The following is a 144,179-nucleotide window of genomic DNA, read 5'->3' as shown; positions in this document are numbered from 1 at the left end:
CCATTTAGCATCACCTGCAATGCTAGTTTAGTGGAGATATTTTCTTTTAGCCTTCTTTTGTCTGGGAAACTCCTTATTTCACCTTCCATTTTCAATAAGAGCCTTCCTGGGTAGAGCAGTCTTGGTTGTAGGCCTTTGTTTTTCATTGCTTGGAATATTTTTTGCCATTCCTTTCTGGTTTGTAGTGTTTCTTCTGAGAAATATGATGATAGCCTTATTGGAGCTCCTTTGTATATTGTTAGTTGTTTTTCTTTTGCTGCTTTTAGGATTCTCTCTTTGTCTTTCAATATTGTCATTTTAATTATGATGCGTCTTGAAGTGGGCCTGTTGGGGTTCATCTTCATTGGGACCCTCTGTGTTTTCTGGACCTGCGTGACTCTTTCTCCCCTCATGTTAGGGAAGTTTTCTGTCATTAGTTTTTCAAAGAGGTTTTCTATTCCTTGCTCTTCTTCTTCCCATTTTGGAATTCCTATGATATGGATATTATTACACTTCATGTTGTCCTGCAGCTGTCTTAGAACCTCTTCATTCTTGTTCAATCTTTTTTCACTTTGTTGCACTGTCTGGGAGTTTTTGTCTACATTGTCCTCCAGCTCGCTGATCCGATCTTCTGTTTCATCTAGCCAGCTTTAAATTTCTTCTACTGTGTTCTTCAATTTAGAGATTGTATTCTTTATGTCCTCCTGGCTCTTATTTGTAGCGTCTATGTTCTTTTCCATGCTGGTATAATTCTCAGTAAGTTCCTTGTAGTTTTTCTGGAGTTCCTTGTAGTTTCCGTGGAGTTCTTTGTAGTTTCTGCTGAGCTCATTCAGCTTCTCCATAATCCATGTTTTGAATTCCATATCTGAAGTTTTCTCCCCTCTATTTCATTTAGCACTCTTTCTGGGGATTCTACCTTTCCTTTTGATGGGAGATTGTTTCTCTATTTCCCCATTTTTGTGACTCTTATTGTTTGTTGTTGTTTCTTAGAATGATCCTCACTTCCTGGATTTGCCTCTGGTGGTGTCAGGTCATATACCAGTCTGGCTCTAGGCAGCCTGTTGGAGACTTTCAGGGATCTACTGCCTTTGTCTGTCTCCTTTAGTTGTCAATCTATTCAATCTGTGATTAGTTATCAGGCTTAAGGACTGAGGGTTTGGCAGCTTTTTTCCTGTAGGCAGGGCTTTTGCTTCCCCTCAAGTTGACACCACACTCGGATGTAAATGGTCTGCCTGCAGTACTGAGGATAAGTCAGCACTGGGACTCGGTCGGCTGCTCCTCCAGTTCTCCCCTTCCTCCTTACTCTTTAAAATTTTTGAGTGTGCTTTCCGCCAGCCTGCTGGTGCCCCCACTGCTGCCACCACCACACTGCATCCTCTCCACCCCAGCTCCACCTTTCCTACCTGTCTGGATGAGTGTTTCTTCTTTATACCTTTGTTTGCTAGACTTCCATGAAGTTTAATTTTCTGTAACTTCTGGTTGTTTCTAGTTTTCAGGTAGTTGTATTCCTTCTTAGTTGTGGAGGCGTGTCTGTCTACGCCTCCGTCTTGGCCGTAACTCATCTATCTTCACTCTTTATATGGCCTTCTGTCTGGTAAGAAAAATTTACTCACATACATTACTTAGGTGTTCCTTTCTCACCTGAGTCTTCTCTATCTCCAGGCTTTAACTTTTCCATGTTCATTTCATCTATTTATTCATTTCTAGCTTTGGGAGGAGTGCATGTGCATTGAGGAGTGTTTTTGAGACAGTGCTGTTGTAGATGACAGTGACAGAGAAAGGATATGATAACCTTGTGACCCATGTATTTATACCCATGTATATGTTAATCTTGTGAGTCATCTTTGTTTAAAATTTTATGTTGCATGGGATCAAGTAATTCATGCCTAAGGGTCCTGACATTGAGCATAGTTATGCACTGGAATTATATGCTATGTACTAATATCTGATATCAGGAATCCCTAATGACACAACCTTTGCACATTTTAATGTGTCTGTTTGCTTGAAGATTTAAACTGAGTGCTTGAGGACAACTGAAAAGTGACTCAGAACTGAAGCCTTTAGGAAAAGTCATCAGGAATATCTCAGCCGTCTCTTCATTCTCTCCTTCCTTCATTCTTTCCGCCCTTGACTATTGACCTCATTCACAGAAATTGGTTGCTCAGATGGGATTTGGATCATTGTGGACTTTGAGATATGTTCCACCCTGTGTATCTATTATGGCACTCCTTAAAAGGGATTGAAATCCAGGTCTGTGTGTTGGAAAAGATGAACCTGGTAATGGGCCTTTTTGTTTTCTATAACCCACTGTTTGAAATGCCTTTTTGCCCCTTTGATTCTGTTTTGTTTTTAATTGCTGATATTACCTTTATTTTATTTACTAATGTAGGAATTGGATTAGGAGAGTTAAAAATGGCTGATGCCTAGATTAAGGATTTATCTCTGAGGGTCAATTTGTATTTTTCAGTCTCCATAGAAACCTAACAACAGACAGAAGCTTACAATGATATTCTGCTTTCTATGACACCCGGGTTATGTCTGGAAGCAGAAATATTTAGCAGTGGATTTACTGGCAGGAAAGGAGGGATACCTCCATCAACACCAGACCTATTGATTGTCCACCATTATTATGAACTTTTGTATTTTTGAGGTGGAGAATGTAACTTGAGACCAGGGCCATCTGATTCCTCTGGTTGCTCCTGCTGAGGGGAGACTGTTGTTCCACTCATGCCCATTATATACTACTTACTCTGTGGTTTAAGATGACACCTGGGATGGGAGGGTCTGATGATTTCTGAGTTATAGAAAGAGAGATTCCCAAACATCTTTGAATAACCTCAATCTCTCCCCCTCCTTTTCACTCTAGCCCCCTTTGTTACCCTAGTGGTGGGTAGCTGCTTCCTACTGTTACTTCCTCCGTGCAATTTCAATGTTTCCTTTCCTTTTTATCCCCTTTCATATTTCCAACTTAACACGTACCAGGGAATTTAAATGCCTTTTAGAAATGATGAGGATTCTCACCACTCATATGCAATGTGTTAAATTATTGGAGCTTTATTAGTATAGTTTAGTGGTGTTATTTTTATCCGATTCTTCATGATTCTTGTATCCTTGCATTAGTATGTGCACATTTAAATAAGCATGCTACTCTTACAGGCTTCACAGGTTTAATTTGTCAGGAAAAGACAGCTCTGCCTGCAGTACTGTACAAGTCAACTGGAAGCATTCAAGGGCAAGCAGGACTTGTTATCAGGGTCTCTAGTTGGGTGAGGCCACTGCTCAAGACCTGGGGGTGGGGGACGCTGCATGAGCTCAATGGTTGGGTGTGCCTATTGGTAGGCTCCTTCTGCAAGTAGGTCTACAGGGTGAGCTCCCTGGTTTGACAGGCCTGTTGGTTGTCTTCTGCATCAAAGTGTGGCCACTAGTTAATTTGTGTAATCACCTCCAGTTAAGTGGGGCCTACGGCTGCACTCCCTAACCAACCAGGTGGTGCCTCTAGCTAAACTCCACACTCAAGCAGGGATGTAGGCAGGGCTTCAGAGTTGGATGGGGCCTCATACTGTGCTCTGAAATCAAGAAGGGTACCACAGGCTGTCCCCCAAAATTGGATGGGTCCACAGACTGGGTTTTGCAATAGTTGGGTAATCTGTTGGCTGTGTCTTGCTGTTGTTCAAGGTTATTAGCCAGTCTCTTTGGTTCAGTGGGTCTGCCAGCTATATCCTGGAGCTGAGTGGGGCTGGAAACTGTTCTTAACTGATTCTGGGTTTCTGTCCTGGCTCTCTGCTAGGGTGGGATTGCAGGCTGTGTTTCTCTGTTGGGCAGATGAGTTCCCTGCCTGAGTGAGGCCATAGGCTATGTTCAGTAATCAGGCAGGACTGATATGCTTCTGGGTGAGATTGTAGGCTGGGCTCCATGGCTTGGTGGGACATAGGTTGGATTCTAAGGCTACTCCAGGTCACTTTTCAGGCTCCCTGGTTATGCAAGGCCAAAAGCTATGCTCCACAGTTGATCAAGCTTGTTGGCTTGACTCCCTGCCCAAGTGGGTCACTGAATGTGCTCTGAACTTTTCATGTGTCTGTGGACACACTGCCCATAAGGGTAGGGCTAGGAGGCTGGGCTCAGCAACTGAGTAAGACTAAACATGTTCTCTGCTTCTAGGCAGGCCACAGGATGTGTTCCATAGCTGCTGGACATCTGTGACCATGCTTCCCAGAGAGGCAGGATTGGAAGTTGTGCTTTGAATTTGGGCAGGACTAAAAATGTGCTCCTCTGTCCAGATGACAAAGGACAGATCAGTGAATTTGAAGACAGTGCGATAGAATTGACGCGATCTGAACAAAAGAGAGAAAATAGACCGAAAAAAATGAACAGTCTTAGTGACCTGTGGGGCAATAACAAATGCTCCAACATTCATATCATTGGAGTTCCAGCAGGGAAACTGTCCAGTGATATCCGGGAGGGACTCAATGAAAAGGTGTTCTGGCCTCATCCCAGGTCTGGATCTTTGGCTTAATTGTTGAGAAATCATATGTATGACCACTGAACCTTGGCTAGAGTTGGGCCTTGTGGCTTTGGGTAGATGCAGGAGGCTGCTTCATAATGATATGTCAGGTGTAGATTGTGGAAGAGACACCAGTGGGAATCCAGCAGATGTCAGCTTGGTGCCAATGGGCAGTGGCTTAGTGTGTGGAGAGATTTCACAGTACTGGGAAGATCTTCCTGGAGAGGTTTGGGAGTTGAAATGAAAGGCTGGGCTGGCTGGCAGAGCTGAGCTAAGCCAGGAGAGGTCTGACTCTAAGAGGCATAAAGCAATGTTTCTTTTTTTTTGTTCATTTGTTTTCACTGACCCGGAAGGAATGGCTGGAGGCATGGAGATTCTTAAGGGGAGTGTGTGCTCACTTGCCTCAGGCTCTGGCTGGGGTGGGGGTGGGGGGAGTGCGGGGGTGGGGGATGCTGAGGTGGACTGGAGACACTTGAGTGCTGTGGGAGAAATCCTTTGGGAAGATCGCTCCCCACCCAGTAGCAACAGGCAGAGGGAAAGCAGCAGCCCCATCTGAAGAAAGTTCTTGGCCCCATTCCATTATTCATAAGCCTGATTGCGGATTTCAGAGTGAGAAGAGTAAGAAGCAAAAGAGAGAGACACAGGCAGGAGAACACCGATAGCTACGATTAGGCTGCCTATATCCAGACTTGGACACAAGCTGAAGTCAGTAGGGGCAGATACAGAAAGAGAAGAAAGTGGAAAAATACAGATACTATGGAGACAAATTCCACTGTGACCTTCTATAGGGATTGTCTCCTACATATCCTTTCAATAGTCATTGTTTGTCCTTCCAGTCTATGGATTATAAGTAAATAGTCTTTATATTATAGTTTATTTTAAATCTCATATTTTGCTCCTCCCTTTTCTCAATCAATTTTACCACTTGATTTCTTCCTCTTATTTTTGTTTAAATTCTATCTTTTAATACCATGCACTTCCAAACTGCACTCATTTTTCTCACCTCTCCAGCCACTCAATACCATTTTTCTTGTCATTAGACACCTCATATTTTCTCATCATAAAATATATTATCTCTCCACCTTGATCAATCTGTGACTTTCCTGCAACTTTATCCACAGATCATCACTATTCTGGTATTTCAAGTCTCACATCTTATCATTCTCCTCTCCTAATCCCTTTGTATCATCCTCCAGCTCTTTCCTTCTTTTACTTTAAATTTAATTTTCCCCTGTCTTAGCCTGGTTTTTATTCTTCACTCTAAGTATTCCTTCTCCCTCTATTATCTCAAAATCACTTCCCTTTCCTCCAGGCATCTCTTAAGCTTCTTCTCCTTTTTTTACTTCTTACTTCCATCCTATCTATATTAATCTTAGCTCACAGTTATTGTTAGTACTGTGGTGAAATGTTTCCTCTAATTTGATGCCTATTTTTCTTATTATTCATCTTCTTTATTTGTAAGTGTGCGTGTGTTTGTTCTCTCACACACACTGTGTGTGTGTGTGCATATATATATATATGTAATATATATGTAATATATATATGTAATATATATATAATATATATATTACAACTTCTGTTTAAACCTAAAACTACACATTTCTCCTCTCTTAATTCACTCCACCTTCTTCCCTTCCTTTTTAATATATTATATAAATTTTACTTTCTCTCATTGCCTTGTCCTTACTCACTACTATTATTGCTCCTCCCCCGCCCCTCTCAGAAATAATTTTTCTTTCAGTTATTCAACACTTATTTGTTTTTCATTTCTTATAACAGTCTCAATCTCATTACATCCTTATTAATACTGGCTCATTAGCAATTGATACAGTGATTGAGAATCGGAGATATTTTTGTGGGTGTGGGATTCTTGCCTGGGGAGGTGGATTTATTTTAGCAGCAACTCAACAACTGTTTACAAAATGAAGAGCAGCACAACAACAAACAAAATCAAAATACTACCAGACAGACAAAATAAGAGGCATAAAGGGCATCCCAAGAGCATCAAGTTCAGGAGATCAAGTAGTCTGCACCACTGAATCCCAGTGAACTCTTACCACAGAAAGTCACAACATGAAAGCAGGAAGTCAAAACTATCAATCTAAGAAGCAGAAGCAAACAAGAAGAGCCACCTAAAATGGGGAGACAAAGAACAACACCCCATTGAAAGGAAGGAGGAATTTCCAAAAAGAGGTATAGATGAAATAAAGCAAGCAAACTATCAGACATCGAATTCAAAACAATAATAATGAGAAAGCTCATGAGCTCAACAAATGCAGAGAAAACTTCAACAAACTCCAAGGGAACTACAAAGAACTCAAGGGAAACTACAAGGAACTTACTGAGAACTACACCAGCATTAAAAAGGACATACAAACTCTCAATAAGAGACAGGAATAAGTTAAGAATACAACTTCTGAACTTAAGAACATAGTAGAAAGAATCAAGAGCAGGCTAAATGAAGCAGAGGATCACATCAGTGAGTTAGAGGACAACAAAGAAAAAAATTCCCAGATATTGCAACAAAATGAAAAAACATGAAAAATCTATAAGAGAGCTGCAGGGTGTTAGAAATAGTAAAAACTGAAATGAAGGACTCTGAGATTCAAGGTTTATTAAGAGGAACCTGCCGGTCTGTCTCAAAAGAGAGAACAGCAGCTGGCGTACAGGCTGACAAGGTTTTAAAGGGAGAGATAGGGAATGACTGGAACAGGGTATCAGGGCACCTAGTGATTGGTTGGGCTTGAGGGTAATGGCGGGAACAATGGGTTGGGTTTAGGGGTAACGGTGGGCACAATGGTGGGAACAACGAGGCACTTGGTGATTTGTTGGGTATGTTGCTGGGGAGAAGGCACTTGGTGATTTATTGGGCATGTTGCTGGGGAGAAGAATAGAATAAGGAAGTAAAAAATTTTCTACTCCCTACTGGTGTTTTGCAAGATTTGAGGAACTTTTCACTGGACTCCACAATAGTTATTATTTGTGGTTTTTACTTCCTGCTAATCAACTTATTGGGTGGGGGTTTTTGAGGCTCTTACTGAACCTAAGATTCCTGCTTTTTGGTTGTTTTTAAGAGCTGGGTGATAAGGAGGGCAGGGACCGGAAAGGGGTCGTCGGTTTTTCTCTGTAGCTGCTTCCTGCTGAGTGGGGGCATTGTTATTGAGAGGGGGTCCCTGCAGGTTTTAAGGGTGGCCATATTCCCCTTTGGCTATTGTGGAGTTGGTTTGTAGGGCTAGATCAATTTTATTGACTTTCTGGTTGGTGAGGGCTTGGATGCGGTTTTGTAGGAAAGTAGAAAAAAAGGCGGAGGATACAGGACCCAAAGGCTAGGACAGCAAGCAGGAGGGTTAGAGGGCCTAAAAAGGGTAAGAGCCAGAAGATCCAGTTGGTTCATAGCCAATGGTCCCAGGATTCCGTCTGCTGTTCCCGGATTTTCTGGGCCCGTTCTCTTAGCTTCGCTGCCGCGTTGCGGACCAGTCCAGACTGGTTGAGATAGAAGCAACATTCCTCACCTAGAAAGACACAAACTCCCCCTTTTTTCACGACTAGGAGGTCTAAGCCCCTGCGATTCTGGACGGTAACTGCCACTAGTGAGTCGATTTGGTCATGTATGTGTACTAATGAGGCGGCATTGTCGTCTAGGGACTTTAGTAAATCTTCTGAGAGGGCGTGAAAATAGGTGAGGGCAGTTGCTAAGCCTCCTACTCCCATGCCTATTCCTGTTGATACACCTAAAGCTACAAGAAGGGGAATAAGTTGAATTGTTCTTTTGACCTTGAGGGGCAGTGGTAGAGTGCTGGGAATAGGTAGCGGGGTGTCCAGGGGAATGATGTCTAAATTTGGGGTGAGTAGACCAGGGTGCAGGACAGGGTCCCTGTCTAATTGATAAGAAGGCACATATAAGTGTTGCTCCCACATAAGTAAAATACCCCTGCCTGAGTAATACAGGAGGATATATGAATGGAGAAGAGATGTATAAGGGGATAGGGAGGGCACGTTTTGCCCTGTTCTGGCTCGGCGTTCCAGACACTAAGCATTGAGGATAGGGCTTCACCTATTAGGGGTGAAATGTGGGTAGTGCTTATGCGGGAACATTGGTATTTGGATATAAAGGAAGTAGATAACCAGGGGTAGATTTTGGAGGTAGGGAAGGAGCAGCTTATTCCGACGGCTGAAGGAAGAGTCCATTGGCGGTAGGTGAAACTTCATAATTAATGAGCTGGGAAAAATGGTTGTTGGGTAATTGAATGGGAATAGTTGTATTGCATTGGTTAGTAGCTAAGTGGCCTACTAGTACAGAGCCAGTTGCCGAGAAGCAGATGGGGGCTTGAGAGAGAAGAGGGGTTTTGAGAGTAATTGGACCTCGTGCTGGAGGGGTGGATGGTTTAAAAGTCTGTAATTGGGCGAAATAAGTTTGGTATAATAGGTCGGCTTGGTTGGAGGCTGCAGTGGAATCATTATTTATTAGGTAATCAGCTTTTTAGAAGAAGATTGCCTCTTTTTGAACATTAAACAGGAGCTGTACTTTGGGAGAATGAGACATGCGAGTGGGAACTGGTAACGAGCAATATGCCGATGAGGACATAGATATGCACATCCAGCAATTATTGGCATAAGAGGAGTTAGCTCAGTGTAAGAATTCCTGCGTGAGATTGAGGGATTGAGGTATGTAGGGAAGACAAGGGAGCAGTGTAAGATGGAGGTAAGGATATGCCGAGTAAAGAGAAGAGTGTGGTAGATCATGGTTGAGTGGTATAGAGGAGGGAGAGAAGGAAGAATTGGAATATTTCTGCCTCGTATGGAGTGAAATCAGAGAGAGAGCCTTGCCAGGCTAAGTCCTGTATCCACTGGAGAGTGTCGGAGACTTCCAGGGTATATGGGCGAAACCAGGATAGGTCCTTGGATATCTGGAGGAGGAATTGGAGAAATCTAACACGGTGGTAATGGAAGTAAGCTAACTGAGCATATCTGTTGTTCAGTGATGTGGTAATGGAAGTAAGCTAACTGAGCATATCTGTTGTTCAGTAGGGTGTGATGTTGGATGGCTTTGTGAAGAAGAGTGAGTAAGAGGTTTAGTCCAGTTCCTCCTGGATTGGAGGACATTTGGAGATTTTGAGAGACAATGGACCTGTGGGGATAGAGATAAACAAGTTAGGAGGCTTGGAAGGGTAAGGTTTGATATGCGAGAGATGGGTCCAGTGGGTGTCACCTTCTAACTTAACAGCGGTGGGCATAGAGAGGATGATAGTGTGAGGACCTGTCCAAATGGCTGGAGTGACGCACTCCCTTTAGTGCGCTTGTAGACTGTGTCCCCAGGTAGTAGATAGTTGTGTGGTAGAGGTAAGGAAAGGTTGTGGGAGTAGTTTGTTAACTTCTGTTTGAAGTTGCGCCCTCATGTGAGCTAAAGCGGGGAAGTATGAACCAAAAGCGAGGTTGCTGGGAGCTGGGATAGGGGCAAGTACAAAGGGTCGACCATACATAATTTCAAAGGGACTGAGATGTAGGGGTTTGTGGGGCATGGCTCGGGTACGCATGAAGGCAAAAGGAAGGAGTTGGGACCAAGGGAGATGGAGCTCGAGGAGGAGTTTTTTTAGGTGGTGTTTTAGCATTTGGTTGGCTTTTTCTACTTTCCCTGAGGACTGGGGTCAGTAAGGGATATGGAGATGCTGTTTTATTCCTAGATAGTTAACTAGGGCCTGGGTGATATGTGAAATAAAGGCCAGGCCATTGTCTGATTGAAGGGATGAGGGAAGACCAAAGCGTGGAATGATGTGGTCTGTGAGAATTGAGGCAGCTGTAGAGGTGTCCTCTTTTCTTGTGGGAAAGACCTCAATCCATCCTGAGAATGTGTCTATGAGGGTGAGGACAAACCTGTATCCCTTATAGGGAGGCATATGGGTGAAATCGATTTGCCAGTCCTGACCTGGAATACTGCCCCTTGCTTGGTGTGTGGGAAAGGATTTGGGGTGGAGTCCCCCTTGTAGTGAGCAGGGGATACAGATGGAACAGGCTGAGGTGATACACTTTAGGTGTGTTGATAGAGAGGGGCAGGAGAGGAAAGAAGAAAGATATAGGTGGAGGGGGTGATGCCCTACATGAAAGGTATTATGGAAGGCATGTAGAATGTTCTGTGTTTGTGCTTTGGGAAGGATAAGTTTGCCATCCTTGGTGCACCACTGGCTGACCTTAGGTAGGAGAGCATATGCCTCTACCTCTGTAAGGGAGTAATTAGGGTGGAGGGAGGCTAGAAAAAATACGTGTGAAGTCGGTTGGCGGGTAGCCACTTTCCGGGCGACCTGGTCAGCTAGGTTGTTACCAATGCTTATAGGATTATTGTTTTGTTGGTGGCCTTTGCAATGGATTATAGCGGCCTGTTTTGGTAAAAGTGCTGCCTCTAAAAGACATTTTATAAGGGAGTGATTTTGTAGGGGGCTACCCTTAATTGTGAGGAATCTCCTTTCCCTCCATATGGCCACTGCTGAGTGGAGTATGTGATAGCAGTATTTTGAGTCTGTATATATGTTGGCTGTTTTGTTAGAGGTGAGTGTTATTGCCCTTGTCAGGGCAATAAGTTCTGCCTGTTGTGAAGTAGTGGAAGGGGGTAAGGGATGAGCCTCAAGAATGTGATGAGAGTCAGAGATTATAGCATATCCTGCAGCTGACGATCCGTCCCTAGTTTTGGTGGAGTGCCATCGATAAACAGGGTTAAGTCTGTTTCTGTTAGAGAGGCTGAGGTAAGGTGTGGAAAAGGAGAGTGGAAGTACGTTAAGACTTTGGGACAGGAGTGGGTTGGAAGGTCTGAAGAAACTGAGAGTAGGGTGGCTGGGTTAAGGGTAGAGAAGGGTTGAAAGGTAAATTCTGTGTTTTCAAGGAAAATGAGGTGAAAATGTTGGAGGTGAGAAGAGGAGAGGTGGTGTGTGGCCTTGTTAGATACTAAGTCCTGGAGATTATGTGGAGACCTAATAATAACCTTCTGACCTAAGGGCAGCTTTTTGCTTTCCAAGGCTAACACTGCCGCAGCCGCCAGAGCCCGTAGACAGGGGGCGCATCCCTTGCAGGTGGGATCTAATTGTTTGGAAAAGTACGCTACAGGGGCAAAGGAGGTTCCCTTCTGATGTCCTAGAACCCCGAGGGCTAGACCTTTGTTCTGATGGACATATAAGAGGAACTCTAGTCGTAGATCAGGGAGGTGTAGGGCTGGAGCCTGGAGGAGTGCTTGTTTGAGTTGAGTAAATGGGGTTGCTATGGGGAATTTGGAGCTCAGGCGCTCTGAGGGGTCTCCCTTAGCCACCTTGTAGAGAGATTTTGCTAGGAGACTGTAGTTAGGGATCCATGAGGGAAGGAAACCCTCCAGTTCTAGTAAGGAGAGGATTTCCTCCTTGTTGGAAGGGGTAGGAATTGAGGAAATACATTTCTTTCTGTCTGAAGTAATGGCCTTGAGTCCCAGGGATAGGAGTATGCCAAGGTAGGAAACTGTGGGTGAGGAGAGTTGGACCTTAGTGGGGGAGACTCAATAGCCTTTACTTGCGAGACGGTGTCATTTTGGGAGGTTTCTAGAGAAGGGCTACAGAGGAGGAGATCATCTATGTACTGTAAGATGACACTGCCTGATAGGATGAAAGATTGTAAGTCAGAGGCCAGAGTCTGTCCGAAGAAATGGGGACTATCTCTGAATCCTTGGGGAAGGACTGTCCATGTTAGTTTGCAGGAATGTATAGAGTCAGGATCAGTCCAGGTAAAAGCGAACAGGTCTCAGCAGGAAGGATTTAAGGGAATGGTGAAGAAGGCATCCTTGAGGTCGAGGAGAGTAAAGTGAGTGGTAGTGGTCGGAATGTTAGAGAGAATAGAGTAATGTTTTAGGACTGCTGGAGTAATAGGGAAAACTGCTGAATTAATGGCCCTTAGGTCTTGTACTAGATGGTAGGAGCCGTTGGGCTTGACAACAGGGAGGATGGGAGTGTTGTAAGGGGAGTGGGTGGCTACTAGGATGCCTGCTTGGAGGAATTTGTGAATAAGAGGTTTGAGTCCCTGGAGGTGGGAGAGGGAAATGGGATATTGAAGTATGGATGGAAAGAGGGAGGGGTTTCTGAGAGAGATAGTGACTGGGATGTGGTAGGCGGCTATACAGGGATGGTTGATGTCCCAAACTGAGGGGTGTACGATGGCGGGGGAGATGGGGTAAGTGTGGATATGGGGAGTGGAGTCTGGATCGCTGGCCAGCAAAAGGAGAATGTTGGGAGAGCTGGGCGGGGTAAGGGGGAAGAGATGGAGAGTTCTCCCAAACTTGGCTAATATATCTCTTCCTAGTAACAGGGTTGGGCACTGAGGTGTTATGAGAAATTGGTAAATGAATTGTATGTTATGTAATATACAGGCGACCAGAGGGGTGGTGAGGGAGTAGTCCTGATGCCTGAGACTCCTATAATGGTCGTGCTGGATGGGATTAGTGGCCCAGAGAACTCTGGGAGGGTGGAGAAAGTGGTCCCGGTATCTACCAGGAAAGAGATTCGCTTTCCTGCCACTTGGAGATCTACCCTAGGCTCGTCGTTGGAAATGAGTATCCGGGCTAGCAGCCCAGGGCCTCCTCAGTCTTCAGTTGCCAGGCCAAGGAAGTCTGCCACGGGTATAGAGGTTTGGGGATTTCCTGGCCCAGTCCTTCTCTGGAGACTGGGGTAGTCAATTCCCTAGTGTCCCTCTAGGTGGCAGTGCGGGCACAGACCCGGAGGAGGCCGAGGATTGGGACATTGCTTTGCTCAATGGCCTTCCTGCTTACATTTGAAACATGGTCCTGGTGGTTTTGAGGAGGGCCCCTTTGGTCCCTTCATTTTCGAGCCTGGGTGTTGAGCCCCCTGTATGGCTTTAGCTAACATGAGATAATTCTCCTGGTCCCGTTTTTTTCTGGTCGTCCTCCTGTTCCTCCCTATTGTGAAAGACCTTGAAGGCCAGGTTAAGAAGTTCCTTTGGGGGGGTTTCAGGGCCATTTTCAAGTTTTTTAGTTTTTTTCAGGATGTCTGGGGCATATTGGGAAATGAAGTGTGAATGTAAGAGTATAGTTCCTGCCGGGGTAGTGGGGTCTATGTGGGAATATTTTTGTAAGGCCTGGGACAGACATTCTAGGAACTCCCCTGGATTTTCTTGGGGATGTTGAATTACCTCTTTGATTTTATCATAATTGACTGCCTTATTAGCCAATTTATTAAGGGCTTGTTGTAGGTAATCTATCATAAGATCTCAGGCCCCTGATTTTGATGTCCTGTCTGGTAGTTCCAATTGGGATATATGATAGGCACTGTGGTCACCCCTATGGGGTTGGCATTATTGCGGGCATGAGCCTCATTTGTAATTTGTTGGGCAGTGGTACAGACTTTGTCTTTATTGGAAGGTGAGAGGGAGGAGGTGAGAATGATATGAAGATCGTGCCAGGTGAGGTTGTAGGATTGGGTGAGGTAGCAGAATTCCTTTATGAATGTGTCAGGGTCAGAGGAAAAGCAGCCGAGCCAGTGCTCAATTTAGGCTAAATCTGAGAGCAAGAAGGGGATGGCTGCTCGGACCATGCCCTCCGCTCCAGCAATTTCCCGAAGGGGGTAGAGGCCGGGTTGAGTTGAATGGGGGCCATCCCTGTGTCATGGTCTGAGCTGGGGGGGGCGAGAGAGAAGGGTCTTGGGAAGAAGTGGGTGACTCTGATGGGACTTTGGATGAACTTGGATGCAGAAGGAAGGGTGGAGGTAAGGGCTGAGGCTCTGGTTGGGGAGGAGCAGAATGATCCATTGGGTTGAAGAGGTCAGTAGAAAGGGAGACGGGGGTTAGAGGGGCTGAGGGTGTAGGAGCAGAGGATTTCATAGATTTGGCTAAGAGGATTTGGTAGGTTGAACAAGAGGAGCAGAGAGAAGGGCAAAAGCGGAGATAGAAGGAAGCCTGGACATGGGAAATTTCTGAGGCCTTCCCTGTCTGGTGGAAAAAATTATCTAAGTCCCAAAGGATATTAAAGTCAAATGTACCATTCTCTGGCCAATGTGAGTCATTGTCCAGTTTGTATTGTGGCCAGGACACATTAAAGTAGAAAATTAGTTTTTTGGGCTTTAGGTCTGACAATCCTAGCTTATAGAGATTTTTGAAAAGGCACCCTAATGGGGTAGCCTCAGAAGGTTGGGACTGAGAGGAACCCATTGTAGAGAAGTCTCAGTGAGGAGTCAGGTGTCCCCAAGATCCAACACTGAGACTTCGAGTGCATAGGGGAAGGGAGCGATAGGGACGGTCGTCACCAGCCATATTCATCCAGGGATGAGGGACGGACTTGACCAGGCACCTGGACTTTCGTAGAGTAGGCAAATGAAGTCGTCCGGGAATGGTCTCTCATTCTCTAGTCAGTGAGAAGGGAAGGAGGGGTGGAAGAGGAATGTAGGGGCTGAGGGCGAGGGAGTAAACCTACCGGAGGATGGGAAGATGGAGGAGATCCCCTAGTCCAGGTGCGGCAGGGGATAAGTTCGGGACAGGGTTGGGTCGCCAGCCAATCTACTCTTACTCGCACCAAGCAGAATCAGGGAGTAAGCCCAGAACGAGCTGCCGCTGTCCGCTGTTTCCCAGGTCATAAGCTTGGTAAGGGAGAAGGGGATCGTCCAGACAACTGGCACCCCATCCCGGGTTTTGGCACCAAATGTTAGAAATAGTAAAAACTGAAACCAAGGACTCTGAGATGCAAGGTTTATCAAGAGGAACCTGTCAGGCTGTCTCAAAAGAGAGAACAGCAGCTGGCGTACAGGCTGACAAGGTTTTAAAGGGAGAGATAGGGAATTATTGGAACAGGGTATCAGGGCACCTAGTGATTGGTTGGGCCTGGGGGTAACGGCGTGAACAATAGGTTGGGTCTGGGGGTAACGGTGGGCACAATGGTGAGAACAACGAGGCACTTGGTGATTTGTTGGGTATGTTGCTGGGGAGAAGGCACTTAGTGATTTATTGGGCATGTTGCTGGGGAGAATAAGGAAGTAAAAAATTTTCTACCCCCTACTGGTGTTTTGCAAGATTTGAGGAACTTTTCACTGGACTCCACAATAGTTATTATTTGTGGTTTTTACTTCCTGCTAATCAACTTATTGGGTGGGGGTTTTTGAGGCTCTTACTGAACCTAAGACAGGACAACATGAACCACAACAATAGCTGTATCATAAGGATACCAGAAGAAAAAAAAAAAGGAGCAAGGAATAGAAAACCTGATCCAAAAAGTAATGGCAGAAAACTTCCCAAACATGGGGAGAGAAAAAGTCTCACAAGTACAGGAACCACAGAGGTTCTCAATGAAGATGAACCCAGGAGGCCACTCCAAGGCACATCATAATTAAAATGGCAAAATTCAAAGAGAAAGAATAGGTTAACAATGACATCAAAAAGTTTCTGGAAACAAATGATAATGAACACATAACAGTCCAAAACCTATGGGACACAGCGAAAGCAGTCTTGCGAGGGAAGTTCATAGCAATACAAGCCTACTTAAAAGGATAGAAGAATCTCAAATAAAAAAATCTAACCCAATAGCAACAAGAACTAGAAAAATGAAAACAAATAAACTCAAAGTGAGTAGAAGAAAGGAAAGCATCAAGATCAGAGCAGATTTAAATGACATAGAGACTAAAGAAGCAATTCAAAAGATCAATAAAATGAGGAGCTAACCTTTTGAAATGATAAACAAAATCAACAAGCTTTTAACCAGACTCATCAAGAAAAAAAGTGACAAGAAAAGATGGCTGCAGAGGAGGTAGCAGTGTTGTCTGCTTGCTCCCATCTCAGAAGAACTTGGAGTACAAACATGCAGAGGAGTGAGTGCGGATTTCAGATAGCACAAACAGGGAAGGGAGTGTTGGAGCAGCATGAAAGAGGGCAGAAAGCTCAGCCTGAGCTCTCCAAGCAGAGTCGCTGGGCCTCCCACCCCGGCATTTCTCCCACACCAAACCCGAAAGGGATGGCTGCTGACTGGATCATTAGCAGGGATCTGCTTGGAAGCTTCTTCCTGCCATAGGCACACTGACCAGCAGAGTCCCAGAGGGAGTCAGCAAGAACCTTTGGTTGAAACAGCCGAAGGTGTGGGAAGACATTGAACAGCCCAGACTGTGAGAAACTGTATGAACAAAGTCTAGTTGGGGACTCCCTTGGCTGGCAACCCTGAGCTTACAATTCTGCACCTTGAGCGCTTGTACCAAGGCTCCACCAAACAAAAAAGCAGAACCGAGCCTGGGAGAGGGGCCCATATGGGAAAGTTGCGATGGAACTGTAGACTCAGTAGGGACCCCAGGAAGCAAGTAGCACACGCAGGCGTACAGGCAGGGACACAGGCTGGTGCTGCAGTTTGGAGGGGATACAGAGACTTTTTTTAAGAAACAGAAACAGGACTTGAGGCTGGACAGAGACTATTGGCATGTGCACGCTGGCCCAACATCAGAACAGCATTGCTAGACAAGCCTGAGGAGGGCTGAGGGTGCTGTAGGACCAGGGGGGAAGGGACTCAACTAAGTGTGACTCACAGCAGAGTGGCAGCAGACTCATGAGTAAGAGAATAGCAACCCCAAAATCAAGCTAGATCTCACAGCCAGCCAGTCAGAAAATATGAGAAACCCATGGAATTTTGCCCAAGGGCATATCCAGAAAAAGAAGACAGCACTCAAAGGTTGTACTGGGTGAAAACTCTTCCTTTAATATGTTTCTTACCTTCTCTACCTCCTATTCTTCTTCTCTAATGTTTTTGTTTTTTGTTTTTGTCTGTTTTGTTTATCCTCCTTCTCACACTAAACATATGTAATATAACGGCTATATCAACCTAATACTATACACTTCCACTTTTTCACTTCATTCTTCATTCTTTCCTCTCCTTTTCAACATAAAATGTAAATATTACTTACTCTCTCACATAGCCTTGACCCTACCTTCTACTATTATTATTCTATCATCTTCTCTCTCAAAAATCATCTTTCTTTTACTTAAAACAACTCTTATCTGTTTCTCCTATAGTATAATAGTCTTATCCTCTTTATATTAATACTGGCTCATTTGCTGCTGATAGTGGGATTGTGGGTGGGGGATTTTTTGGAAGGTGTGTGTTTCTTGCCTAGATTGTGTGTTTATGTTTTAACAGCATCTCCACAAAAGAACCCAAGACAAGGTGGACAGAGTGACTCTCAATCAACTAGCCAGAGGGAAGGATAGACCAAAGAGTAACTAAAATACAACTGGACAGCTTAAACAAATGGCATAAAGGGCATCCCAAGAGCATAGGCTCAGGAGAAAAAAGATACTGCACCACTGAATCCCCCAGGTCTCCTATACAAAATCTCATATTATGAAGGCAGGAAACCAAAGCAGACAAATCTAAGAAACAAAAACAAACAAGAAGCATCCAACATGGAGAGATACAGAAACAACCTCCCAGTGAAAGAAAAAGAGGAATCCCCAGAAAGAAAGATAGATGGAACAAATATAAGCCAACTATAAGACATGGAATTAAAGGGAATGGTTATAAGGAAGGTCAATGAACTTGACAAACTCAGAGAAAACTACAATGAACTCTAGGGGAATAACAAAGAATTCTAAGGAAACTACAAAGAACTCCAGGGAAGCCACAAGGAACTTTTGGATGACTACACCAGCATATAAAAGGACATAGAAATTATCAATAAGAACCAGGAAAAAATAAAGAATACAATTTGTGAACTGAAGAACACAGTAGAATCAATCAAAAGCAGGCTAAATGGGGCAGAGGATCAGATCAGTTAGTTGTACAAGAACGTAGAAAAAAATTCCGAGACAATACAAAAAAATGAAAAAAGATGTAAAAGAATGAAGAGGGTGTAAGAAAACTGCTGGACAACATGAAATGGAAAAATATTAGAATCATAGAAACACAAGAAGGTGAAGAAGAGGATCACAGGATAGAAAACCTGATTGAAAAGGTAATGACAGAAAATTTTCCTAACTTGATGAGAGAAAAAGTCACGCAAGTCCAGGAAGCACAGATGTTCCCAATGAAGATGAACCCAAAAAGACCCACTCCAAGGCATATCATAATTAAAATGGCAACATTGAAAGACAAAGAGAGAATCCTAAAAGCAGCAACAGAAAAAACAAACAAACATACAAGGGAGCTCCGATAAGTCTATCAACTGATTTCTCAACAAAAACACTACACAAGAAGGGAATAGCAAAAATATTTCAAGCAATGAAAAAAAAGGCCTACAACTGAGACTACTCTACCCTGCAAGATTGCCCTTCAAAATGGAAGGGGAAATAAGGAGCTTCCCAGACAAAAGAAGACTAAAAGAATACATCTCCATCAAACCAACATTGCAAGACATGCTATAGGAAATGCTTTAAGAAAAAGAAGAAAAAGAAAGAGGGAGAGGAACACAGGTACAAAGGGAAATTAATAAATACCTGCCAATAATACCCTTAAATGTAAATGGATTAAATGCTCCAATCAAAAGACATAGGATAGCGGAATGGACACAAAAATGTGACCCACATATATGCTGTCTATAAGAGACACACCTCAAAACAAAAGATTAACACCAACTGAAAGTGAAGGGATGGAAAAAAGTATTCCAAACAAATGGACATGAAAAAAAAGCTAGGGTAGCAATACTTAAATCAGACAGAATGGATTTCACAGAAAAGGCCATAAAAAGAGACAAAGAAGGACATTTCATAATACTTAAGGGAACAATCCATCAGGTAGATATAACCCTGGTAAACATATTCACCCAATATAGGAGCACCCAAATATATAAGTAAAATACTAGAAGAGTAGAAGAAAGATATCAATGGCAATACACTCATACTAGCGGACTTTAACACCTCATTATCAACAATAGACAGATTTTTGAAGCAAAGAAACACCAAGAATATTGAAGCATTGAACAACACACTAGATCAAATAGACTTAACTGATACATATAGAACGTTTCACCCCAAAGAAGCAAAATATACATTCTTTTCAAATGCACATGGGAAATTTTCAAAGATAAACCACATGATAGGACACAAAACAAGCCTCAACAAATTCAAAAAAATTGAAATCATATCAAGCATCTTCTCATATCACAATGCCTTGAAACTAGAAATCAACCTCAAAAAAAAAAATCAGACATTCAAACTCATGGACAATGAATAACAATATTCAACAAGGAATGGGTGGGTTAACAAAGACATCGAAGAAGATATCATGAAGTTTCTGAACACTAATGATAATGAACACACAAGTCAAAACCTGTGGGACACAGCAAAAGCAGTCCTGAGAATAAAGTTCATAGCAATACAGGAATACCTGAAAAGGACAGAAGAATCTCAAGTAAAAAATCTAACCCTACAGCTACAAGAACTACAACAACAACAAAAAAAGCCCAGGGCGAGTAGGAGGAAGGAAATCATCAAGATCAGAGCAGAATTAAATGACATAGAGACTAAAGAAACAATTCAAAAAATTAACAAAAGTAGGAGCTAGTTCTTTGAAAAAATAAACAAAATCAACAAGCCTTTTGCCAGGCTCATCAAGAAAAAAAAAGACCCAGATAAATAAAATCAAAAATGAAGGAGGAGAAATCACGACTGATATCACAGAAATACAAAGGATTGTAAGAAATTACTACGAACAACTGTATGGCAAGAAACTTGACAACCTAGAAGAAATGGACAAATTTCTAGAAACACATTATCTTCCAAAACTGAATCAAGAACAAGTAGAAGTGTTGGGGATGCTCTAGACTGAGTACTACCCCCCCATGTCTTTCTACATCCTTCTCCTGCAGCGGCAGCAGCCAGCATTACTTAGTGGCAACTTGAAACTGCAGCCCGGCAAGGCCACCAGGGTGGTACTTAGCTGAGATGGGGGCTCAGCTCCCTGAAGGGGTGTGTGTAGGGTGGGAGCGGCCAGCTGAGACCAGCTGGTGGCCCTGGAAAACCTCCCACACACCTACATCCACACACCCCTTTTGTGTTGCAGGCTGCCCCTCCAAGAACAGAGGCAGTGAGAGGACGTGTAAGCCTTCAAACGAGTCCACCCAGGGAGAGCACTCTGGACAGAAATCGGCACCACCTTCTGATTTTCCCTGCAGACAAATAATTTAATGGCCTTTGAAACCAGGACAGTGGTATTACACGTTACCGAGGCCTAGCTGAGCTCCTCTAGCAATCACGCTTTGAGTTAGCAAGATTATTAAGAAGAAAAGTTGACACAATTTCTCAGGAAAAAGACAAGGAGAAAAGGATCCAGGATGGCGGAGGAGTAACTGGAAGCTACACTAACCTCCTCCCAGGACCAGTCTGGATTTACAACTTAATTATGCAGAAATCATTTGGAATAACCACCGAACACTAGCTGGAGAGAAGTCTTATAACCATGGAGAGACAGAAAAGGCCGCTACATCACAACTTGACTGGTAGGGAGTGCGGAGACACGGAAGGGCTGGCTGGGCTCCCAAGGGTGGCAGCTGAAGGGACTGAGAAACAGCTCAGCAGCCGGGGGTTCCGCCTGAGAAGGGCAGGGTCTAAATCTCCAGCTGGGCTTCCCAGCCTACAGCAACAGAGTGGAAAGTAAAATAGTATCAGCTGTGAAAAGTGAAAAGCCAAAGGGTTTCTTGCTAGCCGGAGAGAAACAGCTGGAGAAAAAGAGCTCTCAAGTGGATGACATATGAAAATATTTTGGCCCCCACTTACCCTGGGCTCAAGCAGAGGGAAGGCAGAGAGGACTGGAGACACTCGGGGAGAGTTTGGCGAGGTGGCTTTGAGGGAGAACTGAGGGAGCAGCCGACAGGATCCCAGTGCTGACTCATCCCCAGTACTTCAGGCAGACCATTCCCCTCCAAGTGGCATCAGTGTGAGGTGAAGGAAGAGCCCTGCCTACAGGAATTAAGCTGCCACACCCATGGTCCTTAAGTCTGAAGGCTAATCACAGATTGAAAAAAGTAACAATTAAAGAAGACAGACAAAGGCAGTAGATCCCTGGAAGTCTCCATCAGGCTGCCTAGGGCAAGACTGGTACATGGTCTGATGCCACCAGAGGCAGATTCATGAAGTGCAGATCACTATAAGAAGCACCAACAAACAATAGGAGTCACAAAAATGGGGAGACAGAGAAACAACCCCCCATCAAAAGGAAAGGTAGAATACCCAGAAAGAGTGCTAAATGAAATAGAGGGGAGCAAACTGTCAGATATGGAATTCAAAACATGTTTTATGGAGAAGCTGAATGAGCTCAGCGGAAACTACGAAGAACTCCAGGAAAACTACAAGGAATTCCAGAAAAACTACAAGGAACTCATTGAGAATTACACCAGCATGAAAAAGGACATAGAAGCTTTCAATAAGAGCTAGGAGGAAATGAAGAATACGATCTCTGAATTGAAGAACACAGTAGAAGGAATTAAAAGGAGGCTAGAGGAAGCAGAAGATCAGATCAGCGAGCGGAAGGACAATGTAGACAAAAACTCCCAGACGGTGCAACAAAATGAAAAAAGACTGAACAAGACTGAAGAGGTTCTAAGACAGCTGCAGGACAACATAAAACGTAATAATATCTGTATCATAGGAATTCCAGAAGGAGAAGAAGAAGAGCAAGGGTTAGAAAACCTCTTTGAAAAACTAATGACAGAAAACTTCCCTAACATGAGGAGAAAAAGAGTCACACAAGTCCAGGAAGCACAGAGGGTCCCAATGAAGATGAACCCCAACAGGCCCACTTCAAGACACATCATAATTAAAATGACAACATTCAAAGACAAAGAGAGAACCCTAAAAGCAGCAAGAGAGAAACAACTAATAACATACAAGGGAGCTCCAATAAGGTTATAATCAGATTTCTCAGCAGAAACACTACAAGCCAGAAGGGAATGGCAAAAAGTATTCCAAGCAATGAAAAACAAAGGCCTACAACCAAGACTGCTCTACCCAGCAAGGCTCTCATTCAAAATGGAAGGTGAAATAAGGAGTTTGCAAGACAAAGAAAGGCTAATACATATCCACCAAACCAGCATTGCAAGAGATTCTAAAGGGTCTGCTTTAAGAAGATGAAGAAACAGAGAGAGACAAAGAGGAACATGAGAACAAAAGGGGAAAATGACAATGAATAAGTACTTATCAGTAATAACCTAAATGTAAATGGATTAAATGCTCCAATCAAAAGACATAGGGTAGCTCAATGGATTAGAAAGAATGACCCACATATATGCTCTCTACAAGAGATATACCTCAAAACAAAATATCTGCACAGACTGAAAGTGAAGGGATGGAAAAACGTATTTCAAGCAAATAAAGATGAAAAAAAAATGGGGTAGCAATACTTATATCAGACAAACAGATTTTACAGCAAAGGCCATAAAAAGAGACAAAGAAGGACATTTCATAATACTTAAGTGAAAAATCCAACAAGAAGATATAACCCTTATAAATATATATGCACCCAATTTAAGGACACCCAAATATGTAAGGAAAATTTTGAAAAACTCCAACAGAGATAGAGACAGCAACACACTCATAGTAGGGGACTTTAACACTCCATTGTCAACAATGGACAGGTCTTCGAAGCAAAGGAACACCAAAGATATTGAGGCACTGAACAACACTCTAGATCAAATGGAGTTAATTGATATATATAGAAATATTCACCCCAAAGAGGAAAAATATACATTCTTCTCAAGCGAACATGGAACATTTTCAAAGATAGACCACATAGTAGGACACAAAACAAGCCTCAACAAAATCAAGAAAACTGTAATTATATCAAGCATCTTCTCAGATCACAATGGCTTAAAATTGGAAATCAACCTGAAGGAACAAACTCAAAAACATTCAAACTCACAGATAATTAATAACATGGTATTAAATAATGAATGGATTAACAATGACATCAAGGAAGAAATCAAAAAGTTTCTGGAAACTAATGATAATGAACACACAACAATCCAAAAGCTATGGGATACAGCCAAAGCAGTCCTGAGGAAAGTTTATAGCAATACAGGCCTAGCTAAAAAACCTAGAAGTATCTCTAATAAAAAAATCGAACCCTACAGCTACAAGAACTAGAGGAACACCAACAAGCAAAGCCCAGAGCGAGTATAAGGAAGGACATCATCAAGATCAGAGCACAATTGAATAACACAGAGACTAAACTAACAATTCTAAAGACCAACATAAGTAGGAGCTGGTTCTTTGAAAAAATAAACAAAATTGGCAAGCCTTTAACCAGGCTAATCAAGAAAAAAAGAGAGAGGAGCCAAATAAATAAAATCAGAAACAAAAGAACAGAAATCACAACCGATAACACAGAAATACAAAGAATTGTAAGAAATTATTATGAACAGCGGTATGGCAAGAAATTTGACAATCTGGAGGAAACGGGCAAATTCCTGGAAACATACAGTCGTCTAAAACTGAATCAAGAAGAAACAGAAAGCCTGAATAGACCAATAACAACTAGTGAAGTTGAAGGAGTAATAAAAACACTCCTGGCACACAAAAGCCCTGGACCTGATGGCTTCACAGGTGAATTCTACAAAACATTTAGGAAAGACCTAACTTCTACTTTCCTCAGACTATTCCAAAAAATCCAAGAACAGGGAAGACTCCCAAATTCATTCTATGAAGCCAGTATTACCCTAAATCCAAAACCAGGTCAAGACACAACAAAGAAAGAAAACTACAGGCCAATATCGCTGATGAACATAGATGCTAAAATCCTAAATAAAATTTTGGCAAACCGGATCCAGTGACTCATTAGAAAGATCATACACCACGATCAAGTGGGATCCATTTCAGTGATGCAAGGATGGTTTAATATTCACAAATCAATAAATGTAATACACCACATAAAGAAAATGAAAGACAAAAACCACATGATCATATATATCAATAGATGCAGAAAAAGCATTTGATAAAGTCCAACACCCATTTATGATGAAAACTCTCAGCAAAATGGGAATAGAGGGAGCATTCCTCAACATAATAAAGGCCATATACGAGAAACCTGAAGCCAAATCATACTCAATGGACAAAAACTGAGAGCATTTGCCCTGAGGTCAGGAACAACGCAAGGATGTCCACTCTCTCCACTCCTGTTCAACATAGTCTTGGAAGTTCTAGCCACATCAATCAGACAAGAAAGAGAAATAAGAAGCATCCAAATTGGAAAAGAGGAAGTAAAACTGTCATTATTTGCAGATGCCATGATAGTGTACATAGAAAACCCTATAGTCTCCACAAAAAAAACTACTCGAACTAATAAGTGAATTCGGCAAAATAGCAGGGTACAAAGTCAATATTAAGAAATCTAAGGCATTTCTGTACACCAACAATAAAATCTTAAAGAAAGAAACTGAAAGAAAAATCCCATTTACCATAGCAACAAGAAAAATAAAGTACCTAGGAATAAACTTAACCAAGGAGGTAAAAGACCTGTACTCAGAAAACTACATAACACTAAAGAAAGTAATTAAGAAGGATACAAATAAATGGAAGCATATACCATGCTCATGGATGGGGAAAATCAACATCATTAAAATGTCCATATTACCCAAAGAAATTTATAGATTCAAGGCAATCCCAATTAAAATACCAATGACATATTTCATAGACCTAGAAAAAATACTTCAAAAATTTATATGGAATCAAAAAAGTGCCCGAATAGCTACAGCAATTTTGAGGAAGAAGAACACAATAGGAAGAATCAAAATACCTGATATCAAACTATACTACGAAGCCACTATGATCAAAACAGTCTGGTACTGGCATAAGAACAGACATATAGATCAATGGAACAGAACAGAGTGCCCAGAAATAAACCCAGGTCTACATGGTCAAATAATATTTGACAAAGGGGGAAGGAATATCAAATGGAAGGAATAGAGCCTCTTCTACAAATAGTGTTGGGAGAACTGGACAGGGACATGCAAAAAAATGAAACTAGACCACCAACTTACAACATACACCAGAATAAACTCAAATTGGATCAAAGACTTAGATGTATTCAGTGACACCATGGAAGTCCTAGAGGAAAAAATAGGCAGGAATATTTCAGATATCTCATGTAGCAACATTTTCACTGATATATCTCCTAAAGCAAGGGAAATAAAGGAAAGAATAAACAAATGGGACTACATCAAACTGAAAAGTTTCTTCTAAGCTAAAGAAAACATCAGCAAGATGAAAAGGAAACCAACCATATGGGAAAATATATTCTCCAATGACATCTCAGACAAGGAATTGATCTCCAAAATACAGAAAGAACTCATACAACTCAACACCAAGAAGACAGACAACCCAATAAAAAATGGGCAAAGGACCTGAACAAACACTTCTCCAAAGAGGACATACACAGTGTCCATAGACATATGAAAGAATGCTCAACATCACTAGGCATCAGAGAGTTGCCCATAAAAACCACAATGGGATACCACCTCACACCAGTCAGAATAGCCATCATCAACTGGAAAAGTTTGGAATTTCCTCAAAAAACTAAAAATGGAACTACCTTTTGAACCAGCAATTCCATTGCTAGAATTATATCCGAAAAATTCTGAAACACCAATTCAAAAGAACCTATGCACCCCTATGTTCATATCAGCACTATTTACAATAACCAAGTGCTGGAAACAACCTAAGTACCCATCTGCAGATGAGTGGATCAAAAAACTGTGGTACATTTACACAATGGAGTACTATGTAGCAGAAAGAAAGAAGGAATTTCTACCATTTGCAACAACATGGCTGGAACTAGAGAGAATTATGCATAGCTAAATAAGCCAGGCAACAAAAGAAATATAACTTATGCTGTTACCTATTACAGGAAACTAATGAACAACACAAACAAATGAGCAAAATTGAACCAGAGATATGTAAACAAGGAGTAGACTACCAGTAACAAGTGGGGAGACAGGAGGCAGAAAAGGGGTAAGAAGAGAAAGGGTCTAGTCAAAGAACATGTATAAATGACCCACGAACATGGACAACTGAGTGGGGACTAAATGTTGGAGTAGGAGGGGACAGGGTGCAAGGAACCAGAGGGGTAAAAGAAGTGGGACAACTGTAATGGAAAAACAAACAAGAAAATTTTAGTGGGGGAAAAATGAAAATATGAAGAATGGAAATGCCAGTTCAGTGAATATTAGAAGGACAAGGATTTTCCTTCACACTGTATATTTTTCTTCCTATCTGATCCCTCCAGAGTTTGGCATTTTAAAGAAGTAAGTAATGACATAAGTTTCTTTGCATAGAACTAATAAGACCAGTTGTTAATAGAGGTTTTGTTTTTTTTTTTTTTACCAAGACTTTGACTGGAATGTCATGCCTAAAGGAGACATGCTTGGGCTCTGGTTATTACCAAAAATTCCTGAGGAACCGGGAATGACTTTCGGAGGTAATAAAAGCCACGAGATAAAAGGCCTGGCACCGTGGTTGGTTGTGCGGTCCAGAGCAATCTTTCCAGGGAAGGAATAAAGGTTGTTTTCCTGAAAAATGGCCAGAAGGGACCTTAAGGCACAATGGAAAACCAGAAGGATTTGGAAAAGACAGGTTTATACAGGCAAGGCTGAATGCCAGGTATGTGGCTCAGCTTCTGTGCTCTGAAGGGCAGACTGAAGGTCACCATAAGTTTTTCTTGCGTAAGTTCCAGCAAAGCAGAACTAAAGATCATAAGTGATCATTTGCTGCTCTTCTTGTGTTTATGCAAATGAACAAGATACATTAAAAATGGACTTAATGCAGTCCGTTTAATGACAAGGAGGGTAATCTTAGGGAGAAAAATTATTATTCAAGGAAAATCACAATGCTCAGTGGTAGACTATAAAGTAGTGCAGCTAACCATCTTTAAAGTTTCTTTTCATTTAAAATATGTTTTCACTTGAAAGTTAAACTATGTCTGTGGTATCATCAAAGATGTTTAATTTACAGGCAAGAAGAATGTCAAATGCCTTGCAACTGGGTGTCTTTCCAATAAGACAGTCTTACAGATTTAGAGATTTGTTTGTGGGTTATGTTACAGAAATTAACATGTGTTTTCTGTTTTCAAAGGGCATAAGCCTAGGATCTCATTACCTGAGTGGTTATCTGTACCTATAGGCCTCACTTAATCCTGTCTGCAGTGCTGCCTCCTGAGACTCAACGGTTTGACTGAACTAAGTGGCTGGGTTGGTGAAGAATGGGGTGGTCTGTGGGCTTCACTTTAAAACTGGTTCCTCTTTTCTATCCTGATGACTTGGACAGAAAGTGCCCAGAGGTCTGAGAGGGGGGAAACCTAAAATATTTCCCTCAGCCCAAAATAAGTATAATGGGCAAGAGGGTTTTGGACATGTGAGATGTGCCTGGCACACCTTCCTCCAAAGAAGCCCTTGTTTTTTTCCCTAATGTGGGACATTGAAAAATTAATCCCTGCCTTTTCTCATCTAGTAATTATGGATTGAATGCTGTCATTTAACCCTTTTGCCAAATCTGTTGCCCCCAGAATACAACAAGGATGCCAGCCTGTTAAACCAAGCACGTCGTTGTTAGGGGACAGCCAACTGACCTGGAGTCTGCACAATCTTTCCCAATGTGGAAAGGGCACCCTCCCCTCACATCCCCCACCCTTATTAGGGATTTCTGGACCCAAGGGTAGGTAGGATGACGACCATGTCCAGCTTGAAGCAGTTAGAGGAGCTTGAGATCTTCGCTCATTGTTTTTTTTAAGATTATAAAGGGTCTTAATATCTGGGAGGGAAGGATTATTTTTTATTTTTAAAATAATTAATTAATCATTTATTTATTAAAAAAAGAAGAAGAATATGTGAAAGGGTGAAGTGGGAGAGCTTGTATGTACGAACCATGGGCATGGATTTGGTGGGGAATTGCTGGGGAGGTGTTGTGCTGGGTGGAGGGGAGAAATGGGGAAAAATTGAAATTATTGTAACAATATAACCAATAAATTATAATTAAAAAAAGAAAAGAAATAAGTAAATAAATAAATAAATAGTTTTAAAAATTTACTGAGAATAAAATTATATGTAATTTCAAATGCAGTATTTTAAGGTGTTTTCTTAGAGTTCTTAGAATTAGAATCTTATTTAAGAGTAATTACAATAAAAAAGCTTCCATTTATAAAAAAGAAAAAGAAAAAGTAGAAAGCCTCAACAGACCGATAACAAAGAGTGAAACTGAACAGTAATCAAAAAACTCCTGGGACACAAAAGCCCTGTCCAGATGGCTTCAGAGGTGAATTTTATAAAACATTTAGAACAGAAGTAACACCTACCATTATCAAACTATTCCAAAAAATTCAAAAAGAGGTAAACTTCCAAACTCTTTCTGTGAAGCCAGTATTACCCTAATTCCAAAACCTGGTCAAGACACAACAAAGAAAGAAAACTACAGGCCAATATCGCTTATCAACATAGATGCTAAAATCCTCAATAAAATATTGGCAAACAGGATCCAGCAACACATTAAAAAGATCATACACCACCATCAAGTGGAATTCATCCCAGGGATGCAAGGATGGTTTAATATTTGCAAATCAATAAACGTAATACACCACATAAACAAAATGAAAGACAAAAATCACACGATCACATCAATAGATGCAGAAAAGGCATTTAATAAAGTACAACACCCATTTATGATGAAAAAACTCATCAAAATGAGAATAGAGGGAGCACACCTCAACATAATTAAGGCCATAGATGAGAAACGTGAAGCCAACATCATACTCAATGGACAGAAACTGAAAGCATGACCCCTGAGATCAGGAACAAGACAAGGCTGCCCACTCTCTCCACTCCTATTCAACACAGTGTTGTAAGTTCCAACCACAACAATCAGAGAAGAAAAAGAAATAAAAGGCTTGGAAAAGAGGAAGTAAAACTGTCATTATTTACAGATGACATGATAATGTACGTAGAAAACCCTATAGAATTTACTAAAATACTACTTGACATAATCAGAGGATTTGGCAAAATAGCAGGGTACAAAGTCAATATACAGAAATCAAAGGCATTTCTGTACACCAACAATAAAATATCAGAGATAGAACCTAAAAATCCCATTTACCACAGCACAAGGAAAATAAAGGACCTAGGAATTAACTTAACGAAAGAGATTAAGAGCTGTACTGGGAAGACTACAGAACACTGAAAAAAGAAATTAAGGAAGATGCAAATAAATGGAAGCATATAGTATGTTCAAGAATGTTAAGAATTAACATCACTAAAATGTCCATACTAGACTTTCGGCCAAAATGGAAGCCTAGACAGACACACTGCTTCTCCCTTCACAATTAAGAAGGAATACAACTATCTCAAAACTAGAGACAACCAGAAGTTCCAGAAAACAGAGCTGCATTGAAGTCCAACGAACAAAAATATAAAGAAGAAATACTCATCCAGACAGGTAGGAAGAGTGGAGAGGACGTGGTGTAATGGCGGCAGCAGCAGCAACAGCAGTGACAGGCCAGTGGAAAGCTCAGTCACACATTTCAGAAATTCGGGAGGGACACCTGGGGAGCATTCCCAGTACCAGCACCAGCACCAGACTAGACTGCACAGCTCATGGTCCCAACATCACAGAACATAAAGCCTCATCACTTTTGACTGTGCAAACCAGTGGGGGTTGGGGCAGAGGAAGAAACTGCCAGTATCTCAGCAGAGTCTGCTTGTTTAAAGGGCTGCCACAGTCCTGGAATGTCCGAGGATCCACCCACTGTAGGAACAACGGCCAGGGCAATGGCCAGAGAGGTGCCAGGTTCATATGGAAGTGGGATAAGTGCCAGGAAAGGGGGCGAGTGCTTACCAGGTGGCATTGTTCCCTCTCGGACCCCTCCCCCCCACACAATGCCAGGTTCATATGGAAGTGGGATAGGTGCCAGGAAAGGGGGTGAGTGCTTACCGGGTGGCATTGTTCCCTCTCGGACCCCTCCCCCCCACACAGCGCCACAGCTGTGAGGTGGGTTGCGTTGTACCTAAGGCACTTCCTCTTACAACATAACATGAGCGACAGCTCTGCATAAGACACAGAAGGAAACAAACACAGGAACCTGTCATGATGAGCAGACATAGACTTATGGCCCAAAAGGGGGAAAGGATCAAGGTTCCAGTGGGAGAACTAAGCAAAAAGGAGATGGCCAACCTAACAGATACAGAGTTCAAAACACTGGTGATAAAGATGGTCACAGGCTTGACAGACATGCTTAAGTACGGCAGACACATAAGGGAAGAAATGAAAGCTATACTAAATGAAACAAAGAAAAATTCACAAGAAACCAATGGTGAAGGGAAGGAAACCAGGGTTCAAATCAATGATTTGGAACATACGGAAGAAAAAAGCAGTCAACCAGTACAAAATGAGGAAACAAGAATTTAAAAGAAAATAAGGAGAAGCTTAGGAACCTCTGGGGCAATTTTAAACATGCCAACATCCAAACCATAGGGGTGCCAGAAGGAGAAGAAGAAGAGCAAGAATTTGAAAACTTATGTGAGACAATAATGAAGAAAACTCCCCAAATTTAGCGAAGGAAATAGACATACAAGTCCAGGAAGCACAGAGAGTCCCAACTAAGCTAAACCCATAATCATAATTAAAATGCCAATTGGTCAAGATAAAAAGAGGATCCAAAAAGTAGCAGGAGAAAGCAGAGAGTTTCCAACAAAGGGGTGCCTATAAGACTATCAGCTGATTTCTCATAAGAAACTTTGCAGACAAGAAGACACTGGCAAGAATTATTCAAGATGATGAAAAGCAACGATTACAACCAAGATTACTCTATCCAGCAAAGCTATTATTTGGAATGGAAGGGCAGATGAAGTGCTTCCCAGACAAGGTGAAGCTAAAGGAGTTCATCATCACCAAGCCATTATTATATGAAATGTCAAAGGGACTTACTTAAGAAAAAGAAGATCAAAATTATGAACATTAAAATGACAAAAAAGTCGCAACTATCAACAACTGAATCTAAAAAATAGAAACAAAATCCAACTAAGCACACCAGAATAGGAACAGAATCATAGGTATGGGGATCATTTGGAAGGTTATCAGCTGGGAAGGAGAATGAATTGAAGGGGTAAATGGTGCAGGAATTAAGAAGCATAATTTGTTGATACAAAATAGACAGGGGGAAGTTAAGAATAATATAGGAAAGGGTGAAACCAAAGAACTTATATGCACACCCCATAGACATGAACTAAGGGGGGTTGGATTGCTGGAGGGAAAGGGGTTACTGGGCAGAGGGGAGCAAAGGGAAAAATATTGAGACTGCTATAACAACATAATCAATAAAATATACTTTAAAAAAAAGTGTATACTACTCAAAGCGATTTGTAGATTCAATGCAATTTCTATTTAAATACCAGTGGCATATTTCACAGATTTAGAACAAATATTTCAAAAATTTATGTGGAACCAAAAAAGACCCCAAATAGCCACAGAAATCTTGAGAAAGAAGAACAAAGTAGTAAGAATCCCCTAATATAAAACTAGACAACAAGGCCAATGTAATCAAAAAGAGTCTGGTACTGGCATAAGAATAAACATATGAACACCTATATGATCAACGCAACAGAATAGAGAGCCCATAAATAAACCCAGGTCTATATGGACAACTAATATTTGATAAAGGGGGAAGGAGCATAAAATGGAGTTAAAATAGCCTCTTCAACAAATGGTTTTGGGAGAACTGGACAGGGAAATGCAAAAAAAATGAAACTAGACCACCAAATTACATCATACACTAGAATAAACTCAAGATGGATCAAAGACTTAAATGTAAGTTATGACGCCATAAAAACCCTAGAGGAAAACATAGGCAGGAAAATTTCAGATATACCACGCAGCAATATTTTTGCTCATATATCTCCTAGAGTAAGGGAAATAAAAGAAAGAACAAATAGACTACATAGAACTAAAGAACTTTTGCTCAGCGAAGAACACATCAGCAAGATGAAAAGGGAACCAACCATATGGGAAAACACATTTGCCAATGATATCTCGGACACAGGTTTGATCTCCAAAATATATAAAGAACTTATCCAACTCAACACTAAGAAGAGAGACAATCCAATTAAAAAATTAGCAAAAGACCTGAACAAACACTTCTCCAAAGAGGACATACAGAGGGTCCATAGGCATATGAAAGAATTCTCAATATCACTACCCACCAGAGAGATGCAAATTAAAGTCACAATGAGATACCACTTTACACCAGTCAGAATGGCCATCATTAACAAACAAGTGCTGGCGAAGATGTGTAGAAAAGGGTACCTTAGTGCACTATTGGTGGGAATGCAGACTGGTGCAGCCACTATGGAAAGCAGTATGGGCTTTCCTCAAAAAACTAAAAATGGAACTGTCTTCTGATCCAGCAATTCCATTGCTAAGATTATTTCAGAAGAAACCTGAAACATCAGTTCAATAGAACTTATGCACCCCTGTGTTCATAGCATTATTTTTTTACAAGTGCCCATCTGTAGATGAGTAAATTAAAAAAAAACTGTGGTAGAGTAGTCCCTCTCTGTGTCGTGGTTCACTTATTGTGACCTCACTATGTCGTGAGATTTTAAAAAATATGACATTTAATTATTTATCGCAGAATTTTCGCTATATCGCGGGATTTTGTGGTACTTTATATGTATGTTGTTAAAGTTATGTAGATTTAAGAGTGTAGAATATGTTTAAAAACATAATAATGTTTATAAAAGTGTGGAAAAGGTTAATAAGGGATTGGGAAAGGTTAATAGGATACTGGAAATGGTTTATAAGTTTATGGGAAGGGTTTATAAAGCCTTAAAATGTATATAAATACTAAAATAAATGTAAGGTTCCTACTTCTCGGATTTTCACCTATTGCGGGGTGGTCTAGAATGTAATACCTGCGATAAGTGAAGGAATACTATACACTTATACAATGGAATACTATGAGCAGGAAGAAAGAACTCCTACCCTTTACGACATGGATGGAACTTAACTGTATTATGTTTAGTGAAATAAGCCAGGCAGCAGAAGACAGATACCATATGATATCACCTAACACAGGAAAGTAATGGACAACACAAACAAATTAGCAAAATAGAACCAGAGGCATGTAAACCAGGAGCAGATCGACAGTGACTAGGGGGGAGGGGAGAGGAAGGGAAGGTAGATAGATGGGAAAGGGTCTAGTCAAGGAAGTAGTATAAATTACCCATGGACTTGAACAAGGGAGTGAAGATTGACTGTGGGAGAAGGGGTGGGCGGAATGGAGGGGAGCAATGGGGGGAAAAGTGGGACAACTCTAATAGAAAAACAATAAATACCTTTAAGAAAAAAGCTTGTGATCATTTGTCAGTTATTATAGCTGCAGAAACAGCTCTTCCAAAGGTATTTAAGTCCTTTGTATAGTTCTCTTGTTTTCACAGAAAGACCAGTGTCTTATGACTTGCTTTTTTAGGGTTTAATATGTTCATTAAATTATCTGCATATATCATCTTAGAAGCAGTAAAGGGAATGATCTTATACATCTCAGAAATTGGTTTCAAGAATTCCCTGAACAATAGTCTTACTCTCAGATAAAGCTGATAAATGATATCTTAGAAAGGACAAAAAAAGAAAGTGCTGCATCTTCTATCTTATTTAAACTACATTGCACTAGTGTTTCTTACAGGTCTAAAAGTAGACAGACTTCTGGTGTGCTTTCTGTTTTTAATGCAAAAGCAGATTACCTATTTAGTTATTCTTTGAGGAGTGGCACATGTGTCATAAAATAATTGGGGTCAAATAATTTTCAGTCTTATTCATAGGTGACCTTTGCATAAGCTGATGAGTCACCAGTATCTAGAGTTTCTGATACTTAAAGGGTGGGATATCCCAATGAACTGTTTCTTTCACCTCTATGAAACCATTATTTATCAATAGCCTCATTTGAACCGCTTGATTTGAATAAACTGCACCATTAGTTGATTCAATGTTTTCAGTAATGCTCTCATCCATTTTGTTCTGTATCAAGTGGATTTACTGTCTCTTCAGTTTCCACAGTCTTTCCTGGAGAATCTGATCCTAATGTGTCATGTTTATTCAATGGTGGAAAAAAGTTGAAGATGAAAGAAAATATGGTCCCAACAATGTAGTCCTCAGGGGACTTTCAGAGGAAGGTTTATCTTGTAATTTTCCATTTTGTTTTATGTGTTTATATGTCATTTCATAACTATGAGCTTTTGAAATACTTATTTGTTAAGTTTTTTTCCTGATCTTGGTGTTGATGTGATCAAATTATGGTCTATATCACATCCAATTCTACTTTGTTTTGATAATTTTTTTTCTGCCTTGAATGTGCTTCCTTTAATAATTTTATAAATTTAAGCCAATAAACTGGTTTCATTCTTTGGTAGATTTTCTCCTCTAGAAGTCAGGCTGTCACCAAATTGAATATTTCTTCTTTGCTCTGGCAAGACGTTGTGTTTGGATTTTATTTGATTAAGAAGCTTACCTTGTTCTCAGCCTCATTTTTCATGGCTGCTTCATGTAAAAAATGGTTTTGACTCCTCATTGTGTAGGTGCTTTTTCCTGCTTAGGCCACAGCAGCATCAGAACCAGATTTTTCAGTCAGTCACAATTTCTCACCTACTGACCTGTTGTACTGCACAAACAAGGCCCCACATGGAAAGCCAGGTATTTCCTTTTCACCCCCATCCCCAGTGTATGGGCTTGTATTTTAAGGCTTCACATTTCATATTCTATGACATCTTTGAGTCCATTATGCCTTCAAGAAGCATCGCTATGAATTCCACTACTCTTGCTTGATATATCCCCCAGCTAGTGGGAAAGTCTTCCCACTCAGGTACTTTCCTTATGAACCAGACCAGCTGCACTCCAATGCAGTCCTCAGCCTAATGGGGTTCACTTCCTTGCCAGATTGCAAAATTACTCAAAAAAACCAATCAGTTCCTCCCATAGGAACTAAGGGTCACCTCAACCTATTGTTACTACAAAGCTTGCCTCCAAAAGCCTTTGCTTATTTACTCTATTCCCAAGTACAACCTTCATGTGGCCCTTCATGAATTGTCATGCTCTCCTTTAGGGCTCTATGTTTGATTAATAAACTTCTATGTTATTTCATCAGTTTGGTGTCAAGTGCTGTGTTTGGCTACCACAAACTGTTTAGGGTGAAGCATCTCTTCTCACCAATGGGATAAAAAGAAGTAAATCAAAACCAGGATCAGACTTTCTTGTTTTGTTGCATGTCTCATAATTTTTCTGTGGAAAACTGCACATTTCAGATAATGTATTAGAGCAAATGTGGCTACTAGTTCCCATCCTCTCCTGCTTGATATTGTTATTTTATTTTTTATTTGTTTGGTGAGTGGTTAGATTATTTTGATTAAGTCTATTCCCCCTCCCCTAAAGCATTAAATCTCTGATGTTCCTTCTTAGGGAACCAAGCGTAGACTTGGGTATGCCTATAGTTGCTCTGGGATGACAGTGTTTTTGGTAAGGCTACCTTTGACTATCTCTTTCCGTGACCACACCCAGCTGTTAATATTCACTAATTGCTGGATAGAGCATAAATTTCTCGACAGACTGGTCCAATTAAATTTGGACTCCTTTGATGAAATAGTTTTGAGGTCAGTGAGATTTTTTTCCTGACCCTGGGAGGTGTCTTTTAAATGTCCTCTTTCCCTTTCCTATAGTTTAGCTTTTTATTGCTAATGATTCTATCAATTTCTTCTTAATTAGTTTTAACCAGAAACTTCATTATTTTTAAAAGTGATAAGCTTCAACTTCATATTCTGTTGCAGATTGATTCACTTCCTTTAGAAGAGGTGTAGAGTTCTTTGTTTTTGGTATTTATATATTTCTTTCGAGGTACAAAGGGAAAATCACAATAAATAAGTACATATCAATAATAGCATTAAATGTGAATGTATTAAGTGCTCCAATAAAAAGACATAGGGATATGAAAAAATGACCCACATATATGCTGTCTACAAAAGAAACACAACGGAACCAAAGATCTACACAGACAGAAAATGAAGAGATGGAAAAAGTATTTCAAGAAAATGAACATGAAAAAAAAGGAGCTGTGATAGCAATACTTCTATCAGACAGACAGATTTCACAACAAAGGCCATAAAAAGCTACAAAGAAGGACATTTCATAATACTTAAGGGAACAATCTATCAAGAAGGTATAACCATTGTAAATATATATGCACCCAACATAGGAGCACCCACATATATAAAGAAAATCTTGGAAGACTACAAAAAGATAGATCAGTGAATTTGCAGACAGTGCAAATAAAATTTACTCAATCTGAACAAAAGAGAAATAGACGGAAAAAAATGAACAGTCTTAAACCTGTGGAGCAATAACAGATACTCCAACATTCATATCATTGGAGTCTCAGAAGAAGAAGACAGTGGGACTGAAAAGGTATTCAAATAAATAGCTGAAAACTCTCCAAATTTGGTAAACCACCACATACCTAGAGATTAAAAATGCTGAAAGACTCCCAAATATGATAAATTCTAATAACTTCACACCAAGAGACATTATAACGAAACTTCTGAAATCTAAAGAAAGGAAAACACTAAAAAGCCAAAGAGAAAAAATATCGAAAAAGCCAATGACAGTGGACTTTTCATCTGAAACTTTGGAGGCCAGAAAGAAGTGGCACAACATTTTCCAAACACTGGAAGAAAAAAAAAAACTGAAGTCTCCAAATATTATATAGTATCTTTTATAGATAAGGGGAAAATAAAAACATTCTAGAAAAACTGAGACAATGTAGGAAGCCTAACCTTAAAGAATGGCTAAAGAACACTAAGCAGAACTGAAACGATAACAGAATAAGGTTTGAAACTTTAGAAAATAAAGAACAACTTAGTTGGTAAAAATATGTGTTAAGTAAGATGTTTCTTTGATATTTGAGGTAAAAATTATAGTTCCATGTGATGTGGTGCTTAATATAAGGAGAAGAAATATGTAAGGTAATCATATTTTATAAGTATATTTTATTGATTATGTTGTTACAGTAGTCCCAATTTTCCTCCTTTGATACCCTCTGCCCAGTAACTCCCTTCCCTCCAGCAACCCCACCTCCCTTAGTTCATGTCCATGGTTTGTGCATATAAGTTCTTTGGCTTCGCCTTTTCTTATATTATTCTTAACATCCTCCTGTCTATTTCTTACCAACCGATTATGCTTCTTAGTCCCTGAACCATTTCCCCATTTCTCCCCCTCCCACCTCCCAGCCAATAACCCTCAAAATGATCCCATACCTAAGATTCTGTTCCTATTCTGGTTTGTTTAGTTGGATTTTGTTTTTATTTCTTAGATTCAGTTGTTGATAGTTGAGTTTGTTGTCATTTTAGTGTGCATAGTTTTGATCTTCTTTTTCTTAAGAAAGTGCCTCTGACATTTCATATAATAATGGCTTGGAGATGATGAACTTCTTTAGCTTCACCTTGTCTAGGAAGCACTTCATCTGCCCTTCCATTCCAAATGATAGCCTTGCTGGATAGAGTAATCCTGGTTGCAGATCACCTTTCATCACATTGAATACTGCTTGCCAGTCGCTTCCTGCCTGCAAAGTGTCCTCTGAGAAATCAGCTGATAGTCCTATAGGCAACCCCTTGTAGGCAACTCTCCACCTCTCTCTTGCTGCCCCCAGGACTCTGTCTTTATCTTTTACCTTTGGCATCTTAGTCATCGTGCATCCTGGTGTGGCCCCCTCTCAGTCCAGCTTGCCCAGGACACTTTGTGCTTCCCGGACCTGTATGTCCATCTCCTTGGGAAAATTTGGAAAGTTTTACTCATTTTTTTCAATTATTGCTTCCTAATTCTGCACTAGTTGACTGTCCTTTTCTTTCTTATGTTCCAAATCATCGATTTGAACCCCGGTTTCCTTTCCTTCACCATTGGTTTTGTGTGGATTTTCCTTCATTTCACTTAGCAGAGCCTTTACTTCTTCTCTATGTGTTTGCCATACTCAAGTATATCTGTCAAGCCTGTGAGCATCTTTATCACCAGTGTTTTGAATTCTGTATCTGTTAGGTTGTCTATTTCCTCATCTGTTAGGTTGGTTATCTCCTTTTCACTTAGTTCTCCCACTGAAACCTTGATCTATTTCCCCTTTTGGGCCATACTTCTCTCTCTCCTCATTCTGACAGACTCCTGTGTGTTTTTGCTTCTATGTCCCAGGTAAAGTTATCCCTCCTGTTAAGTTGTAAGGGGCATAGCCTTAGGGATTTGTCAGTATAGGGCGACCTGTTTAACCACATTGTGGTGCTGTATGTGAAGGAGGGGTCTGAAAGGGAACAATACTGCCAGCCCAGGACTTCCCCCTTTTCCAGGCACTTCTCCCACTTCTGCACCGTACTGGCGCCCCTATAGCCACTGCCCTGGCCGTCTTTCCCAGAGTGGGTGGGTCTGTGGATGTTCTAGGACTGTGGGGTTCCTTTAAACAAGCGGACTCTGCTCAGACCCCCACTGGTCTGCACAATCAGAAGCAATCAGGCTTTAGTTTTCCAGGTTCTGGAACTGTGAGCTGCTAGGTCTGTTGAGGAGCTGGGAATGCTCCTATTGTGTCCCTCCTGACTTTTTAAAATGTGTGACAGCACTTTTTGCCAGCCCACCATTGCTGCCAACACACCGCGTCCTCTCTGCCCTGGCTCCGCCCCTTCTACCTGTTTGGATGAGTATTTCTTCTTTATATCTCTGTTTGCTGGACTTCCATGTAGTTAGATTTTCTGTAACTTCTGGTTGTTTCTAGTTTCGAGATAGTTGTATTCCTTCTTAATTGTGGAGGGAGACACAGCGCATCTGTCTATGCCTCCATCTTGGCCGGAAGTCAAGGTAATTATATTTTAAAAGTGACTAAGTTAAGGAGACCTAAATGGAAATAAAGTTTTGTCACTTTACTCAAAGTGGTGAATGTTTAAATCAGTAAATCATGGTAAGTACATGTGCATATTGTAATATCTAGAGTAACCATTATGAAAACATAGAAACCATTGTACTTGAAAACCCTATAAATTAATCAAGGTGAAGTCTCTAAAATATTTAAAAAGTCTACAGGAAAGTAAGAAAACAGAAGTAGAGAAGGAAGAAAAGAAGAAAACAAATGACAGCACTGCAGACTTAAGCGAAAAAAAAAATCCCTTCAGTGTAAATGATCTGAATACATCATGAAAAAAGATTAATAAATGGAATTAAAAAACATCATAAAACAAAATCATGTACAGTAAATGATTATCAAATGAAAAGACAACCTATGGAATGGAAAAATATTATAAGACACCATATACAGTATATTATTAAAAATTAGAATCCAAAATGTATTTTAAAACTTATGCAACTGAATAGAGAAAACAAATAATCCAATTAGAAAAAACAAATCTGTAGTGACAGAAAGCAGCTCAGTGGTTGAGTGAGGGTAAGGACTGAGTGAGAAAGGGGTATAACAAAGGGGGTTGGGGAAATTTGGGAGGTTGATAAATATGTTTATTATATTTATCATGGTGATGATTTCACATATATATGCTGTAACTTATTAATTATAAAAATTTAAATATGTGTATTTTATTTTATGTCGTTTACCTCAATAAAGTTGTTTAAAGAAAAGCAGTTTGTGCAACACCAAGTAAGATGGCCTACACATTAAATACTACAAATATGGAATTGCTAAAAAGAATGAATAGTTTATATAGTAATATGTAAACATGCCATATCATGTTTTTTTTTAAATGCAGAATGGCATGCATTCCATTGCCCAGTTTTGAAGCAGAATACATGTGTCTGAACAATATGTAAAAAAATCTGAAAAATATATGCCAATAATTAACAGAGGATATCTGGGTAAGTAGGCAAGAGGTGGGAGTGGTAGTGATTACAAGACCATATCAACTTCTATATTATACAATTCTCTATTGTCCATTTTTTCTTTTAGTTCAAATATATGGTTGAATAAAATAATCCTAATTTCAAATAGCATTCATATAGAAGTGTGTAAAATTTTATGAAGGATAAAACTATGAACATTAACAGTGAATATCTCTGGTGTGTTATACTGTCTTCCTTATATATCCTTTTGTATAATTATTTTCCAGAAAATATTGGCAATAAAGACACTGTAATCTTATTGTATCTGGTGTTCTCAGCTCCATTCATATTATAGGAAATGAGAACCAATAGACTGCTCTTCCCAGATCCCCTTCGCAGGTTGGTATCTATTAGATTATGTCAAAAGGAGATACTGTTAAGACATTAGAAGGTGAGAGAAAGAGGAGAAGATGGTGGAGGAGTAAGGTGAGGCTGTGGTTTCAGGCTCCCGAGACCAGTCTGCAGTTTGGGCTAATTGCAGACAGAACCTCTCAGTGAGCAGCTGGACACTGGCAGGCGTTGAGCCAAGGCACTGCTGGATTAGAGAAAATCCATCTGGGAACAACCTGTTTAGTGAGGATAGTGGAGGAAAAGGGGACGAAACGGGATCCCTGACTGGGGCGGCTGCCCGAGCTGTGGCTGGAAGTACACAAAGGATTTTTGGTGACCACAGGCTACCCCGGAGAGGAGTTGGGAGGAGAGCAGATCTCTGCCCCCTGGCAGAGACGGGACTCCACCAAGTGGCATTGGCGCTGAAGGACAGGAGACAACGTGCTGCCAAGCAAGTGAGAACATAATTCTACTTTATATTTTTCTCTAGTGGACGGTGGAGAGGGGAGGAAAGTTTGGGGGTGGTAGGACATTCTTGAGGAGCGCAGGTGCAGTGGCGCGCTCATCCACTCCCCAACCCTACCCTTGGGTCGCGGGGACGCGCATAGGGAAGTGCTCTCACTCACTGGCCCAGGTGCGCGGGGCCGTGAGTCCAGGCGTCCCTCGGACACTCCCCAACGGACATAAGATCAGTGCCCCAACGGACAAAGGCAGGGCCCAGTGAACATGCAGAGGACCCTGCGCAGATACCCCTAGACAGCTCCCGTGGGCATCGGGCCCCAGGCCTGAAAGCAGACCACTAGCTCAGGCTCTGTTCGTGCCGGCACAGACGGGTGAGGGAAGGCAGTCGGCTGCCGTGCCAGAACAGCGGGTGGCAGCGACTCACAGATGCTCACTTCCACTGAGCACAAGTGTCCGCGGCCCCGCCCTAAGAGGCGAGAGACCAACTCCTGGAGTTCGGCTCAGCAGGACTAAGGGCACTGGCAGGCGAGCGAGAAAACACCTCAGCTCGGGAACAATAGGAGCCAATCCCGGGGCAAGTTCTCCGGCCGCTCGGGCGCGTGCAGTGACGCGTGCAGGGACACCTTGGCACGAATGCGGAACCACTTCTGCCCGGCAGCAATAGGCGTGCAGGGCAAGCTCTGGGCCGCCCCTTCCCTGCAGGGGCTTGCGCGCAAGGACACCTCAACTGGCTCCGGCGGGCAGCAAGGGAGCCTACCTTGCTGACAACTGCGTGCGCGCACCATTGTGGAAACCGCAGGAGCACACCATTGCGGCAACCATGGGCGCACATCAGTGCTCCAAGAAACAAGAACCCCTGAACCGCCACACTAGACCAGATGTGGACGCAGAAAAATAAGGCAACACACCAAGGCTAAAACGGACATCTCCACAAAAGAATTCGAGATAAAGTGGATAGAGTGACTCTCAATCCACAAGCCAGAAGGAAGATCCGAACAAAAAAATTTGAAATATAACCAGACAGCATAAGCAAACGATATAAAAGGTACCCCAAGAACATCAGGCTCAGGAGATCAAAGAGACTGCACCACTGAATCCCCCAGATCTACCATAAAAAAATCTCATACCACAAAGGTGGGAAGGCAAAGCAGACAAATCCAAATAACAAAAACAAACAAGAAGAATCCAACATGGTAAGACGCAGAAACAACATCTCAATGAAAAGAAAAGAGGAATCCCCAGAAAGAGAGGTAGGTGGAAAAGACATAGTCCAAATGTCAGACATGGAATTCAAAACTATGGTGGTGAAGAAGCTCAATATGCTCGAAAAACTCAAAAACAACTATGAGAACCTCCAAGGAAGCTACCAACAGCTCCAAGAAAATTACAGGGAACTTGCAGAGAACTACACCAGCATAAAAAAAGACATAGAAACTATCAACAAGAACCAGGAAGAAATGAAGAATGCAATCTCTGAACTGAAAAGCACAGTAGAATCAGTCAAAAGCAGACTAAATGGAGCAGAGGATCAGATCAGTGAGTTAGAGGATAATGTAGGAAATAATTCTCAAATGATACAGCAAAATGAAAAAAGATTGAAAAAATATGAACAAGATGTAAGGGAATTACAGGATAGCATTAAAAAATAATATCAGGATCATAGGAATAAGAGAGGGAGAAGAAAAGGAGCATGGAATTGAAAAACTGATAGGAGAAATAGTGACAGAAAATTTTCCGAACCTGATGAGAGAAAAAGTTATGCAAGTCCAAGAAGCACTGAGAGTTCCAATAAAGAGGAACCCCCAAAAACCCACTCCAAGGCACATCATAGTTAAAATGGCAACATTCCAAGACAAAGAGAGAATCTTAAAAGCAGCAAGAGAAAAAGAGCAAATAACTTACAAGGGAGCTCCAATAAGGCTATCGACTGATTTCTCAACAGAAACATTACAAGCCAGAAGGGAATGGTCAAAAATATTTCAAGCAATGAAAAACAAAGGCCTACAACCAAGAATACTCTACCCAGCAAAGCTCTCATTCAAAATAGAACGTGAAATAAGGAGTTTCTCAGACCAAGGAAGATTGAAAGAATACATCTCCACCAAACCAGCATTGCAAGAGATGCTAAAGGGAATATTCTAAGAAAACGGAAGAGAAAAAACAAAAAAAGAGTAGAGGAACAGAGATACAAAAGGGAAATGAAGAAATACATGTAAATAATAACGTTAAATGTAAATGGATTAAATGCTCCCATTAAAAGACATAGGGTAACGGAATGGATAAGAAAACAGGACCCACATATTTGCTGTCTACAAGAAACACACCTCAGAACAAAAGAATTACATAGACTGAAAGTAAAGGGATATAAAAAAATATTTCAAGCAAATGGACCTGAAAAAAAAGCTGGGGTAGCAGTCCTCGTATCAGAAAAAACGGATTTCAAAGCAAGGGCAATAAAAAGAGACAAAGAAGGACATTTCATAATACTTAAAGGAACGATTCATCAAGAATCTGATATCCTCAAATACTGCCTATTTAAAAGATGTTTTTAAACCTCCTTGGAGTTTTAGGAAGAAAATACAAAGGCACAAAAAAGTGAGAGCAATTCATAGTTTTTAAGGAAACAAGGTCTGATTTAAAGCACTGCTTTCATAGAGAACTAGGAATTAAACACCGACCAATACCATAAAGATTTCTACAGTACATAGAGAATCCATGCTAGATTTCTCATCTATATTCACATATTTTCTGGAGGTCTTTCCTGAAAGTATCCAGCCATGTACTATAAAAAACTAATTTATTGAAGAAGATACAAAATACAAGAAACATTGCGTATAGAACAATGATGGCTCAGTTCCCTTCAAAATAGGCACCTTGGGACATCACACAATTCTTCCAATTGCCATTAGCTACCTCATAGTATTTTCCTGAATCTCATTGACAGTCTGAAATCTCTTCCCTTTCAAAGGTGATTTTAGTTTTGGGAAAAGCCGGAAGTCAAAGTGCACCAAATCTGGGCTGTAGGGGGTGCTTAGTCACCTGGGTTATTTAATGTTTTGCCAAAAACTTTTGCACAAGATGTCATGCACAAGCGGACATGTTGTTGCTGTAATGAAGCTGCCAGTCACTAGAGTCCCATAGTCGTGGTCTTCTGAATCACCTGAATAGTTTCTGCAAAGGAATGTTCAAGCTTAACATGAAATTTGATGCAGATTCATTGTTCTACTCGTCATTTTTAATGCGATGGCCACATAGTACACATGCTCATTCAATGGCATCTATTGCCCTCACTGACTAGTACAGTGAAGTTGTCATTGTTCACACATGTGCATTCCAGTCCATTCTCCTTGGCTTCCAGGTCACATCGATGTCAAGCAAACCATTCACGTTATATTAACAATGGTTGGACTTTTCCTGGACAGACCTCATATATCAATGGATCATGTGTATCTTCAGATACTCTGTTTTCCCTTTCTCGTATTCTGGCTATGAGTTCATTAGCCTTTCGCTATACACCTAAGCTAGTGCTAAACAGTTTAAATCACTGTAACTTTGTTTATATGGCTTCATATATGATAGTGTTAGTCTTTCTTACTGACACTTCTTTCTCAGAAGATTCCTGGAAATTCACAGATGTTTTCATTTCAAGTGAATTACAGTATTATTTTCATTACTTCTATCAATTCTAGAGGTAGGATGTAAGATAACTCATATCTTATTGTGAACGGGGGGGGGGGGGCGGTCGAGGACTTGGGGCGGGAGCCGTGGGCCAATTTGTCACTCCAACCGTTATTGGCATTCAAAGCGAGGCAGGCGACGAATTTATTTATACGTGGGTTATATAAAACCTGTCCTAACGCTGGGCCGTGGAGTCCCGCCGCTCCCCTCCGCTCCCCTCCGCCGTGAGTGGGTTTCTGCTTCAGAGACAAGTTATGGGGAGAAGGTTGGAAAACCTCAAATCCCGTCTTCCGTGTCGCTCCCTGCTTCAGAAGAAGAGAAAGCCTGAGTTTTTTATTTTTTTTTAGAGGGAGAAATTAATGAAGGGTTTTAAAACACGCAAACCGGGGGGAGAAGAACTTAGACACTGAAACTCCTGCTGGGGGCCGGGAGGGAGTCCGTGGCCCCGGTGGGGTGCGCGGAGCGCGGAAGGGACGGGCTTGTTCCTGTGTCTGGGGAGGGGGGCGAGGGGGAGGGGAGGGTTGGCTTCGGCGGCGTGGTGCCCGGCGGTGGGGTTGCTTAATTGCTTCGTTAGTTAATTGGCGGGGGTGGGACGGACGGTGTCAGTGTGTAAACGTCCATGCGTGCGTGGGGGGCGGCGTCTGATGGCAGTGCCATCGGGCCTGAGGGGACCGGCCGCTGCCCCCCTGCTGTCTCCCTTCCTTGCCGGCCTTCCCCGACGTTGCCTCGGCGGCCGGATCACCCGATCCCCGGGCTTCGCTGCGTTGGGTAGGCCCCTTAGTAGCGTGTGTAGTAACTTTCTAGTCCTTTCCAGTTTCTTGGAGATGGTTCTGGCCTTCCTTTTTTTTTTTTTTTTTTAAGACCTGGAAAGTGGAGGCTCAGAATCTCCTCTCTAAACACACAAAACAAAACAAAAATATATACGGGGTAGAAAGTTGAAAGAGCTATTGAGTGGGGTAAAAACCCGAGGCTCAGAACAAAGGTCCTAGTTGTTAAGAGAAGAAGGCAAGAGGCCTGTATATGAGGCCTGTGTGTCGCATTTCCCCGGGGTGGGGGGCTGGGGAAGGGGCCCTGTTAGGTCTGGGGAGTGGGATTATCCGGGGTTCAGGGACAGTAAAATTGCAGCGGGTGTTCATGAGGCCTCTTCTCATATTTACATCATGCAGAGAACTTAATATTAAGTGAATTGTAAACACAGTTTCTTAAGTCTTTTTGCAAGTCCCTGCCCCGTGTTCAGCCCCAGGAATATTGAATTAATGTGGCTTTTGTATCATCTTTGTGAGGTTGTTTGGAGAGTTTTTATTCCATTTATTTTAGGCTTTAGAGAGCACATTAACATGATTGGGGTTTGTGGCCTTTGTCCACAACTGCCTTTCTTTGAATGTGCCAATATCCGTAAGAATTGAAGAACTGTAATTAAGATGATCATTTTTTCCATTTGCTCCCCAGTTTTTCAGGAGTTTGGGTGGTTTCTCAGTCTGCTCAGCTGACATTCACTATTTAGTTTGTGTTCATGAACAGACTTTTTGTTTTAGTTTTGCATTTTCTAAAAGTTTTAGAACACTTTTGGCAGTTAAAGAGTTCCAGAGGGTGCTAAACTAAAATAATGGTATTTAAAAAATGAAGAGGGTTCTAGGCCAGGGTAAAAAATCAATGATTTGTAGCAAAGTAAATCTGAAGTAATGTTTATTTGTCCTTTCTGACTTTTAAGATTATTGGACTTCTGTTATCTAGATAAGGTTTTATGTTCCCGTTTTAAAGACATCATACTAGCAAAGAAGCACACACTGGCTCGGGAATTCATACCCTGACAGTAAGTGCCTGTTGTTGACCTTGAGCTGTTCACTCTCCTTATCAGGTCCCCAGTTATTTTATCTGTAAAATGGGGGCGGATAATCACTACATTTTACCTCGCTGGGTGGTTGTGAGACCCAGTGACTATAATGGCTCAGAACAACTACAAACTGCTAAGTAAGTGTGAGACACTAAATTCAGAAAATGACAGAGGTTACTTTGAAGTCATTAATAAAAAAGATAATAGTTTCTTATCATTAGTGGTGATGGGGGAGGTTGTTGGTAGTTTGAAGGTAGGAAGTTACAGTGCTTTATAATTTGAAATTGCTGCTAAATTGGTAGGGGAGTTTGGGCCCAATATTTATTTATTAAAATTATTTTTATTTTTTATCACCATGCTAGGTAATTTTTCACCATACAGCCTACTGAATAAATTTTGTTAATCCTTTTTAGAGAAATAGTAAACGAATTTCTTTACATTTTTATTGTTATTTTGTTTATGAGTTTATTTATTTTTTTGCTTAACCCCTTCACGTTTTTACCCAGCCCCCCAAACCCCCTCATGTCTGACAGCTGTCAGCCTGTTCTCTGTATCTTTGAGTCTTTCTATTTTGTTAGTTTATTTTGTTTGTTAGATTCCACATACTTAAGAGGTGAAACCATATTTTACAATACTTGTCTTTCTCTGACTGGCTTATTTCACTTAGCATAACACTCTCCAGGTCAGTTCACGTTGGTGCAGAAGGTAAGGTTTTATTGTTTTTTTTAAGACCAAATACACCACAGCTGTTTTATCCACTCAACTGCTGATGGGCACTTGGGCTGCTTCAACATCTTGGTGATTGTAAATAACGCTGTAATGAACATAGGGGTGCTTATGTGCTTTTGAGTTAGTATTGGGGTTTCTCCGTATATATTCCCGTAAGTGGATTCGCTGGTTCATGGGCAGCCCCACTTTTGATTTTATGAGGAAACTGCACACTGCTTTCCACAGTGGCTGCCCCAGTCTGCATTCCCACCAAGTGCACAGGGGTTCCCTTTTCTCTGCATCCTGGCCAACCCCGGTGTTTTTTTACATTGTTATAATTGACAAAATATGTGCCTGTCCTTGGTATGTGGCTCTTATGAAACTGACTACAATTAATCAACATTTTAATTTTTTAGTAGAATCTAGGGAGGTTTTCTATTTTTGTTTTAAGTGGAGGGGTGGGTATCTTTTTGAGCAAACGGGATAACAATTGCCCTTTTATTTTTCCCTTTTTGCTGAGGTAATTTGATGGACTTAAGTTGGAAGAGTAACCTGCTTGTTGCTTCTTGTCCTCACTCTAGTTCTTGGCTACTGCCAGCCTGACCTGCAGTTTTCCCTCATTTGAATCACTTTATTTCGACTCTCCTCTTCAAATCATTTCCTTAAAACTTCCTTTCATTTCTTTTTGAGGTTACAGTGCTAAATTTGTAGACATGTGGTGGTGCTTGTTCCGTGGCTGGATTATAGGCTTCTTGGGGGCACAATTTAATATCACTGTGTTTAGCATGAAGGTGCAGTCATAAACCCGATTGAAAATAACCGTTATTTTCGTTTCCACTCGAAACCAATAATGTCAGCCTGGTCTTGCCTACGACGCAGCCAGTCTTCTCCTTGGAAAGGGTGTTGGACCCAGCAGGTCCTCAGCTGCTGTTTGGTTTAGTGCTCACAGGCGCTTCACGTCTTCCCGGCTCCGGCGGCGGCAGAGTGCATAGGTAGGGCGCTGGAACAAGAACTTGGTGGGTCTTACACAATAAATAGGATTTGTAGGTTGCTGGCTGGTTTGGCTCAGTGGATTGAGCATCGGCCTGCAAGCTAAGTGTCGCTGGTTCGATCTTCCAGTCAGGGCACATCAGAGAAGGAAAACTCTGATTCCAAAAAACCTCCGCTGCCTTGCGGCATACCTCTTCAGGGGAAAGGCTAAGGAGAAGGGAAACTCTGACTCCAAACCTCCGCTGCCTTGCGGCATATCTCCTCAGGGGAAAGGCTAAGGGAGTAAACCCCGACAGAAAATCCGGAGCCGGAGTCCCTAAGGCGGTTTGACGTTGTAGTTAACACCGGCAACTCCTGCGGCGCACCTGAACCCAAGCTGTATTGACTCTGTCTTTCCCCTTGGATCCTTCAGCTGCGAAGAGAGGGGGGGTCTGCTGCATGGGCAACAGCTGGCCCTCCATATCACCCTGCCCAGGCTTTGTAGCTTCACTGGAGAGGACATTCCAGCGTCATCGCAAGATGTCGACTTAACACGGGAGGAGACAGTTACCGGTTATAAGCTCATCCGATTGGCGAAGGAAACGAGCGCCAGGGGTCTCCTCTGATGGTGGGAGAGGACATCGCACCTCACTGGACAGCTACCGCCCGCCTCAAGCTGGGAAGCCCCCAGCCAATTAGGTGCCGTCTCGCCATGGCTCACCTGTCCCACTGGGTGCGTGGGGATCAGAGAGGCGTCTCTTGAAAAGTGAGCCACAAAACACTCGCACCAGGCAATTCCAAGCAAACAACAAGAAAGAAGCCTCCAGCTCTTCGCCTCGCTAGCTGGAACATCAGGACCATGTGTCCGGACTTACTGCAGACCTTCCGTGGATCAATGGTGCCAGGAAAACCGCCGTCATCGACAGGGAACTGGCACGACTAAACATCGACATTGCGGCTCTACAGGAGACCCGGTTGGCCGACAACGGAACTATCAGAGAAACCAACTACACCTTCTACTGGCAAGGGAAGTCTTCGGACCAACCAAGACAGCACGGTGTTGGGTTCTCTGTGAAGAACACGCTTGTTAACTCCATAGAGCCACCCACAGGAGGCACAGAGAGATTACTTACCCTCCGATTGTCAACAACATTCGGCCCAGTCAGCATTCTTAGCGCGTACGCCCCAACCCTCTGCGCCACCACCGAAGAGAAAGAACAGTTCTACCATGCACTGGACGAAGCGTTATCCAAGATCCCCAGAAGTAACGCTCTTTATCTACTTGGAGACTTCAACGCAAGTGTAGGAGCCGACCACATGGCCTGGCCCACCTGCCTCGGAAACTTTGGGAGAGGAAAGATCAATGAGAATGGTCAGCGACTGCTTGAGCTTTCGTGTCATCATGGCCTGTGCATGACAAACACATTCTTCAAGTGCAAAGAGATCCACCAGGTGTCATGGAGGCACCCCCGCTCCCGCCACTGGCACCAGCTTGACCTCGTCATCACCAGAAGAACGGATATTGGCAGCACCCTCCTCACCCGCAGCTACCACAGTGCAGACTGCGACACGGACCATGCCCTCGTGGTAAGCAAGGTGCGCATAACGTCGAAGAGGTTGCACCACTCCAAGATGAAGGGTCGCCCACGCGTCAACACCAGTTGTGCCAGCAACCCAGTTAAGACCCAGCAATTCATCAACAGGATGGAAGATGCACTCGGCGAGGGAATGGCGGCAGACGACATTATCGAATCCAATTGGTCACGTCTCCGCGACGCCATATACAACTCCGCCATTATTGCTTACGGGAAGAAAGAGCGGAAGAACGCTGACTGGTACGAGGCTCACTGGGAAGAAATGGAACCCGTGATCGAGGCTAAGAGGAAGGCCCTACTGGCTTACAAGGCCACGCCCACTCCCAGTACACTTCAAGCTCTACGGGCTGCCAGGAACAAAGTCCAGAAGACCGCCCGCCACTGTGCCAACACCTATTGGCTAAACCTGTGCAGAAGCATCCAGGAAGCCGCTGATATAGGCAACACATGAGGAATGTATGAGGGTATCAAGAAGGCAACAGGCCCAATCCCCTTCAAGATCGCCCCCCTTAAGTCCAAGACAGGTGAGGTCATCACTGACCAGGAACAGCAAATGCGGCGATGGACCGAGCACTACCTCGAGCTGTACTCGACGAGGAACACCGTAACAGACACTGCTCTTAACGCCATCCCAGACCTACCAGTCATGGAGGAGCTAGACACCCCACCTACTGCGGCAGAGCTCGGCAAAGCCATCGACCGCCTCGCTTGCGGGAAAGCACCAGGAAGCGACGGAATCCCTCCAGAAATCCTAAAGAGCGGGAAACCAGTCCTGCTACAGCCGCTCCACCATCTACTCTGTCTCTGCTGGAAGGAGGGTTACATCCCCCAGGATATTAGAAACGCCAACATTATCACCATGTACAAGAACAAAGGAGACCGCAGCGACTGCAACAACTACCGGGGCATCTCTCTCCTCAGCGTCGTCGGCAAAGTATTCGCCCGGGTCGCTCTTGCCCGCCTGCAGACCCTTGCTTCCCGCGTCTACCCAGAGTCCCAGTGTGGCTTCAGAGCTGGCCGATCAACAGTGGACATGATCTTCTCCCTACGCCAGCTGCAGGAGAAGTGTCACGAGCAGCATAAACCACTCTACCTCGCCTTTATCGACCTCACGAAGGCGTTTGATCTGGTCAGTTGAAGCGGACTCTTCAGCTTGCTACGGAAGATTGGCTGTCCACCACATCTGCTTGCTGTGGTCATGTCCTTTCACGACAACATGCACAGCACGGTGTCCTACAACGGCGCAACCTCTGAGGCCTTCCCAGTCAGCAGCGGAGTAAAGCAGGGCTGCGTCCTCGCGCCTATGCTGTTCGGAATCTTCTTCTCCATGCTCCTCCAATACGCCTTTAAGGACTGCAGCGAGGGTGTCTTCATTCACACCAGATCCGATGGCAAGCTCTACAACCTGGCCCGTCTACGAGCCAAAACCAAAGTCAAAGAGGTGCTCATCCGTGAGATGCTCTTCGCCGACGACGCAGCCTTGACATCACACTCCGAAGAGGGACTCCAGCAGCTAGTCACTTGCCTTTCCCACGCATGCAAGGAGTTCAGACTAGCCATCAGCCTGACGAAGACGAACGTTATGGCTCAAGGCACGGGGACTCCCCCATGCATCACCATCGACGGATACACCCTGGAGGTTGTCAACGACTTCACTTACCTCGGGTCCACCATCTCGAGCTCTCTGTCAGTCGACTTGGAGGTCAACCGGAGAATCGCCAGGGCAGCCACAGTTATGGCCAGACTGAACCGGCGAGTGTGGAACAATTCCAGCCTCACTGAGAAAACCAGACTGCGCATCTACCAAGCCTGCGTACTCAGCACTCTCCTCTATGGCAGCGAGACGTGGACCACCTACACAAGGCACGAAAGGAAACTCAACAGCTTCCACATGAGGTGCCTGCGACGAGTCCTGCATGTCGCCTGGCAGGATAAGGTTCCCAACACCGAGGTGCTGAAGCGAGCCAACATGAGCAGTTTGCATGCAGTTCTTAGTGAGAGACGCCTCAGGTGGCTCGGCCATGTCAAAAGAATGGATGCAGGCCGTATTCCCAAAGACCTCCTCTACGGCGAGCTAGCAGAAGGCCAGAGGATGACAGGGCGCCCAAAACTGCGGTTCAAAGACATCTGCAAAAAGGACATGACACAATGCTCCATCAATCTCAACACATGGGATGTTCAAGCAGACGACCGCCTAGCCTGGAGGCTCACGGTCAGACAAGGTACGTCACGCGCAGAGGCTGTGCGCAACGAGGAGGCGGTCCAGAAAAGATCGAGGCGGAAGCAGCGTCAACAGCAGCAACAACAGCCATCTGCCTTCACCTGTAACAAGTGCGGCAGGGATTGTCACTCCCGAGTCGGACTGCACAGCCATTCTCGGCGGTGCAGATAGACTCTCAAGAAGCTACGCCATCGTCTCTCGAGACGGACGGCTGCCGATGATGACGATTGTGATGTGCTCATGAAACTGAGGTACATACAAATTAAGGAACTTAAGACCACATGACTAATTAGTGGCAGAGCTGGGAAATAAACATATCTACCAAGTTTCCTGTCACATGGGAAATATCAAATATGTAACCATCTTCACATACACTTTTCTTACAGTTTATAAAGGCTAAATAGTGGACCTTGTGTATGTATATACATGTTCACTAGAAAATTATAATGACCTCAATTCAAAGTACATACAGGAATAATTCTGGCCAATCCTAGTCCTTCTTTTATGGGTCCCATAGAAAGAGAGTAAGGTTCCTTCTTGCTTTACAGTCCTCAAGAAAAATAACAAAGTGTTCTGACCTTTGCTTCTTAATTCCAAGAGATCTGTGTCACACTTCAACTCTACCTAACCTGTTATCTCAGAGTGTGGCAAGAGTTGTATTTTTAAATTACTTGTGCACTCTGATAATATGGTTGTTAGGTCTTTAGCAACTTTACTTACATTAAAAAATATTACTATAATATTACCCTAAGTAGTCTGCCTTCTAGAATCATTAGCCATTGACAGTGTGTGTAGGTTTTAGTAAAAACTCAGGAACACAAAATCCCCAAATGTGGCAAATTCAACTTATATATCTGTGGGTCATGTGTCAGAGTTCTCTGTGGGAGTTCATTTCTCTGCACTGAAAGCACATTTTCTCTGAAAACACACAAATATCTCAGCCCCCTTTAAACCTTGAAGTGACTTGCTGACTAGCTTGCCTTTCTCTATATCTGAGCACTCAGCTACAGTAAGTTCTTTTCTCCTACTCTTGCATTTTTAGGAGGGGGTGACATTTAGTCAGTATGCATTCTTATGGTCATACTGTTTATAACCAATGTTGGATATTGGTCTATGACTTAGGAATTGTTACAGGCTTTCTATATCATCTGGGAAAATTTGCTTTAGATAAATTTATCCTTAACGTGTCAAATTTTAGCTCAGTAGTAAGGAACCATCAAGACAACAAAAATATTTTTAAAAGAGTATGCCTGGTCAGAGAAAATGTTGAAATGGAATGGTTACAAATTTGGGGACTAAGAATGCTTACATAAACAAGTAGGTTTTTTGTAATAAAGTTGTCTTTCACAAAGTCTAAAATACATAATGTTCTGGTCAGTTATTACAAAAGGAAGCTTGTAGCAGACTGGTACATGCTGACTATCAGTCAGAAGATCTTTTAAAAAGTGCATTTAAGTAGAAAATATTCATAATATATCTGCCTGAGACTGATTTTGTTTTCATCTTCCAACAATAGTGTATAATAGGGACATCTATCAGGAAATCATGAAACAGTCAACAGAGATTGGAAGCAGAGAATGAAACAAGTTCATGTCGGTGATTCTTTTCAGGCTGAAACACAGATGCAGAGTATATATAATAGCTTACCCATTTCTTAGTTCATCTTTGTCCTTCGCTCCTTTTGGTTTCTTTCTCCAAAAATCAAAAATAATTCCCATGTTAAATTGCTGTTTGAATAATTATTTTTTACAACTTTTAAATATAACAAAAATTAGACACAGACTTACTTTATACACTGCAATTACAATCATGATTATGAGTGAGGATTATACTTATATTTATATCATCCTTTAGTTCATTTTCTAACATCTCAGAAGAATTTACAAAAAATTCAAAAGTAAATCAACTTTAATGCTAACAAATTAATTTTGTCTATGAACCTGAACTTTTAGAGTATGTCCTTCTTAACACACTTATATATTTACATAAATGCTTTAAGAGTGTTCCTAAACATACACATATCTCCTTATTGTATAGTTAACAATTTTTATGCTAAGAAACTATCAAGGCAGATAACTTTTGTTGGAAGAGTATGAAAAGAATCCAAAGTTCTGTTTTAAAGGGTCTCTATTACTTCAGAAATGCCCTTTATCATATTTATGAACTTATCTAAATCTATGGAACAAGGACCAAGAAATTCACCTCCTTTTGTTTGCAATACTTATTCTGTGCAGCAATCCCACATTTCCAAGGTTCCTCACTTGCCAGAAAAGAGATATTCTTTACTACCTGTGAGGCAGGGACTTTGGGCAACAGAGCAAGTACCAGACAGTTTCTTGGGAAGTCATTTTAGGCATTGCTATCAAGTATAATCCTTGATCCTTGATGGTAGGCTTGTCGGTTCTGATTAGGTAATTTTACCTTCAAATATGACATTTCTGGTATGGTTAGAGTTAAAAATTTAATTTGATTTGTGATGAGTTACAGTATTATTTCAATTACCTTTGTCAACTCTAGAGAACATATTATAGATGAGGAAATTGAAACACACAAAAGTTAAGGAACTTAACATGGCACAACTAACAAAAAGCAGAACTAGGTAAATAAATTTATATTGCTTATCATATTGAAAATATCAAACATGTCACCATCTTGTCATATGCCTTCCTGGCAATATATAAAGGCTAAACAGTGGGCCTTTTGAACAGCCTCCTGGATATTTAGAGTTATCATCTTTAAGGTTTTTATTCCCTTGAAAATTCATATCTATAGTCTGTTTATATATTAAAATGTCATAATATGAACATGTAGAAATATTTATGTGTTTATGTATTCTGATAGGCTATACTTTATACTATAATATTCTGAAAAATATAATCTTCTGTATCCTAAAATTCAATGACAGGAACTACACTATAATAATCTTTCCATGGATTTTTGGGGGATCGCTTCAACTTCACACTACTTAAACAGTGAGTTATTTCTGTTGCCCTATGAGAAAAAGAGAAGGTAAAGAACAAAGAAGAGGAAAAAAAACTTTGTGGCATAAGACTTTTTGAATAAAGAATATCATGCACAATACATAGATCATTCTAATGCAAACTCACAATTAGATTTTTCTTATTTTTGTTTCAATCAGTCCTCCTTTAGTCACATGTAGCTAATTCTTTTTTTTTTATTTTTGATATATTTTATTGATTATATTGTCACAATAGTTCCATTTCTTTTTCCCCTTTGCTGCCCCCCCCTCGCCCAGCACTCCCCTCCCCCAGCACTCCGACCCCCAGTCCATGCCCATGGGTCATGCATACCAGCTCTTCAGTCTCTCCCTTTCCTATATATTTTTTAATTACTTAATTATTTTTATAACAATAAAAAATAATCTCCCCCCTAGACTTGAGACCCTTTATAATCTTATAGAGGATAATGAGCAACGGTCTCATACTCCTCTAGCTTCTTCAAACTGGGCATGGTCATCATCCTACCTACGCTTGGGTCCAGAATTCCCTAATAAGAGTGGGGATGTGGAGGGTAGGGTGGCCTTCCCACATGGGGGTGGATCGTGCAGACTCCAGGTCAGTTGGCTGTCCCCTAACAACCGTGTGCTTGACTTAACAGGCTGGCATCCTTGTTGTATTCTGAGGGCAACAGATTTGTCAACAGCGTTAAAAGGTATCATTCAATCCATAACCACTAGATAACAAAAGGCAAGTATTAATTTTTCAATGTCCCCCATTAGGGAAAAAAGAAGGGCTTCTTTGGAAAAAGTTGTGCCAGGCATGTCATACCTGTCCAAAACCCTTTTGCCCATTATACTTAGTTTGGGCTGAGGGAAATATTTTAGGTTTTCCCCCTCTCAGACCTCTGGGTCCTTTCAGTCCAAGCCATTAGGATAGAAAAGACGAACCCATTTTAAGGTGAAGTCCACAGACCACCACATTCTTCACCAACCCAGCCACTTAGTTCAGTGAAATTGTTCAGTCTCAGGAGGCAGCGACACAGACAGGATTAAGTGAGGCCTATACGTACAGACATTCACTCAGGTAATGAGATCCTAGGCTTATGCCCTTTGAAAACAGAAAACACGTGTTAACTTATGCAACATAACCCACAAACTAGTCTCTAAATCTGTAAGACTTTCTTATTGGAAAGACATTCAGTTGCAAGGCATTTGACATTCTTCTTGCCTTTGAATGAGAAGAAACTTTAAAGACAGTTAGCTACACTACTTTATAGTCTACCACTGAGCATTGTGATTTTCCTTGGATCACAATTTTTCTCCTTAAGATTACCCTCTTTGTCATTAAAGGGACTGCATTAGGTCAATTTTTAATTTATCCTTTTCATTTGCATGAACACAACAAGAGCAGCAAATGATCACATATGATCTTTAAGTCTGCTTGTAACTAATTCTTGGTCATTCATCTGCGATCAGCAGTCTACCTCTTGAAGTGCTACTCTTCTTTACTGATACAGTCCTCAAATTCTTGAAATTCCCATTCTTTATACAATTTATTTCATTGTGGCTTTAAGGCTTTCTTGGACTTTTCTTCTAATACACCCAATCTTTAACCTGTAAGCTTGTGACAGGAGCCCTTCAGATCACACATGTATGGGAGGATGATTCAAGACTTACAGTCTTGAGTTAATTTATTAGAGTGACTGAATATATCAGGAAAGGAGCATGGATTCCCCTATCGAGTAAAATCCATAAATATGAGGACCTAACCATGACTTTTTCTTAAGGTGTTATGCATTATGTGTCAAAAGTAAGTATAAGACTTTATGAATTGTGATTGACAAATCCTTAGTACTTTTAAAACTTTCCCATAAATTATGAACCATAATCATTACTAATAAATAAGAAATAATAACCTAGGAATAAAACTTTATACATCAATTTGTAAAAAGTTATTGTGCCAGCCCATGCATATAAATAAGAACATGCTTCTATATTCAGGGTAAGGCAAAAGTAGGTTTATAGTTGTGAGTATGTTTATTCTTGTATTTTTATTTATTAATTATTGTATTAATTTCTGTATGAACAATTGTAAACCTACTTTTACCCCACCCTGCAAGGTGAAAAGATAGTTGATGAAACGTATCTATACCAGCAATATTTTAACTATACAAAATTAACTAAGAAGTTAGGAGTTGATTTTCTTTTTTGATTTGACAGCTTTTCTATAATGTATGTATATCTGGGGGAAAAAAGTATTTCTTTTAACACTGTGAATACAATGAGAAAAATAAAGAGAAAATCAAATACACTTAAGTCTATTTTCATCCCTTCTTTTTATAAGTTGAGGAAATAAGCTTTTTATATTATCTTTTAGCCATCTGGAAACTACCAGAGATGGTCTGGGTGTAAGAGATGCCTTGAAAAATTTATTACTCTAAATTTAGTGTTAAATTTGGGGGAAGAAAATAACAAAAGGGGCTATTGTGGGAACAATGAATGTGTAACATGTACTATGGCATTATATGTATATGGACCCAGATTAAAATTAAAATTAGAACATAGTTACCCAAGTAGAAAACAGTTTTATTCCTGGCTACCTCATTAAAGAGAGTGACCATACAACATTTAGAATAAGCAACAGAAAGAAGCACAACAATAAGTAAAAAACTTCAGCTCTTCCTGAAATGAGGAATTTAAGAGTATAATAAGGGGCAGTATAAAAAAACACAGTTTATTTTGAAATAAATATATACATACATCTGAGGCATATTACTTTTTTTGCTATCTGGATAGAATATGTGAAAAACACATGTTTATATGATCTTGATATGAGCATACTTTATAATCAAATATCATTTTTCTGTTTTAGTTATTTAATCCTCTCCTTTATATTAATCTTAGGTTGCTCTTTTTTAAAGTAGTGTACTATTATATTTATATATTTACACACATGGACCCAGATACACACAAATAAATACATATTATAGAAAGGTTAAAACATTTAAACTGAACTTTAGAAAAGTAAATACTTCGAAGTAAAATATATTGCATTGCAACATAATATGTTTGATGCTCTGTGTTTATGGATTCTGATTTTCTTAGGAATTTTCCAGGTACCCCCCATTCACTTACAATGTTCAAGCTCTCAGAGTCAATTAGAGAACTTATAAATTAAATTGAGATTGGCATTCAAGAAAAATACAATCCTTTTTTGGTACTAAAACTTAACTTTATGATATTACAGAGAAAACTTATAGTCCAAATAGAATAATTGTAAGCCCATATATTTTGAAGCATTGTCTGAAGTTGGCAAGAATCAATCCTTTGGTTAAAAACCTGGCTCACTATAATTCAGTTTCTCATTTTTAAGTATTTAATGGGAGTAATGGTACCTTTTCTGAGATGTGGAATCGGTGTACAGATTATAATCCCAAACTGTTGCCAAATTCAAGAGGTTTTCTACTTAGGGTGCTCTATTCAAGAAGATGTGGTTGTCACGAGCTAGTTTTATTCACTTGCAGCCATAAAGGAGGCAGGACTAACATCCAAAGCTGTCTTCCTGAAGGGGAGCATAGCCATTGCTAATTACACTATTTTGGTCAATTATATGCTGGTTTCTTCTTTGCAGTTGGCTACACTTCTCTGGTTGAGCTCCTGTCAAGCTCATCTCCTTAATCCTGCATCTACACTACACTGTGCTACATTTTAACATTTAGCAAGACCGGCATTTAGTAAGAATGGTCCAGACCTCGAGATCCTTGTTCTATCTACTACACAAATCAAGGAGAAGACAAATGGGAGAGCTATGTGAGTTATGAGTCTCATGAAGCAGAGATCTCTGCATATTTTTTAAAAATTATCACTACTGTAAAAAATTGTGGACACTCCCCAAAATTCATATTTCTATAAAGTATACGAGGTCTGTCTAGAAGGTATCCAGCCATGTAATATGAAAAACAGAGACATTTATTGAAGAAGATACAAGGAATATTGTACATAGGACAATGATGCCTCAGTCCCTTTCAAAATATGCACATTGTAACCTCAAATAGTTCTCCCAGTCACCATCAGCTGCCGTGTTGTCTTTTCCTGAATCTCAATGAAAGTCTGAAATCTCTTCCCTTTCAATGGTGATTTTACTTTGGGGGAAAGCCAGAAGTTGCAGGGCACCAAATCTGGGCTGTAGGGGGGCTGAGCCACCTCGGTGATTTGGTGTTTTGCCAAAAAACTCTGCACTAGACATGATGCATGAGTGGACACATTGTTGTGATGAAGCTACCAATCACCAGTGGCCCATAGCTGTGGCTTTCTGAATCATCCCAATAGTTTCCACAGAGGAATGTTCAAGCTTAACACAAAATCTGATGCAGATTCATTGTTCTACTCTCTCAGTCATTTTGAACACGATGGCCATACAGTACACATGCTCACTCAATGGCATCTACGGCCCCCACTGACTAGTACAGTGAAGCTGTCATTGGCCATGCATGTACATTTCGGTTTACTCTCCTTGGCTTCCAAGTTACATCAGTGTCACGCAAACCACCCTCATTATATCAATGATGGCTAGACTTTTTCTGGACAGACCTTATATAATGTCCTACAGTACAAATAATTTATTTTGAGCATTTATAATAGTTATAAATAGAAGCCTATAAATAAATCAAGATTAAAGTTGAATTTTAAATATTTACTTCCTACACCCCACTAGATAGTTTGAATGTGTGCTGGAGTATACATAGAGAACATCATCTACTACCAATTTAGATATGCCACTCTGCTTCTGAAAGCCCTAGATGTTCTCTCTTAGCCTTTGTAGTGTTCAACTTCAGAGGATAATGCCAAACTTTTCCCAAAGTATTAATTCCAACAAATACTCCAGAACTGTATGAATCTTGTAGTTGCTCTTATCCTCACCAACATTTGGTATATTCATATTTTATATTTCGGTGTGCTTTTTCTATGTTATACTGATTTCTTTTAAAATATTTTAATATTAAAGAAATTTAAAATAATAACAACAAAAGAGCAAACCTCAGAGGAGAACCATTTTGTTTTGAATAGCAATTCGTCAAGGTCTTATGATTTTAAAGAGCAAAGATTGTCAGTTCTCTCTGTTCTTGATGTTGCTACGTTTTAATGAACAATGTTTCTTAATGTTAAGTCCTTGGTAAATAGTAGAGCTGATTCCATAATTTTGTGGAGATTCTTATGAACAGAAACTATTTTTATAGAGTTGTAGTATTGAGAAGCTTTGACTTTTGAAATTATCACAGAAAGCTTGAGACAATGTGCTATTGAACATCATGTCAGACACTACAAGACCAAAATGAATAGACTTTAATCTGGAGAGAACAAAATGGTTTGTATGTTAAAAGAACCTCAGGAAAAACCGACCAGAATTTCTTCCCACTGCTGTTAGAGTGGAACGAAATGTTCTTCTTTGCCCAGGGATGTACATAAAAGTTTATTTGTCATATCTTGAAAATAATTAACAAATTACAATAAAATAGAATAGCAGATAAAACCAAAATGCCAGCTTTATTAAGAGAGGGAAGTGAATTGCAAGATATTGCCTATTATGAGATTTAAATGGCATTAATAGAAACTCAAATTTAAGCAAACTATCTATCCATCAACCTAAAGGTTTGTCTACTGTAGAAGAAGCACAGGGAGCCTTTAAGTCACACTACTTGAGCTTTATTCACAAGGAAAATAAATAACAGGGATAGGAAAGAAGTTGTGAACTGTCTGCTTGTATCCTTTGCCCAGTTCTCTACTCCTGTTCATTTATTGAAATATAAAAACTAGTTTAAGGATATTTTTGTTTATACAATCATATGCATTGAAAATAATTTCTAAATTTGTTGTTGATTTTTTTTTAGTTTGACTTATTTTGATTTTACTATATATATATATAATGTACTACATTATGTGTATAATTATAATATATATATATATATATAAAATTTAAATTTCTCGATAGTCAGATTTTGTTTGATGATATTTCTTTAGAAATAACCTGAGGAAAGAAGTATTAGAAGACTTCAGTAAAAGGAGAGACATGCTATTTCCCAGGTTCAGATTCAAAGCATAAAAAAATTAATTAATTTTCCCCTAAAATAAAGTATTGATTCACTATAATCCCAATCAGGACATATAGCATGCTTTTTCTTAAGTGGCATTTGACTTGCAGGTATTAAATTTACCAGAGATAAAGTACAAGAGAAGGCCTGAAAAATATGTAAGGGAAATTTTTTTTAATTTTATTTTTTGGTTATTCAATTACAGTTGTCCCATTTTTCCCCCATTGCTCCCCCCTCCCAGCCCATCCCTTCTGCCACAATTATATCCCTCCCCGTTGTCCATGTCCATGAGTCATTCATATACGTTCCTTGACCTGACCCTTCCCTTACTTATCCCCCTTCTCTCCCTCCCCCCGCCCCCCTACTGACTACTATTCTAGTCTTTGCCTATTTAGTTCGTTTGTTTGTGTTGCTCTTTACTTTCCTGTATTGGGTGATATCATATGGTATTTTGCTTTCTTTGCCTGGCTTATTTCACTAAGCATAATTCTCTCTAATTCCATCCATGTTGTCGCAAATGGCAGGAGTTCCTTCTTTCTTTCTGCTACATAGTATTCCATTGTGTAGATGTACCACCGTTTTTTGATCCACTCATCCACAGACGGGCACCTAGACTGTTTCCAGCACTTAGCTATTGTAAACAGGGCTGCTATGAACATAGGGGTGCATAAGTTCTCTTGAATTAGGGTTTCAGGATTTTTCGGGTATAATTCTAGCAGTGGAATCACTGGTTCAAATGGCAGTTCCATTTTTAGTTTTTTGAGGTAATTCCATACTGTTCTCCATAGTGGCTGCACCAGTCTGCATTCCCACCAACAGTGCAGTAGGGTTCCTGTTTCTCCACATCCTCGCCAGCATTTGTTGTTTGTTGATTTGTTGATGATGGCCATTCGGACAGGTGTAAGGTGGTATCTCATCGTGGTTTTTACTTGCATCTCTCTGATGGCCAATGATGTTGAGCATTTTTTCATGTGCCTATGGACCTTCTGTATGTCCTCTTCGGAGAAGTGTTTGTTCAGGTCCTTTGCCCATTTTTAAATTGGGTTGTTTGTTTTCTTGATGTTGAGTTGTATAAGCTCTTTATATATTTTGGAGATCAGTCCCCTGTCTGTGATATCATTGGCAAATATGTTTTCCCATATGGTTGGTTTCCTTTTCATCTTGCTGATGTTTTCTTTTGCTGAGCAGAAACTTTTTAGTTTGATGTAGTCCCATTTATTTATTTTTTCCTTTATTTCTCTTGCCTTGAGAGATGTATCTGTGAAGATATTGTTACGTGTGATATCTGAAATTTTCCTGCCTATGTTTTCCTCTAGGACTTTTATGGTATCACCGCTTACATTTAAGTCTTTAATCCATCCTGAGTCCTGAGTTTATTTTCATGTGTGGTGTAAGTTGGTGGTCTAGTTTCATTTTTTTGCACGTCCCTGTCCAGTTCTCCCAGCACCATTTGTTAAAGAGGCTCTTCTCACTCCATTTTATGTTCCTTCCTCCTTTATCAAAGATTAGTTGACTATAGAGGCCTGGGTTTATTTCTGGGCTCTCTATTCTGTTCCACTGATCTATATGTCTGTTCTTATGCCAGTACCAGACTGTTTTGATCACAGTGGCTTTGTAGTATTGTTTGATGTCTGGTATCGTGATTCCTCCTGCTGTGTTCTTCTGTTTCAAGATTGCTTTTGCTATTCGGGGTTTTTTTTGGTTCCATATGAATTTTTGGAGGATTTGTTCTAGGTCAGTGCAATATGTCATTGGTATTTTAATAGGGATTGCATTGAATTTGTAAATTGCTTTAGGTAGTATGGCCATTTTGATGATGTTGATTCTTCCCATCCAAGAACATGGTATTTGCCTCCATTTATTTGTATCTTCCTTAATTTCTTTCTTCAATGTTGCATAATTTTCAGTGTACAGGTCTTTTATCTCTTTGGTTAAGTTTATTCCTAGGTACTTTATTTTTCTTGTTGCTATAGTAAATGGTATTTTCTTTTTTGCTTCTGTCTCTGATATATATTTTTTTATTCCTGTAATTTTATTAATAATTCAAAACGGCTAATGGACAGGCATCAGCAACTTGAGTGACCTATCTTAGCTACTCTGTGTAAGAACTTTCTTCTATTTTATCTAACTCAGCTAATGCCTATTTATAAGTAGGTTAAAAATATCATCTTGGACCCCACATTTACACAATAAATTAATCTAACTTATACAGACATATCTTTATTTAAAAACCTAAAAAACATCACTATTCTTCAAATTTTAAAACACTTGCCCAAATTGCTTTCTAGGTTTAGAGGCAGAGGGTTGATGATCAAAGAAACAATAAATAAAAATATCTGAGACTGTCCATCAGGGCTTTATTGATGGCAGGTGTCTCATAAAACTGTATCAAAAATAAATTCTTGAGTGAAAAAAAGATTCCATTCATTTCTTAACTTTCTTATCTCTTAAGTGTCCACATTAGTAAATCTTAAAGTCCATGTGAAACATTATGACAACATCTGAGTTATACAACATACACTATACTGAAGGGCAAATTAAATAGCAAAGGACCTAACAATCTAGAAAATGCCACTCAAGCCTCTCTATTTCTGATTTATTGATCTGGACATAAGTACATAAGTCTAAAAGGAAAAGACAGACAGACTCTTGTAGTATTTCCAGAATGAAAATTAACTTTCCCACCATGAATAAAAGTAGCACATGCAGCCCAGGCTAGTTACACACACACGGGCAGCTCCTACAAAAACAACAGCAGTCCTCTGGTCTGTCTCTCATCCTCCTCCCAAAGGTGCTTATCTCCACAACAGTGCTGGCCCAACTGCCTCCGCAAGGAGTTGGGAGCAGACATTCTTGAACAGAAGGGACTCTGGTCGCTTTCATTTCTGCAGCACGATTTGTTCCAATATTTATAATGATATTTCAGTGAGTCACCTATTCCTCTGCATATTCCGATCAGATGACATCCAAGAGCATCAGTAGATCATCACGCTGACTGCATGTGAATAAAAGGCTTGGCCTGGCACAAATTCTGGGCAGTCAATCAGTTGAGAGAAGTCTGTTTGTGGCACCGTACGTGGAGGAGGGCCCGGAATTGGCCATTTTTCTGGTTCTATTTTTTTTCTCATTTTCTCGTCCACAATTTCCACTTCTGTGCTATCTTTCAGTGCCTCTAAAATGAGATTTAGGTTCATAGCGAGAGCCTGAACACGGTGGAAACCAGCAATCAGGGAAATAGGCAAGAAACCTTGTTCATCCATCTTTCTTCTAAGAAAGAATCCCGTTCCAAATTTTCTATACTGAAATAATATTCAATTTGGCGCTTAATATATTCTTTAAGCAATGCTTCTTCCACAGGATATACCTGTACGCCTGTACCATCGTCATAGTAATACATCATGCTGGTATTAAGTTCTGTTTGAAATAGCTGATCAGTCCTTTCACCATGTTCTCCATAACCATATGAATAATCCAAGCTCAATCGAGGATTTCCTCTGCCGCGTCCTCTTCCCCAGCCTCGGGTTCTTCCTCGGCCTCTAGAGGAACCTCGGATATTACCACCCTCACTTCTCACACTGGAAACTTCATCTTGATCATCTCTCTTTTCTCTATCACGCCTCCAACTTCGTGTATCATTTCTCCTATTGTTATGTGATGAGTTATTTGTTTCGGGCTGACATCTTGAGCTGTTCCGGGATCCTGGTCTTTCTTGACTATCTGGTCTTACATTATCTAAGTGGAGTGGTACCCACTTGTGCTTATTAGCTTTCTTTCGTTGATTACCTGACTGGGCTTCATCCTCACTGACATTTTCACCAGGACCATCTAATTTTGTTTCCTGACCTTCTTTACTCTCACTGTTATTTCTCTTTCCAATTTGTCTTTTCTTTCTTTTTTATTTTGTAGCTTCTTATTTCCTTGGTTGATGACATTCTGACTTCCAGTGTTCACTAATTCACTTGGTGTTGGCCAATTCGCCATATCGCTGAAATCACTAGCCTTGTTGGACTTCTTTGTCTTGAGTTTTCTTGCTTTTATAATTTTGGGGGAACTGAGCTCTGCTTCCGGGGACTCCGCTGCGGGCGGCGGCGGCGGGCGGCGGCGGCGGCGGCGGCGGCGGCTCCGACCCCGCCGGGGGCAGGTGCTGCTGCGGTGGCGGCAGCGGCTTCTTGGTCCAGGGGTTCTCCTTCGGCGGCAGCGGCGGCTTTTCTTCAGGGCCGGCCGCTGCCTTGTCCCGGGCATCTTCGGCCGGCAGGTCACGCGGTGGCAGCGGCTGCCCCCCCCCCAAGGGACCCCCCCCAGGTAACGCGCCCTGTGCGCCAGGTGCAGCGCCAGCGGCCTCACGGGCACGGCCGCCTGGGGCACGCTGTGTCCCAGCACCGGCGACGGCTCGCCCCGCGCTCCCGCGCTGGTGGCGGTTGCGGCCCTCTCCTCCTTCGCCGCCGGCTTGCCCTCCCGTTCGGGCGTGGGCAGCCGCTCGGCTCGCCAGCTCGCCCTGGGCGACAGCACCTCCTTCAGAGCGGCCGCCGCGGGCGGCTCCTCCGGAGAGGGAGCGGCGGGCACCGGGACGTGAGCAGACATGGTCCCCTTGCCCCAGCCGCGGGGAGCTCGGGGCCAGGGGACCCGGCTGCCCGCGTCTCCGCCGGGGCACCCGCCGGCTCCGGCCTGGGGCAAAGAGCCCGAGAGCCCAGCCGCCGCCACCGCCGCCAGCGTCGGCCGAGGCCGTGCAGCGTCCCGCATGCCGCTCCTCCCAGCGTCGAACGGAGCGCTAACCGCCCGTCGGCTTGGCCCGCCTCGGCGACCCATGCTCCGAGCCAGCCAACCCGCGCCGGGCGCCGCAGCCGCGAGCCGCGAGCCGGCAGCGGGCACGGGCCGCGACGGAGGCGCTGCGGGCCGGGCGGGAGGACCTGGAGCAGAGTGCTGTCTCTGATATTTTATTGTTGGTGTACAGAAATGCCTTAGATTTCTGTATATTTATTTTGTACCCTGCTATTTTGCCAAATTCACTTATTATATCGAGAAGTCTTTTAGTGGAGTTTATAGGGTTTTCTAGGTATACTATCATGTCATCTGCAAATAGTGATAGTTTTACTTCTTCTTTCCCAGTTTGTATGCCTTTTATTTCTTTGTCTTGTCTGATTGCTGTGGCTAGGACTTCCAACACTATGTTGAATAGAAGTGGTGAGAGTGGACAGCCTTGTCTAGTTCCTGATTTCAGGGGGAATGCTTTCAGTTTTTGTCCATTGAGTATGGTGTTGGCTTCAGGCTTCTCATATATAGCCTTAATGATGTTAAGGTATGCTCCCTCTATTCCCATTTTGCTGAGTGTTTTCAACATAAATGGGTGTTGTACTTTATCAAATGCTTTTTCTGCATCAATAGATATGATCATGTGATTTTTGTCTTTCATTTTGTTTAGGTGATGTATTATATTTATTGATTTGTGAATATTAAACCATTCTTGCATCCCTGGGATGAATCCCACTTGATCATGGTGTATGATCTTTCTGATGTATTGCTGGATCCTATTTGCCAAAATTTTATTGAGGATTTTAGCATCTATGTTCATCAGTGATATTGGCCTGTAGTTTTCTTTCGTTGCTGTGTCTTGACCTGGTTTTGGGATTAGGGTAATACTGGCTTCATAGAAAGAGTTTGGGATTTTTCCCTCTTCTTGGATTTTTTGGAATAGTTTGAGGAGGGTAGGAGTTACTTCTTCCCTAAATGTTTTGTAAAATTCGCCTGTGAAGCCATCCGGTCCAGGGCTTTATTGTGGAGGGAGATTTTGGATTACTGTTTCAATTTCCCTCTTTGTTATTGGTCTGTTGAGACTTTCTACTTCTTCTTGATTCAGTTTGGGAAGGTTATATGTTTCTAGAAATCTGTCCATTTCTACCAGGTTATCAAATTTCTTGCCATATAGTTGTTTGTAGTAATTTCTTATAATTGTTTGTATTTCTGAGGTATCAGTCGTGATTTTTCCTCTTTCATTTTTGATTTTGTTTATTTGGGTCTTCTCTCTTTTTTTCTTAATGAGCCTGGCTAGAGGCTTGTCAATTTTGTTTATTTTTTCAAAGAATCAGCTCCTAGTTTTGTTGATTTTTTGGATTGTTTGTTTAGTCTCTGTGTCGTTTAATTCTGCTTTGATCTTGATGATTTCCTTTCTTCTTTTTGCCCTAGGCTTTGTTTGTTGTTGCTGTTCTAGTTCTTGTAGCTTTATGGTTAGGTTTTTCATTTGAGATTCTTCTAGTCTTTTCAGATATGCCTGTATTGCTATGAACTTCCCTCTTAGGACTGCTTTTGCTGTGTCCATTGGTTTTGGGCTGTTTTGTGTTCATTGTCATTAGTTTCTAGAAATTTCTTGATTTCCTCTTTGATGTCATTGTTAACCCATTCATTATTTAAGAGCGTGTTATTCATTCTCCATGAGTTTGTGTGTCTTTGATTATTTTGCCTGAGTTTGATTTTTAGTTTCAAGGCATTGTGGTCTGAAAAGATGCTTGATATAATTTCAATTTTCTTGAATTTGTTGAGGCTTGTTTTGTGTCCTATTATGTGGTCTATCTTTGAAAATGTCCCATGTGCCTTTGAAAAGAATGTATATTTTGTGTCTTTGGAGTGAAAAGTTCTATATATATCAGTTAAGTCCATGTGGTTTAGTGTGTTGTTCAATGCCTGTATATCCTTGGTGTTTCTTTGCTTGGATGATCGGTCTATTGTTAATAATGGAGTGTTGAAGTACCCTACTATGAGTGTGTTGTTGTTAATATCCTTCTTGTAGTCTTCTAGTATTTGCTTTATGTATTTGTGTGCTCCTATGTTGGGTGCATATATGTTTATCAGTGTTATATCTTCTTGATGAATCGTTCCTTTAATTATTATGAAATGTCCTTCTTTGTCTCTTTTTATTGCCCTTGCTTGGAAATCCGTTTTGTCTGATATGAGGACTGCTACCGCAGCTTTTTCTTCAGGTCCAGTTGCTTGAAATATTTTTTATACCCCTTTACTTTCAGTCTATGTAAATCTTTTGTTTTGAGGTGTGTTTCTTGTAGACAGCAAATATGTGGGTCCTGTTTTCTTATCCATTCCGTTACCCTATGTCTTTTAATGGGAGCATTTAATCCATTTACATTTAACGTTATTATTGACATGTATTTCTTCATTTCCCTTTTGTATCTCTGTTTCTCTACTCTTTTTTGTTTTTTTCTCTTCCTTTTTCTTAGAATATTCCCTTTAGCATCTCTTACAATGCTGGTTTTGTGGAGATGTATTCTTTCAGTCTTCCTTTGTCTGAGAAACTCCTTATTTCACCTTCTATTTTGAATGAGAGCCTTGCTGGGTAAGTATTCTTGGTTGTAGGCCTTTGTTTTTCATTGCTTGAAATATTTTTGACCATTCCCTTCTGGCTTGTAATGTTTCTGTTGAGAAATCGGTCGATAGCCTTATTGGAGCTCCCTTGTAAGTTATTTGCTCTTTTTCTCTTGCTGCTTTTAGGATTCTCTCTTTGTCTTGGAATGTTGCCATTTTAACTATGATGTGCCTTGGAGTGGGTTTCTGGGGGTTCCTCTTTATTGGAACTCTCAGTGCTTCTTGGACTTGCATAACTTTTTCTCTCATCAGGTTCGGAAAATTTTCTGTCACTATTTCTCCTATCAGCTTTTCAATTCCATGTTCCTTTTCTTCTCCCTCTCTTATTCCTATGATCCTGATATTATTTTTTAATGCTATCCTGTAATTCCCTTACACCTTGTTCATATTTTTTCAATCTTTTTTCATTTTGCTGTATCATTTGAGAATTATTACCTACATTATCCTCTAACTCACTAATCCGGTCCTCTGCTTCGTTTAGTCTGCTTTTGACTGATTCTACTGTGTTTTTCAGTTCAGAGATTGCATTCTTCATTTCTTCCTGGTTCTTGTTGATAGTTTCTATGTCTTCTTTTATGCTGGTGTAGTTCTCTGCAAGTTCCCTGTAATTTTCTTGGAGCTGTTGGTAACTTCCTTGGAGGTTGTCGTAGTTGTTTTTGAGGTTTTCGAGCATATTGAGCTTCTTCACCACCATAGTTTTGAATTCCATGTCTGACATTTGGGCTATGTCTATTCTATCTACCTCTCTTTCTGGGGATTCCTCTTTTCTTTTCATTGTGAGGTTGTTTCTGTGTCTTACCATGTTGGATTCTTCTTGTTTGTTTTTGTTATTTGGATTTGCCTGCTTTGCCTTCCCACCTTTGTGGTATGAGATTTTTTATGGTAGATCTGGGGGTTTCAGTGTTGCAGTCTCTTTGATCTCCTGAGCCTGATGTCCTTGGGGTACCTTTTATATCGTTTGTTTATGCTGTCTGGTTATATTTCAAATTTTTTTGTTCGGATCTTCCTTCTGGCTTGTTGATTGAGAGTCACTCTATCCACTTTATCTCGAATTCTTTTGTGGAGATGTCCGTTTTAGCCTTGGTGTGTCGCCTTCTTTTTCTCTGTCCACAGCTGGTCTAGTGTGGCGGTTCAGAGGTTCTTGTTTCTTGCAGCAATGGTGTGGGCCCGCTGTTGCCCGCACAGCGCGCTCCCTTGCTGCCCGCTGGAGCCAGCTGAGGTGTCCTTGCATGCGCGCCCCTGCATGGGTGGGGTGGCCGAGAGCTTGCCCCGCGATTGGCGCCTATTGTTGCCAGGCAGAGGTGGTTCCCGGTTAGCGCCGAGGTGTCCCTGCGCATCCCTGCACACGCGCGAGCGACCCGAGAACTTGCCCCCGATTGGCGCCTATTGTCCCTGGGATGAGGTGTTTTTGTGCTTGCTTGCCCATGCCCTTAGTCCCCAGGAGTTGGTCTCTCACCTCTTAGGGCGGGGCCGCGGACACTTGTGCTCAGTGGGAGTGAGTGTCTGTGAGTCGCTGCCGCCTGCTGTTCCGGCGCCGCAGCCGACTGCCTTCCCTCACCCATCTGGGCAGGGCAAACAGAGCCTGAGCTAGTGGTCTGCTTTCAAGCCTGGGGCCTGGCTCCCACGGGAGCTGGCTAGGGGTGTCTGCGCACGGTCCTCTGCGTGTTCAGTGGGCCCTCCCAGTGCCCGTTGGGGCACTGATCTTATGTCGATTGGGGAGTGTTCTAGGGACGCCTGGACTCACGGCCCCATGCACCTGGGCCAGTGAGTGAGAGCACTTCCCTATGCGCGCCCCTGTGACCCAAGGGTAGGGTCGGGGAGTGGATGAGCGCGCCACTGCGCCTGCGCTCCTCAAGAATGGCCTACCACCCCCAAACTTTCCTCCCCTCTCCACCGTCCACTAGAGAAAAATATAAAGGAGAATTATGTTCTCCCTTGCCCGGCAGCATGCTGTCTCCTGTCCTTCAGCGCCAATGCCACTTGGTGGAGTCCCGTCTCTGCCAGCGGGCAGAGATCCGCTCTCCTCCCGACTCCTCTCCGGGGTAGCCTATGGTCACCAAAAAGCCTTTGTGTACTTCCAGCCACAGCTCAGGCAGCCGCCCCAGTCAGGGATCTCGTTTCGTCCCCTTTTCCTCCGCTATTCTCACTAAACAGGTCGTTCCCAGATGGATTTTCTCTAATCCAGCAGTGCCTTGGCTCGACTCCTGCCAGTGTCCAGCTGCTCACTGAGATGTTCTGTCTGCAATTAGCCCAAACTGCAGATGGGTCTCCGGAGCGTGAAACCGCAGCCTCTCCTCACTCCTCCGCCATCTTCCCCTCTCCGTTAGGGATATTTTAACTGCATCTTTATGATACGAAAAAGGGTTTTCTTGTTTTTTTTTTTTTTTTCCCTAGGAAATCACCCACCCTAATGGTTTGAATGAAATAGAACAGACACACGTTGCCATTATACTTTAAGGTTCTTTAAAAGAAACATTGCTTTCCTATAAGTGTATTTTGGTTTAACTTTATGATTCTCCTGCTAAATGAGGGAAGGAGCTCCCGCTTTCTCCATCCCAGGGAGGGGGCGGGGCACTCTGCAGAAGCTTGCAAATGAGCCTCGCTTGGGTGGGTAGTCTTGGGGGAGGATCCCTGTTATAAACAGATTTCGGAGGCTTCCTCTGAAGAGCAGAAGCTTGGGGATAATTGCTGTCATTAAACTCTAATTATTATCGGAGATTTCTGGAGATTTTAGAATAAAGGTGAGAAAAGAAGGGACTGTTGCTTTGGAGTAGTCTGATAGGAGTGTCGTTTTGTGAGAGTCATTGTTTCTGTGAGGGAATTAATACCTGGATTTTGTATTCCTCCAGATATTTCAAAAGTCCATATTTTACAAGTGGGGGATGGTGATCAGATTACACCTGTTGGAAAATAACCTCTGGGGTTGCAAAAACTAACTTTTGAATAGAATGTTTTATGTTTTCACCAAAAAAAGCAGTGATAACAGAGATAAATGATGAAACAAAACTTGAGAGATTAATTTTCCTTGCTTTGGAAAGAAGGATTGTGATAATCCCAAATGAAAAATGAAGTTGTTGGTTGGGGGCTTTGCTTGTGTTCATTGTGTTTCTACCAAATATATTTCAGTAATTTGTATAGTAATAATCTGAAGTACTTTATAACTATGGAGGTTAATTGTGAGAATTAAAAGGTTGGTTTTTTGTCAGAGGATATTCAGTGACTTAAATATGGATGTGCAAAAGATGACCTTTGTCTACATCTCACCTATCTATCAAAAGAATGATGTTCCTATTTGTATTGTAATAGGAAAATATCTGAAAATCTTAAACTAAAGAATATTATACATATGATACAAACAATATATATAGTAATAAAGGATATGTAAGGGGAAAAAAGGGAGGAAATTTTCCACTTTCTTCTTCCACATTTCACTTAGCATGTAGTATGGATGTCAGCATAAAAATAACTGAGATGAGAATTTAAAACTACCAGGGGGTGGAACTACCTTACCAAAAAATCTGTAAACATATATAAGCATGAAAAGATGTTCAAGTGTGTTGATGAAAAAAATGTAGTTTCAAATTACACACACACACACACACACACACACATATATTAAATGAGGGAAAATTAAAGGGGTTAGACTTAAATATAATCAGTGAACAACTCAGGGCTTGGAGTACTGGTGGTGTATATTTTCTTCTTTAGATTTTGTGTACCTTTAGTGTTTTTCTTTCTTTCCTTTTTTTTTTTTTTTTTTTTTTTTTGGAAACACATAATGGAGCTGAAAGGGAACAATCCATTCTGTTAATGGACATTTAAATAGATATCCAAACGCACTGCACTGTCTTTAGCTGAAGTTGGATTTTTCTATGGATCTGAGAACACTGGTTATATGGTTGCTTGTGCTTTGCTTGCACTTCAAATATTTAGACTATATTCCAGACTGTGGTTCAAGCAGACATATTTATTTGTATTTTTATGTGCTTTTGAGAAAAAATAAAAAATATATTGAAACACTTTGGGATAGTCATATAGGAAAGTGCATCCATAATGTTGAATACTGTGCAGCTGTAAAAAAAATAAGCTAATGCAATGAGCTAAATGAAATGATAATGAAAGATTTACAAGATATACTCTAAAAATAAGTAAATTGTAAAATGACCTGTATCATTTAGTACAATATATGTGAGAATACCTGAAAATATACATGCCACTTTATTAATTGGAGATATTAGTTGTAGAGACAGAACATTTTATTCTTCTATATATTTCATTTCTCCATTTTTTAAATATTGTTTTGGAAGAGTGAGCTTGAATAATTTTTTGTGATGACAAAATAAGATAAAGCTTTCGAAGTATGGAAAAGTCTTGTAAAAATAATCACAAAAAAATGTAGAAAATATTTATTAATGTGTAAATATGTTCAAATGTATTCTTGGGCAGGATGAAGGTCTGGTTTCAAACAACATACACATTTTTAAATATCTGTAGGAAATCTCTAGAAGTATATAAAGCAAACCAGTATATTTTGACCGTTATTGTGAGGATTTACTTTCTCCTTTGAAAAATCAAAAGGTGAAATATATAAAATATGCATGAGAGATATTATCACAACAAACATTGAAATGAGGAATTATGACCCCATTTTTGTCTAACACTCGCACAACTCTTAAATTGAGAATGAAAAAGTCTAGAAGCCTGAGAGGGCCCTCTGGATGGCTGTATTCACCCTTCCCGACTAAGGACCTGGCTGTCTGCAGTTCTGGTTCTAGTCACAAGATGGCATTTGCCAGGTGTCCTAAATGTTCTCAAGGCAACCATTTTTGTGAAATAGACACAGCAATAAAACAAATTTTGTAGTAGCAGATTACAAGACAGTATCAGAGCGTTACTGCATTTCTGTTGCAAAATTGCACGTATATATCAGGAAAAAAATCCCACACAAGACTGATGTGAGAATTCAAACAGAAAACATTTTTAAAAAGTAGCTGCACATATTTAGCCTATAGAAGACATGAGGCAATTGTTATGCCCTTGTACGATGATTGTATCATGAACCAAATAATAACTGAGTCGCAAAGGGCATTTCAAATAATAAGAGCAAAAAGGAAAATAAACATGACATCTACATTACAGATGAGATTTCATCTCCTCCTTGTGTTTCAGAATAACATGCCTGCTGAAGTTTTGATAGGGAAGGTTCTTCACACCATTTGCATTTATTTGCTTTGATTTCCAGCCTAGGTTTATGTCAGAGATGCACATGAGCTAGGGAATCAACAGGTGAAGCGCTCTGAGCCCCAGAAAGGCAATGCGACCTTAGAAGCATGGAGCAGTGAGAACCAGCTAGAGTGAGAATCACAGTAGCTAAATCACAGGGCCAGACTGTCCATGATCCATGTGACATTGGGTAAGGTTTTTCCTATTTCATGAAATATTTAACAATAAAAAAAGCTAGAGAACTTGGGGTATAATTCATTTTGCTTCCTGCCTTGCAGCCATAGCATTTGAAATTAAAAGCCAGAATTCATATTAAAATCATGGTAAGTTGAGACTTTGGGGTACATATTATTTTGCTTCCTGTTCTGCCACCATAATGTTTTATAATTAAAAGTTATAGCTTCTAGCTTAGAAAAAAAACTGTTCGTGTGTTAAACCACAATGAAGAAATTGTGCAAGAGGCTTTACAGATGTTTTGAGGTTCCAGCATGTGGCCTGACTCTCCAATCCTTGACAAGTATGCTAGGTTATCAACACATACTATAATGTATAGTTACAAAGATTTCTTTAAGGTTTTATGGCCTTCCTTAAGTAGACATCTGTATACTCTTGAATAATATTTTCTAGTGGTTTAACATACTAAGCCTTTCTTAACAACCACCAACATTCTCTGACTCTTCAAGTCATGTTCTTAATGAGGTTGTTGGTACTGAACCCCACTATCAGTGTCCATGAGATCTTCCATTGCTTTGAACAGATAGAGCAGCAATAGCAGCTTAGGAAACATTAAATCCAGCATTTCCTCATGGTAGCCCAGTGGGATCCAAAAGGCCTAAATTATCCAGGGACACAGATAATGCCTCTGACACCACCAAAGACTCTCTCTCCCACACACATTTCCTACAATTCCCCAAAATAGTACAGAGAGGATATTTGGTTTGTGTTATCATAACACTTTTTTTTGTTCTTGTTCCCCTTGCCCCAAATAAATTCCATTTTTCTGACCTTCTCTATCTGATACCTACTATTTATTATGATTTCTATCTTGTCTCCATTCTAATTGTCCACATTCCTTTTTCAAGCTACTTTGTGAAGTTATTTTTTAAAGCTTGTATTTATTTATTTATATATTTATTTTAGAGAAGGTGTAAGGGAGGGATAAAGGGAGAGAAACATCAATGTGTGTTTACCTCTTGCACACCTCCAACTGGGGACCTGGCCCACAACCCAGGCATGTTCCCTGACCAGGAATTGAACTGGCTACCCTTTGGTTCACAGGCCAGCACTCAATCCACTGAGCCATGTCAACCAGGGATATTTTGTGAAGTTTCTGAAGAAGAGGCTGCAGCAGGTGAGAACCATTTACCAACCCTAATGCACTAGAGTTATGGGCTCTTCAGAACACTGCTTCACTAGAAAAACAGGCAGCTAAAACCAGACGGCGACCTAAGGATTTTTCCACCGTATTTTGTATCTTATTTGATTTCTTGTCTATATCCAGATGCACTAATTGAACATGTGCAAATTCAGTATCTTTGTGGTTAACTTAGGACTTCTTATCCTCTTTTCCCATTCTTTCTGTCTTGCTTGTCTCTTGCTACACTTAGGTACTAAACTATTTTTTATTATTGTACCATTAAATATGGTTTAATATTTAGCCAACCCAAGTTAATATCAGAGATGCAAATGATTCATGCATCTTTCTTAACTATGCTAAGAAGATGATAACTCAGCATTGTCTGGGATTTGAAAGTTTTCTCTCGACTTAGATAATAAAGGTCTCAAACCCAGAACTGTCGGACTGCCTGCCTGTCTGTTTGAACACTTCAGAAATGTTAACTCTGTAATAATGCCTCCATGACAAATTCTTAAAGGCTAGACATTGGGTTCTATCAGAAATCCATTATCTCCTCATCAAAGAACTCTCTGATATCCTTTATTTAGATTGGTTTATGGAATAATTTTGAAGCAGCATGACCTTTCTCTTATGTGTCTCTGGAAGAATGTTGGATTCTTTCTTTAGAGTCCCCAATGCAGACAGTTATATTCGTTTTCATTTGTTAATTACAGGAAGAGCTGTGTCATACTGCAGAGCTGTTTCTCTAACCAGAATAGTCAGGTGGGAAGAGAGAGGAATCATGTTTACTAGTTCACTCTAATAATTCATGGGGCTGTGAGGGTCTCATCAACTTTAATTAATTTTTAATTTTTTTTTATTTTTAAACTCAGTGTAACATTATGTTAAGAGAATAATGCTCAGAATGATACATTGGCAGTTAAAGGCAATAGAAATCTTAATGTTAAATTCTTGAACATTTTGTGAACAAAAGGCTCAATAAAAAAGGGTAGAAATATTTTTCCATATTGAATTAGCAATTGAAATCAATAATAATAAAAGACCAAAAACTAGGAGTTGCCTGTTTTAAATGAGATGGAATGAAATGGGCATGTCTGTATAACAAAGGATTTTTAGCCTCTATCCGGGAATAGCTATATCTGAAAGGGAAGGCACTGCCAAGCCCTGCAACACAAAGATGCATGTCATAACTAGCCTATAGCTAAGTGAATGCGATAATGCAAATATGGTCAGTGCAAAAGGATAGTGCAGAAAAATACCTTTTCTTTTGTGTGGGACTGTGGACATATGTAAAAGAGTTCATAGATAACTATGGTAGTCACTGAAAATGGTTGTAGTTCACCAATATGTTCACTAGCAGAGACATGAGATTAAGCAATACTTGCTCTGAGGTTATATTCACTAATGTTCTCAGAATCTGAGGATGAATATATCCTTGGCTCTACCAAAGAGACAGGATTCTAAGCCCAGGAGACAGCAAGTACTGGTGGAAAGAACACATCCTTCTGTTTGGGAGTCATACAGACTGATTTTGTCTTGCCCTCTTCCCATCTTTGAGACCTTGCACATGAGAAAAAGTGCCCATTTCGATCAGTCCTTTGCCAGCTCACCATCATTTCTTTGCAAGTCTAATTATGTAGAAAATGATATGTTTATATTTGCATATCTCATTATTAAGGAAGGTCAGTTCCTTTTATGTGTTGTTCAGTTTTAATCTTTATTTGAATATTTGGGTTTTGAGGAGCCCCTACAAATAAAACCTCCATTTCTCCACTGAACACATGGATATTTTTTAAAAATGAAGTTGCAGAGGGAAGCCAAGATGTCAGCTTTTGCACAAGGGGATGGTAAGTTGAAGGACAATGATTATCATGAGATTCAAGTGGGACTAACAACAACAAAGTTAAACAAATCTACCAAACAGCCTAGGACTTGTAACTGTACAATAAGAACAGAGGTACCTGTAGCTGTACTACATAAGTTTGCTCACAGAGAAGTAAATATGAATAGGAGCAGGGAAGAATTATGCCCTCAGAACACTGTGAATTGCCTGTTGATGTCCTTTACTCAGTTTTTAACTTTGCGGTTTATTTCTTATTAATTTGCAATAATTACTTTAGATTAGAGATTTTTTAAATTAAAAGCTTATGTAAAGCCCTGGCTGGGTTGCTCAGCAGGTTAGAGTATTGTCCGTATAGACCAAGATCCCGGGTTCGTTCTCTGGTCAAGGCACATATAAGAATCAACCAATGAGTGCATAAATAAGTGGAACAACAAATCTCTCTCTCTGTCTCTCCCTCTCATCAATAAATAAAAAAATTAAAATGTTATGACAAGGTATTCTGTTTTTAACTTTGGTTTACTGTGTTTTTAAAGTAGGGTTTTTTTCAATTTCATTATATTCAAATACCTATTTTCTATAAGGATTTTGATTGATGGTTTTAGTTTAGAAATTATTTTACTTGGAAAAAAAAACTGTGAAACCGATGAAAAGTTCTGAAGGATGAGTGAGACAACCTGAGTAAAAAGAGAGACATATCATGTCCCAGAGCCACAAGAACTGAAATTGTAGAGATTTAATTCTCCACAAAATAGTGTATTAATTCACTGCAATCACAAACAAGAATCTAGCAGGTCTTTTTTTACCTTTTTAATTTAGTTTTTTTCAATTTAATATTATTTTGAATTATTTTCTGGTGTACAGCATAATGGTTACACAATCAATCATATACTTTACAAAGTGTTCCCTTGATACTTGACCAGCTGTGTCTTAACATCTTTATAAAGTGCCAGAAAGGGCAAGAAAAATACGTGAGATATTTTTAACTGGGTCTTTATGGTATGATAAGGGGATTTGTTACTTCTTTTCAGGAAATCACCTACCCCTGTGTTTTGAATGGAAATTAAAGGGACACATGTTGCGATTTCGTCTTGAAGTCCTTTAGAAATGACTGTTTTTCCCCTTTAAGTGAATTTCAGTTGACTTGGCGATTCTCCTCCCTCTAATTGAGGGGAAGGCCCCCTGCTTTCCCCATCACAGGGAGGGGGCGGAGCATTCTCTGAAGCTTGGAAGTGAGCTGTTCCTGGCCCATCTTGGGGGAGGGGCTGCATTTCACGAGGCTGCAGCTGACAAGAAGCTTCAAGGTAATGGCTGTCTTAAAGCTAGTTATTTTCTGGGATTCTTTGGGCTTTGGTATTACGGTGGAAAAACAATAGATTGTGGACTGCAAGAGGTGGGAATGAAATAGGGTTTTGAGAAAATTGCTGTTATTTTGACAGTCAAACCCCCGAAAATTTAGTTTCTCCCGATATTTTTTGAAGTCCACAGTGTGGGAATGGGTGATCAGATTACAGCTTCTAAATTAAGATTTCAGTGAGGCATGTTGTTCATGTTAATTTTTTACATGGCATTCGATGTTTCTATCTTTATTACGGAGTGTATTATATTTTTATTTAAACATTTATTATTTACACAAAAATAACATAGAAAAATATAAACATAAAAAGTGGCAAATACAAACAGAAATATAAATGTACACAAACATGAAAGGGATCCAGATATGCTTGTTGAGTGATAACATTTGTAAATATATATATATTCATTTTCATTAAGGAGAGAACTACAATCCCCTCTTAACAATCAGCATCTCTGGAGCATTCAGGTTACTGGGGGTTTCAAAATATATTTTTATCCAATTCCAGTATTTTTAGAATTGACTTATTCCATGATCATTTTTTATCATTAGAAGAGAAAAATGAAGCTGAAACAGTGCACCTATTTGGTTTCAGACACACAAACATTCATAGACACATAGAGACATGCAAACATACCCTCCTTGCTTGGCTTTTGCCAATAGTGGAAATTTTCCTGGACCTGATCAAGCCCATAACCTGGTTGCTGTGTTGGCTACAGGCCTGCATGTGTCCTCCTTGCAACTCATTCTTTCAGACCCACAGGTATGGCCATCATCAGCAAGAACTATCTCTATATTTTAAATTTAACAGTCAGGCAGAGAGAGGATCTGGGCCATTTCTGTTAGCAGTTTTAAAAATATTATGTGACATGATGCAGTGCATACAACTGAATAGTATGAACATGTAGAAATTTGAAGAGACGTCTGAGAAGTAGTATTAGCTGAAAAATGAAAATTGCAGAATGGCAAGCACCACATTATGTCACTTAAAGACAAAGTACTGTTAATACAATTTATGTAACAAAATCAGAAAAAATATAAGACTACCTATTCATGGGATTGTTTGTGTGGTTGGAGAGACAGGAAACTCTTCTGTATATATTTAAAAATAATTTAAAATGCATATTTAGTCATTTTTAAAGAATCAAAAAGTTTGAGACACAATGTTATAAATTAAGGGGGAATTATATTTAGTGATTCATTAAAAATGACATTGAAAATACTTATTGATAGGGAAAAACTTTCAAACCATGGACTTTAGCATAGTAAAATCAGTGGTCTGAAATTACATGTATATATGTAAAGAAAAATATGTAAAGATACTCAGGAAACAATAGTAGTGATTATTTTTTTCAGAATTATACTTTCTTTTTATAAATCTTTATCTTTTCAATTTTCACTAAGCATGCCATTTTCTTTTGATTAGACCATTGGAAGTAAATACATTAACATTCTATTTTTTGTGCAATGCATAACAAAGCTATAATTTTGAGCATGGTATTTTCTAGAAGCCTGAGAAAACTGCTGTTTTGGCAGGATGCAGTTCCCAACCTTTTCCCATAAGAAGGAACTGGTAGTAACAAGATACAGTTCTGATACTGGTCACAAGATGGCACTTGCCAGATTTTCAAAATTTTCTCTAGGCAACTATTTTACGAAGTGAACAAAGCATGAAACTTACTTTATATTAGTGGACTATGAAACAGCACGTAGAGTGTAATTGTAATTCTGTTTACAAATCTTTACGATTCTGGAATAAAAGGCCCCGCATTAAGAGCGATGGAAGCATTAAAAAATAAAGCATTAAAAAAAAAAAAAAGAAAAATATATATATATATATATTTACATCAAATTTGCTCTACAGAAGACCCAAGGCAATTGTTATTTCCTTGCCTCCTGTTCCCACCTCACACTTTTCCTGAGAGAGTTGATTTCAGCATGAACTGTGTCACAGAGACTATTTTAAATAATAAAAACCAGAAGAAAAATAAACATGACATCCACATTACAGATGAGATTTCATCTCCTTCTTGTGTTTCAGAATGACATGCCTGCTGAAGGTTTTTTGTTTTTTTTTTTTCCATTTAACTGGTCTGAAACCTCATCTCTTTTTGGACAACCTAGGTTTATATCAGAGATATACATGACCTAGGGAATCTGCATGTGAAGCCAGCTGAGCCCCAGAAAGGCAGTGCAACCACAGAAGTGCTGAGCAAGAAGAAGACCCTGCTGGACAAGCAGCTGGAGTGAGAATCAGAACAACAGAATCACAGGGTCAGACCCTCCACAATCCATGTGACGTTGGTAAGGCTTTCTCCATTCCATGTTAAAACATGTTTAAAATGAGAATATGTAGTGAAATTTATTTTGATTCTGGCTCAGTAGCCATACCATTTTAAATTAAAAACCTTAGATTCTAGTGTTAAAAAATAATTAAATATGTGAAACACCTATAAAAATATACAAATGGCTATAATGATATCTACTTATAAAAGACTTGTATGTCACAGCCAACTGCCTGACTCTAAAAAAATCCCTAAAAACTACCCTATTCAACAGGTAGCTATTGTTTCCAAATATCTGATCCCTAAATTCATCTTCTTAATGAGGTCATTGTGTTGTTTTCTGAGTCCAGGAGATACCAAAACCATTATCTGTGTCTGGCTTCCTTGGGTAGATAAGGCAGCTTTAGAAAGTTAAAAGGTTACTCTGGAATGAATCTCGAGAGGCCCCAAGCTATCAAAGTATCTGATAACAGAAATAATGTCCCTGACACACTCACCAACATCTCATCCCTCCCAATCTCCTGCCATATACAAACTCAATTATTCCTTATATGTAATAGCTAAAATAAGGCCTGCATACTGGGGCATTATAGAATTGCTTCTCATTTCTTGGATTTTTAAATGTTTTCCCCAACCGCAATGTTTTTTTGGTGTGCAGTATTTATTCACATTTTTGTGTATCGTCTCCATTTTCATTGTCCATCTTTTTTCTTCTTTGACAGAAGAAATCTCTTTACTTATTCTCTTTTCTCCTCACTTTTTGTTAATTATCCTCTAGTATTGCCCACTCAAAACTTCCTTGCAAGTTTTCAGGAGGATATGTATAAGCACAATAGGAGAAAACTATTAAAAACCCCTAAGACAATAGAGGCTTCTAACATCATTGTTTTTTTTGTTGTTGTTGTTGCTGTTGTTAACTAGGCAGTTAAACACAGACCAATGGCCTAAGGATTTTTCTAGATGCTTCAGATTTCACAAATTAGTTTCTCTATATCCAGATGTACCAACCAATCATATACACCTTCAGGCCTTCAGTGGTTCATTTTGAATTTCTTTTCTTCTTTTCCCCTTCCTTCTTATATTCATATCTACTCCTGCTACACCCTTAGACTGTTGCTGCACTTTTAAAAATTATTTTAATCTTGTAATATATTTTGATATTCGTAGTAGAATTTGTCCCTCCAGTCAACTAGTAAAATTAGAACTCTGTCCCAAACTCATGTCAGCATATCTATCTATTTGAGAAATTCTAACACACAACCTTGCCATAATGTTTGTCTGAGAAACTCCGAATTTTTAACATTGTATCTTTAACAGTTTCTCATATCTCTTCACTAAAGAACTGATAACTACCTTCATTCAGAGTAGTGACAGGAATAATTTTGGTCCAGCCTGGATCTTTCCTTATGACTGTCTCAGAGACTGGAGAAGGAAGTTCTTTTTTCTTTAAATCTCCCAAGGCAGGTCCCATAGAAATCTGTCTCTGCTTATTTTTATTTTATTTTATTTATTTATTTGCTTGTTAATCCAGGGATGAGCACTACAGCTTAGTCTAATTTAATACTCAGAGTTTAGTAAAGCTTTCTTTGCTATGTGGTGTGATGATGAAGTTCTAAGGTGCTCATCAACATTTATTTTATTTTCTTTCTTTTAATATGTTTCCAATTTCATTATTCTGAATCTCGATTTTTAGCAGCTTCATCTATTGGCACTGTGTAGGTTTTAGAATTAACCAGAATACAAAATCTCCAAACATGGCAGGTTTATCTTCTTGTGACCTTTAGGTCACTGCTTGATATTAGTTTTCTTTTTTCCCCTTTCTTTCACGTTCGCATACATTTCAGCAGATATTTTATGTCCTTAGTAAATTTTATTCTGATGTTCCTTCTGTTCATATGGGAGGACATTCATCCCGCGAACATTAATAATAAGATTTCAACTTTGTTTACAGTCACTTTTAGTTACTTGAGCTTATGCCTTAAAGGTCATGGACTATTTTGAGTAGTCATTAAGAATATAATATTCCTTGTTTTACCAATGCTCATGGCTCTCTCATGGTCTTTGAGAGTATTCTAAATGGATTGTTTCTACTTTTTTTTATCTGAATGTTATACACTAAAAATTTGAAATTGGTTTATTTTATAACTACTCTGTTTCTCATATGATATTTGGCTTTTGCTTTCTCACTGGGGACACAGTCTTAACCTGATCTCTATCTCCAGATTATAGCACTTTGGATTCTATTCCTTCTTTTCCTTTTGCTCACATAGTTTATTGGCTTGAGAGAACTTCACTGTAGTTAAAGTCTCTGCCAATGACGATAATTTCACAAACTATAAAATGCTGATGTCATTTGGATTCTTGACATTTGTCTTATGTTAACTTTCTCTTTTTAAGTATATTTTATTGATTATGTTGTTAGAGTAGTTCCAATTTTTCCCCCTTTGCTCCCCTCTGCCCAGTACCCCACCTCCCTCCAGCAGTCTCACCCCCCCTTAGTTTATGTCCATGGGTCATGCATATAAGTTCTTTGGCTTCACCCTTTCCTAGATTATTCTTTTTTTTAATTAATTAATTTTTTAACAAGGTTACTTTATTTTATTTTATTTTTATTTTATTTTATCTGTTTTTAGAGAGAGGGCAAAGGAGAAAGAGAGGGAGAGAAATATCAGTGTGCAGTTGCCTCTCACGCACCCCCAACTGGGGACCTGGGGTGCAACCTAGTCATGTGCCCTGACTGGGAATTGAACCAGTGACACTTGGTTCGTAGGCCAATGCTCAATCCACTGAGCAACAGCAGCCAGGGCCCTAGATTATTCTTAACACTCTCCTGTATATTTTGTACCAACCAATTATGCTTCTTAGTCTCTGCATCATTTCCCTATTTCCCCCCTCCCCCCTCCCAGATGATAACCCTCCAAATGATCTCCATACCTGATTCTGTTTCTATTCTGGTTTGCTTAGTTCGATTTTGTTTTTATTTTTTAGATCCAATTGTTGATAGTTGTGAGTTCGTTGTCATTTTAGTGTTCATAGTTTTGATCTTCTTTTTCTTAAGTAAGTCCCTTTGACATTTCATATAATAATGGCTTGGTGATGATGAACTCCTTTAGCTTCACCTTGTCTGGGAAGCACTTCATCTGCCCTTCCATTCTAAATGATAGCTTTGCTGTAAAGAGTAACCTTGGTTGCAGATTGCCTTTCATCACATTGAATACTGCTTGCCAGTCCCTTCCTGACTGCAAAGTGTCCTCTGAGAAATGAGCTGATAGTCCTATAGACAACCCCCTGTAGGCAACTCTCTGCCTCTCTCTTGCTGCCTCCAGGACTCTGTATTTATCTTTTAACTTTGGCATATCAATCATAATGCGTCCTGGTGTGGTCTTCTCTGGGTTTAGCTTGCCTGGGACCCTCCATGCTTCCCGGACCTATATGTCCATCTTCTTCGCAAAATTTGGGAAGTTTTTCTCATTTTTTTCAACTCTTACTTCCTCATTATGCACTGGTTGACTGGTTTTTTCTCCCTTATGTTTCAAATCATTGATGTTAATCCTGGTTTCCTTCTCTTCACCATTGGTTTTGTGTGGATTTTCCTTCGTTTCACTGAGCATAGCCTTCACTTCTTCTCTTATGCATTTGCTGTACACAAGCCTATCTGTCAATCCTGTGAGCATCTTTATCACCAGTGTTTTGAATTCTACATCTGTTAGGTTATCTACCTCCTCAACTGTTAGGTTGGCTATGCCCTCGTCGCTTAGTTCTCCCACTGGAACCTTGATCCGTTTTCCCTTTTGGGCCACACTTCTCTGTCTCCTCATTTCGACAGGTTCCTGTGTTTGCTTGCCTCCACGTCCCGGGTAGAGCTGTCACTCTTCTTATGTTTTAAGGGGCGGAGCCTTAGGTATTTGTAAGTGCAGGGTGACTTGTTTCACCATGTCGTGGCACTGTATGGTGGGGAGGGGTCAGAGAGGGAACAGTGCTGCCTGCCCAGCACTTGCCCCTTTTCCAGGCACGTCTCCTACTTCTGCACTGGAATGGCACCCCTCTAGCTGCTGCCCTGGCCGTCATTCCCAGAGTGGTGGGTCTGCGGCCATTCTAGGACCATGGGGGCCCTTTAAACAAGTGGACTCTGCTGAGACCAGCAGTTTCTGCCTCCACCGCAACTCCCATTGGTCTGCACAGTCAGAAGCAATGAGGCTTGATTTTCCCTGGTGCTGGGACAGTGAGCTGGGAGGTCTGGTGAGGAGCTGGGAATGCTCCCCAGGTGTCCCTCCTGAGTTTTTAAAATGTGTGACTGCTTTCTGTCAGCTTGCTGCCACCACCACACCACGTCCTCTCTGCCCTGGCTTCACCCCTCATACCTGTCTGGATGAGTATTTCTTCTTTATATCTTTGTTTGCTGGGCTTCCATGCAGTTTGATTTTCTGGAACTTCTGGTTGTTTCTAGTTTTGAGGTAGTTGTATTCCTTCTTAGTTGTGGAGGGAGATGCAGTGTGTCTGTCTACACCTCCTTCTTGGCCAGAAGTCCTGTTAACTAACTTTCAATGATAGAGGTATTTAAGGAAGATAAGAATTTATAGAAAAATTATATCACTGCATCAAAAGTAGTTGTCTTAGGTGCCCCCCTAACATTTTAAAACAGATTCAGAAATAAGTGTTAATAAAAATTAAAGAGATTGAAAAAATGAATTTCTAATATATTCTTTGTACACTCCAGAGGATATTTTCATACATATATTGTGGTACCCATGACCTTCTTTGGCAATCATTTACCCAAAGCACAAATCAACATTCTTATATGTAACCCCATTATTCTCACAGTAAAATTCTAGTTTTTATATAGGTCATATTCTCTCTTGGGGTGCATTTACAACACTTAGGAAAACTGAGTATAATTTACAAAGTTAAATTTACTCTTCTGGATATATAGTTTGATAGTTTTGACAAATGTATATAGTTATGTAACAACAAATACAGGCATACCACAGAAATATTTCAGGTTCAATTCTGGACTACCATAATAAAGCCATTAGCAATAAATCGAGTCACACAAAATTTTTGTTTTCCCGCTGCATATAAAAGTTACATTATACTACTATATTGTAGTCTCTTAAGTGTGTAATTCCATTATTTCTAAAAAACAATGTACATACCTTAACTTTAAAATACTTTACTATAAAAAATACTGACCACTATCTGAGACTTCTGAGACTCATGATCTTTTGTTTGGTGGAAACTCTTGCCTCGATGTTGACAGCTACTGACTAATTAGGGTGGTGATTGTTGAAGGTTGGGGTGACTGTGGCAATTTCTTAAAATAAAATATGCCTTCCTCACTAACATTAATAATTTCTAGCTTTTGATTTAAAGTGAAAGATGTGCAACTCTTCTTTTAACTTTAAAACTTAGAGACCATTGTAAGATTATTAGTTGGCCTAATTTTGATATTGTTGTGTGAAGAGATGTAGAGAGACAGGGGGATAGCAGGTTGGTGAAACAATCAGAACACACACATTTAGCAGCTAAGTTCACCATCTTATACAGGTGTGGTTTGTGGTGCCCCAAAACAAATACAATGATAACATCAAAGATTACTGATCACAAAAAACCATAGCAAAGATTAGTATAATAATAATGAAAAAATTTGAGATATTGAAAGAATAACCAAAATGTGACACAGACACAAAGTGAGCAAATGGTATTAGAAAAAATGGTGCCAATAGACTTTCTAGACACAGGGTTGCCACAATCCTTCAATTTGGAAAAACAATATCTGTGAAGCACAAATAAGAAAGGCACAATAAAAGGAAGTATGCCTGTGCAGTCAAGTTACAGAGTATTTCCATAACTCCAAATTGTTCCCTTCTGCCCCTTTGTAATGAATACTCTTTCTATCCCTATTCTTGGCAAACATTGATCTAAATTCTGTCCCTATATATTTTTTTTATTTTTCAGAATGTCATAAATGGAATCATAAATATATAGACTTTTGCATCTAGCTTATTTTTCTTGGCATGTTGATGGTATTTACCTATTTTGTTGCATGTATCCATAGTTTATTCCTTATTATAACTTAGAGGTATTCTATTTTTCTACAATTTGCTAGAAAAATCACGAAACTTTTTCCTAAAGTGCCTGTGATATTTTGTGTTTCCAGCGGCAATGTATAAATAAGTTCCAGTAGCTCTGCACCATTGCCAGCAGCTGATACTGTCAGATTTTTTTCCCCTTTTTAGTATTAGTCATTCTTACAAAGGTGTTAGTGGTGCCTCATTGTGATTTCATTTGCATATCCTTAATTACTAATGCCATTAGAGCATTTTTAAATGTTCATTTGACACTCACATATGGTTTCCTCTTGCTCTCTGAAAGTAGAGTGTTTCTATGAAACTTTTCAAAAGCCAAATGGCCTAAAGCAAAGAAGGAATTACTGATAATTTATATGGAAAGAATTTCTAACATTCCCAGACCCAAAAAATAAGCTACCAAATCATACTGCGTAACACATATAACCTAAAATAACACTAAGATATAGTAAAATCAGGACTATGATACACAGCTTGTATAAAGTACAAATGATGTATGTACAGTGTAGTTTCACTTATTAAAAAGAGTGCTTTCTCCTTATGTAGAAGATAACAGAACACCTCAGTCTGTACACATATCAATCCATTCAAGCAATATGCTGTCCACTAACTGAATGCCAACTGAGAAAAACCACTTTGCTGCTAGCAAAACAAATTAGTACCTTCTACAACTTTCAAGTTTCTTTCTCTCTGCATGTAACTAGCAGCAATGGTGGGCACAGGCAAGTTCAAAGCATACACTATGTCATTTCATTCAACACGATTGAAACCCTTAATTACACCCAGTTTTATGCTAAGCATAATACTTTTACGAATTTTCTTAGACCTTTCTGATACTTTAGGACACATCTTGCTAATGGATGCACAAAGTAAATCGAGATAAAGCACAGATACTAACAGACACAGTTAAAAGTTATGAAGCCTGAGATGCTGAGTGTAGTTTCTGGGAAAGGAGCTGGGCAGTGACACTTGACACTCTTACTGCTGGGGTGCGTGCTGATTTTATAACTGCTCACTGAAAAACAAAAGCTGAATGGCTATTTTTTCCTCATTTTCCTTCGTAAAAGTGAAAATTGTCTTAGGATTTCTTTTGGTTAGCAAAAACAGGTACTGATGTAAGTATTTCACAAAATTGAAGTGGTGTAATGTGAACGTTTTAGAAGTGAGGGATACTTATATCTTCGTTGATGAGGGTCTGTTTAAATTTCTTGTTCATTTTTATTGGGTTAATATTATTGAATTGTAGGAGTTCCTTATATATTCTGGAGAAAAGCTCTTTGTCAAATATATGTTTTTGCAAATATATTCTCCCACTCTGGGTTTTTCACTTCTTTTTTTGAAGAGCAGAATTTTTCAAGTCCAAGTTATCAAATTGTTTTATGGTCCATGCTTTTTGTGTCTTAATAAATCTTGGCCTAAATGAAGGTCTCAAAGATTTCCTACTTTATTTTATCCTAGAAGTTTTATCATTTTTGCTTTTGTATTTAGGTCAGGAATTCATTTTGGGTTAATTTGACCTTAGCTAAGGCATCAAGGTGGATATTTTTGCATATGATGTCCAATTTTTCCAACACTACTTGTTGAAATGTCTCCATTTAATCACTATTTTCAAAAATCTATTAAGCCTGAGCAGCGCCCTCTGCTGCTACCCCCTCTTCTACAGACTGCTTTCCAAGGGCCTAGGCGCTTACATGGACACTCACATTTCCCCCAGGAGCCTGGGCTCTCTGCTGGCTCTACCAAGGTCCATGTCCTGTCTTGCTGGGCTCCAGCTCGAGCTTTTGCCAGTGCTGTGTTGGTGAATGGCATAAGCCTGAATTTACAGAGCTGCTCTGTCACTGTGGCCTGTGCTGGCGCTTTGGAGACTACTGTTAAGGAGTACAGTGACCCCAGCACGCCCTGAGTGTGGGTCAGACCAGCACGTTCCCCTGGGGGTGGGGAGGTAAAATTTGCTCTGGTCTACTACATTTTCAGCATGGGAAACGTGGACCTGGGAGTCAGCTCTGTTCCTATCCAAGGCCCCTGAAGGGTAAGGGACCCTCACTGGCTGCTGGGTTACTAGTGGCCATCACCTGCGTTGTGGGTCTGCACCAGTGCCTGCCTAGACCTTTTCCTAGTGGACTGCCTGCTGAGCTAAAGCTGCGAGGGCAGGTTCTCTGACCTGCGGAGAGCAAGGGTAGGGTCTTGAGTGGAAGCAGACTGGGATGTAGGATGGACTGGGATCCTCTTTCAGAAGGCAGAGAGACCAGGCCCAGGGCGTATTGAGGATTTTGCACACAGCAGGCACTCAATAAAAGTTAGTTGACTTGAATGGGTTTTAGTATCTGCAGGCTCCACTGTCTAGTGGAGCTATCAGAACTGTCATGTGAGTGGGGGCACGGTGATGGCTAGAAGATGGGAGCCTGGGGCTCCAGATGGACCAGGGACCTTGAGATTGGGATGGCGCAGACATATATCACAAATGATTTAAAAAATGGATGCTGTTCTTTAAAGAAAAAAAATGAATCTTTGCTAGTCTTTGTATTATATGTATATATCTTATGCCAATAATACAGTCTTGATTACTGTAGTCTTGAAATCAGGTAATATGAGTCTTCCAACTTTGTATTTCTTAAAATTGGTTTGGCTATACTAGTTCTTTTGCTTTTCTGTAAATATTTTATATATATATATTTAGAGATTTTTACTAAAATCTTGCTGGAATTTTGATTGAGAGTTTAATGATTTTATAGATATATTTGGGCAGAAGTTATACCCTAAAAATGGTTCATCTTTCAGTCAGTGAACATGGTACATTTCTCCATTTATTTAGGTCTTTCTTAATTTCTCTCATCAGTATTTTGAAGTCTTCAGCGTACCAATCATGCACATATTTGTTACATTTATTCTACCTTAGTATTTCTTGTTTTGGATGGTATTATAAATGGTTCTTTTTAAAACTTTAACTACCAACTTTTATTGTATAAAAATTAATTGTTTTATATTGATCTTGTATCTGAGGATCATAAACTTATTAGGTCTAGTAGCTTTTTTGGTAAATTCATTGGGATTTTCTACATAATCATCATGTTGTCTGCAAATAAAGACAGTTTTATTTCTTCATTACCAACCTGTATGCTTTTAATTTATTTTTCATGCATCATTGTATTGCCTAGGATCTCTAATGTTGAATAGAAATAGTAAGAGCAGACACCTTGACATGTTCCTGATTTTAGGGGAAATGTATTTCATGTTTTACCATTAAGTATGATGTTAACTTTAGGATTTTTGTAGATGCCCATGATCAGGTTAAGAAAGATCCATTTAATTCTTAGTTTGCTGAGAGATTTTATCATAAATACGTCTGGAATTATGTCAAATGTTTTTTCTGCATTAATTGAGATGATCTTCTCTTTTTTCCTTTTTATTCTGTTGACATTTACATTGATTGATTTGCAAATATATAACCATCCTTACATTCCCATGATAAATTCCATTTGGTAATGATGTGTCCTTCTTTTTCTATATCATTGGATTTTACTCTATATCATTTTATTTATGTTATTCTACAGCACTTTCTATATCATTTCTATATATCATTGTATGCATATTTGTTTTGAGATACAATCTATAGTTCACTTGTTACTTTTTTTTCTAGTTTTGGTATCAGATTAATGCTGGTATCATAAAATATGTTGGTAATTATGTGCTCCTTTTCTCACTTCATTGCCATCTAGCTTGCATAATGTGCATTGCCTTGGTTAGAATGGAGCATAGAGTGCCATAGAATTTTTCTCTGATCTTTCTCTACCCTAAGTTTTCAGCATACCCTTCACACATTTACCTCTAGAGGGGGGTGTTTGTTTTTGTGCTCTTGGCTATTTCACAGTAGTAGATTCCTGTTACTATTAGATGCTAGGCTCATGGTGAAGCAGGGAGCACTCTCTTGTCCTGTTCAGCCTTAAATTTAGAGAGGCCCTATGCAACTGGATCCTGAAGGGTGCACATTTTTCTCACCATTAATTCCTCTTGGCAAGGCAGCTACCATCTGATTTGCAGCTGGGGTTGGTCTTTGGTGAAAGATATATTCTTGCACTTTTCTCATCATCAGTAGCTGACCACTGCTTTTTATTCCTATACAATCCTGGGCCCAGGGTTTTCTGCTCTTCCCCCAGAAACAATGTTTTTTTCTAACCTGGGTCCAAAAGGAGAGTTTTTTCTATTTCTCCGCTAGTGGCTTAGAGTTTTTGCTTCCCATCGAAGGGTTTGGAGGGTGTATGGGGTTGCGTTTCTGTCCACCAGCAATTCTTGATTGCTTCCTGCATACCTGAACCACTGAAATACACTCTTTTTGTTCTCCTGGGTTGTCCTCAAGTCATGTTTGTGTGCTTCTGGTTAAGAACTGCGAAAAAGAACTTGGCAGTGAGTGTATTAGCGCCTGGGATGCCACATACTCCAAACTACTGACATCCTGACCAATTATGAATTTAAGAATTAATTAAAATTTCAGTTGACTTATTTTTACTTGCTTACTGAAAGCCAACATTGTCTCCATAGTTTGCCAAAGGTGAAACAGTACTTATGTCCCTCCTTTAAGGGGTTGGCCACTCTTTGGAATTCAATTTACCTCAGTTCTCTGATGGGCTCAAGGATGCTGATTATTTAGGTTTTGTTATTGTTAAGTTATGGGCAACATTCTTTTATGGCTTTTCATATCCTAAGTGGAAGTGAAACTGGTGCTTACTAATAATGTATATAAGGGAATTATTTTTGTTTTATTTTATATTAAATATACTTTAGGAAGAGGTAAATGGTTTTTAAAGCACACTTGTAAAGAATTTATTTTTATGTAATTATTATTAAATTTTTCTATTTAACTTTTTATTTTTCAAATTATCCATTAAAATCATACTATATCATATATAATATATGACTTTTTCTGTATACAAATCTTTGTATTTTACACATGTATGGATTTGTATGATTACTACCACAGTCAGAATACAGAAGAGTTCCATTTCCCCCACAATTTCCTGTGATATCCTTTTTTTAAAAGATTTTATTTATTTATTTTTAGAGAGAGGGGGAGGAAGGAAGAAAGAGAGGGAGAGAAACATCAGTGTGTGGGTGCCTCTCTCAAGCCCCCAACTGAGGACCTGGCCCACAACCCAGGCATGTGCTCTAACTGGGAATTGAACTGGCGAACTTTTGGTTCACAGGCCAGCACTCAATCCATTGAGCCACACCAGCCAGGGTCTGTGCTGTCCTTGTATAGTCATACCCTCCCCTTACCTAACCCCTGGCAGCTACCATGATCATGTCACTATAACTATACTTTTCCCTTGTTTTGAGAATGCCATGTAAATGGAATCATACAGTGATGTGGTAGACACACTCTAGGTGACCTAGCTCCTTGTGTAATTCCCTCCCCTTAAGTGTGGGCGGGACCTGTGACTTGTTTCTAATCAATAGAATTTAGCTAAAATTATGGAATACCACTCAGTCATAATTGCATTATGTTATATAAGACTAATTTATGTTAAATTAGATACAGAGCCAGGTATAAAATTCTCTTAAATTCTAGTGACTTCTAATACATAATTATTGCAAATAAATTAATTCATCTATTCATCCAGCACACATTTATAGAGTATTTTTTATTTACAATAAGGTAGGTATATTGTATCTTAATGATTAAGAGCATGGACTCTGAAGTCAAATATCTGTAAGTTTGTTAACCTCTTTAATGCTTCATCTACAAAATGGAAATATTCATAATACCTATATAACAAGATTTTATGAGTATCAAAGAAGATGGTATATACAGGGCACCTGGAGCAATGCCTGGCACATGGTATGGAAAAGTTTTGGCTTCTATTGTAGTCATTACTATAAATAATATTACCATTGTTGTGCAGAGTGAGTCAGTTATGGGGGCTATCCACCATAAAATAATCATCTGATTATTAAATGAGATAATATGTCAAGTGCTTGGAACAGTGCCTGGCACATAGAAAACTTTTATAGGTATTAGATATAATTATCTATCTTCATTATAATAGTATTAGCATTTTTTATTGGTTATCATTCTTCTCCCCCTACTTCTACAGAACAGGAAACTATAAAATATTACATAAGAAATTAATGTTTTCCTTAGCATTTTGTTTGGAAAATACTGAGGTGGTATAACACTTACTGATTTATGTGCAATATAGAAATTAAATAAAATAAATACAAAGAAGTGTAGTTTTAATGTAATGACCATACTTTATATGCATTTGTTTTTTTCCAAACATGTGAAATGAGAAGACAGAATGAGAAATACTACATTATAAAATATATAATTGAATATATCTCTTCACTTAACTAAAGCCATATTTTACACTGGCCTAATAATCCTCTTGAAATTATATAGTAATAACTTGAAAGCTTTGAAAAGATTATTTCTGTAATAAGGATGATATTATTTTTGTTGATGATTATAAAATCAACTGTTTTGTTCTAGAGAGACTGGAAAACACAGTGACTTAGGTAATTAGAAGTTTACTGTTTTACTAAGTTAAAGTGATTGGAATGAGGTGGTCCCATTATTTAGGGGTTCAGGTACTTCCAACCTTAATGAGTTACAGTCTTTATCTAAGTAACTTCTTGGTCCAGAATAGCTGTCTGAATTCTATCATGGTCTAATTCTAGGGGGAAGCAAGAGAAAGAAGAAAAGTGGAAAAAAGCCCAAATTGGCTCTTCAACCCCTTTTGAGTTACCTTCTGTAGAACCTTCACAATTATTTCTGCTTACATTCTCTGGCAATAAATTCCAACACATGGCCATGGCTGATAGTAAGGGAGGATGGAAAAATAATATTTTAAGAGTTTATATTGTCATCCTGAGTGAAACTGAGGTTATGCTAATGAAGAATTCAAAGAGTAGATTTAGAGTTGGCAACTAAAAGTTTTGTCTGCCCTAGTCATTATAAATATGATACATAGTTGTAAAAAAGCATTAATAGTATAACCGAAGTCTAGATAAAATTGAAAGGGAAAACTTCCTGTGGCAGAGAGAATGCTATGTATTCACAAAACCTTATTTCATTCTCCTCCTGAGTCACAGGGAGACTACCTTCCCCAGCCTCTATGGCAGTTGACTGTGACCAGTAGTAAAACTTGTCAAACATGACCCCTAAAACCTTCCACGGGATTCTCCAGCACTCCTATTTATAACATTGGTAGCCAGGTGCAAAGAATACAATCAAAGACTTCAAGGCCAAAGATGATGGTAAAGCCATAGAATGGAAGGAGTTGGAGTCCCTTAATGATCACTTGGAACACAGAACCTTCCCCTTTTCTAACCACTTGATGAAGTATATTGAACTTTGACATCAGCAAGGTAAACTTTTGGGGTCAAACCTCTGAGATATAGGGGTTGTTTATAGTACAAAACATTACATGTAATTATTAAACTCCTTACTAATACATCAGCCTAGATGTGATCTTCATTATTGGTATTTATTGTTCTGTTATTAATGCTTATATAAAGGTATATTTTAAATATATATTCATATTATATGATACACAAGCACTTCATCCCCAAATATTTTCATTCCCTAAATTATCACTAATGATATTTAAAATCAATTTTCTAAGTTAAATCAGAAATCTAAATTTAATACAAGAGAATTTTAATGAACAAAATTTGCAAAATATATTTTAGACATACATACAATAAAGACATGTAAATTTGAAAAACTAGTTTTCCCACATTGAATTGCCTGAGTGAAAAATACAACAATATAAGAAGAAGGAATTGCTAATTATAATGAGGGTTTGTGAAATGTGTACTTTAAAACCAAACAGTGATTTTCAGCCTCTAGTTGGAAACATCCAGGTTTGTGAAGAAATCTCTGAAACTTTCCTGAAGCATTTAAGAAAAGAACTGAATACTGAATAAAAGGAATGACTACCATGTCCTAGAAACAGCAAAAAATATTATAAAGAAGTAATTCTCTATAAAATAATGTACAGTTTTTTATTGCATTCTCAGTCAAGATTATTAGCTATTTAATTTATCTTGACCAGCAGTGTTTTTAATTTACCTGCAGAGGGTAGGTTCCAGATGAGGCAAGAAAAAATATGTCGGGAATATTTTAAACTAGATTTTTATTTTTTAATAAACTGATTTGCTGCCACTTTTTATCAAGAAGTTGCACACTCTTAAGGGTTGGAATGGACATTAAACAGACACTCGTTGCCATTTCACTTTAAAGTTCCTTAAGGAACATTTTCTACCCTTTAACACTTCAGCAGTTTAACTTGGCTGTTGTCCCTCCTCTAATTCAGGGAAGGGCCTTTTGTCTTCCCCATCACAGGGAGGAAGCGGAGCATTCTCTAAGAAGCTTAGAAGCCTTCTGTGCCTGGGCAATCTTGATAGAGGGACTGCATTTCACGAGGCTGCAGCTGACGAAAAGCTTCAAGGTAATGGCTGTTTTAAATCTAGCTCTTTTCCAGAGACTTCTCAGGGTCCTAGAGTAAAGATGAGAAAAATAGGAATGGAGGTCTTGGAGGGAGTGAAAAGGATATGTGGTTTTGAAAGAATTGCTGGCATTTTGAAGGAATTGATCCTTTAAAATTTCTGTGTCTCCAATGTTTTAAAAGTCCACAGTGGGAGAATGGATGATCAAATTACAGCCTCTATATTAAGATTTCAGTACACTGTAGCTGGTCATGCTAATATATTGACTTGGCATTCCATGTTTATGTTGCTGGAATTTTGTTACTGTTTAAATTAATTTACGCAGAAAATGATGAATAAAATATTTGACAGCATGGGGAGAATACACTTATGAATTGATTGACACACAGAAACACTACGTGTCAACTGTATATGAACATGGAAAGGGAAACAGATATGTAGTTTACTAAAGATACTTGTACATACATATGCATATATATGTGTGATTAAAAAAAGAAGCATGGGAGAAAATAAATTTCCATGTTAGTCAGCATTTCCTAGTGGTCAGGTTACTAGTATTATAATATTACTTTTTAGCCTATTTAAGTGTCTTTAGAGTAGATATGTCCATGATTATTTTTATAATCATGAAAGAAAAATGAAGATGAAATAACGTACCCATTTTGTTTAAAACACATAAGCATTCATAGACACATGCAGATGTGCAAACATCCCCACTTTGTTTTTTTGCCAGTAGTGGACATTTTCCTGGACCTGATCAAGTGTGTAACCTGGTTGCTGTGTTGGCTACAACCCTGCAGGTGTCCTCCTTGCAACTCATTCTTTCAGACCCATAGGTATGGCCATTGTCAGCAAGTTATTTAGATATTTTTGTATATCTTTTAAGAGTGAGACAGAGAAAGGATCTGGTTTATTTCTGTAAGCAGTTTTTAAAATATTATATGAATGTTGTAACAACAGTGGAATATTATGTATGTGGAGAATAAAAACATGTAGTGATTTGAAATATTTGATAAATAGTATAAAGTAAAAACATCAAATTATACCATAGCATTTATTGTATGATCTCACTTAAAAATAAATATGTATGTTATAGTAAAACATATGTGTGCTACTACAATAAATGCAACCAAATGTTGGACTACATATATGCTGCCCTACTAACAGAATCATATGTGTAGTAGGAAAGACAGGGCTAGCTTTATTGCTCTCTTTTGAAAATAGTATTAATATATAATTATTTATTTACTTGGCTTTACATCATTAGGGGAAAAATACTGAGAAAAAATGTTGCAAATGTGGGGAAAATGAATTAAAATAATCGATAAAAATAATGTGGAGAGTATTCATGTAGAACGATGTTCAAAATATGTCCCTAATTAAGATTAGATGTTGGTTTGAAAAGATTTATCTCTACATGTGAAACAGAATTTTTGGCATATAGAAAATATTCATAGTGATTATTTGTAGAGTTGTACTTTATTTTGTATATATCTGTATATTTTCAATTTTAATAAGCTTTTGGGTATTTTTATAATCAGAAACATTGTAATTGAAGGCAATATGATCTTGTTATAATCCTACAAAACAAACCTCTGAGCTTAGAATAGAAAATTCTAGAAGCCTAAGAAGGCGTCTGGCTGGCTAAATGTAGTTCCTGTGCTTCACACAAAAAAGGATCTGATCATGACTGAGGTCCTGCCTATACTTACTGGGGAAACTGCAGTTCTGTTTCTGATCACAAGGTGGGGTTTGCTAGGTTTACTAAATTTTCTCAAGGCAACCATTTTTATGAAAATGGCAAACAAAACAATGAAACATAGTTTTGTATTAGTGGACTACGAGACAGCGGGTAGAGTATTATTAAAATTCCATTGGAAAAGTTATATGTGCAAAGAAGGAAAAATCCACATAGTGATTGATGTGAGGATTCAAACAACAGCTATATCCTGACTCATAGTAGACACATGACAATTTGTTATTTCCCTCCTCTCTTGTCCCAGCCTCACACTTATCCAATCAGAAATATGTTTTCAGCATGAATCAAATAGCATAATTGTGTCACAGAGAGAATTTAAAATAAAAAGAACATGAAGGAAAATAAACATGACATCTATATCACAGGTGAGATTTCATCTCATTCCTGTGTTTCAAAATAAGTCAGGCAATGAAAGAAAAATACCATATGCTATCACCCAATACAGGAGACTAATGAACAACACAAATAAATGAACAAAATTGAACAAGAAACAGAGTAACAGTTATTGGGGGGGAGGGAGGGAAGGGGGTAAGTAGGGGAAGAGTTTAGCTAAGGAACTAATATAAATAACCCATGATCATGGACAACGGGGTCGGGATCGACCGTGGGAGAAGGGGTGGGCTGGGTTCAGGGTAGCAATGAGGGAAAAAGTGGGACAATTATAACAGAAAAACAATAAAAATAAAATTTAAAAAAATTATGTGCCTTGTAAAGTTTTGGTAGGGAAGTTTCTTTATGCTTTTTCCCTTTATTTAGTTTGAATTACTATCTCCTTTTATATAGCCTTCCTTCTTTTGAAGTGAAAATCAAGACAGCTGGATCAGAGGACCTGATCTTCTGTGATCCACATAAACTGGGTAAGGTTTGTTCCATTTCATGGAACATATCACATTAAAAACTTTTTTTGAGAACTTGAGTTGTAATTTATTTTGCTTCCTTCTCTGCAACCATAGTATTTTAAATTAGAAGCCACATTTCATACTAGAACCATGTTAGATTGAAAATTTGAGGTATAACTCATTTTACTCCCTGCTCTATAGCCATAACATTTTGTAATTAAAAATCATTGCTTCCAGTTTAGGGAAAGAAGCTCATATGTTAAACCACTATGAAGAAATTGTGCAAGAGGGTATTCAAGTTTCTACCTGAGTTCTTAGCCACCTGACTCTCAAGAAATCTTTGATAACTATCTTATCCAATGAGTAAACATAGCAGACATTATGAATCTCTGCCTTCTAAGCTTGTCCTTTTAATAAGGTTATTGTGTTATTGTCTGGGTCCAGGATATGTATAACCTATTATCTTTGTGTGCCCACTTTGCATAAACAGGAAAGTATTTATAGCTTAGAAATTATATAAATCACGAAACAGTGCTTCTCAAATTCTTGGGCAAGTTGCAATAGGATTACTTGAAAACTTAGAAACACAAAATGTTGGATCCTATCTAGACCTTCTGGATAAAACTTTCAGGAAAAGGTCTAGAAATACAGTTTTATGAAGACCTCTAGATAATTCTGATGCATGCAAAGTTTAGTGTCCCCCTGCCCTAGGTATAAAATTGGGGACACAAATGTCCCAAACTAGTAACATAGAGTCCCCAACACACCACTTTAACCTTTCCCACCTCTGCTAGCATGTACACCAACTCAATCCTTAATAATCATGTCCAACAGTAAGGGCAAGTTCTTGAATTAGAGGTATTATAAACCACTTCTTCACTTCTTACCCTCACCTTACATTATGCTGCATTTTCCCCTCTATCTTATTATTTCTTTTATCTCATCTCTATTTGTAATTGCTCACCTTCTCATCTCTATTTGTAATCGCTCACCTTCTACTTTGGCAAAATAACTATTTGCTGATAATTTTCTTCTTTTACTTTTTCCTTATTTTCAGTATCTTCCATATTGACCCATTTAAACAACGGGATCAAGCATCCTTGGGAAAATCTGCTGGAGGAGAACAGGCTACAAACTGTAAACACTTTGTAGTTCTGGGCCAAAGGAGATTTTGGTGAGAGTATTAGGAATTGCCTTAGCAGTGACAAGAATAGCCATACATCTCAGTCTCTGAATAATAATCTTTTGGCACACAAATCTAAATCACAATGAATGCTGAGTATGTCTTATGCAATTGGAAAGACCAGTTCTGGCCAGCAAAAGTTTTGTCCAAATCTGAGACTTCATTAAACAGTAAGAGAAAAAAGACATTTTCCCTAGAAGTTCAAATACTCTCACTAGATAAGAAAATTAAAGTGGAAAGCACAGAAACAAAGATCCTAAATAAATCTCAAATTGAAGCCATTGCCTCCTCATTAGCAGCACAGTCAGAGGGCAGTTCTCCACCTAGAGAGGAAACAGCCTATGAAAGGTCACTAAAAATGGCACTAGGTATTCTGAATAAGAGAAAAAATTTGAATCAGGCAAGCAGTTCAGATGAAGAAGAGACCATTATACTGTCTCAAAATGTACCACAAAAGCTTTCTGATTTACCCCCTCGTAAAAAGTATCGGAATCATAAAGGAGATTTATTCAAGTGTCTTGAGGAAAATGAAAGTCCAACATTTGTGTTAGTATCTTCAGAGAGTGATGATTCCCTATATGATGATAAGTCACAGGTCCATGCGACCATTGATACTATTTCAAGTGAAATGGAAACAAAGTCATCACAAAACTCCAGCTGGTGCCAGACTTTCCCTTCACTTTCAGAAGATGAAAAGGAGAACAAGAAAAAGATTGACATATCAACAATCACATCTTTGCATTCCACAATCAAAGAGGAAGAAGCTTATGTTAAAGAAGAGAAGTTCACTCCAACTTTACCATCAGATATCTTAATTGGGCCCAAAGCTTTGAAAGAGGAGCCAGAGCATATCTGTCCAGAGACCCTAGCTAATTCCTCTGAATCCTCTACTTTGTCAGAGAATATTGAGGATCCCGGAGAGGGTCCCTCGAATTCATGCTTAGATACCAGCCAGAATCAACTTGTGGAATCAGAAACGGGTGCTGCAGCATCCCCCCAACATTGTTCATGGGAACGTCAGGTTTCATTTAGTGCCTCTAACTGTGTCACAGTTTCTTCTTCACTTCTTAGGAATAATGAAAGAAGTCATCAGAGTGTGGATTTTGAGGAACGTGGGGAAGAACTTCAAGCTTCTGACAAGCCAGTGCCTCTAAATCCTATTGATACTTCTGTATTAGATGATGATGAGGAAGATGAAGTACTTCCACGTGTTGTTTTTAATTATGAGCCACGCTCATTTGAAACAGGAATGATAGTCTGGTTTAAGTATAAAAAATATCCATTTTGGCCAGCAGTGGTAAAAAGCATCAGGCAAAAAGAGAAAAAAGCAAGTGTGCTTTTTGTTGAGGCAAATATGAATCCTGAAAAGAGAGGGATTAGAGTGCCTTTGAGAAGATTAAAGAAATTTGATTGTAAAGAGAAACAAGCACTAGTGGAGAAAGCCAGGGAAGATTACAGTGAAAGTATTGACTGGTGCATTTCACTGATTTGTGACTACAGAGTTAGAATAGGTTGTGGTTCGTTTACAGGCTCTTTCCTTGAGTATTATGCTGCTGACATTAGTTATCCAATCAGGAAAGTAATCAAACAGGATACCTTCAGAAACTTATTTCCAAAGCTGCATAATGAAGATTCTGTGGAACCAATGCCCATGACTTCACAGACCAAGAAAATGTCCTTCCAAAAAATTCTCCCTGACCGAATGAAGGCAGCTAGGGATCGAGCCAACAAGAACCTAGTGGACTTCATTGTGAAAGCAAAAGGAACAGAGAACCACCTTTTATCCATTTTAAATGGCACAAAAGGGTCCAGGTGGTTGAAGTCATTTTTGAAAGCAAAGAGGTTCACTCCCTGTATTGAAACATACTTTGAGGATGAAGATCAGTTGGATGAGGTGGTGAAATATTTACAAGAAATCTACAAACAAATAGATGAAAGAATGCTGGCTCTGATAAGAGATGACAAAATTAAATTCATCCTGGAAGTTCTTCTTCCAGAAGCAATCATTTGTTCAATTTCTGCTGTAGATGGTTTGGATTACAATGCAGCTGAAGCAAAGTATCTAAAAGGACCATCTCTAGGATACAGAGAAAGAGAGTTATTTGATGCAAAAATTATATTTGAAAAGAGACGGAAACCATCAACAAAAGAAGCTCACTAAATCACCTGGGTGTCCAAATCATAGCAAGGAGCTTTCATAGATATCAGTTTTTTTTAAATCTCTCAACATATATTTTTCAGAAATGGGTGACTTTAGGTAATGTGTTCACATTTTTTGCAATCTCTATGATCTGTGAATATTACTACATCAAAATTTTCTTTTGTTTCTTCAGAGTCAATTTTATTGACAAATTTCAGCAGCTCTACTTTCTCATACATTTCTAGAATGCATAATACCTAACTAATTTTTAAGGGAAAGTACTATTTTGTTTTCTTGACATATTTGTGTCTATGCTGTATAGTTAAATACAGTGTGCACAATCATTTACATTTTAAAATTGCACTAGTATTAGATATTAAGCAAAATAATTAGAAAAAAGTCTAATAAATGTTGAGTATATATTTTGCTTAGTTTTTATAAAATGTTGGGTTTCTCTTAAGATAGTTGAATTATTTTTCATGCCATGCCTATTTATTTTTGGGAAAAAAATTTCTGAGATATAGAACCAAAGATAGAGATGCTTTGCTATAGTATATTATAACTGGCTGTAATTGCCTTTGCAAGAAAACAATCTGGAATTAAAAAACAAAAGTAAATGGATTACCTGCATGCAGTCTATATGTTTGAGAATAACATCTCAGCGTGCAGAAAATAATATTGGCAGCCTGGAACAGGATTGTTCATTCCACATTCCCCTGAAATTCCATTTATGGAGTGTCTGTTATTCAAGAGCTGAACAATTTCTTAAACAGACAGGCTTTTGGCTGTCCTTATAAGTAACAGTAACTATATCTTAAGATAGTCAATTGACCACATGTGGAAGGCAGCTAGAGTCATTGTATTCATAGTCTGGCTACTCTATATGATGAGTCCAGGCTGACTACTTAAGCATCCATCTAGTTTGATATAAACTGTAGAAAATGTGAGCACTTTGTTCTGAGTATTATATCTCTAAATACATAGCCATTTGTTTCAAACCAAGCAGTCTGTGTCATATGGCTTATCCATAGAATAGTTCAGTTGGTTCCAATAGTATAAATGCCAACTGGTAAGTCATTCCAGGCTAAAACAAAGAGTAGATGGACAAGAATCTGTGAATTTAGAAATGGATCATAGAAAAAGCCTCCATTTGGCTAAGTATGACAATTATTCAAATATATTTAAAAGTACACACTTAAAATTTAAAGTCTGAAACCAACAAATAGCTTATTCTAACTTGAAACAAGACTTTAGTGAAAATAAATGTTGTAAGGGCTACTTTATTCTAGAGACTTCACATAAAAATGAACACTAAAGGCTTAACATGAACCTGTCTGCATTTTTATTCTTAGAGTGAATAGCTGTTACTCTTGGGTTTTTGTTATGTTAACATGGCCTCACGTTCATGTAAAATTTGCAAACTTTTGATGTTTTTATTTGTAATAAAACTATCATGTCTTTCATTTTAGATGTCCGTTTCATTATCTTTCAGATTGTGTAGTCACATAACTGGTGTTTCTCTGATTGGAATTATTGCTTGTTGTAGTTGCCATCATTTTAATGCTTGTTATTCATTATCTTATTCTAAATAAATATTAACTTTGATGGTTGATTTTGTATTATTTTAAAATAAAGCCTTCCAAATTGCATAAGCTTTAGATTCCACAGAACCTTGTCTTGGTCTGCCTAACAAAAACCAGGACACTTTGGCATACAGCCTGTATCAGTCCATACAGCTTCCTCATGATCCTGAGGAGCGCTTGACAACAGACTATCATCACACTATATGTGGACCTCATACACTGGGAAAGCACACTGTATTTACTCTATAACATCGTGTCCCTTTGATTTCAATATATTTCCCACCTTCAGTTTTCTTAGTGAACCCATTTATGTCTCTTGGTTTTGATATTTCTTTACTACCTCATTTTTGTATTCACTCATTCATACATTTATTAGGAAAGCAAACAATGTGTAGTTTAAAGCTCTGCTCTGAGTACTTAAGGTGGCAGACTTAAGGTGACCCAAATGACAAGGTCAGACTTAAAGTGAGCCAGATGACAATCTAATTTCTAAAAGGACTAGGATGCAATACGTTATAATAATAGTGAGAAATATTTATTAATCTCATAGACTAAATGCCTGTATTTGAAAACCAAAGCCCCAGGCTTCCCCACATTTGTGAGCTATTGGGTGTCTGCTTGGGGTAAAAGTGAGGGCACCTGATTCCTCCTTGGTTGTTTATGTTGTGGCATATATTGAAGTGAGGGAGATGTATCTCAGACATGCATCCATTCTCTCTGCATGAGTTGGCATTTGGGGTGCGAGAAGGGATATTTGTCTTCCAACTCAGTATGGATTCTGAGTTTCTTTTTAGTCCGAGTAGTTGAAGCTGGCTTTAAGAGTGTGTGAATCTGGATCTCTAACCTAGGTTTGTGTGTCTGATGGGAATGCCCACCTAACTCATTAGATTAAGAAGACCCTCATCTCCTCCAATCATAATGCAGACTGCCAAATATCAGGCCCAAATTCTAACTGTAATGTTAGCAGAGATGCATGGAAACTTCACAACATTTACAGGTATCCATATCAATGTATGTGTCCTTATATGGAAAAAGTAGAACTCTGAAACCTATAATAGTGATGGGTTTGAGAAGCTTGGATACCTACAATCTCCTAACACTCAGCCAGCCAAAAACAGTCACCTAACCCTTGTTATTGTAGAACAGCCTTGTTCCTAGAGACAAAGCAATAACCTCATCTAAGACAGCTACCACAAAGGACGTTGTCTTACTCAATATCTAGCACATATTTTTTTACTGATCCCATCTCATGACAAGCCTAAGGTATCACAGCAGAAGAAGGAAAATACGCTCTCTCTTTAGGTGGAAAACCCAGAAGGAATTATAGTAACTAGCTAAGATGTACTAGCATGAACTAGGATAATATATTTTGGAATGGATTTTGAGGATGTTAAATTAGCAACAGAATGGGACAGATTATAAGTGAATAAAGGAGAGAATTTACATGGGAGCACACACCTGTGACTAGGATTCCATGACCTGGAGCTACTTTAATATTCTGCTAGATGGCATCTTTAAGCTTGGACAATAGGCTTCAATAAATGAGATAAGAGATACTGGAACTTCCTTGTCAGAGTATTGAGAAATTGGTGAGAAGGTCAAATAGAGTGAAGGTATTAGAAATTATTTATTGCATGAGACAAGAGGACCTATCTCTAAACTATTTTCCCTGAAAGGGCAGAGAAAATATTACTATAATTATGAGGGGGAACACTGACATTTTTGAGAAGCTCAATGTAGGCTCTCCTCTGCAAACCATGATTGGAAATAAACTATGTTGCAATAGAAATGATAGGATTCTAGACCTAGCCAGGTTGCTCTAATCTCTCTCTCTCTCTCTCTCTCTCTCTCTCTCTCTCTCTCTCTCTCTCTCAATTCTCTATCACTTTCCTCTCCTGAAATCAATAAACATATCCTTGAATGAAGATTTTTTTAAAGAACATAAAAAATAATAGGATTCCAGAATTGCAGGGCCCAGGTGAGGGCACAAAACCTCAGGGACAAGTTGGGCATCATTACCATAATAAGCAAGGTCAGAGTGGAGTCAGGCTGAGGCTGTGTTGACTGACAGAAATCTGTGGCAATGCATTACAGATAGTATTTCAGGACTAGATGTATGGACATCTGACTAAAGTATTACTTCTTTTGTACAAAAAAATATTGGCAAGTTAAAGACTAGGGTTAGCAGCTATGGTAGAAAATCATAGTGCCAACCAACTTTTCAGATCTTTAGTGTAAGTAGTCCTGATACTCAGCCATATGGCTCAGCATATTCTGATAGTGCTTATGGTATGTATGGTGAGTAAGGATACACTAGTCATTCTAAACCATATTATGGGAGTTTGCAACACAGAATCTGAGGTTCTGAACAAAAGCCATACCTCCTATATCAGTATTTTACATGGCATTTAAAAAACTGCTTTTTGTATGCCATTTTAGAGTGAGTATATACAAAGTGTCTAACAAAGAGACAGCAATTGACTATATGAAAGGGGCTTCCCATAATACACTGTACATTATAGGATTCACCAAATGATAAGGTCTGGCAGGCTTAAGAGCACTCCACCCTGTGATGGAAGTGCTACATTCAGAATATAGCCCGAGAAGGCACAAATAAATGATTGCACAAACTCCCACATGCCATTGAAATGATAGCCCTCATGGAGTAGGGGGTGATCTATGACCAACTAATGAAAGAGGAAATTATCAAGTCCAGTGCACAGATGTGTGAGCATTAAATATTGATGTTAACTGTAAATGGACTGCAACCCCATTTCAGCTTCAGTTGAAGTATCCCTAAAGAATAACATTGAAAAAAAACCTTCAGCTGGCAGAGCTGTGAGAATTACACCTGGTCCTTCAGTCTGTATTGAAGGAGTTGTAGCTTGAGGTGGACTCCTGAACTGTGGAAAACAATTTTGTTGGCATGCCAGTGTCTTGGAAAGAGAAGTATTTGAAATGAAAGGTAAGAAAATTTGGATAAGAAGCATGTGGATGGAGCCATGGGAATGGAAACAACGCATATGTATCTCTATGCCTCATATTAATGGCTACCCAAAGAATTGACATAGAGAAAACACTTACAAAAACAAGTGGATCTGATGACTCATGGTGTAGATATTAAACGCTTCTCTCTTCAGTTATCTTAGTTCTGGCAAAATAGACCCATAAATTGTCATGATGGCATGGATTGAGTCCAAGCTGGAGCTTGGTTTTCTCTCACCGAACGTGATCAGGCTAGTGCCACTGCTGAATGTGTAACTCCTCACGAATAACATCTGATGCTGGGTCTTCCTTCAGGGATACCATCCAGCTATATCATTCCACATTGAATGTACTGCACCCATTTTATCTAGGAGGTGGCACTTATTCTTCCACATAAAAATGGATACTCATTTTAGACCCACAGAATCAAGCACCACTTGATTATAATGATGTGCATTTCATAACATAATCTTGCTTTGCTTTTCCTCCTACCTTGTTACACCACTCATCTCCCTCACTCTGACTCACTGGAACCACTTGCCAAAGGAACTACTTACATGGAAACTCCTGTATCACACTCTCTATTGTGGACACTCAGGCTAATATAAGCAGCAATATTTATGTATGTATCTTATAAAACATAGGCAGGTACCACTGTATCAAAATGTATTAAATTTTTAAAAATTATTTGTAAGTGAAAGCTAGTAAAAGTTCGTAGGTTTCCCAGTTCTTGGTAAGATACATTTCTTGTTATTCTCCTGCCAAAATCAATAACATGTTTTCACCTAAGAAACTAGAAAAAGAAGCACATCATATCTATAACAAAAAGATGAAAAAAAGAAATGTAGAGCAGGAATTACCAAAATTGAAAACAAGGAAACAATAGAGTAAATCAATGAAACCTACAGCTGATTCTTTGAAAATATCAATAAATTTGATAAGACTTTAGCCAGGATAACCAAAAAAAAAAAAAAAAAAAAACAGAGAGAAGACACAAATGACCAATATCTTTAATGAAAGAAGGGCTATCAGTACTGACCCCATGGACATTAAAAAGGTAATAAAATACTATCAATAACACTATACACACAAATTAAATGACTTAGATGAAATGGACCAATTTCTCAAATAATTTCACAGGAAAATATTGTATTTTACAACATTTAAAAATAGGATTCACATTCTTTTGTTTTACATGAAAGATACTGTTGTCAAATATCAAACATTAGTAATTTTAAAATGTATATTTTTTCTAGAAATATGAATATATTCTTTTTATCTTCATTGATATAAACCATTGGCTTCTTTTTAAAATAATTTTTGAGAAAATTACTTTGAGATGTCAAACCAGTGACAGATGCTTTCCTATATATTATTACTAACTTCAATTGTTTTTGCAAGAAAATGTTCTGCAATTAAAAATAAAGTTAATGCATTATCTTGATGAATTCTATTTGTGTGTGAATGAAATGTAAATCATTTTGGAAACCTTGTGAAAAAGTATTCACTCTACACTTCCTTGAAATTTCAATTGTGGGAGTATCAAGTCTTCAATCGCTGTATAGACTCTTCAAATAGGTGAATTTTTGGTTGTGTTTCTTTCACTGACTGGGTCCTCTTTAGGATAGCTGTTTAATTGCATGTGGAAGGCAGATAAAGTTATTATATTCATAACCTGGCTACTCTAAAATATTAATCTAGGTTGACAGCTTATGAGCCCATTTAGTTTGGTATAAACTGTAGGATATGTAAACACTTTGTTTTGATTCTTGACTCCAAAAACATAGTCATTTGTCAAAGCCAAGTAAGCTTTATCATCTGGCTTATTCACTGATAATCTCCAATATGTTCCAATAATATAAATGCTAACTGCTAAGTCATTCTGGACTGCTAGAAGTAGGTTTAGGAATTTGGAAATGTCATACAAAAAAAGCTTCCATTTAGCTAAATATGACAATTATGTGAATATGGATAAATATATTCAATTAAAAGTTAAAGTCTGAAGTCAATCAACTGTTTATCTTAACTTGAGATATTTTTCATAAATAAGTGTTGGAAAAACCACTTTATTTTAAAAACTTGATGTGAAAATAAATATTAAGGGGTTAGCTGAGACATAATTGCATTTTTGCCTCTTAAGCGAGGTCACCAACACCTCAGGTGATATTATTGCCATGTGTATTTTCATAGTAATGACTATATATATAAATTTTCAATGTCGATATCAATATATGATATACAAGTTTAAATTTTTATTTGCATAGCACTGCTAAATACAGCTATAACACTTGAACAGGATGCATGGAGAAGGTTCATGAGAACTCAGAAATGTAAATAACAATAAGCAAAGTTGGAAGGAACCATCAAATTCAAAGTATCATGGAATTGACAGTGGTTTTAACAACTGTTTTTTTAGTTCTTGTATTCCCAGATTTAAATGCAACACATTCTGAAACCCAAAAGTGAGAATTGTGGTATAGAAAGTGAGAATTCCAGAGAGCTCAAAGTCTTGAAACAGAAATTCCTAACATTCATAGAGATCACAGATATGTGTCTTTTTCTTTCCACCTTTGATGTACACCTCCCATCATATACATTTTTTTCAAAATGCATCACTAAATTAACATAAAACCATACAACATCCACAAGAAAACATAAGACACTCTTTGTGATCTTAGGTGAGGCAATGATTTCTTAGTTGTGACACCAAAAACATGATTGATACAAAAATAATAAACTACACATTTTCAAAATTAAAGTTATTCTTCTTGAAAGACACTGTTAAGAGAATTAAAATACAAGCTATAGAGACAAAATATTTTCAAATAATACACCTGGTAAAGAACACATATCAAGAATATACAAAAATCTCAGACTCAATAAGAAAATAAACAACCTAACATAAAATAAAATCACAAAATTCACTAATAAGATAAAAAACAGAACATAAGATGGGAAAAAAATTTCAGCAGACATTTTGTTAAAGAACATATACAGATGGCAAATAAATGTATCAAAAGATGTTTAACATCGTTAATTATGGAAATGTACATTAAAACCACAATAACTTGCCACCACATACCTATTAGAATGGCTAAAATTAAAAATGTTAACCATACCAAGAAATGGCAAAGATATGGAGAAACTGGAAATGTCATACACTGCCGATAGGAATGTAACATAGTACAGACACAATAAAATACAGTCTGGCATTCTCTTTAAAAGTTAAACACACACCTACCATGTGATCTAGACATTCCACTCCTAGATATTTACCCAAGAGAAATGAAACATATGTCCACAGAAAGACTTGCACATTAACGTTTATAGAAACTTTTTAATTAGCCAAAAAAAAAAAACAAACCCAAAACTGTAAATGTGAACAACTCAAATGTCTATTAAGAAGCAAATGAGAAACACAGACTTCTGGCCAAGATGGAGGCCTAGACTGACATGCTCTGTCTCCCTCCACAACTAAAAAGAAATACAACAACCGCAAAACAAGAAATAACCAGAAGTTACAGAAAATAAAGCTACATAGAAGTTCAACGTATGAAGTTATAAAGAAGTGGTGCTTGTCCAGATGGGTAGGAGTGGTGAAGCCAGAGCGGAGAGGTCAAGCTGTGCCAATGTGGCAGCAGCGGCAATGGCAGCAGGACAGCGATAAGCACAGACACCTATATTTAAAGGGAGGTGAGAAGTGCCCAGGGAGCACCCCCGGCTACAGACCAAACCCTTCAGCTTGCGATTCCAACACCAGGGAAGGCAGACCCCCATTATCTTGGACTGTGAGGCCCAGAGGGGGTGGGGATGGAGGAGGAGGCTCCCGGTCTCTCAGCGAAGAGTGAGCAGAAGGAGTCCATCTTGGATGCCCACCCCCACAGAAAATGCCACATCGTGGTGGGAAGGGTTGCCCGGTAGTGATGAGTGCACAGGGCTCTGCCCCCTATAGCGTAGGAGGGTAGGAGGTGTGAAAGCTCTGCCCAGGGAGCAAAGGTAAACACAAAACTCTCAAGATGGAACAGATAATGATAGAGATCCCAGTGACGCAGCTGAACAGACAGCAAAAACTGTACCTCATTTAATGAAGCAGCAGATAAGAAATCCTTCCGAGGCACAGTTCAGAGTCTTGGTTATAAAAATGCTTACAGACCTAACAGCAGATCTTAAACAGGACAGGGAAGGAATGAAAGCTAGTCCTGCAGAAATGAACAAAAACTCATATGAAACTAGTGGTGAGGGAAAGAAAACCAGGGATCAAATCAACAAATCAGAACATAAGAAAGGAACAAACAGTCAACCAGTGCAGAAAGAGGAAACAAAAAGTGAGGAAAATGAGGAGAGGCTCAGAAACATACGGAACAGCTATAAGCGGGCCAACATCTGAATCATAGGGCTGCCAGAAGGTGAATAATAAGATCTAGAAATTGAAAAATTACGTGAAAAAATAATGAAGCAGAACTTCCCGAACTTGGGGAAGATAATAGACTTACAGGTCCAGAAAGCACAGAGAGTTCCAAACAAACTGGACCCAGGGAGAACCACACAAAGACACATTATAATCAAAATGTCAGAAATTAAAGATAAAGAGAATCTTAAAAGCAGCAAGAGAGAAGAAGAGAATTATGCACAAAGGGGTCCCAATAAGACTATCTGCTAATTTCTCAAAAGAAACTCTGCAGACAAGAAGGAACTAGCAAGAAATATTCAAAGTAATGAAAAGCAAAAGCCTACAACCACGATTACTCTAGCCCGAGTTGTTATTAAGAATAGAAGGGCAGAGAAAGTGCTTCCCAGACAAAGTAAAACTGAAGGGGTTCATCAGATCCAAACCACTGTTATATGAAATGTTAAAGGGGTTTGTTTAGGTGGAAAAAAATAAAAACTATGAACATTAAAATGAAAACTGTATCACAACAACCAACAACAGAAGCTAGGGAACAAAAACAAAGGCAAAGTAAGTAGGCAATGAGAGTGGGAAAAGAATTATAGGTATGGGGAACATTATGGGAGAGGTCAGCAGGGAGAGGGTAGGTGGGAAAGGGGGGAAGGTGGGAAAGGGAGGAAGATGGTACATGAATTATGGAGTATAGTAGGAGGGAGTGGAATAGACAGGAAGATGTTGAGAAGAACTATATGCACAACCAATGGGCATGGACTAAGGCAGGGGAAAACTGGAGGGAGGGGGTCACTAGGTGGAGGGGAACAAAAGGAAAAGAAATTGGGACAACTGTAACAGCATAATAAATAAAACATATTTTTAAAAAAGAAAAAAGAAATAAATGAATAAACTACAAACTGATGTATCTACATCTATACCAATATCTACACTTCATCTACATTTTCATCAACATCTCTATACCTACATATATATATTTAATTAATGAAAATGAATTTTTGATATATGCTACAACATAAATGACTCTCAAAATAATTATTGTAGGGAAAGAAGCCAAGCAATAAAAGTACATACTGCATCATTACATTAATATGGAATCATAGAAAGTGCAAAGCTTATGGGTGCCTTTGGAACAGGAGCAGCATTGCAGAGAGTAAGAACAAGGAAGGATTACAGAGGACTAAGAAATCTAGGAATGATTGACATTTCACTATCTTGAAGGTGGTTATAGTTTTATGGGCTTATGTATATGTCAAAAACTGTATTGTATCATTTAAGCACATGTAGTACATTTTATGTGAATTATACCCATGTACAGCCATTGAATAAAGTAAAATAATAGGAAATGACATATTATGTGAACAACAATAAAAAAAAATACTGGAGTGGTTATATTAATATCAGAAAAATTAGATTTTAAAACAAGGAACATTAAAGGGATAAAGAGGGATATAATGATGATAGAAAGGAGTCAATTAATCAAAAAGAAGAAAATACCCTAAAAGAGTATGTGCCTAACAACTCAGCTTCAAAATAAATGTAGCAAAAGAAAAAATAGAAAATAAAGGAGAAATAAAAAAAATACACATGTGTAGTTGAAGGTTCTAACACTACTCTCTCAATAAGTTGTAGAATAAATAAGTTTAAATATGATTTAGACAAGGCTATCAACTAACTGATCTAATTGATATTTACTGAGCACTCCACACATCTGACATAATAAACATTATTTTCAAGGGTGCATGTGTAATTTAACAAGATATACCATATTTTGCACCATTAAAAATCCCCAAGATTAAAATATTAAAATTATACAAAGCTTTTTCTCTAACCATAATAGAGTTAAACTAGAAATAAATTATAAAAATACATATTTAAGTCCCATTGTTTTAAAATTAAATAGCACTAATAAATAACAAAATGTCAAAATGGAAACCATATGAAAAATTAGAAAGTATTTTAATGGAATAAAAACACAACATAACCAAAATTTTGTGATGCTTCTAAAGCAATAGAGAAAAACCTATAGCATGAAATATTTGGAATAAGAAAGAAGAAAAATTTCCAATCAATTATCTAAGCTACCACATTAAGAAATTAAGGAAATAGCCCTGGGTGGTATGGCTGAGTGGATTGAGCACTGGCCTATGAAATGAAGGTGACTGGTTTGGTTCCTGGTCAGGGCACATGCTTGAGTTGCAGCTGGGTCCCCGGTTGGGGACATGTGAGAGGCAACCGATGGATGTATCTCTAGCACATCACAGGTTTCTCTCCCTTTGTTTCTTCCTCACTTCCCCTCTCTCTAATAATATAAATAAAATCTTTTAAAAAATAGGGAAATAGAGCAAATTATACCCATAGAAAGCAAAAAGTATGAAACCATGAAAATGAGAGTAGAAGTCAACTTGAAGCAAGCAGTATATAAAGAAGATGAATCAAAACACAGGCCGATCCTTTAAAACGTTCAAGAAAATTGATAGCACTATAGCCTGACTGATCAAGAATGAAAAAGAGAAATAAGTAATAAATTACCAATCAGAAGATGGTGGTGGAATAAGTAGCAGTGTTTGTCTGCTTGCTCCCCTCGTGGAAGGACTTGGAGTACAAACACAGAGTGGAGAGTGAGTGAGAATGCATTTCAGATAGGGCAAACAGAGACAGGAGCTGAGAGCAGTGTAGAAGAGGACAGAAACCATGACCTGCACTCTCCAAGCAGAGTCACCAGGATTCCCAGCCCCGTGCCTCCTCCTCACAGAAAGGGGCAGCTGCTGCTTGGCTCATTAGCCAGGATCAGCTTCAAGACTGTGCTCCCGCAGTAGTGCCCTAACCAGTGAAGTCTGGGAGGAAGTCAGTGAGAAGGTTTGGTGAAACAGTCGGAGGCATGAGAAGACAGAGGCCAGCCCTGACTGTGAGAACTGTGTGAATTAAGACTTGGTATGAACCCCTTGGCATGGCAACCCTCCACAAATGGGCATGTATACACAAAGGCTCTGCCAGAAAAAAATGCAGACCAGTGCTGCAGTTTGGAAGCCACACAGAGACTATTTTGGAAGAGGAGGGGAAAAAAAGACCTGAGACTGGGCAAGGACTATGGGCATACACATCAGATCGCTGGCATAGTAGGGCTACTAAACAAAAACGAAGAGCACTAGAGGACACCACAGGACCAGTGAGGGGTCCCAACGCAGTGCAACTCACAGTGGAGAGCTGTGGCAGACCCACGAGTGAGAGAATACCAGCCCCAGAATCCAGCTATATCTCCTCACAGACAACCAACCAGAAAAGAAGATATGAAGCCCATGGAACTTTGACAAGGGGTGGATCCAGAAAGAGAAGAAAGCAGTAAAAACCAGATGTTACTGGGATAAATTCCTCCATAGTGTTTTTCATGAGCTATTTTCTTGCCGTCCAAGTTTATGCATGTTAAGTCACTAGTTGTTATATTATAGTTTATTCCAAATATTATACGTTGCTCCTCCCTTGTATTACCTTACCTTAACATCAGTTTTCCTCTTCTTACTTTGGTCTTAAATCCTATCGTATCTCCCACTACAACTAGCATCCATTCTATCATCTTAAGTTTAAAAAAATTTTTTCCCTCTTAACCTGGTTTTCACTCCTCATTCTTAGTATACCTACTGCCTCTATCATCTCAAATTCACTTCTCTTTCCTTTGGACATCTCTTAAACTTTTCTTTCTTTCTTTTCTCCCTCTTATTCCCATCCCACCTGCATCAACCATAGCCCAAATGTTGTGCTGGGGAAAAGCTCTTTCTTTGATCAGTTTCCAACCTTCTCTCCCTCTTCTTCTTATCCTCTTCCTCCTCCTCCTCCTCATTCTTCTTCTTCTTCTTCTTCTTCTTCTTCTTCTTCTTCTTCTTCTTCTTCTTCTTCTTCTTCTTCTTCTTCTTCTTCTTTATTTTTTTGTTTTGTTTATGCTCCCTCTCACACTAAATATATAACATATAACTTCTGTATAAACCTAATACTATATGCTTCCACTCTCTCACTTCATTCTGCCTTCTCCCCTCCCTGTTTCTACATACAGTGTAAATATTACTTACTGTCTTGCATTGCCTTGTCCCTATTCGCTACTATTATTACTCTTCCACCTTCTTTCTCAAAAATCGTCTTTCTTTCAGTTAGCCAACTCTTATCTGTTTTTCCTTTAGTATAATCATTCTAATATCTTTACATCTATATTAATACTGGTTCATTTGCTGCAGATAGTGTGATTGTAGGTTGGGAATATTTTTGATGGTGTGAGTTTCTTGCCTGGGTTGGTTGTTTAGGTTTTAACAGCATCTCCACAAAATAATTCAAAACATGGTGGGCAGAGTGACTCTCAATCAACTAGTCAGAGGGAAGGTTCCACCAAAGAGCAACACAACAACAACCAAAACTGAACTACAACCAGACAGCCTAAACAAATGGAATAAAGGAAATGCCAAGAGCATCGGCTCAGAAGATCAAAGAGACTGCACCACTGAATCCCCCAGGTATGCTATTACAGAAGATCACATCACAAAAGTGGGAAATCAAGGCAGACAAATATAAGGAAAAAAACAAACAAACAAGAAGGGTCACATAAAATGAAGAGACAAAGAAATAATGCCCCAATTAAAGGATAAGAAGATTCCCCAGAAAGGCTGCTAGATGAAACAGAGGCAAGCAAACTACAAAACATGGAATTCAATATATGGTTATAAGGAAGCTCATTGAACTCGACAGACTCAGAGAAAACTACAACGAACTCCAAGGGAATTATCGAGAACTCCAGGAAAACTACAAAGAACTCCAGCGAAACTACAGTGAACTCCAGGGAAGCTACAAGAAATTTACTGAGAACTACACCAGCATTAAAAAGGACATAGAAGCTATCAAAAATACCCAGGGGAAAGTGAAGGATACAATTTCTGAGCTGAAGAACACAGTAGAAGAAATAAAAAATAGGCTAGAGGAAGCAGAGGATCAGATAAGAGAGCTGGAGAACAACATAGAAAAATATTCCCAAACAATGCAACAAAATAAAAAAGGAGTGGAAAAGAATGAAGAGAGTTTAAGAGAGCTGCAGGACAATACGAAACATAATAATATCTGTATCATAAGGATACCAGAAGGAGAAGAAAAGGAGCAAGAGATAGAAAAGAAAACCTGATTGAAAAGTAATGAAAGAAAACTTCCGGAACATGGGGAGAGAAAAAGTCTCACAAGTACAGGAAGCACAGAGGGTCCCAGTGAAGATGAACCTAAGGAGGTCTACTCCAAGACACTTCATAATTAAAATGCCAACATACAAAGACAAAAAGAGAATCATAAAGGCAGCAAGAGAGAAACAGCAAATAGCATACAAGGGAGCTCCGATAAGGCTATAAGCTGTTTTCACAACAGAAGCACTACGAGCCAGAAGAGATTAGCAAAAAATATTTCAAGCAATGAAAAACAAAGGCCTACACCCAAGACTACTCTACCCAGCAACGCTCTCTTTCAAAATAGAAGGGGAAATAAGAAGTTTCTGAGACAAAAGAAGACTAAAAGAATACATCTCCACCAAACCAGTATTGTAAGAAATACTAAAGGGACTGTTTAAGAAGAAGGAGAAAAAGAAAGAGATAGAGGAACACAGGTACAAAGGAGAAAAAATCACAATGAATAGGTACCTATGAATAATAACCTTAAAAGTAAGTGGATTAAATGCTCCAATCAAAAGACTTCTGGTGAAGATGGAGGCCTAGAAAGACATGCTGGGTCTCCCTCCACAACAAAGAAGGAATACAGTATTCCCTCATTTATCATCGGTATTACATTCTAGACCCCTCGCAAAGTAGGAACCTTATATTTATTTCACTCTTAAACCTACGTAACTTTAACAACATACATATACAGTACCGCAAAATCCCACGATAAAGCGAAAAATCCATGATAAATAATTGTGACAGCCCTTGCCCAAGTCACAGAGGCAAACACAGAAATATGAGGATACAGAGAAGCAGGGGCAGATCAAGGTTCCAGTGGCACAATTAAGCAATGAGCAGATAGCACGCCTAACGGATTAGGAGACAGATAATTTAACAGAAGCACAGTTTAAGGCATTGGTGATTAGGATGTTTACATCTCTAACAACAAAGATTAAACAGGACGGGGAAAGAATGAAGGCTATCCTGGTTGAAATGAAGGAAAATCCATTTGAAACAAGTGGTGAAGGCAAGAAAACCAGGGTTGAAATCAACAAATTGCAACATAATGAAGAAATAAACAGTCAACCAGTACAGAAGGAAGAAATGAGAATTAGAAAAAATGAGAAGAGGCTTAGAAACCTCTGGGACAGCTATAAATGTACCAATATCAGAATCATAGGGTTGCCAGAAGGTGAAGAGGGAAAGCAATAAATTGAAAAATTATGTGAAAAAATAATGAAGGAAAATTTCCCTAATTTGGGGAAGGATATGGACATATGGGTCCAGGAAACACAGAGAGTCCCAAACAAGCTAGACTCAAAGAGGACCACACCAAGACACATCGTAATCAAAATGCCAATGGTTAAGGATAAAGAGAGAATCTTAAAAGCAGCAAGAAAAGAGAGGAGAATTACTTACAAAGGAGTACCTATAAGTATTTCAACTGATTTCTCAAAAGGCAGTCAAGAAGGGACTGGCAGAAAATATTCAAAGTGATGAAAAGCAAGGCCCTACAACCAAGATTATTCTATCCAGCAAAGATATCATTCAGAATGGAAGGGAAGATAAAGCACTTCCCAGACAAAGTAAAGCTGAAGAAGTTCATCATCATCAAGCCATTATTATATGAAATGTTAAAGGGGCTTATTTAAGAAAAAGGATATCAAAACTATGAACATTGAATGAAAACAGTATCACAACTATCAACTAAAGAAGTTAGGGAATGGAACAAAGGTAAACTAAGCAGACAACTAGAATGGGAACAGAATCATAGGTATGGGGAGCATGTGGGAGGAAAGCAGTTGGAAAGGGGAAGAGGTAGAGGGAGGGAAATGGTGCAGGAATTAAGAAGCAAGGTAGGAGGGTGGGGAATAGACAAGGGGATGTTGAGAAGAGCTTTATGCACTACCCTTGGACAAAGGCTAAGGGTGGGGCACTGCTGTAGGGAGGGGGTTTCTGGGTGGAGCAAAGCAAAGAGAAAAGAAATTGGGACAACTGTAACAGCATAATCAATAAAACATACAGAAAAAGACATAGGGTAGCAGAATGGATAAGAAAACATGAACCCATATATGTTGTCTACAAGAGACCCACCTCAGAACAAAAGATTGACACAGACTGCAAGGAATAAGTTGGAAAAAAAGTATTTTAAGCAAATGGATGTGAAAAAAGGCTGGGGTAGCAATACCCATAGCAGAAAAAATGGATTTCACAACAAAGTCCATAAAAAGACACAGAGAAGGACATTTCATAATACTTAAGGGAACAATCCATCAAGAAGAGATAACCTTGGTAACATATATGCACCCAACATATGAACACCGAAATGTGTAAGAAAATCTTGGAGGACAACAAGAAGGATATCGACAGCAACACACCATAGTAGGGGAATATAACACCCCGTTGTTAACAATGGACAGACATTTGAAGCAAAGAAACACCAAGGATATTGAGCCATTGAACACCACTCTAGATTAAATAGACTTAACAGATATATACACAATCCTTTGTGCCAAAGAAGCAAAATACACGTTCTAATCAAGTGCACATAGAACATTTTCAAAGATAGACCACATGGTAGGGCACAAAACAAGCCTCAAGAAAATTGAAATTATATCACATATCTTCTCAGACCACAATGCCTTGGAACTAGAAATCCACCTCAAGGAAAAAACATGAAAACATTCAAATTCATGAAGAATGAATAGCATGTTATTAAATAATGAATGGAATAACAGTGACTTCAAGGAAGAAATAGAAAAGTTTCTGGAAAAAAGTGATAATGAGCATATAACAGCACAAAATCTATGAGACAGTGAAGGCAGTCCTCAGAGGGACATTCATAGCAATACAGGTCTACCTAAAAAGGATATAAAAATCTGAAATAAAAAATATAATATTACCACTACAAGATCTAGAGTAACAACAACACACAAAACTCAGAGTGAGTAGGAGAAAGGAAATCATCAAAACCAGAGCAGAATAAAATGATATAGAGACTAAACTAACAATTTAAAAGATCAACAAAAGTAGGAGCTGGTTCTTTGAAAAGATAAACAAAACCAACAAGCCTTTAACTAGACTCATCAAGAAAAAAAGAGAGGAATCAAATAAATAAAATCAAAATGAAAAAGGAGAAATCACAACTGATACCACAGAAATACAAAGAATTGTAATATATTACTATGGAGAACTATATGAAAAGAAATTTAACAACCTGGGAGAAATGGACAAATTTCTGGAAACATATAATCTTCCAAAACTGAATCAAGAAGAAGCAGAAAGCCTGAATAGACCAATAGCAATTAATGAAATTAGCAGTAATCAAAAAACTACCAACACACAAAAGCCTTGGACCAGATGGCTTCACAGGCGAATTTTACCAAACATTTAGGAAAAAAATAACTCCTATCTTTCTATTTTTCTCTACCTATTCTAAAACATCCAGGAAGAGAGAAGACTCTCAAACTCTTTCTATGAGGCTGGTATTATCCTAATTCCAAAACCAGGTCAAGACAGAAAAAAGAAGGAAAATTATAAGTCAATACCTATGATGAACATAGATGCTAAAATCCACAACAAAATATTGGCAAAGGGGATTCACAATACATTAAAAAGATCATCCACCACGAGCAAGTGGGATTCATACCAGGAATGCAAGGATGGTGGAATATTTGCAAAGCAGTAAACATAGTACACCACATAAACAAGATGAAAGACAAAATACACACGATCATATGAATAGATGCTGAAAAAGAATTTCATAAAGTATAACTCCCATTTATGATGAAAACTCTCAGCAAAAATGGGAATAGAGGGAGCATACCTCAACATAATAAAGGCCATATATGAGAAAACTAAAGTCAATATCATACTCAATGGGCAAAAACTGAAAGCTTTCCCCCTAAGATCAACATAGATTTGGACATTCTAGCCATAGCAATCAGAAAAGAAAAAGAAATAAAAGGCATCCAAATTGGAAAGGAGGAAGTAAAACTGTCATTATTTGCAGATGACATAGTAGTGAACATAGAAATCCTTATAGACTCCACCAAAAAACTACTCGACCTAACAACTGAATTTGGCAGAATAGAAGGGTACAAAGTCAATATTCAGAAGTCAAAGGCATTTCTTTACACCAAAAATAAAATATCACAGATAAAAAATATAATAAAATTCCATTACTACAGCAACAAGAAAAATAAAGCACTTAGAAATAAACTTAACATAGGAGGTAAAAGACTTGTACTCAGAAAACTACAGAACACTGAAGAAAGAAATTAAGGAAGATACAAATAAGTAGAAGCATATACCATGTTCATGAATGGGAGAATTAACATCATTATCATGTTCATACTAACCAAAGAAATTTATTGATTCAATGCAATCCTTACTAAAATACCAATGGCATATTTCACAGACCTAGAATAAATACTTCTAAAATTTATTTTGAACCAAGAAAAGATCCTGAACAAACTCAGCAATCTTGAGAAAGAGGAACAAAGTAGGATGAATCACAATACCTGATATAAAACTATTCTACGAGGCCATTGTAATGAAAACAGTCTGGTACTGTCATGAGAACAGATATATAGATCAGTGGATCAGAATGGAGAGTCCAGAAATAAACCCAGGTCTGTATAGTCAATTAATATTTGATAAAGGGGGAAGGAGCATAAAATGGAGTGAAAACAGCCACTACAACAAATGGTTGGGAGAACTGGACAGGGACATGGACAAAAAATGAAAATAGACCAACCACCAACTTGCACCATACACCAGAATAAACTCAAGATGAATAAAATACGTAAGTGTAAGTCATCACACCATAAAAGTCATAGAGGAAAACATTGGCAGGAAAATTTCAGAAATATTCCCACATAGCAATATTTTTGTCAACATATCTCCCAGGGCAAGGGAAATAAAGGAAAGAAAAAACAGGAGGAGGAAGATGGCGGAGGAGTGAGGGGAGACTGCACTCTCAGGCTCCCAAGACCCATCTGTAGTTTGGACTAATTGTAGAAAGAACATCTTAGTGAGCAGCTGGACACTGGCAGGAGTCGAGCCTTGGCACTTCTGGATTAGAGAAAAAGCATCTGGGAACAACCTGTTTAGTGAGGATAGTGGAAGAAAAAGGGACGAAACGGGATTCCTGACTGGGGTGGCTGCCTGAGCTGCAGCTGGAAGGACACGAAGGCTTTTTGGCGACCACAGCCTTCCCCAGAGGGGAGTCAGCAGGAAAGCGGATCTCTGCCCGCTGGCAGAGATGGGACTTGACCAGGTGGCATTGACGCTGGAAGACAGGAGACACTGTGCTGCTGTGCAAGTGAAAACGTAATTTTTCCTTCGTATTTTTCTCTTGTGAACTGCAGAGAGGGGGGAAAGTTTGGGGGTGATAGGACATTCTTGAGGAGCATAGGCGCAGAAGTGCACTCACCCACTCCTCAACCCTCCCCTTGGGTCACGTGGGCACGCATAGGGAAGTCCCCTCATTCACTGGCCCAGGTGCACAGGGCCGTGCATCCAGGTGCCCCTCGGACACACCCCAACGGACATAAGATCAGTGCCCCAACGGGTGCAGGGAGGGCCCACTGGGCACGAGAAGACTGTGTGCAGTCGCCCCTGGCCAGCTCCAGTGGGCGCCAGGCCAGAGTGCCAGGCCGGAGCATAGAGCACTTGCTCAGGCTCTGCTTGTGCCCACCAAGGCAGGCGAAGGAACGGTGGGTGGCTGCTGCGTGGGAACAGCGGGCACCAGTGACTCACAGACAGACACTCACTTCTACTGAGCACAAGTGTCCGGGGTCCTGCCCTAAGAGGTGAGAGACCAACTCCCAGTACACGGCACCCCAGGCCTGAGGCACACTCTCCAGCAGCTTTAGGTGCTCATGGGCGCTCGAGCACCTCACCTGCTTCAATAGGCGCCAATCGCTCACTTCCACTGTGCACAAGTGTCTGGGGCCCAGCACTGGCAGGCAAGAGACCAACTCCTGGAACGTGGTGCGGCAGGCCTGAGGCTAGCTCCCCTGCCGCCTTCGGTACGCACGGGTACACATGGGCGCGCGAGCGCAAAAGCACCTCGCCTGCTTCAATAGGCGCCAATCTTTCAATTACACTGTGCACAGTGTCTGGGGGCCAGCACTGGAAGGCGAGAGACCAACTCCCTGACTGCAGTGCAGCAGGCCTGAGGTGGGCTCTTGGGCGCCTTCCACGCAGGGGCACGTCAGCTAGCTCCAATGGGCACCAAAGGAATGTGTCGTGCCAGTCACCGCGCGCAAACCACTGCTGCAAGAAATAGGAACCTCTGACCCGACACATTAGACCAGCTGTGGACACAGAAAAAGAAGACAACACACAAAGGCTGAACTGAGTAAAAACATTCCTTTTTTTTCTTTTTTTTCTTTTCCTTTTTCTTTTTTCTTCCTGAAAGGGGAATGGAAGGAGGGAAGACGGGAAGGGAAGAAAGAAAAACAACAACAACTATATCTCTAATTTGTTTCATACCATCTCTCCTTCTCATCCTTCCTCTTTAACTGTTGTTTATTTGTTTGTGGGTCTAGTTTAGCCTCCTTTTCACTCTAAATAAATAGAATATAACTACTATGTAAATCCAATACTATACAATTCCACTTTCCTACTATATTCTGTACTCTTCACTTTTTTCTTCTATAATTATTAACATACAATGTGAATATTACCTGCTGTCTTGCACAGTCTCAACTATTATTAATCTATCACCCCTCTCTCAAAAATGATATTTTTCATCCCTAAAAACAACTTTTATCTATTCTTCCTATAGTATAAAAGCTCTAATCTCTCTATATTTATATTAATAGTGGCTCGTTGGCTGACGGTAGCAGGATATGGGGGGGGTATTTTTGAGGGTGCGGGTCTCCTGCCGGGGTTGTGTGTTTATGTTTTTAACAGCATCTCCACAAAAGAACTCAACACAAAGTGGATAGAGTGACTCAATCAACTAGCCAGAAAGAAGATCCTAACAAAGAGCATCTGAAATATAACCAGACAGCATAAACAAATGACATAAAGGGTACCCCAAGAACATCAGGCTCAGGAGATCAAAGAGACAGCACCACTGAAAATCCCAGATCTCCTTTAAAGAATCCCATACCACAAAGGTGGGAAGTCAAAGCAGACAAACCCAAAAAACAAATATAAACAAGGAGACTCCAACATGGTAAGATGCAGAAACAACCTCTCAATGAAAAGAAAAGAGGAATCCCCAGAAAGAGAGGTAGATGGAATAGACATAGCCCAAATGTCAGACACGGAAACAAAACAATGGTGCTGAAGAAGCTCAATATACTAGACAACCTCAAAAATAACTATGACAACCTCCAAGGAAGTTAACAACAGCTCCAAGAAAACTACAGGGAACTTGAGGAGAACCACAGCAGCATAAAAAAAGACATAGAAACTATCAACAAGAACCAGGAAGAAATGAAGAATGCAATCTCTGAACTGAAAAACACAGTAGAATCAGTCAAAAGCAGACAAAACGAAGCAGAGGACTGGTTTAGAAGATAATATAGAAAAAAATTATCAAACGATACAACAAAATGAAAAAAGATTGTAAAACTACGAACAGGTAAGGGAATTATGAAATATCACAAGGAAAAAAATATCAGACTCATTGGAATTAAAGAGGGATCAGAACAACAAGGAATAGATAAACTTATAGGAGAAATAGTGACAGAAAATTTTCACAACCTGATGAGAGAAAAAGTTCCGCAAGTCCAGGAAGCACAGAAAGTTCCAATAAAGAGGAACCCAAAAAAACCCGCTGCAAGGAACATCATAGTTAAAATGGCAACATTCCAAGACAAAGAGAGAATCCTAAAAGCAGCAAGAGAAAAACAGCAAATAACATACAAGGGAGCTCTGATAAGGCTATCGCTGATTTCTCAACAGAACCACTACAAGCCATAAGGGAATGGTCAAAAATATTTCAAGCAATGAAAAACAGAGGCCTACAACCAAGAATAATCTACCCAGCAAGGTTCTCATTCAAAATAAAAAGTTCTCAGACAAAGGAAGATTAAAAGAATATATCTCCACCAAGCCAGATTGCAGGAGACGCTAAAGGGAATATTCTAAGAAAAAAGGAAGAGAAAAAACAAAAAAAGAGAAGAGGAACAGAGATAAAAAAGGGAAATGAATAAATACATGTCAATAATAACCTTAAATGCAAACGGATTAAATGCTCCCATTAAAAGACATAGGGTAATGGAATGGATAAGAAAACAGGACCCACATATTTGCTGTCTACAAGAAACACACCTCAAAACAAAAGATTTACATAGACTGAAAGTAAAGGGGTATAAAAAAATATTCCAAGCAAATGGACCTGAAAAAAAAGCTGCGGTAGCAGTCCTCATATCAGACAAAACGGATATCAAAGCAAGGGCAATAAAAAGAGACAAAGAAGGACATTTCATAATGCTTAAAGGAACGATTCATCAAGAAGATATAACACTGATAAACATATATGCACCCAACATAGGAGCACACAAATACATAAAGCCAATACTAGAAGACCACAAGAAGGATATTAACAAAAACACACTCATAGTAGGGGACTTCAACACTCCATTATCAACAATAGACAGATCATCCAAGCAAAGAAGCACCAAGGATATACAGGCATTGAACAACACACTAAACCACATGGACTTAACTGATATATATAGAACTTTTCACCCCAAAGAAGCAAAATATACATTCCTTTCAGAGGCACATGGGACATTTTCAAAGATAGACCACTTGATAGGACACAAAACAAGCCTCAACAAATTCAAGAAAATTGAAATCATATCAAGCATCTTTTCAGACCACAATGCCTTGAAACTAAAAATCAACCTCAGGGAAAAAAATCAAAGACACACAAACTCATGGAGAATGAATAACATGCTCTTAAATAACGAATGGGTTAACAATGACATCAAAGAGGAAATCAAGAAATTTCTAGAAACTAATGACAATGAACACACAACAGCCCAAAATATATGGGACACAGGAAAAGCAGTCCCCAGTGGGAAGTTCATAGCAATACAGGCATATCTGAAAAGACTAGAAGAATCTCAAATAAAAAACGTAACCATAAAGCTACAAGAACTAGAACAACAACAGCAAACAAAGCCTAGGGCAAAAAGAAGAAAGGAAATCATCAAGATCAAAGCAGAATTAAACGACATAGAAATGAAACAAACAATCCAAAAAATCAACAAAACTAGGAGCTGGTTCTTTGAAAAAATAAACAAAATTGACAAACCTCTAGCCAGGCTCATTAAGAAAAAAAGAGAGAAGACCCAAATAAACAAAATTAGAAATGAAAGTGGAGAAATCACGACTGATACCTCAGAAGTACAAACAATTATAAGAAATTACTACAAACAACTCCATGGCAAGAAATTTGATAAGCTGGTAGAAATGGACAGATTTCTAGAAACATATAACCTTCCCAAACTGAATCAAGAAGAAGTAGAAAGTCTCAACAGACCAATAACAAAGAGGGAAATTGAAACAGTAATCCAAAATCTCCCTGCACACAAAAGCCCTGGACCGGATGGCTTCACAGGCGAATTTTACAAAACATTTAGGGAAGAACTAACTCCTACCCTCCTCAAACTATTTCAGAAAATTCAAGAAGAGGGAAAAATCCCAAACTATTTCTATGAAGCAAGTATTACCCTAATCCCAAAACCACGTCAGGACACAGCAACGAAAGAAAACTACAGGCCAATATCACTGATGAACATAGATGCTAAAATCCTCAATAAAATTTTGGCAAACAGGATCCAACAATACATCAAAAAGATCATACACCATGTTCAAGTGGGATTCATCCAAGGGATGCAAAGATGGTTTAATATTCACAAATCAATGAATATAATACATCACCTAAACAAAATGAAAGACAAAAATCACGTGATCATATCTAGAGATGCAGAAAAAGCATTTGATAAAGTACAACACCCATTTATATTGACAACACTCAGCAAAATGGGAATAGAGGGAGCATACCTTAACATCATTAAGGCTATATATGAGAAGCCTGAAGCCAACATCATACTCAATGGACAAAAACTGAAAGCATTCCCCCTGACATCAGGAACTAGACAAGGCTGTCCACTCTCCCCACTTCTATTCAACATAGTGTTGGAAGTCCTAGCCACAGCAATCAGACAAGACAAAGAAATAAAAGGCATCCAAATTGGGAAAGAAGAAGTAAAACTATCACTATATGCAGATGACATGATAGTATACCTAGAAAACCCTATAAACTCCACTCAAAGACTACTTGATATAATAAGTGAATTTGGCAAAATCGCAGGGTACAAAATAAATATACAGAAATCTAAGGCATTTCTGTACACCAACAATAAAATATCAGAGACAGAGGCAAAAAAGAAAATACCATTTACTATAGCAACAAGAAAAATAAAGTACCTAGGAATAAACTTAACCAAAGAGATAAAAGACCTGTACACTGAAAATTATGCAACATTGAAGAAAGAAATTGAGGAAGATACAAATAAATGGAAGCAAATACCATGTTCTTGGATGGGAAAAATCAACATCATCAAAATGGCCATACTACCCAAAGCAATTTACAAATTCAATGCAATCCCTATTAAAATACCAAAAACATATTTCACTGACCTAGAACAAATCCTCCAAAAATTCATATGGAACCAAAAAAGACCCCGTATAGCAAAAGCAATCTTGAAACAGAAGAACACAGCAGGAAGAATCACGATACCAGACATCAAACAATACTACAAAGCACTGTGATCAAAACAGTCTGGTACTGGCATAAGAACAGACATATAGATCAGTGGAACAGAATTGAAAGCCCAGAAACAAACCCAGGCCTCTATGGTCAACTAATCTTTGATAAAGGAGGAAAGAACATAAAATGGAGTGAGAAGAGCCTCTTTAACAAATGGTGCTGGGAGAACTGGACAGGGACGTGCAAAAAAATGAAACTAGACCACCAACTTACACCACACACAAGAATAAACTCAAGATGGATTAAAGACTTAAATGTAAGCCGTGATACCATAAAAGTCTTAGAGGAAAACATAGGCAGGAAAATTTCAGATATCACACGTAACAATATCTTCACGGATACATCTTACAACGCAAGAGAAATAAAGGAAAAAATAAACAAATGGGACTACATCAAACTAAAAAGTTTCTGCTCAGCAAAAGAAAACATCAGCAAGATGAAAAGGAAACAAACCATATGGGAAAACATATTTGCCTATGATATCACAGACAGGGGACTGATCTCCAAAATATATAAAGAGCTGATACGACTCAACATCAAGAAAACAAATAACACAATTAAAAAATGGGTAAAGGACCTGAACAAACACTTCTCCGAAGAGGACATACAAAAGGTCCATAGACACATGAAAAAATGCTCAACATCATTAGCCATAAGGGAGATGCAAATAAAAACCACAATGAGATACCATTTTACACCAGTCAGAATGGCCATAATCAACAAATCAACAAACAACTTGTGCTGGAGAGGATGCGGAGAAACGGGAACCCTGGTGCATTGCTGGTGGGAATGCAGACTGGTGCAGCCACTATGGAAAACAGTTTGGAATTTCCTCAAAAAACTAAAAATGGAACTGCCTTTTGAACCAGCAATTCCATTACTGGGATTATATCCGAAAAATCCTGAAACACCAATTCAAAAGAACCTATGCACTCCAATGTTCATAGCAGCACTATTTACAATAGCCAAGTGCTGGAAACAACCTAAATGCCCATCTGTAGATGAGTGGATCAAAAAACTGTGGTACATTTACACAATGGAGTTCTATGTAGCAGAAAGAAAGAAGGAACTTCTACCATTTGCAACAACATGGATGGAACTAGAGAGAATTATCCTTAGCGAAATAAGCCAGGCAACGAAAGAAAAATATGTTATGCTGTCACCTATTACAGGAAACTAATGAACAACACAAACAAATGAGCAAAATTGAACCAGAGGTATGTAAACAAGGAGTAGACTAACAGTAACAAGGGGGGAGGTGGGAGGGAGAAAAGGGGGTAAGAAGGGGAAGTGTAAAATCAAAGAACATGTATAAATGACCCACAGACATGGGCAACTGAGTGGGGACTGAATGTGGGGGAAGGGAGGGGCAGGATACAGGGAAGCAAGAGGGGAAAAAAAAAAAGTGAGACAACTGTAATGGAAAAACAAACAAAAAATTTTTTTTTAGTGGGGGAAAATGAAAATATGAAGAATGGAAATGCCAGTTCAGTGAATATTAGGACAAAGATTTTCCTTCACGTTGTATATTTTTCTCCCTATTTGATCTCTCCAGAGTTTGGCATTCTAAACAAGTAAGTAATGACTTAAGTTTCTTTGCATAGACCTAATAAGACCAGTTGTTAATAGAGGTTCCTTTTTCTGAACAAGCCTTTGACTGGAATGTCAAGCCTAAAGGAGACATGCTTGGGCTCATGTTGTTACCAAAAAGCCCTAAGGAACTGGGAATGACTTTCAAATGTAATAAAAGCCCGCGAAATAAAAGGCCTGCTGCCATGGTTGGTTGTGCGGTCCACAGCAATCTCTCCAGGGAAGGAACGAAGGTTGTTTTCCTGAAAGATGGCTAGAAGGGACCTTAAGGCACAATGGAAAACCAGAAAGACTTGGAAAGGACAGGTGTGTACAGGCAAGGATGAATGCCAGGTATGTGGCCCAGCTTCTGTGCACTGAAGAGCAGACTGAGGGCCACCCTAAATGTTCCTTGGGTAAGTTCCAGCAAAACAGAACTAAAGATCATAAGTGATCATTTGCTGCTCTTGTTATGCTTATGCAAATGAACAGGATAAATTAAAAATGGACTTAATGTAGTCCCTTTAAAGACAAGGAGAGTAATCTTAGGGAGAAAAATCAGTATTCAAGGAAAATCACAATGATCAGTGGCAGACTGTAAAGTAGGGCAGCTAACCGTCTTAAAAGTTTCTTCTCATTTAAAAAATGGTTTCACTTGAAAATTAAACCATATCTGTGATATCACCAAAGAGATTCAAGTTGCAGGCAAGTAGAATGTCAAGTGCCTTGCAACTGTATGTCTTCCCAATAAGACAGTCTTACAGATTTAGAGACTTTTTTGTTGGTTATGTTACATAAATTAACATGTGTTTTCTGTTTTCAAAGGGCATAAGCCTATGACCGCATTACCTGAGTGATTGTCTGTACGCATAAGCCTCACTTAATCCTCTCTGCAGCGCTGCCTCCGGAGACTCAACAGTTTGGCTGAACTAAATGGCTGAGTTGGTGAAGAATGGGGTGGTCTGTGGGCTTCACTTTAAAACTGAATTCTCTTTTCTATCCTAATGGCTTGGACAGAAAGGGCCCAGAGGTCTGAGAGGGGGGAAACATAAACTATTTCCCTCAGCCCAAACTAAATAAAATGGGCAAAAGGGTTTTGGACAGGAGAGATGTGCCTAGCACACCTTCCTCCAAAGAAGCCCTTTTTTTTTTTTTTTTTTTTTTTATTTTCTCCTAATGTGGAACATTGAAAAATTAATCCCTGCCTTTTGCCACCTAGTAGTTATGGATTGAATGATGCTTTTTAACCCTTTTTGCCAAATCTGTTGCCCCCAGAACACAACAAGGATGCCAGCCTGCTAAACCAAGCACGCCGTTGTCCGGAGACAGCCAACTGACCTGGAGTCTGCACAATCCTTCCCCATGTGGGAAGGCCACCCTCCCCTCCACACCCCCACTGTTATTAGGGATTTCTGGACCCAAGGGTAGGTAGGACGACGACCATGTCCAGCTTGAAGCAGCTAGAGGAGCTTGAGACCTTCGCCCATTGTCCTTTACAAGATTACAAAGGGTCTTAATATCTGAGAGGGAGGGATAGTTATTTTTTACGAACCATGGGTATGGACTTGGGGGGGGATGCTGGGGGAGGGAGATACTGGGTGGAGGGGAGTAAAGGGGAAAAAATTGGAACTACTGTAACAACATAATCAATAAAATATACTTTAAAAAAAAAAAAAAAAGAAAGCAAAATACCATATGATATCACCCAATACAGGAAAGTAAAGAGCAACACAAACAAACGAACTAAATAGGCAAAGACTAGAATAGTAGTCAGTAGGAGGGAGGGGAGAGGGAGAGAAGGAGGATAAGTAAGGGAAGGGTCAGGTCAAGGAACGTATATGAATGACTCATGGACATGGACAACGGGGAGGGATATAATTGTGGCAGAAGGGATGGGCTGGGAGGGGGGAGCAATGGGGGGAAAATGGGACAACTGTAATTGAATAACAAAAAATAAAATTAAAAAAAAAAAGGAAAGAAAGAAAAATCCCATTTACCATAGCAACAAGAAAAATAAAATACCTAGGAATAAACTTAACCAAGGAGGTAAAAGACCTGTACTCAGAAAACTACATAACACTGAAGAAAGTAATTAAAGAAGATACAAATAAATGGAAGCATATACCATGCTCATAGATGGGAAGAATGAACATCATTAAAATGTCCATACTATCCAAAGCAATCTATAGATTCAATGCGATCCCTATTAAAATACCAGCAACATATTTCACAGACCTAGAACAAATACTTCAAAAATTTATATGGAATCAAAAAAGAGCCCGAATAGCCACAGCAATTTTGAGGAAGAACACAGTAGGAGGAATCACAATACCTAATATCAAACTATACTACAGGGCCACGGTAATCAAAACAGTTTGGTACTGACATAAAAACAGACATATAGATCAATGGAACAGAATAGAGAGCCCAGAAATAAACCCAGGTTCATATGGTCAACTAATATTTGACAAAGGGGGAAAGAACATGAAATGGACTGAAAAGAGCCTCTTCAACAAATGGTGTTGGGAGAACTGGACAGGGACATGCAAAATAATGAAACTAGACCACCAACTTACACCATACACCAGAATAAACTCAAATTGGATCAAAGACGTAAATGTAAGCCGTAACACCATAAACATCCTAGAGGAAAAAATAGGCAGGAAAATTTCAGATATCCCATGTAGCAACATTTTCACTGATATATCTCCTAAGGCAAGGGAAATAAAGGAAAGAATAAACAAATGGGACTACATCAAACTAAAAAGTTTCTGCTCAGCTAAAGAAAACATCAGCAAGATGAAAAGGAAACCAACCACATGGGAAAATGTATTCACCAATGACATCTCATACAAGGGATTGATCTCCAAAATATATAAAGAACTCATACGACTCAACACCAAGAAGACAGACAACCCAATTAAAAAATGGGCAAAGGACCTGAACAAACACTTCTCCAAAGAAGGCATACAGAGGGCCCATAGACATATGAAAGTATGCTCAACATCACTAGCCATCAGAGAGATGCAAATAAAAACCACAATGAGATACCACCTCACACCAGTCAGGATGGCCATAATCAACAAATCAACAAATCAACAAACAACTTGTGCAGGAGAGGATGTGGAGAAACGGGAACCCTGGTGCATTGCTGGTGTGAATCCAGACTGGTGCAGCCACTACGGAAAACAGTTTGGAATTTCCTCAAAAAATTAAAAATGGAACTGCCTTTTGAACCAGCAATTCCATTGCTAGGATTATATCCGAAAAATCCTGAAACACCAATTCAAAAGAACCTATGCACTCCAATGTTCATAGCAACACTATTTACAATAGCCAAGTGCTGGAAACAAACTAAATGCCCATCTGTAGATGAGTGGATCAAAAAACTGTGGTACATTTACACAATGGAGTTCTATGTAGCAGAAAGAAAGAAGGAACTTCTACCATTTGCAACAACATTGATGGAACTGGATAGAATTATGCTTAGCAAAATAAGCCAGGTAACAAAAGAAAAATACTTTACGCTGTCACCTATTACAGGAAACTAATGAACAACAAAAACAAATGAGAAAAATTGAACCAGAGCTATGTAAACAAAAAGTAGACTAACTGTAACAAGGGGGGAGGTGGGAGGGAGAGAAGGGGGTAAGAAAGGGAAGGGTCAAGTCAAAGAACATGTATTAATGACCCACGGACGTGGGCAACTGAGTAGGGACTGAATGTGGGGGAAGGGAGAAGCAGGGTACTGGGAAGCAAGAGGGGGGAAAAAGTGAGACAACTGTAATGGAAAAACAAAAAAATTTTTTTTAGTGGGGTAAAAATGAAAATATGAAGAATGGAAATGCCAGTTCAGTGAATATTAGGTCAAAGATCTTCCTTCACGTTGTATATTTTTCTCCCTATTTGATCTCTCCAGAGTTTGGCATTCTAAACAAGTAAGTAATGACTTAAATTTCTTTGCATAGACCTAATAAGACCAGTTGTTAATAGAGGTTCCTTTTTTTTGACCAAGTCTTTGACTGGAATGTCAAGCCTAAAGGAGAGATACTTGGGTTCAAGTTGTTACCAAAAAGCCCTGAGGAACTGGGAATGACTTTCAAAGGTAATAAAAGCCCGCGAGATAAAAGGCCTGCTACCATGGTTGGTTGTGCAGTTCACAGCAATCTCTCCAGGGAAGGAATGAAGGTTGTTTTCCTGAAAGATGGCTAGAAGGGACCTTAAGGCACAATGGAAAACCAGAAAGACTTGGAAAGGACAGATGTGTACAGGAAAAGGATGAATGCCAGGTATGTGACCCAGCTTCTGTGCCCTGAAGATCAGACTGAAGGTCACCCTAAATGTTCCTTGGGTAAGTTCCAGCAAAGCAGAACTAAAAATCATAAGTGATCACTTGCTGCTCTTGTTATGTTTATGCAAATGAACAGGATAAATTTAAAAATGGACTTAATGTAGTCCCTTTAAAGACAAGGAGGGTAATCTTAGGGAGAAAAATCATTATTCAAGGAAAATCACAATGATCAGTAGTAGACTGTAAAGTAGATCAGCTAACTGTCTTAAAAGTTTCTTCTCATTTAAAATATGGTTTCACTTGAAAATTAAACCATGTCTGTGATATCACCAAAGAGATTCAAGTTGCAGGCAAGTAGAATGTCAAGTGCCTTGCAACTGTATGTCTTCCCAATAAGACAGTCTTACAGATTTAGAGACTTTTTTGTTGGTTATGTTACATAAATTAACATGTGTTTTCTGTTTTCAAAGGGCATAAGCCTATGACCGCATTACCTGAGTGATTGTCTGTACGCATAAGCCTCACTTAATCCTCTCTGCAGCGCTGCCTCCTGAGACTCAACGGTTTGGCTGAACTAAATGGCTGAGTTGGTGAAGAATGGGGTGTTCTGTGGGCTTCACTTTAAAACTGGTTTCTCTTTTCTGTCCTAATGGCTTGGACAGAAAGGGCCTAGAGGTCTGAGAGGGGGGAACATAAACTATTTCCCTCAGCCCAAACTAAATATAATGGGCAAAAGGGTTTTGGACAGACGAGATGTGCCTAGCACACCTTTCTCCAAAGAAGCCCCCCCCTTTTTTTTCCCTAATGTGGAACATTGAAAAATTAATCCCTGCCTTTTGTCATCTAGTAGTTATGGATTGAATGATGTCTTTTAACCCTTTTCGCCAAATCTGTTGCCCCCAGAACACAACAAGGATGCCATCCTGTTAAACCAAGAGAGCCAACTGACCTGGAGTCTGCACAATCCTTCCCCATGTGGGAAGGTCACCCTCCCCTCCACACCCCCACTATTATTAGGGATTTCTGGACCCAAGTGTAGGTAGGACGACGACCATGTCCAGCTTGAAGCAGCTAGAGGAGCTTGAGACCTTTGCCCATTGTCCTTTACAAGATTACAAAGGGTCTAAATATCTGAGAGGGAGGGATAGTTATGTTTTACGAACCATGGGTATGGACTTGGGGGGGATTGCTGGGGGAGGGAGATGCTGGGTGGAGGGGAGTAAAGGGGAGAAAATTGGAACTATTGTAACAATATAATCAATAAAGAAAAGCTGAAGGAAAAAAAAAAGAAAAACCAGGGATCACCTCAACAAATTGGAATAAAGGGAAGGAACTAACAGTCAACCAATGCAGAAAGAGGAAATGAAATGTGAGGAAGATGAGAAGCTCAGAAACCTCTGGGACAACTATAAGAGAAGAAATATCCAAATTATAGGGTTGCCAGAAGGTGAATAAGAACAACTAGAAATTGAAAAATTATGTGAAAAATTAATGAAGCAGAACTTCCCTAACTTGGGGAAGGAAATAGACTTACAGGTACAGGAAGAACAGAGAGTTCCAAATAAACTGGACCGAGGGAGAACCACACCAAGACACATTATAATCAAACTGTCAAAAATTAAGGATAAAGAGAGAATCTTAAAAGCAACAAGAGAGAAGAAAAGAATTATGTACGAAGGGGTCCCGATTAGACTATCAGCTGATTTCTCAAAGGGGGCTCTGCAGGCAAGAAGGGACTAGCAAGAAATATTCAAAGTAATGAAAAGCAGAAAACTGCAACCACGATTACTCTATCCAGCGAAACTGTCATTCAGAATAGAAGGGCAGAGAAAGTGCTTCCAGAAAAATGTAAAACTAAAGGAGTTCATTAGATTCATATCACTGTTATATGAGATGTTGAAGGGACTTGTTTAGAAGAAGAGGATCAAAGCTATGAACATTGAAGTGAAAACTGTGCCCTGGCTGCTGTAGCTCAGTGGATTGAGCATCGGCCTTCGAGTCAAGTGTCTCTGGTTCAATTCCCAATCAGAGAAACTGACTAGGTTGCACGTCAGGTCCCCAGTTTGGGGCACAAGTGAGAGGCAACCACACAGTGATGTTTCTGTCCCTCTCTTTCTCCTTTCCCCTCTCTCTAAAAATCAATAAATAAAGAAACAAACAAATAAATAAATAATTTAAAAAATGAAAACTGTATTACAACAACCAATCCCAGAAGCTTGGGAATCTAAACAAATGAAAACTAAGTAGGCAATGAGAGTGGGAAAAGAATTATAAGTATTGGGGAACATATTGGGGGGAGGACAGCGGGGGAAAGGGGGGAAAGGGAGGAAGATGATGCAGGAGTTAAGAAGCATGGTAGAAGGGAGTGGAGTATACAGGAAGATGTTGAAAAGAATTATATGCACAATCAATGGGCATGGACTAAGTGGGGAACAACTGGCGGGGGGTGTCACTGGTTGGAGGGGAGAAGAGAGAAAATAAATTGGGACAATTGTAATAGCATAATCAATAAAACATATTTTAAAAAAAGATGTTCAATTCCTGACTGGTGTAGCTCAATGGGTTGGGTATTGTGCTGCAAACTGAAAGGTTCCCAGTTCAATTCCCAGTCAAGGCACATGCTTGGGTTACTGGCAAGGTACCCGCTTGGAGGCATGCGAGAGGCAATCAATTGATGTTTCTCTCCCACCCTGATATTTTTCTCTCTTTCTCCCACTTTTCCCCTTCTTCTAATTAATTAATTAATTAATTAATTAATTAAATTTAAAAAAAAGAAAGAGTTTGGTAGTCTTTTCTCTTCTTGGATTTTTTGGGATAGTTTGAGAAGGTTAGGAATTTGTTGTTTACTAAATGCTTGGTAAAATTCGCCTGTGAAGCCAACCAATCCAGGGCTTTTGTGCGCTGGGAGTTTTTTTATTACTGCTTCAATTTCACTAGTTGTTATTGGTTTACCCAGGTTTTCTGTTTCTTCTTGATTCAGTTTTGGAAGATGATATGTTTCCAGAAATTTGTCCATTTCATCCAGGTTGTCAAATTTTTTTCATATAGTTGTTCATAATACTTTCTTACAATCCTTTGTATTTCTATGGTATTGACTGTAATTTCTCCTATTGTATTTCTGTTGTTTTTAAGTATTTTTTATTGATTATGTTGTTACAGTAGTTCCAATATTTTTCTCTTTGCTACCCTCCCCCCAGTACTCCCCTTCCCATCAGCAGTCCCATGCCCCCTTAGTTCATGTCCATGGGTCGTGCATATAAATTATTTGGCTTCACCCTTTCTTATATAATTCTTAACTTCCCCCTGTCTATTTTGTACCAACCAATTATGCTTCTTAATCCCTGCACCATATTCCCATTTCTCCCCCTACCCACTTTCAGCTGGTAACCCTCCAAATGATCTCTATACCTATGATTCTGTTCCTATTCTGGTTTGCTTAGTTGGATTTTGTTTTTATTTTTTAGATCCAGTTGTTGATAGTTGTGAGTTTGTTGTCATTTTAGTATTCATAGTTTTGATCTTCTTTTTATTAAGTAAGTCCCTTTGACATTTCATATAATAATAGCTTGGTGATGATGAACTCCTTCAGCTTCGCCTTGTCTGGAAGCACTTCATCTGCCCTTCCATTCTAAATGATAGCTTTGCTGGATAGAGTAATCTTGGTTGTAGTTTTCTTTTTATCACATTGAATACTGCTTGCCAGTCCCTTCCTGCTTGCAAAGTGTCCTCTGAGAAATCAGCTGATAGTCTTATAGGCAACCCCCTTAGTCAACTCTCTGCCTCTCTCTTGCTGCCCCCAGGACTCTCTCTTTATCTTTCACCTTTGGCATCTCAATCATCATGCGTCCTGGTGTGGTCCCCTCTGGATGCAAATCGCCCGGGACCTTCCATGCTTCCCGGACCTGTATGTCCATCTCCTTCACAAAATTTGGGAAGTTTTTCTCGTTTTTAAAAATTCTGGCTTCCTCATTCTGCACTGGTTGACTGTTTTTTTCTTCCTTATGTTCCAAATCATTGATTTTAACCCCGGTTTCCTTCCCTTCATCATTGGTTTTGTGTGGATTTTCATTCATTTCACTTAGGATAGCCTTCACTTCTTCCCTTATGCATCTGCTATACCCAAGCATATCTGTCAAGCCTGTGAGCATCTTTATCACCAGTATTTTGAATCCTGTGTCTGTTAGGTTGTCTATCTCCTCATCTGTTAGGTTGGCTATCTCCTCATCAGTTAGTTCTCCTACTGGAACCTTGATCCATTCCCCCTTTTGGGCCATACTTCTCTGTCTCCTCATTCTTGCAGGCTCCTGTGTTTGTTTGTCTCTGCATCCCAGGTAGAGCTGTTGCTCCTGTTATGTTGTAAGGAGCAGAGCCTTAGAGATTTGTCAGTACAGGGCAACCTGTTTTACCACGTTGTGGCACTGTATGTTGGGGCGGGGACCAAGAGGGAACAATGCCACCTACCTAGCACTCACCCCTTTTCCAGGCACCTCTCCCACTTCTGCACCAAGCTGGCGCCCCTCTAGCTGCTTCCCTGGCCATCATTCCCAGAGTGGGTGGATCTGCAGCCATTCTAGGACTGTGGGGGTCCTTCAAACATGTGGACTCTGCTGAGAGGCAGGCAGTTTCTTACTCTGCCCCAACCCCTACTGGTCTGCACAATCAGAAGCCATGAGGCTTGATTTGCTCTGGTGCTGGGACTGTGAGCTTCGAGGGCCAGTGAGGAGCTGGAAATGCTCCCTAGGTGTCCCTCCCAACTTTAAAATGTGTGACTGCACTTTCTGTCATCCAGACACTTCCACTGCTGCTGTTGCCACCACACCACGTCCTCTATGCCTTGGCTCCACTCCCTCTACCTGTATGGATGAGTATTTCTTCTTTATATCTTTGCTTGATGGACTTCCAGGTAGTTTGATTTTCTGGAACTTCTGGTTGTTTTTAGTTTTGAGGTTGTTTTATTACTTCTTAGTTGTGGAGAGAGACGCAGCATATCTTATTTTATTTCTGATTTTATTTATTTGGGTCTTTTCTTATCTATTTGTAAGAAAAGGAGACTAGGAAACAGAGAAGCTAAGGAAAATGCTTACAGCTATACATTGCTTCAGTAGCAGAGACACACTCCAACCTCAACTAAGTTAATGAATTATTCTCTTTTTGGAAATAATGTAAATACACCACTATTTCCATCTATGAAAAAATATATAGCAGCTGGAATGTGGATCATAGTATATGTCTTGGTTTACTTTTCACTGAGAAACATAAAAACTTTTCTTCACTTATGTATTGACATGACTGTCTCACCTGGCTTTACTCCTCTGTATCCCAGGAAGAGTGTGGTGGCTTCTTGAATAAGATACCCCATGATTAATGACAAAGGGGATTTTCTCTTTTGCTTCTTCATTCTGAGATGAGATACATCAATAAGCAGTTGTATCTCTCTAAATAAAATTTCTATGTGTGAGAGGAACTGTCTATATTTGTGGACACTGATAAATTTGTGTGCTCCTTGTCAACCCTCATTAAATTTCTCTTTAAAATTCTTAATCTATCATATTTTATGAGTAATATAGATAAACATTCTTATCCACTGACAGTGTGTAGCTTCTAGCATTGACTGAGGAAAGCAAATTCAGAAATGTCACTGGTTCAAATTCACTTCTCAGTAACTACCAACCAAGGCAGTCTGTGAGACTTCAATCTCCAGTCAGGACTGTTTTCTGTCTTGCTGTTATCCATATATATTTTTTTTTCATGTATTATTCTGTCTGTTTTAGGCCAGACACTAATTCTACATGAGGCTTGTCTTCCTCTGTACCTGAAGAGTTTGATATCTCTGCCTTCACCTACCATGATATTTATTCAAAGTACCTGAGGGTTCATGGGCATTTCACCCACAACACTTACCCTAATGACAGCCCGTTGTAACAAGATTATCTTTGGTCACAACTTACTGTTAAGCAAAGGAAAAAAATATTTTCCCATATATTGCTTTGGCCCTGTGTTCTGTATAGAGACAACACAATGTCAGGTTCTGACACCTTCTCTTACTTCATTCAGTTGTAGCAATGTGAATCACATCTTAGACTTTGTGGTCTGGTATGATGCTGAAGATCTAATAATAAAATAAATGTGTAATGGAAAATATATATTAATCTTATGACTCAAATGCCAAGAAACTTTCTTGTTGACTAGGTTTGAGCTGATTTATGCCTGGAGGGTGAGGTAATAAAACTGTGATAGGAACTGATAGGATCTTATGTGCATCAGGGTCTACTACCAAAAATACCATGACATAACTTTCATAGCACTGAGTGTGTTTCCATTTGCTAATGGGCACAAATATTGAAAGCATTCTTGGCATAGCTGTCAGTCCCAAAGCATTCAGTGAGGGATATCTCTGATAACTCCTCCCTGTCCTTGAGTGCAGTGGCCACCTGTGGGAACTGATTATTGGAGGTAATTTTGGAGACTTGTAAATTTTGGCATCACTTTGGGATCACACATATGGTATTGTTGATTCTAAGTGAATTCTGACAGTGGTTTTGTTAGGAAATCTGAGCCTATAAACAATCCTAAATGTTCTCCATTACCATTCTTTGAAAATTCTGTTCCATAAAATGCCTTCTGTTTAAAGGTTGCTAGTATGTTCTCTAAAGTGATTTTATGCATTCATAAGTTGGAGTGGTATAGGCTGGAGTGGCCCACTTCTCAGTTATGAATCTGACTCTGATAGTGAATGTATATATTCCATTTTCCATACAATGTGACACTAATTCAGGAAATATGGTAATATTTGGTTTTGTGACAACTCTTTATGCCATTGTTTCCTGATGGATGGGTCTGATAGAATTATAGGCAAAAAAGGTGAGGAATCTGCATCAATTACAGGCCTATTGAAAGTCTATCATCATAGCATGTTTGTATGTGTCTATGTTTGGAATTGAGGTAATTTATTGGGATATGAGGGTGCTTGATCTTTACTGTTTTGTGGGAGACACATTGATGGTTCTTCCTAAGTAGGGCCTGAAGATACTGAGTCCCCAGCCAGTGATTTTCTTACCTTGATTATGTACTAATATGTTAAGACCCCTATGCTGCAGTGCAACTGAATATCACTTTAATAAAACAGAGGTCTCTGTACCTTTCTAAGAAAGTATCCTTGTTTAAGAAAAATTTTGTCTGGTACTTTAAAGATGCATCGTGTGTCATTGTATATCTACCTGAATAATAACTATTTTCACACTTTAAGAAATACACACAAACGATGTAAAACAGGAGTTGGCAAAATTTCTAAGTCAAATGCCAGGTATTAGATAAGCTATATTTTTGGGCCAATTACTCAACTCTGCCTTTATAACAAGAAAGCAGCTGTACACATCAAAATAAAAAATGAGGGTGCTATGGTGCAGTAAAATTGATTTCTTTAAAGTATCATGCTAGATACAGCCATCACATCTTAGTTTGCTGACCTGTTATAAAGGATTATATTTTAAATATTTGGAAAATCTAATGTTTTTTCTGTAGGCTTCAATACATCATCATCTTTCTTAACACCTACAATAGCTATGCATCACTTTGGAAACCAGTTCTCTGTAGGAATGTTTCACCTGTAGCATAAAGCACAAGGCCTTTAACACAGACTGTTTTATGTCAGTTTGGGTGACTGCTAGTAGATGTTGCTGAAGATGCAGTTAATATTTCAATCTATCAATTATGCCTGGAAAGAGATGCACAGTCTCTTCAGTACTTATTACTGCCTTCTTTGTATGAAATATACTTTCAAAGGAAACAAATATTAGATAAAGTTATCTGAATCTCACAATCAACATTCCTTAGAGTGTGCACAGATGCTGTGTCCAGGACTCTGAGAACCTTGTTTGCTCTTTCCACCTGTTTGGGCTGATCATTGATAATGCCACAGGGAGTCAGGAAATCAAGAGGAGAGAGAAGCAGGTTGCACTTCCTTCCTGATTTATTTTGCTACCTGAGTCATCCCAACAAAGGCTCGTTACCCAGCTGTGTCATGTGGTTTTTATAGGGGCAAGGAGGAACATTTGCAAATTTTCTTTTTATTCCACAGACATTAGACATTGCATCCCTTCATAAAATATGCTCAGGGTCACTAATATTTAGGAAAATAATATTTAAAGCTACAGCATGTAATAATTTACATCTATTAGAATGGATATTACCCCAAAATAGAACAAAACAGAAAATATCAAGAATTGGCAAGAATATAGACAAATTGGGATGCTTGTGTATTGCTGGTGGCAATTTAAAATATGGTTGCCATTATGGAAAAAAGTATGAATGAACATCAAAAAGTTAAAAATATAGTTCAAGTCAAGGTCTTGGACAGATATTTGTGGACTTACGTTAACAGCAACATTATTCATAATAACCAAAATGTGGAAATAATCTATGTCTATTGTAAGAATAATTAATAAACAGAATGTGTTACATATGAGCAATGTAAAATTATCCAGTCTACAAAAGGAAGAAGATTCTGACATATGCTATAATACTGGTTCTTATAGAAATTATGCTAAATGAAATAAGCTAGTCACAAAAAGACCAGTAATCTACGATTCCACTTTTATGTGTCCGAAAGTATGATACCTTAAGTTCATAGAGTAGTCAAATTCATAGGGACAGATAGTAAAATGGTAGTTTCCAGGAGATGAGTGGTGGATGGAATAGGGAATGATTATTTAATGGGTACAGAATTTCAGTTTTAAAAAGTGAAAATAATTCTGGAGATGAATGGTGGTGATCTTTGTAGAACTGTATAAATGTACTTAATTCCACTGGACTATACACTTAAAATGGTTATAGTAAATTATATATATATAATTATATATAAATAAAAATCACAAAATCACAATTAAAAATAAAAGATTGTTTGAGGCACAAGTCTTTGGCCTGGACCTGCATATCTTCATTCCTATATTGTGGTTTAAAATATTTTGTTGTTTCCCAATGCCAGATCTGTGGCTGTTATAATAGAAAGAAGTAACTGCAAAGCAAGAAGAAAATCAATTGTACTACAATACTTCAACATAAAATGATTATAAAACCATGTTTAGTAAAATATGTTTATTAAATGTTTTTACACAATATGACCCCAATCACTATAGATCTTGATTCTCATTCCAACTGGTGTCCAGCAGAGTCTTTACCTTGCTCAGCACTTCTGAAGTGACTGCTCTTCCAGGGCTTAAAGGGCATTGATGTAGTATAGTAATTCAGGTACTGTCAATCCAAAAATAAAAAGCAGGAAAAAAAATTAAATTAATTAAATTGGTTTGATTAACAATTTTCCTAACTCTATAACAACACTACTCTGAAAGACAAATGCTAATTTCATCCATATTGTAGATACACTTATTTTCTTTTTTCCTTTGTTTTCTGAAGGACAATTTATTTATTTTTCAGTATATTTTACTGAGTATGTTGTTACAGTAGTCCCAGTTTTTTCCTCTTTGCTCCCCTCTGCCCAGTAACCCTCTCCCCTCCAGCAATCCCACCCCCCTTAGTTTACGCCCATGGGTCATGCATATAAGTTCTTTGGCTTCACCCTTTCCTATATTATTCTTAATTTCCCCCTGTATATTTTGTACCAGCCAATTATGCTTCTTAATCCCTGCACCATTTCCCCATTTTTCCCCTTCCCCTTCCCGGCTGATAATCCTCCAAATGATCCTCATACCTATGATTCTGTTTCTATTCTGGTTTGCTTAGTTGGATTTTGTTTTTAATTTTTTAGATTCATTTGCTGATAGTTGTGAGTCCATTGTCACTTCAATGTTCATAATTTTGATCTTTTTCTTAAGTCGCTTTGACATTTCACATAACAATTGCTTGCTGATGATGAGCTCCTTTAGCTTTACCTTGTCTGAGAAGCACTTCATCTGCCCTTCCATTCTAAATGATAGCTTTGCTGAATAGAGTAATTTGGTTGTAAGTCCTTGCTTTTCATCATCTTGAATACTTCTTGCCAACCCCTTCTTGCATGCAAAGTTTCTTTTGAGAAATCAGCTGATAGTCTTATAGGAACCCCTTTGTATGTAACTCTCTGCTTTCCTCTTGTTGCTTTTAAGATTCTCTCGTTATCTTGAATCTTTGGCATTTTCATTATGATGTATCTTAGTGTGGTTCTTTTTGGGTCTAGCTTGTTTGGGATTCTCTTTGCTTCCTTAACTTGTATGTCTATTTCCTTCACCAAATATAGGGAGTTTTCTTTCATTACTTTTTTTTTTATTTTTTTTTTATTTTTTGGTTATTCAATTACAGTTGTCCCATTTTTCCCATTGATCCCCCCTCCCAGCCCATCCCTTCTGCCACAAGTATATCCCTCCCCGTTGTCCATGTCCATGAGTCATTCATACACGTTCCTTGACTAGACACTTCCCTTACTTATCCCCCTTCTCTCCCTCCCCCTCCCCCCTACTGACTACTATTCTAGTCTTTGCCTATTTAGTTCGTTTGTTTGTGTTCCTCTTTAGTTTCCTGTATTGGGTGATATCATATGGTATTTTGCTTTCTTTGCCTGGCTTATTTCACTAAGCATAATTCTCTCTAGTTCAATCCATATTGTCGCAAATGGCAGGAGTTCCTTCTTTCTTTCTGATACATAGTATTCCATTGTGTAGATGTACCAACGTTTTATAATCCACTCATCCACAGACGGGCACCTAGACTGTTTCCAGCACTTAGCTATTGTAAACAGGGCTGCTATGAACATAGGGGTGCATAAGTTTTTTTGAATTAGGGTTTTAGGATTTTTCGGGTATAATCCTAGCAGTGGAATCGCTGGTTCAAATGGCAGTTCCATTTTTAGTTTTTTGAGGTAATTCCATACTGTTTTCCATAGTGGCTGCACCAGTCTGCATTCCCGCCAACAGTGCATTAGGGTTCCTGTTTCTCCAAATCCTCGCCAGCATTTGTTGTTTGTTGATTTGTTGATGATGGCCATTCGGACAGGTGTAAGGTGGTATCTCATCGTGGTTTTTACTTGCATCTCTCTGATGGCCAATGATGTTGAGCATTTGTTCATGTGCCTATGGACCTTCTGTATGTCTTCTTTGGAGAAGTATTTGTTCAGGTCCTTTTCCCATTTTTTAATTGGGTTGTTTGTTTTCTTGATGTTGAGTCATATAAGCTCTTTATATATTTTGGAGATCAGTCTCCTTTCTGAGATATCATTGGCCAATATGTTTTCCCATATGGTTGGTTTCCTTTTCATCTTGCTGATGTTTTCTTTTGATGAGCAGAAACTTTTTAGTTTGATGTAGTCCTATTTGTTTATTTTTTCCTTTATTTCTCTTGCCTTAGGAGATGTATCCGTGAAGATATTGTTACGTGGGATATCTGAAATTTTCCTGCCTATGTTTTCCTCTAGGACTTTTATGGTATCACAGCATACATTTAAGTCTTTAATCCATCTTGGGTTTATTCTCGTGTGTGGTGTAAGTCGGTGGTCTAGTTTCATTTTTTTGCATGTCCCTGTCCAGTTCTCCCAGCACCATTTGTTAAAGAGGCTCTTCTCACTCCATTTTGTGTTCTTTCCTCCTTTATCAAAGATTAGTTGACCATAGAGGCCTGGGTTTATTTCTGGGCTTTCAATTCTGTTCCACTGATCTATATGTCTGTTCTTATGCTATTACGTGGTCTAGCTTTGAAAATATTTCATGTGCCCTTGAAAAGAATGTATATTTTGCGTCTTTGGAGTGAAAAGTTCTATATATATCAGTTAAGTCTATGTGGTTTAGTGTGTTGTTCAATGCCTGTATATCCTTGGTGTTTATTTGCTTGGATGATCTGTCTATTGTTGATAATGGAGTGTTGAAGTCCCCTACTATGAATGTGTTGTTGTTAATATCCTTCTTGTGGTCTTCTAGTATTTGCTTTATGTATTTGGGTGCTCCTATGTTGGGTGCATATATGTTTATCAGTGTTATATCTTCGTGATTAGTCGTTCCTTTAAGTATTATGAAATGTCCTTCTTTGTCTCTTTTTATTGCCCTTGCTTTGAAATCCGTTTTGTCTGATATGAGGACTGCTACCCCAGCTTTTTTTTCAGGTCCATTTGCTTGAAATATTTTTTTATACCCCTTTACTTTCAGTCTATGTAAATCTTTTGTTTTGAGGTGTGTTTCTTGTAGACAGCAAATATGTGGGTCCTGTTTTCTTATCCATTCCGTTACCCTAAGTCTTTTAATGGGAGCATTTAATCCATTTACATTTAATGTTATTATTGACATGTATTTATTCATTTCCCTTTTGTATCTCTGTTCCTCTACCCTTTTTTTTGGTTTTTCTCT

General features: G+C 39.2%; 1 protein-coding gene and 2 pseudogenes across 1 annotated transcript; 1 reads left to right on the top strand and 2 right to left on the bottom strand.

The window, feature by feature from the left end:
• Nucleotides 1-33,858: 33,858 nt before the first annotated feature.
• On the bottom strand, nucleotides 33,859-34,948 carry LOC149991035 (CTD small phosphatase-like protein 2 pseudogene; annotated as a pseudogene).
• A 29,072-nt stretch (nucleotides 34,949-64,020) lies between these two features.
• Nucleotides 64,021-65,750, bottom strand: LOC149991034 (la-related protein 1B pseudogene; annotated as a pseudogene).
• Nucleotides 65,751-78,209: 12,459 nt separating this feature from the next.
• On the top strand, nucleotides 78,210-101,406 carry PWWP3B (PWWP domain containing 3B). The gene is made up of 5 exons (XM_090264574.1): nucleotides 78,210-78,261; nucleotides 80,436-80,615; nucleotides 95,024-95,129; nucleotides 97,687-97,743; nucleotides 98,783-101,406. Exon 5 carries the CDS (start codon nucleotides 98,994-98,996, stop codon nucleotides 101,067-101,069), a length of 2,076 nt encoding a protein of 691 aa, XP_090120700.1. The 5' UTR covers nucleotides 78,210-78,261; nucleotides 80,436-80,615; nucleotides 95,024-95,129; nucleotides 97,687-97,743; nucleotides 98,783-98,993; the 3' UTR covers nucleotides 101,070-101,406.
• Nucleotides 101,407-144,179: the final 42,773 nt, after the last annotated feature.

The sequence above is a fragment of the Furipterus horrens genome, unplaced genomic scaffold (assembly GCF_987537825.1).
Source record: "Furipterus horrens unplaced genomic scaffold, mFurHor1.1.pri manual_scaffold_17, whole genome shotgun sequence".
In the NCBI taxonomy this organism is placed as follows: Eukaryota; Metazoa; Chordata; class Mammalia; order Chiroptera; family Furipteridae; genus Furipterus; species Furipterus horrens.
Note: the sequence above shows the minus strand (reverse complement) of the source record. Positions and strands in the feature narration are given on the sequence as shown.

Bases quoted from the DNA above. Each gene is read 5' to 3' on its own strand.
- PWWP3B (XM_090264574.1), top strand. From the start codon at position 98,994: ATGAATGCTGAGTATGTCTTATGCAATTGGAAAGACCAGTTCTGGCCA.